Genomic DNA, 144,179 nt, shown 5'->3' with positions numbered 1-144,179 from the left:
AGGTATACATGACTACTTGTTGCCTTAAGTGTACCAATGTCGTTAATAGCAAGATTCATTGAACCAGGGCACAATATTGGTAAGGAGATCTGTAAAACAAATTTATCCTTCCGAAGTATTTTTGGAGAATACATAGATTTTCTGGAGAATAATCTTTAGAATGTATAAAGGTTAGAGCTAACAATATTTTAAAATATTTTATTCTCTAAATGTATTTGAATGTGTGTTTAGTCTAACAACACACTGAGCAACGTTATGTGATAAAAATATATTAAAAACACAATCACATAACAGTTTCAACATGCTATGTTCTCATGAGACTTCCACTCATTCTCAGAGATAAAGAAATCAAAGAATCAGTAGGAGTCTGATGAAGTCACAGTTAATGTGATGAAACTGTTATGCGATTATGTTCTTATATATCTTTATCACATAGCCTTGCTCAGTGTGTTCTTGATTTTAGTTTGACAATACGGAAAACGACATGATAGAATAGTTATATATTTGGTATTTTCAAAAAAGTGGAGCATTTTGTCTTGAAGTCTTATTGGAATCAAATGGAATTTGTTCATAAAGCAATGGGTGTAATGATAAAGTCAGGTAGGTATTTTATATCGAACGTAAAGTGTTTTAATCGCTAAAAGAGCATAGCGTGAAAGAAAATGTTGTTTTTCTGAAAATTAACACTTATTTGCAGTAATTAAGTCATTATGATTTTTATAGACATACTATCTCTAAGTAAATTGGAAACATCAACATTAACTAAAAGGTACTGAAGTTTTACACCGTCACGGAAAGTTTTCAAATATAGTTCTACTTCTGAATTTCTATTAATATTCATTAATATTACTTGATAATTTAATCAACACAAAATAACAGTCATTATTACTATAGTTGACACGATCAAATTTGAGCCCCGACAAATAGTATGTTAAAGTGAAAGAGCAATTCGCGGAGTTGCCAAACTTACTACGCTACATATATAACTTTTGGGTTTTCACTTATAGTAAGCTCATAGTGTCTACATACATACATAAACGATCTTTTCATAAACGAGATTTTGAATGGCAAGAACTTATAGTCTATTTATTGTTGGCTGCAAAGCGTGTGATACAGTTTAAGTGTTCCTTATATGCTATCTGTCAGAACTCAATTCTAATCGCTTCAACTCTAGAAATGTCTGTTAAAAACTTACCCAGCATCTTGACAACATGTTTAGCGGCTTGCGTCTGCGCAGATCTGCATAAATTTCTTCTCCCATCGATGCCAATCAGTTCTCCTCGAGCTGCCATGGTACTGGATCGGTGAAGCTGAATCCCAATCAATACGTAGAGAGCAGTTATCAACGTCATAGGAGCCACGAAGAAGACGAACGTTGATATTTCAAAAGCGTGAGGAATGATTTCACGTTTCACTGCACAAACTGAGCGCGTCTCCACTTCAACCCCATCAATTTCCAGTCGGACAATGCCAAACTTCATTGCTAACGGAATGGCCAGCAACAGAGACAAAATCCAGATTGTAACCACAAATTTAATCGCTCTGGACAGTTTGGACATTGTGTGAGACAAAAATGGATGACAAATTGCAATATATCTCTCAATAGTGAATGCCGCAATGGTCAACACTGTGGCATTTGCTGATGTTTCTGCAGCAAGGCCTTGCAGCATACAGAAAGCCTCTCCGAAAATGTACGGGTAACGTGACCAGATGTTATACATTTCTGCGGGAAGACCAGCAATCAGAAGCAACAGATCAGAAATGGCTAAACTGAAGAGATAATAGTTAGTAGCCGTGTGCATGGCACGATTCCTGCATATTACAATACAAGTACATACATTTCCTATGATGCCACTTAAGAATATAATGCCGTAAAGAATAGTCATGGGAATCACTATGTATAGAGGATCCCTTACTGGTCCCCAATCTGAGGCCGTTACATTTTCCACAGTACTGACCGATGGTACTACACTTCCTGTCTCAGTAGGAGTAACAATACTCAAAATCGTAACCTCAGGTACAAGAGTTGATGTGAGTTTCTCGGAAGTAAAATCTTTGGAGGGATCATTTGAGTAGCGTGTCTCATCAATCATAACACTGAGACTGCTTAAAAAATAACTTTGGTACCTCATAGCGACTGTGTTCTTTGATCTATTTATAAGCGTTGTTTCCCGCATTGTTATCCAAAGGATTTATTTACAGTGTAGTAGATTGTCACACGTCACTTATATTAGTAAACACTGCAATGACTAGTACTAATAAAACATACATCATAGATACAGTAATACGTAGATAGATAAATTTATTTTGTTGGTTTCTTGATAGTAGCTTTAACTTCTTTTATGAATGATTAATATGCACTACTAAGTGTCTTGTAAAAGTCCTTAGAATGACCCTGAAATATAAGAAAAAAGAATTGTTTAATAAAGTATCTTATTATACATAGCTTTATCATAGAATATTAATTATAAGTTATGAAAATGACATAATTCCTGTATGGTTTCAAACAAATTCCCAAAATAAACAGATTATTTTTGACTCAGCTAACGATATTACTGTACACAATATATTTTGATACAGCACATGACAGTTATGCATTATATAATTACACACCATTACATCTATTAATATTCAATTGTGTATAGTTGGGCCAACATAGGACTGTATAGATAATTATTTGTAACTTTTTCCTTTATTGTATTTTATTATATGTAACTTTATTCAGATTTCACCACACATTTATCAATCTTTGCACATGTTTTAGTCAATCATCCAATAAGACAAAATAACTCGTTTTATGAAACTAGAGACAGTTCCGAAAAAAACTGAATGAAAACGGCATATTTTCAGTATGAGGTGCAATATTCCTAGGATAATAATAAAAATTCAAAAATAGATATTTAAAGTAATAACTAAAAACTAAAAGCAAAAAATTACACATAAATAAAAGCTGACAATCTGTAAACTACCGAGGCTCTCATTTTTTAAAACATCAATTTTGCTGTGTTTCCATAAATTTGCTGCACACTTTTCTATTATTTCATTTAGATCCGAACTCAACTCCTGACAAGTATGCTTTGTAGTTGACAGACACAATATGATGGGTTTCTCGGGGTTGTCCTGTTTGTTTTTACTCTTTCCATTCCACCATTTTATTAATTTTCATCATCAACATATCCTTAAGCCTACATGGTATAATCATACATAAAAATGAAAGATTTCATTTCATTCCTACATTTAGACCATACATAGGCACAGAAGTTGTTCCACGTAATGTGTGTCTATAGACAGCATACTGATTTCACATGGCATACTGATCTTAAGACATGATACAGGGAGACTGATCTAGACCCATCACTGCTAGTAGATTCAAGGAAGCACGAAGACATAACAAGAGTGCAGCTGTGTCTATGCCCGGATCTCACTCTGTATCTATAATGTGAGGGCGATACTCCAAGCATCTATTGTAGAAATAAGTGAATTTGAACGTGGTGGTATAGCGGGACCTGAGAGAATCTGAATTGTTATTCTGCAGAATTCCGGTTCACGTTAGTCCCCGAATGCTGCTCGTTTACCAGCCCGGTGTGATTATGTTGGATATATTTTTAAGGGTTACAAATTCAGATAATTAACTCCAAGACTTGTTAATAGTAATGATCGAGTAAACCATTAATTAATTTATTTATACACCTTTCTGAGCACTTCTGCTATCTATGACCTTAAGTACCTTACATATAAGGGATGACGTTCCTTGCCGAGTACATTATCCGGGAAAGAGGGATGGAAGGAAGGAAGCTAACTGAGACCTGTATGTTAGGTATCATCCCGGCACTTGACTGCTGCGAATGAGGAAAACCCAGGAAAATCTCAAAACTTCACTAAGGATGGCTGGCCTAAAATGCCGTTATAACTTTTCGACCGAGTGTTCCCACCGGTAATTCAACTCGGGACTACTCGCATCAAAGCCAAGAGCTTTAGTGACTACCCTACGGGGGATCACGAGTAAACCATTAATATAGAGAGCTCAAACTAAAAGTGTACCGCCATGCAAGTAATAACAAGAACAAACTTTAGACATATAAATATAACCAATAAAACAACCATAAAAGACAAGAGGTAAACCTCGCGCACTCTTAAATCCACTGATATCACATGTACCTCAACTGACATCAATGATTCTGATCCGAACACGTACTTCTTTCTGAAATGTATCTCACTGCTTTCCTTAGGTGTGGTTTATATTTTTCTCTTATGACTAAATTTATGACCGTCAGGCCGGCCATACGACTCATATATTGGACAAACTGTATATTCTCGCAGACTTTACATCATCGTGCAAAATTAATATTTTATTCAAGTAAAAGAAAACATATTTTCTTTCTTTGCTCTGAACGCTTTATAGCAGATAAGAAACTATTTTTCTTCTTTTGCACTCAGATGTTTTTCGGACAGACTCTCACCAGGATAATATAAAGTAACCACTCATTATTGAACTGAAGGATTATCTCACTAGCAGAATACTTCAGAACAGCAGATATTCTTTTATTTTCGTGAGTGAAGTTATCAACTCATGATTTTGGCTACTAAAACTATTTTGTGTATAATTTTCATATAAATGATTATCAACGCTTAGAAACCTTATTAATACTAAATTGCTACACTGACAGACCAGGTGCAAAAGTCGATACGCTGACGCTTATTATCTCAACTACAGTGGAACTGCTCTTGCAATCTGTGTGAATTGCAGACGAAATTGCCAACCTCCGCCTTGACCACGAATTCATGGTCTCACGGGACAAAACGACATGTTGTCAGAACTACTCAATATACTATAACTTTATTTGTATTGATTATGAATATAAAATTTATGAATTTTCCATAGCAAATCCTAAAAGACACTGCCAACCAAAGATATTATGTCGGGATCTTCCAGGATGTTAGCATAAGCGAAGAATTCGCGCTTAGTATCCACGAACTAAGGCATGTAAAAGCCTTCTTCGAACGGCCTTACTTGTATTATAGTTCACATCTGGCCTTGATTATGTGTTAAATTAATTTGTGGGAAGTCAATCCCTACGGACAGCAAAGAGTAAGTGATCAAAAATGTATTATTTTAATTGTTTTTTCAACGTGTGTTGCTCTTGGAGACAACAAGATTTCGCTGAAAATTAGTAGTTTACCCAAACTCCATACTTGTGGCCCCCATTCACTAGTGAAAGCCAAACCTCGAAGTGGACAGTGTTTTAGTGAATGTGATTAGAAGAATAACTACAACAAAGGCTATATTCTAGATTTATTTATTTGCCATACCTATACCTTATACTTTTTCTTTGTCGTATTAAGTGTTCCATATTTAAGAGGTGTCTGTACAGTGTTGTTCGCTTAAGCATTCGTATTTGGGAATTTGAGTGCTGTTATCAGTATCCTTTTGTTCATTACATTAGGTACATACGTATACATTCAATAAATAGGAATTCGTTTAAAGTACTTTTCGTTTTCATTTATGTATGAGCCAATACTTATGGAGTCATCAGCTTGCTAGCAAAACCTGCGACATTTTAGCGTTCCGGCAAACGTTTTTGGGAACTCTGAGAAAGGGACGATCCCGTATTTTATGGGATATATACGACTCCCACCGTGAGGCCCCTGAACTGCTCTTCCAGTCGGGGCTCCGAGAGGCCCAGTCTAACACTGGGTTTACATCCTTTGGACTTCTTAGTGTGTGGTGGAATACAGTAGATGGTTCTTGGTAGTGAATTACAGTAGGTAGTTGTTGATAATGTTGAAAGTGGGCTTGGCTATTCGTAAGTCAAAATACGTAAAGTATTATGGTAACTAGTTCTGAGTCACATTGGTTGATATAGGATTGTGGATCCTGTGGGACATTGTTACGGTTAAGTTCATCAAAGTCATCTTTGGTTGAAACATCTTTAGTGAAAAAGGAAGGAAGAGAGGGTCCGGATATTGTTTGAGAATAAACTACATTCTAATAGATACACTAGGCATGGGGGCAGTAACAGAAAGAAGAAGATAGGACTATGATTGAAGAATTGTATTAAGAAAATGGTAACAGCTTTGTCAAAACAAAGACGTTAGGGGGAAGGGGGAACATAGTAAAAGGCGGAAGACCTATTTATTTCTGTTTGAGTTCATGCTCTGGACTGATATAATTTACCTGAAACAGGTCAAGGAAAATATTTTTGTTTACTTTTTTTTACCCTGGATTGATTTAATCTCGATATCAAGTGCTTTGTTTTCTGTTATTCTTGCATCCAATACATTTTGTGTTTTTTCATTTTTGTTTGGTTTTTTAAATCTCGGTCAATACAAACTGTTTGATTGCGTAAGTCCATATGCATAACAAGGAAGATTAAGTTTTCTAGTTCTACGGTAGGTCATTGTGTTTGTCAGAGAAATATTTTCCAATTTTCTGTGTGCTGATCCTTTATTTTCTTTCTCTCTTTCTATTTCCTGAGCTCTGCTATGTTTTTGTCTCACGTGGCAGGCGGTCGTAAACACGTCACCAGCGCACTCTGGTCCGAGCGTGATCTATCAAATCTCAAGGCATTCCACACACACACACATACACAGACGGGTAGTGTTGAAAACGAGGGTCGATCAGGAAAACATGTAAAGGGACTTCTCTGATGCTCTTTCATTTGAGGAAAAAAACAACGGGCAAATTCATCATCATAAGAATTTTACCATCAGTCCCAAGTCGCTTGCCATAAAATGAGAAGCTTCCATATTATATGATTCTCTTCTAATATTTCGTGATATTTCTTTCGCTTCCGTTGCAGGAGTAGATGTGCACCATGAAATGGGCGGTGGTGCAGATACTCGAAAGGTCCCTATCACTAGACAGAGGCTTCATTCAAAGGGCGGTGCTACATACAGGGTGTTTCAATATGAATATCGGTGACTTAAAATTTTGTAGTTTTTATTACAATTATAAATAATACATCAAACGAAAGAGCAACACAATTTTGTACGCAAGCATTAGCATAACTAGGATATTTTCCTAGGGGGGGGTCAAGGCCCCTTAGTTCTGAAAATTGGAAGAATCTTTTAGAAGACCTTTTTATGATGTAAGATATATATATATATATATATATATATATATATATATATATATATATATATATATACAGGGGCGGATCCAGGATATGATCAAGGGAGGGGCTGAACCAAATTGTATCGTTTTATCCAGTGTAAAGCAGGATTGAAGTCCATTTTAGCCAGTATATTCCTGAGCGTCAAGGAGGGGGGCTATAGCTCCTATAGCCCTCCCCTTGGATCCGCCATGTATATAAACATTGTAATAAAAAAAATTGCATTATATAATATATAAAAACACACAACCTGGTTTATTGGTTATTCCCAGTAACAAATAGATTTGTAGCTTTGAAATTGCCTCATGACACTGGGATAATGTTTAAAATATTGTTTCCGCTACCCAGAATCAATTTTTCCATCACGCGCGCGAACTTAATACATAACCACAAAAAAAATAAATTAAAATATTTAAAAATATAATTTAGTTCTGTGTTGAGTTATTTTGTCCAGAAAATGATTTCATATTCAGGAAGTTCAGGACGTCCATGAGTGTGGCCTTGCACCAGCGTTCAATTAGCTGGTGTAATTACTTGAGATAAGCACGACTAGAAACCTATTTTAAACAGTAGGTCGTTCCTTTCTTATATACCAACGGTGCTAGAAAGTCACATTAACCCTTTAGAGACTGGCGTGACATATTTAAACACCAATCGACCTATTGGTTCAGTTGTAGCATAAAAACACAACTTCTAAACGGAGATGACGACTGTGGTTTATAAGCCACATTTGTCAAACAAGTCATTCAACATCCAATCATGGGTTCGGATGGCTTTTGGGAGTCCACTTTTCATCCTTAAGGAGTTTCTAAAGCGATTCCTTGACGGATATAATCGAATCACTCTATAAATAAGAATACTTCAAAATTACATTTCTATAATAGTATATGTTTTCTTTCTTTAGCAAAGAACTTACCCATTGTCAGCCTTGATTAGACGCAACGTAACAACACTATCCAGCAACTAGATAAATTTTGTTGTCAGCACTGTACCTATGTTGAATAGCTGCTAAGACTAAGGTGAGAAGAAGCGATAAAATTGTTTATACTAATGAAACGAGACAGTAATTCCTGCATGGTGTACCATACTGTAAAAAAAATGGAATGGATCTTTCAGTATAACATCCTAGGATTATAAGAGGTGGATGATAATGACAACTAAAGGATGAAAGAAGAGCCACTGGAAATAGGGGAGAAACGAGGGTAACCCGAGAAAACCCACGATGTTATTCACCACAAACTTACTTCCCCGGAAATCGAACCAGGGACCTCATATGTTAGAGTTGAGCGCTCTACCACTTAGCCACTGTGCCTACCTGCGATATTGTAAAGGATTACTGCCAGTACTCATATTGTAATTATGAGTATTGGCAGTAATTCTTACTCTTCATCACGTAGAAGATTATGTTGTATTCAATGTTTATGAGAGGTGATTACTATATAATTATACACGACTATGTGAAAAGAGAAGCATAAAATGGTGCAGAACTATTATATGTAGGAAGGTCTATAATAAATGAAGAAGATAATAAATCAATTGACTATAAATGTTTAAAGAAAGAATACAATTTTTCTAACGTTTTTCAATGTGTATATTCAAGTAATATTGATTTTCGTTTATTATCGTTATTATATGGTGGGTGAGAAAAGAACACTTCTAGATATTATTACGAAGAGGAAGAGAAACTGGTTGGGACATTACCTAAGAAGAGATTGTATCATGAGGGACATCCTAGAGGGTATGGTAGCGGGAAAGAGAGGGAGGGGGCGAAGGAGACTACAATTAATGGATGATATTAAAACAGAAAGATCATACGCGAAGACGAAAAGGTTAGCGGAGGACCGTGGAGCATGGAAGCTTCTCAGCTGCGGCAAGTGACCTGCCAATAAAGGCAGAATACCTATGATGATGATGATGATCATTATTATTTTCTTTTCTATACATTTTATTCCACAAAATGTGTGTGTATATACAACGCAATAAGATCGGAAGAACGTCGTATTTTCATTTACCTAACAGTCAGGATAAATTAAAAAAAATGATGCGAGTTGGTTTTTTATCAACATATCCCATGGAAATTTATATAAGGTTGTACGGCACGTAACGTAGAATTAAAATCATTTATATGTTCTGAGGAGTGTTTACTTCAGTATTAAAATTGAACGTAAGGGAAAGTAGAACTTCAATTCTTGGAAGGAAACCGAGATATGAGATGAAAAGAATTTTCAATAACGAAAATTTGAAGTGATGTGTCAATAGAAAGACGTAGATTACATATTGAAAACGAAATGTATATTGATATACATTAGGTTTTTTTCTCGGGAATGCAAAAGAAATCATTTCTTTTCTGGATATAAAAAGTAACAAAATACAGGCGTAAGCGTTTTCTCTTTGTTACTCTCTTTTACTCTCTTATGAGTAGCGGTGGCTGTGGTAGAGCGTTCACCTCCGGTGCTTGGGGTCCCTGGTTCGATCCCAGCTCGCGCCGTGTGGACTTTGTGGTGGACAAACACCGTGCTCGTGGGTTTTCTTGGCGTTCTCCCATTTACTCCCACTTTCTTTATTCCACCATTTCACTCATCATTACCGTCTCCTTTAGCCTAACCGGCATAACCGTGGGACGTAAAACTTAAAGACTACATGTCATTTTCTCTTATGAATAAGTATGAGAAACATTATTCAAAGTTTACCGATAAGAACGTCACAAGTTTAAAACGAAGTAGAATGAACACTATGAGTTTTAATTAAACATTTTTTCCCCTTCTACTGTGAAATGCAGCCAATGGCATTATATTTTGAAGATAATACCGTTTAAGTGTTCTCCTTTGGTTCGGTGGATGAAATGGATTCTGCACCACTTTTCACACATATTGCGTGATAAGTTAGTAACGATATCTTCAATGTTCCCTTTCAGTTTACGAATTGTCCTATAAACTAGACGTGAAAGTACCTCATAGAAAATAATGCAAAAGAGGGAGATGACATAATTTGGGCAGCAGTTTATTTAATCATTTCTTGAAAAAAAATTTTTGAGCAACTAGTTCAGAGTCTGCTAAAATAAGTGGAAAGTTACATCTTCTTGTAGAAAAAATGAAATATTTCAACTTTACGTCCCACTGTTATGCCAGCTAGTCTAAAGGAGAGGGTGATGATGACAAATGAATGCAATACTTGATTGATTAAAGTATGATAAAACTGAAAAAAACCAAAAAAATCACAAACACGGTATTTATCCACCACAAAGCTAACTTGGCACGAGCTGGGATCGAACTAGGGACCCCACGGATTAGAGGTGAACACTCTATCACTGAGCCACCTTGTTCCCTTTACCTCCTTGTCAAGTTGTGTACCTCTCTATGGTAATATGCTATAGACTACCGCGCATAGATGTCACAATTTAAACTCGCTAACTGCGTCAATGCTGCTAGAAAACGATTTCAAAGTTCTGTCATTGAGAGATCTTTTTAAAGGAGTTTGTTCGTCCGTCTGTCTCTCTATAGATATATACTAATCAAAAAAATCAGAAATCAGAAGGACCTGGCAGAAAAGGTTTTCTCATATTGATTAAACGTAAGAAAAGTAGGTTTAATGTAGTGTTTGTTCCTGTTAGTGAGTGCCGTGAACTTGTCTGTAGATGGTCCGGTGAGCAGGGGAATCCAGCGTGTACTCACATTCGCCGCACAGAATAAACAATTGGCATTCTGGTATAAGGAATAATAAGCTATTCATCCCGCTTGCGTACAGTCTTCCTTCAACTTAATCAGGGAAGCACGACTAGTTCGACACAATTTGTGATGTCATCAGTTATATCCTGTAATCTTATCTGGACTATTTGCAGCAAGTCAACGCCAAGGCAATCTAGCTTCTCTACTTGGTATATGTACTCTTTGTACTTTAAAGCAGCAAGTATTATGGGATATGTGAAGGCGCCTCACTGTCAACCATGACCCGACAACGGCCATTGTTCCGCTTTGCTAATATCTATAACAAATGAAGATCTGAATTGCAAAACATCTCAAGTCCACTCTTTTTCTTGCTATTTTTAATTTTTTGATTTTTATATTAGCATCTATGTTTTAAGGGCTATTCACTTGCAGAATACGTAGGTCCAAATCTAAACCTTTAAAAAAATTCAAAATAATTTCAGCTAAAGAGAATAGCATGACAATTATAATCTTCTTGTGTTTCTTCTAAAAACACAAAAGTACTACGGTGGACTTGGGATGTTCTGCAATTCAGATCTTCAAATGTGGGATAGCATTCCTAAATAGACATTCAGCACCTGTATGACTACTTTCCTAAACAGTTTGACAACGCTAGACAGCACACGTCTTTAATGACCGAGAAAAAATGAGAGAACTTGGCTCAGAGGTTTTAATGCATTCACCTTATAACCCAAATATAACACCATCAGTTTATCATTTCTTTCAGTCTCTGCAGAAGTTTTTGATTAGTGTTACGTTAATTTCAAAGGAATCGTCCAGAAAACACGTGCCACGTTTCTTTCTTGGCCACAAACAAAACAAGTTTCGTAGTGACGAAATTATGGTTTTGCCAGAAAAATAGGGGAAGGTAATCGAAGATTAATAGTGTATATCGAACAATAATGGCTTCACAATGCTATTTTCAAATCGCAATAAACGGATTCTTAATTTTGATCTTCAAGAGCTAAATTCATTTTAGAGTTGAGTTGAGTTGATTTTAGTTTAGCGTCCCTTTGAGCAGCGAGGCTATATGAGACGTGGACCTACTGATTAACGTGGAATCCGAACCACATGAGCTCCCGCCGGGAATCGAACCCGGGTCTCCCACGCCAAAGGCGCGTACGCTAACCGCTTAGCCTCGGAGGAGCTCCAAATTCATTTTAGACAACCAGATATAGCTGTAATGCTCTTGCCAAATACCGTGGATAAATCTAAAGCCACGAGATAAATCCGTACATGCAAAGAAGCCAGAAAGTCGCATACACAAATACTGTAGAATGCGTTCGGCATATGTTGTAGTATTTCTTTCTGGATTTTAAGGTGGGCTTTCCTTTAATGTGGATTGTCTTCACCTGTGACACTACTTGATTTCTTTCCTCATATCAGGTACTCCCAACAATTTGTTATGTGGTCGTTTCGTTCTTGGAGTTATATCCCACCTGTATATCTGTGGTTCTGTAATTCTTCCCAGGTTAACACTTTCTACTGTACATGTGTGTAACTCTCGTGAGCACATGAAAATGAAATCTGAGTTTTACGTCCCACGTTTATGCCGGTGAGGCTAAAGGAGACGGTGATGATGAGTAATGAATGAAATGGTGGAATGAAGAAAGTGCGAGGAAACGTGAGAACCCCGAGGAAAACCACGCACACGGTGTTTGTCCACCACAAAGTTCACTTGGCGGGGGCTGGGATCGAACCCGGGACCCCAAGCACCAGAGGTGACCTCTCTAGTGAGCACATGTATGTAACTATACTAGGGTGTCAATTATATATTATACTACACTAATGTGCATTGTATGGTTTACTTGCCACTGTATGGATTTTTCTAGTGTTTTTTCTCCTTCATATCTCCCTTGACTCTCCATTTCCTTTGAAGAGTTCTTGTAAATCCTGCACTGCAAACAACTGTTAACTGAATTGTCTTCTTCGGGTACAACTTTCTCTATTTGTCTATCATCTGCCTTTGCGATGCTTCTGGACCTATTGCTATTTTCCGCACTTGTGAATCAATTTTCTGACCCTCACTCAACAACGGGACCGATTTCGAAAAAAAAAAAGAAAAAAGAAAGAAAAACTCAACAAGGTTTTTTCCTCTCGTTTTGTCCTGAAATATCATTCTCCAGCATTGTAAACATTGTATTCTTCCTTTTTTTCGTTATATTTTTCTTATTATTATATTATTATTATTATTACTTAACGGCACATACCCTGACACGCAATCTGCGGTAGATGGATTCTATACCTTGGAGGAACATCTTGTATTACGTATTTCAAGAGAATTTCCTCTCAGGAGCGTCATTTCAGATTTTGCTAGGGGGCAATACTCAAGGGCGCCGATCCTGGGGGGCCGAGAGTGCTCGGGGCCCCCTAAAGCTCATGTGGGCCCCCTCATTGTATTTGTAAATTTACAATATTTGGCATAATTTGAATGCAATTTGTCTTAAAATCCTCATATATGCTTTCTGCATCTGAATGAACCCTCCCCCCAAATTTACAGAGAAATCGGCGCCCTTGGCAAGACCGCTTGACACAAGTAACATTTCGCGTTTTTCACTGATTTACAATTATTCTATTGATAAAATCTATATAAATCTCAAACTCAGGGGGTAATTGCCCATCCCTTCCACCCTAAATGACGCCCTTGTTTCCTCTGTCTTGTCAGACGAGTGTACGGCTAGTACCTCATGCATAAGCCTCTCCCTTTTCTTTCCGGAAACCTATTTCTCAATTAATCTGAGTTCTTTTTCAATACGTATTGACAATAAATTACACTACTCTAGCATGTTTTGCTTTTACTTCCATTTTCTGCAAATTATGCAACTCACATAGATATACTACTCCTTTACATTACATCAGTTTACAATATTGACTTGCCGCTAACGACTTATCGTTTCTTCATGGCTATTCATTCGATTTACACTGATTTCAACCTACTTTTAATTTCAGGATATTCGGAAACTCGCTCATTCCTTCGGGGAATTCATTGCGCAAGTTTCTACGCATCTTGGTTTTGGCATTTGTGAGAACTAAAGGTTCACATACTGGAACATTCACAACATCATTTTATCTGAGGACGTTGATATTGCATTATTACCGGTACGCTCCAAACTTCATTTTTTCGATATTTCGACTGTTCATAACTCGGAAAGGATACACTCCGTAGCCTTTTTGTATATAGCATTTCTGGCTTGTTTTTATTCATAGATTCAATCCTTAAGCTTTCTAAACGGTATTTTGAAAGAGCCTGGATACATTAATTTAGGTAGTAGTTAAACAATCAATTATGTTTGTATATCTAGTATTTAATTTCACGTTATAACCTACTCGTTTATTTTAAAGTTTCCTTCATAACGTTTAACACCTTTCTCTGATGAAGTCAGCATTAGGATTAGGAACAAATAAATGGATAATCCAAGTCCAGAGCTTATGGTTGCAAGTCAGTGAAGTGTACCAAAATTAAGCACTCTTAATAATAATGAAATTGAAGGGTAAGGGGAAAAAACAAGGAATGTCCATATGTATGCTTTAACGGGTGCTTTGGCCTATCTGTTGATGACTTCTGGTAATATTTGACTGTATATGCATGCATACGTAGATGTAGAAATGTCCATTAAAAAGGGGAAAAAGATGTAACTAACCCTATTCTTCTTACGTGGTTTTCAATATTAAATCGCAGTTTTCTCGAAAATACAATTTTGTGACATTCCCTCTTTTTTCCCTTACCCTTCAATTTTTTTAGAAAGCAGTTCATAACTTTCTGGTTGATAATTCAATTTGTGTTCAAACTAAGTTTCAACATTCACCTCTGAATTTCACTGAATTATTATTAATTTCGCAAAACAAAATTCTTAATATTGTCGTTACTCTTAATGTAATTTGAGTAACAGGATTATATTGGAAATTTCATCTCAACAGTGTTGGAGAATTTTATGTAATGAAGATTCATTAGGGTGGTCTGGACTGACTCATGGTTTAAAAGCAGCGAAGTCCATCCAACAACACAAGTTTCAAGATCAGATAGAAGATAAGTCGTTATTGAGCTATGAATCTAACTAAAGTTAACAAGCAAAGATTTTTGTTTTACCCCCACTTTTGGGGTCACATTTCATTCCATAGCACTCTGTTTTGTACACGATAGTTACGGGATCCGCTGTGGGCTAGTTATGTGGGCCGCTGTGGGCTAGTGTAGACCGTTCAACTCTGGCGCATGGGATCCTTGGTTCGATTCCAGTTCGCGCCAAGTGAGCTTTGTAGTGGACAAACACCATGCACTTGGGTTTTCTCGAGGTTCACCCGTTTCCTTCCATTTTCTTCATTCCACAATTTCATACATTTCTCACCATCATTGTCTACTTTGGCCTATCTGGCTGAACCGTTCAACGTAAAACAGAAAGATTTCATTTTATGATCAATTACATCGAGATCTGGTAGGACATTGGCAATGAAGAAATTCTCACTGAACAAACGAACAAACAAACAAAAAAAAAAAAAAAAAAAAAATGTGATAAAATGTTCTCCTCTGGTGCGAAGTTCCTGGTTAGAATCCAGACCATAAGATTTTGGTGAGTATCATGGTGTCTGTGGGTTTTCTCGGAGTCCTTCCGATTTCTCCCACTTCGTTTCACTGATTCTTCACAGTCATTCATTTGCATTGAACAACCGTTTTTCGTAACAGACAAAACATAAAATCTAATAGTAATCAAATAAATAAATCATATTTTTATCAATGTAAGGAAATTACAAATAGGAGAAGACAATATAACTCAGTAATAGTTTCCTTAATACATTCATGGTATTCCTTGCCTTGAATATGTATAATTGAACTTACAGAATAGAAATAAACTTAAGAATACCATTCTTGGGAGACGGAATACAATTAAATAGAGAGATTTTCTAAATATAATGGATCGTGAGACATCTACTGTCATATTCCTTTTACCAAGATATTCAAAAGAAATCACTCGTACGCGATTCTAAATGATGCATTCAAAGATTTTCTTTAGCAAACTTTGTTAAAAAGCTATTGTTCTAAAACTTTCAAACAAATAAATTACCTTAAATACAAGTGAAGAATTATCTTTGTATAGTAATTTAAAACATATAAACACTTCGACGTTTCTAAAGAGTAACCTTGAACAATCATTTTGAAAAGTATTTACAAGTAAGTAATTCATATTCTATTTTAAACAATTTGTTGTGAAAAACAATTTTAAAATAGTTGTGCAAAATACTTTTATTAGATAGCTAAATTTCGTGAAGACAAAAAGAAATTTAATTATCTGGATAGTTAATTCAGAATTTATAAAGTGAATGAAATTGTTTAGGTAAAGAAATGAAAACAACACTTCAACTCTAACAAAACTTCAACTCTCAGTTGCTAAGAAACGTCTATTCATATAACCGCTTTTGCCAATATTGAAAGTAAATCTTCAAAACATAACAAAGTTAGTTTCTTACGTACACAGGATATTTTTTTTTAAAAAAACAAAAGTTTAATAGATAAAGTGGCGTAATGTAATTAGTGATGTAAACTGACTTCTTACCACATGCCGTAAAGCTATCATGTTTCTTGCATGCTATAAGTCGCACAAACTAATAACTAAACAATCCCACAGCACAAGAACATTTTATATCACTCCCCTATCTACATACCAGTCTTTAATCAGATCCAAATAGCATGAGTTACATTCAAACACTAATTCTAATTAAGGGTGCTCGGTGGTTCACTGGAAGAGCGCTTACCTCTTCTTAATGGGTTCCCTGGTTCAATCGCAGGTCAAGTAAGTATCTGGTGGATAAAATTGTGTCCGTGGATTTTCTCGGGGTGCTCCCGTTTCCTTCCATTTTCTCATTCCACCAATTCTTCCATTCTCATTCACTTGCCTTAAGAGTCTTTATCCCGGCGAAATTAAAATACCGCTAATTTTACAGTAATTACACTGAGAAAAAAAATGTAGGTGGCATACTTAAAAACGTAGGTTACATTCGTAATTCCTGTAGTTTCTGGACTTAACGTACAACCGTATATAACATCCTGCAGCAAACGTATAGCTGAAAAAGTATGTATTATACGTACTGTCTGCATAAGTGCAATGACGTCATTCGTGTGACGTCATCTGCAGTAACAAGTATATACGGAGGTAATATCTAGCTTTGTGACGTCAGGGTCGTATGTAGCATGTGGGTTAATAATGACGACATACACTGACTATCAGGACGGAGCATGATTTCAAGAAGTATGCAATATACGTTCTGTACGTATGTTTCTTGCGTTCAACCCCGAGACAGCATCTATATTGTACTTGTGCCCCATACGTACGACTAGATACAGTATACGTATTGTACGTATGTATTATACAGATTTTCCTTATGTCGCACACAGCTTGTCCAGATACAGCATACAGAATATCCGTATGCACCATACAGAGTGCATATATGTAGCTTACAGACTGTCTGCATGCAGCATATAGATTATACGTATGTCGCGTACAGGTTGGCCATATGTAATGTATAGATTGGATGTATATAGCTAATAGGGTGTCGATATGAAATATACAGATTTTACCTGTATCGAATACGTGGATCGGACATATGCAGGATCTAGAGTGTACGTATAGTGCACCATTATTAAAGTGCTGCAACATACTGCAAAGTGCATGATACATTCTTACTGTAATGTTGTCAAATATTGTTTTACTCTGTATGAAAACAAAAATAGCTTAAAATATGGTTGATCTCCTTTGTGCCAATAATAATAAAATTAACAATACTACACTTTTCAAATCTTAGTTTGGAGCAGTGAAACTGTCCAAAGAAATGTATTTACCTGCAGGGTGTCCTATAAGTTTGGGCTTCCTGCTAATTCGTTGGAAAGCTACTGCAAAGCCAAGTGTTGAAAAGTGACACAAGCGTTAATTTTAAAATTATGGGCACAAAGGAGGTTAACCATATATTAAACTATTTTCGTTTCCATACAGAGTAAATCAATATTACTGTAAGAATTTATCATATGGTTTGCAGTTAGTTAGTTGCAGCACTTCAATAATAATGCAAAATGCACAGCCTTATACAATCCTATATTCAAACTCAAACAAGATTTACGTACAATCATTTATTAAGCTGTTATCATCCATTGCTTGTACGATATAAAGATTAGTTTACCTCATTCCTTTCCTTAATAGTATCTTCTTCTAAAGTGCAGTTGTTACCACAAGAGGCCTGAATAGAATTTTCCAGAAATAACTTCTCTGTACATTTTAATTAACAGGTAAGTTATGTCTTTTTTTTTTTTTTTTTTTAATGTCGCAATAATTAAAAGTGTAGTGTCAGCCGAAAACGTATTCGCTTACAAGATGATTCCTACTCAGTACTCGCTATTAAAAATGCAACACCAAGAAGGAGACTGGGTAGATGCGCCAAAGTTCCCAGGCCGATACCTAATAGTAAGTGCAGAATACTCTTAAACGTTCGCTGTATTCGCTGTGTGACAACGTGGTGACAGCGGAGGCGTTGTGCAGCCATCGACTAAACATATTTATTCTTCCCTGCTATAGACGTTCTGCAAATCTGGACTTTCCTGGATGCATCCTTCTTAGTGCAACATTTTAAGCAACGAGCAATTTAACAGTCTCATACATTGCTTAAAGAAAGAGCAATGATTCTCAGAATTACTCGGAAGATATATATACACAATTTAAAACGGTTATTTCAAACTTTGCAATTCAAAGCACGAAAAGAACTATAGATAAAGGAACACTGATTTTAGCCAAATAGTAATTAGTAAACTCAATCACACTCAGTACCATTAGTTGCTTGGTGTTATCCGTAAGTCAGAGATCACGGTATCTCATTTCGTGTAGATTTTTGCATTTGTTTAACGCTAAAAATGTATTTTATCGCTAATTGAACCCAGTACCATATATATACCGACAGGACGTACCTTAGTCACAAGGTGACATGAGTGAAACACTAAACTATTCGATTGACACCTGCGGTCTTGTCAACACTAGAGAAAGTTACAAAGTGATTAAGTAAATACGGTACATAGTTCATAGAAAGTATAGCGATGTATGAAGTCTCCGTTTCATACGACTTGGATAAAGGATACATCTGAAATAGCAACAAAGAAATATATAATGATTTCTCTGGATAATTTGGATTAGTCCAGAATTCGAACACACACACAACACGAACACACACAAGTCCAACTTTTTTTTTAACTTCTTTCTTCGGATTCCCAATAAAGTTGACTACTGAAAAGCTGAGTTATAGATTCTGTATTAAAACAACACCTTCGCTAGACATGTTCAGTATACACATTGTCTTACATACAGAACAATACATTAGTTATTAATGCATGTCTGAAATAATAGTGCTTCGTATAGAATTTTACTTCATCCAATCGCAATAGCACAAAGATAAAAAATATTGCGAGGGATAATGTTCTTATTACAGAGAAAAAGAATTAAAATGACTTAACATTAACAATCATTTTCTTTAAAAAGAGATAATATTTTATTATAATTTATGGAAGAAAGAAATAATTTGTAATACAGTATCTTTATTAGGGTTATATATTCGTACAAAATAATGTAAGTACAACTGGGTCTGTCTTCAGAAAGGACGTACTTTTAGCCACAACCTACACTGCTTCTTTTGACTGTCTTTCAAGCAGAATCCTGGTTTGAAGCACGAAACACCTGCAACAAAAATCAGAAAATATTTAAAATGTTATATTCAGTGTGTTTAATTTGGTTGTACTTAACAATACAAAATATCTTAACCTTTTTGAGATTAAATGGAAAAAATCTGTTCGGTCAGGTATGGACTTTTGGGTTGCACGTAGAAAAAATATGAGGTGTTTATTGATGCTGAACAACAACTCAAAATGTATTACCATTCAAAAGTAAGTGGGTACCCCAATGGTGTTCGGGGTACCATGGGGTACCTAATGTCTGTATTATTTAGATATATGGAAATGTATGTCTCTAAAATGTAAGGAACTGATATCTGTTTACCGAAAACCTCAACTCGGTAAGCCTTATGGATATCGAGATATGGGAAAATAAAGAACGACACCATAGAAATGTGGAGTTTGCGTACTAGATGGGCAGTTTCGGAAACGTAATTACGAGAGCTTACAACCACCTCAAAAGTAGTTTCAATTAAATACACTACACACACGCCCTGATGGGGGTTTTCGAGTACCATAATATTCGCAGAACTCTCATTTCTAAACATTCTAAAATATGTTTTAATAACGTTTTAAAGAACCTTAGAGGTGTGTGTTTACCGAAACCGCAAGTCGGTACGCCTAACAGTTACCGAAATATGATGAAATAAAAAGTGACACCATAGGTACGTGGAGCTTGCATATTAGACAGTACAATTTAGAAAATTAATTAAAATATGACTATCAAGATATTGTCAAATAAAGGGAGGATCCATACAGTTATGGGGTTTTCGTGTTAGGTGGTAAAATTTCCGAAACCGGCCATGGAAAGTTAATAAGCATCAGTAGCAATTTCATCTTAAAGTAATTAGGTATTTCCATGGAGTTTAAGAACATCATGGGATCTACCAAGATTACATTTTAAAAGCTTTGGAAAATATATTTTGACATTTATAAAGAGTATTAGAAATATATATTTACCTAAAACTTCCAGCTAGTACATCTAGCAGCTAGAGAGGCACCATACAATAAAAGCGTATTAGATCTTGAAATTTCAGAAAACAATTATTGATCCTAACAAAAGTTAAATAAGATGGTACTTCTATGGGTTAAGTGAGTACCGCAGACTCGTCAGTACAATTTCGATCGAAAGATTAATTCAGCTCTAAATTTTCTTTGGACAATTCCAAGCGTTCATCGGGCTCTGAAATAAAGTGAACATTTTTGTCAATATCTAATATAGCAAACGAGATATAAGGAATTGTGTATTTTATGACGTCGTAAAAATAGAGACCCACATGGATTTGTACTTTTGAGTCTTTGCTGTAAGAAGAAGAAATTTTAGAAAACAACCGTATATACCTTAATAGACAATTAAATTGGCGGGTTCACAGTGGCTTAGTGGTAGAGTGCTTACCTCTGGTGTATTGGGTTCTTGGTTCTATCCGCGGCCAAGTCAGTTTGTAGTGGACATCGTATTCGTGGGTTTTCTCGGGGTTCTCTCTTTCCTCCCACCTTTGCATTCCATCAATTCTGCCAACAACATTCACTTGCTTTAATCAAAATCTCCCTGAGACTGAAATGCATAATCGTGGGTCGCTACACTGAAATATTTCCTTTTATTTAATTTAAAATTAAATAGGGAGTTAAGTATGATCGTATCTCTATGGGTTAAGTGAATACTCCAATAGTTTCTGCAAAAAAAAGATTAGTTAAACACCCTACCACTAAGCTACTGTGTCCCCGCCCATTGAATTGTCTATTAAGGTATATACAGTAGTTTTCTGATTTTTTTTTCTTATAGGAAAGACCCAAAAGTACAAATATATAAAGATCTCTATTTTTACGCCATAAAATATATAATTCCTTTTATCTTGGTTACTATCTTAGATATTGACAGCGAATTTTCATTCTTTTGTACAGCTCGATGAACCCTTGGAATTGCTTGAAGAAAACCTAGGACTGAACTAATCTTTCGATCGAAATTGTACTGAGGTACTCATTTAACCCATAGAAGTACCATCTTATTTAATTTTGTTGCGACCAATAATTGTTTCCGAAATTTCAAGACCTCATACACTTTTATTTCACAGTGTTTCTCCAGATGTTAGATGTACTAGCTGGAAGTTTTGGGTAAACACATATTTCAAATACTGTTTACAAATGTCACATTATATTTTCAAAAGTTTTTAAAATTTAATATTGGTAGACTCCATGATGTTCTAACACCCCATGAATATATCTAATTACTTTAAGATGAAATTGCTACTGGTGTTTATTAACTGTCCATGAACGATTTCGGAAATTTTAGCGAAATCTAACACGAAAACCCCTTAACTGTGTTGGTCCGCCTTTATTTGACATCATCTTGATGGCCGTTAGTCATATTTTAATTCATTTTCCGAATTGTAGCGTCAAGTATGCAAGACCCACATACCTATAGTATCTCTCTTTATTTTCCCATATCTCGGTATCCATAAGGCTTACCGAATTGCAGTTTTCAGTTAAAAAAAATCAGTTCTTTACATTTTAGAGACATGTATTTCCATATATCTAAAATGCAGAAATTAGGGACCGCATTGGAACCCCATTGGAGTACTCACTTACTTTTGCATAGCAGGGTAAAAACGCCAGTGGTTCTCACTTTAAGGTTGAAAACATACTATTTTGTCTTTTCTCTGAGCATTGTGAATCTGTCGGAGCTATACCGTAGTTGGAAAGACTCACTGATCCTTCCTATAATGACCATGTAGTCAGAATTCAAAAAGGAGTAGAAGGAAAAACAATATTTTAAAATCCTTGCACCAGTAGTCCTCACCTTAAAATCAAAATGTTCCAGTAATAGTCAGGATTTTCTATCAGTGTTCGTCACTCAAATAACTTGACATAATTTATTCAAAAACGCACTGTGTATCAGTTTAGGGTTAAGAATACAATATAAAGTAGTAAGCTTAATAATTTTTCATCACTTTTAGCACTCAAGAAAGAAAAGAAAAAAACGTTTTTACATACTTTTTAAAGCAATTTCAGAAAGAAAAATGTTAACTGAATTCTAAAGTTAACTGTATATCACTTTCACGTTAAGAGTACAATATTAAATACTATGTTTAATAACTATACGTCACTTTAAACACTCAAAAATGAAAATAAACGTTTGTACATACATTTTGAAAACAATCTAAGAAACAAAATAAGTTAACTGAATTCAAAATTTAATTATACATCACCCTAAGCTTAAGAATACACTATAAAATACTGAGATTAATAACAATGCATTATTGAAGAATGAAAACAAAAATGTTTTAGCTACCGATATTGTATTTAGATGTTATTTCTCATTAACATTTTTTTTTTTTGAGAACTCGTGATCAAGTCTAGGGATGCGCAAGAGAAAAGATTTGAGATTGTCTCCTCTCGAAAAGGTGCCGCGAAAGTTATGTATCGTCTCGAAAACTGGATCCGTTTCTATTGGAAGAGCTCTGTCTCGTCTCGAATTTCGTAACAAAAATTATGTCTCGTCTTGTCTCGTGTGCATCCCTAATCAGGTCCATAGCCAAAAACTTCATTTCCGAAGGGTTCGATAGGGCTTTGCGATATCCGAATTTAAATATAGATAATCGATATCGACAAACTATCGAAACTTGTTCGAAATATTGAAAAATACAGCAATATCGAAATATAAACAATATCAAAAATCGAAAATATAGAAATACGAAAGAGAGAAAAGAATATGGATATATCGATCAAAAATTTCGATATCGATGTTTTGATATTTGAAAATATCAACCATTCGATTTAAATATCACACAGCCCTAGGCTCCAACTGTTGTCACCTTTAAAATTAATGTGAAAATTACTGACTAATATTCTGTAAGTACCATAAGACGGGATTATTTTGCACTTCAGGATTAACTTTGCACAAAATACGGCAAAAGTTTCACAGTCCTCTGTCGGTAAAATGATGGACTGTAAAGAGAAAGTTTCAACTGTCACCGTAAGATAGAACATTGACTATTTGGTTGGCGGTTAACATCAGTTCTAATTACCTGAAGGTTTGTTGTTGTAGAGGTATGGAAAGCAGTCACTGTAAAGGCCGACAAAATTTGAAAGATATCACCTACAAGAATTTTCGTCAAAGTCAAGTCAGTTTCGTAGAATACTCTGTGTATAATGGGACTTTGAGACAATAGTTGAAATTGAAGTGTGAAACGTTTTAAAGTCATAGAAAAATAAAACTGGGAGAAGGTTGTTTCAGCCTCTAATCGGGGCTACTTTGCACCGATCAAACGTAACCCCTCAGATAGGAAATTATTACTACGGGTACCTCCTGCCATCTAACTTTAGGAAAATTTCCTATTCAGGTAAATGTCGGGATGGATTTCTTGTTGGAAAATAAATTACGAAAAGCGGCGGATTCAGAAAAATAGTTTGAGAGTGACTTCACACAGAAAGACTTCCTTTATTTAGAAACGACTAGACTTTTTGAAGGGCTTGAAGCGTAGACGCATAGGAATGACTAACATCAGAATTTTGTAAAAAAGAAATCCTGTAATTTGGGTGAGCTTCAGCATTGAAAGCCTCAAATCCCGTAAATCTTCCACTGATTACGGTTGGGATGATATTCTTGGATATAAAGAGCAACCAAGGCAAATCAGATCTCGAAGATTTTTGCTGTTCTTGAGTTGCCATTTTTGTGGGACATACTAAACTATCAGAACGTGGTTCCTATGTCGGTACCAGAAAATACATAATTTTCTTTACAAATATCAATAATTCGTACTAAGTACTGACACCGGTACCGTAAGTCCAACCTCAATATTTGTAGACTGCATGCAGTTTTGTGTAGGAAGTGAAATGTATCAATAGAAGAGAGAAAACACTGCACAGAAACATTATGTTCGTATGCTGAAAATACTTTTTTGTATGTGTTGCAAAGTATCTTCAGCTATCAGGTTACTTTGCAACAAAGTTTATATGAAATGAAATGAAATGAAATTTTTGAGTTTTACGTTCCACGATTATGCCGGATATGCTCAAGGAGACGATGATGATGAGAATGAATGGAATAGTAGAATGAAAATGTGTGAGAAAACGGGAAAACCCCGAGAAAAATCACACACAGTGTTTCTCCAACACAAAGCCCATTTAGCACGTGCTGGGATCGATCCAGGAACTTCACGCAGGAGAGGTGAACGCTCCACAACTGAGCTACCACGTCCCCCAAAACACAACCTCAGAATATATTTCATATAGAGTAGAAATAACAATATGTTGTAAAAAAAAAAAAATGGCCGGTCTGAAAGGCATGTAAGCTAAAAAATTACAATTGCTACTCGATTTGTTTACTAGCATTGTTTAATTATCTACGGTGCTGAACATCGCAACACCAACATCATTATGTTATGTCACATCCTTTCAAAACTATGAAAACTGCAAAGTACCTGCTTTGCTTCGTGATGTCCGAAGAGTAAGACGACTGAAGGCGAAAGCAGGCAAGTGGCATACAAATTTATGATGTTGAAGGCATTATTTTTCACAGCTATGGAGAAAAGAGATAGAAACAATAATAACGAAATCTTTGTTTTACGTCCTACGAATATGTTATGTAGGCTGACGGTCACAAATGAGTAATGAAAATTTATGATCTTGGAATACGATTTGGTGGAATAATGAGGGAGAAAAATAATCGTTGATTAAATATTAAATTGAAAAGAAATAAGAGCCTGACGCTCAAATACTTATCTATCCGGCACCCATCTTGATCCCTCTAAAATATCATGAAATGCTTGATTGATTCTAAACCCAATAATAGTAATAATAAACACAGAATATATAATTTACGCACCTTGAAATGTAGAAATTAATGGTTGTAATTCCCAGCTTTCCAATAGACCTTTGATTTCTCCAAATGAAGATTCGGATATCTTGTTTCTTCTCAAGCAATAATGGGTTACAATAATCAGTTGCAGTCCAAAGCCAAGTCACTAAGTTAAGTATGAATATAAAAGAATTCATTAGTTAGATGCATACAAAATCCTACGCATGTAAATCCGAATCTACTTATTAAATTGTAAATTTAAACAAACTAAATTATACTACAGATATAGTGACATCAAACATATATTAAATAAGATATACAGGGTGTCTCAAAAGTCCCCTGACATAGGGTAACTCTGTTATTATCCGAGTTATAACAAAATGTCGGAGGGGAAAGCATCTCCAAATATGATGTGTCCAATCTAAAGTGAAGGAATTTTTAAAATCGGATGACCCCTTTGCGCTGTACACTCTTTATGCGCCCAATGTGAAATGAAAATGCAACGTTGCCATTTACCTGGACCCACAACATAAGTGAGTGAAGTTACTGTCTTTTACGCTAACATGTTGATGGCCAGCCTCCGTTTCAAACAGTAACTTCATTCACTTATGTTGTGGGTTCAGGTAAATGGCAACGTTGCATTTTCATTTAAAATTGGGTGCATAAAGAGTATACAGCACAAACATCTCGTCCGATTTTTTTAAAGTGTTCACTTTATATTGAAAACGTCATATTTCGAGATTTTTTTTCCTCTTACATTTTGTTGTAACTCTGATAACAGAGTTACCCTATGTTAGGGAACTTTTGAGACATCCTGTATACATCATAAGAAGTTCCTTTCTAAATTCTACACGGATGTGGTTAAATTGAATGTGAGGTGGGTGATACACATTAGGCCTTTTGGGAGTACGTCACACGGACGACCGTAATTTTGTGTTCAAAATTTTTATGAACTGGTGGGATATGTGATACATATGGCCACGGGCTAGAATTTTCTCAGTATGTCAAATATGCAATCAGATTTCATGCAGCTTAATTTGGTGGAAAGCTATTGCCAATTGAACGTTACATTTACCTCTTTCTTGCAGATGTTGAACCATGCCGTTAGCACGTGAGGAATGGATCGAAATAATCAAACTGTGGGGCGGGAGGAGTATATGTGCAGTGGTTGCCGATTGCAGAGTCATCCATAATGTGACTCTGTGTCACATGTTTCAGTGTCACAGTAATTAACTAAATTTGAGAAGACGGGCACATTCGTGAACATACATCGTAGCGGTTCAAACTCGCGGGACCTTGTTCCTTCCCCATTTTGAACCGGTACATGAAAATGCGATTTTCTTCATGCTTGCCTGCGCCGATTTTGAACATTCCTTCACTAATCGATTTCTCTCGTCGAGTACTACAAGAATCAGTTAAAATCTCGCGGTCCTTTTTTCTTCCCATTTTGTACCGGTACATGAAAATGCAATTTTCTTCATGCTTGCCTACGCCGATTTTGAAAATTCCTTCACTAGTCGATTTCTCTCGACGAGTACTACAAGAATCAGTTAAAATCTCGCGGGCCCTTTTTTCTTCCCATTTTGAACCGGTACCTGAAAATGCGATTTTCTTCATGTTTGCCTGTGCCGATTTTGAAAATTCTTTCAGTAATCTATTTCTGTCGTCGAGTACTACAAGAATCAGTTAAAATCTCGCGGGCCCTTTTTTCTTCCCCATTTTGAACCGGTACATGAAAGTGGGATTTTTTTTTTATGCTTGCCTGTGCCGATTTTGAACATTCCTTCACTAATCGATTTCTCTCGTCGAGTACTACAAGAATCAGTTAAAATCTCGCGGTCCTTTTTTCTTCTCATTTTGAACCGGTACCTGAAAATGCGATTTTCTTCATGTTTGCCTGTGCCGATTTTGAAAATTCTTTCAGTAATCTATTTCTGTCGTCGAGTACTACAAGAATCAGTTAAAATCTCGCGGGCCCTTTTTTCTTCCCCAAGCCAATATTTTTTTGTATATTTTGAATGTATTCAAGTATGGAACAAAAGTATTATATAATTCCCTTAGTAGGCTTCTCAACTTAATATTTTTCAACTTAAATTTTATTTATTTTAATTATTTATTTTCTTGTGACTCAATATTTAATTGCAATCGTTCATTGGGGAGAAGGGTGGGCATTCTCAAATATATAAATATAGTATTCTTAAAATTTATGTGTTCTCGTACTATTAGTTTCTTCCACTAGACCTGGAAATTGCAAAATTAATACCTGGAAAACCTGCAAAATTCAGGGAAATTGAGTTCCATATTTATGTATGAACACTGCTATTTAATTTTTTTTTTTCGAATAGGGAGAACTGTACGAAAGGGTGGTTTGAGAATAGTATAACAGTAGGTTTCTGGGAGTGTTGTTCGAAATGAAATCTTTAAGTTTTACGTCCCACTATTATGCTGGCTAGGCTCAAGATGACGGGGTGTTGTTCGGTGAGGGTCAATGTTGCCAATTTTGGGTAAAGTCGCTAAATAAGGGGAATTCGACCTCAACGATAGCGTAGGGTGACCATAAAATTTTCAGTTAAAAACGGGACAGGTTCTTGCAACACTAGACTTTTAGATCTACCTTTGTTCTTATCAGTGCCTTGATATCAGAGTTCCCCCTCTCTCTCTTCGTTACAGAGCGGGTACTTATGAAAAAGGAAAGACATGTTGAAGTTTGTTTAACACACAACCAACTGCTAAAACCTCTGCTGCCTTTCGAGCAGTACTGCGAACTATAGAGTATGTTTAATATAGGGATTTTCAGTTCAATTTTTGCCGCTTTGTTATTATTTAATACTTTTAAAAGGAGTAAAGGTACTGGGTTTGTTATTTACTTCTTTCATTTACATAAAACGGGACGAATACTACTTTTTTCCATCTACTGACGGGACGGCCGCGACACGCCCCTAAAACGGGACTGTCCCGGTCAAAACGGGACGTATGGTCGCCCTACGATAACGACAAAAAAAATCCGATTGGAGACTTTTTTGGGTGATTTTTAAATGACGATTTACCTACTTACACATTTAGCGACTTTTTGCTGCAAACAAAATGTTCATCTGTAGAGAAGCATTATTAGTTCAAAAAGGTTTTTACGTTATTTTTTTCTGTTTGTTTGTTTCAATCAGCGCAAGTGATGAAGAGTTTGGAAATACAGCGTACTCACTACTCCACAATCCTGCATTGTTATGTTACCCTTGCCCTCTAACGAAGAATAACTACAAACTTGATGTCCTTTAGTTCGCAGAGTTTCCGTTGAGAGACACACGTAATACATCATTACCGATAGCAACAAGATTAGCTATAGATGCGTGAAAAAAGGCGAAGAAGGTGTTTGTTATATTTGTCCTCTGGGGTCTTTTAATTATTCTGCACTTTTTCTTTTACAAAAAATTGCTTAACGTAAGTACTGTAGTGTTAATTATTTCGGAACTATTTTGACCACAACATGAACAAAAGTACCCGAAACAACCTGAAATGATCCCTGAATTAAAGGATTGGTTGCGCCCTGTTTACAAAGATGTGAATAGAACCAGCGGCGCAAATCTGTCTTCAACATTGGGGCGGGGGGGGAGGGGAGGGTAAGACCGTTACCATACTTTTTTTGGCGATGTCCAAAATACTTATGAAGTTGAAAAACAATGTTGTGGAGGATCAGAGTTGTCTTTAGCGTTAGGAGGCTGCAGATTTGAGGCTTATTCTGGGGGACATCTCACGTTCCTTTGTAGCAATCGGACAAAAATCATCAAATTTCTCCCAAAAAACACATTTCAAATCAGATTATTTGGGAGAAGTCCCCCTCAGTTCCAAGATTGGAGGGGACATGTATCCGTCATCCCCCCCCCCCCGGGATTTGCACCAGTGAGTAGAACATATTGTTTAGTTTACATCTACAACTTTTACAATGCTTATAGACAATGAATTTCTCGATTATTTCTTATAGCGACTTTTCACCCAAAATTGGAGTCGTCACCTCTCGTTTCGCAAACTTATTGCCAACATTTTAGAAACTGGCTGCGGGGAGAGCTACAATGGATGATTCAAGTTATTTCGTCGCTTCCGCTGTGAACCTAAGTACAAGATTCCAAAAGTCACATTTTTTTGGTTAAAAACAATATGTCTGCTGGGTGAAAGCATAGACTGGAATGTGTTGCCTTTCCTACCTTATCTTTAATCCCATAGTAGCTCCTTTCCCAAAGTTAAAAAAAATGCAATTCTTCCTTTCTTAATAGTACTTATGACCCAAAGTATTACGTAAGCATTGTATGTTACTTATGTAGCTCACAGAGCCGCAGCTATGGGCGAGCAAGCAAAGCACGTGTCCCGGGCGCGTGGTTGGAGGGGCGCCTAAAAGAGAGGTTATATATTAGTACTTTTCCTGGCGGCATTTAATACTTTTCATCAGAGTGCGAAATCATGAAATCAAAGTGAGAGGAAAAAATGAAATGAAATCTTTGAGTTTTACGTCCCACGGTTATGCCGGTTAGGCTAAAGGAGACGGTGATTATGAGAAATGAATGAAGTGGTGGAATGAAGTAAGTGGGAGGAAATGGGAGAACCCCGAGAAAACCCACGCACACGGTGTTTGTCCACCACAAGGTTCACTTGGCGGGGCTAGGATCGAATCCGTGACCGCAAGCACCAGAGGTGAACGCTCTACCACTGAGCCACCGCGGCCCTAAAAGTGAGAGGAGACTGGAGAAGTGAAGAGAGAGAGAGAGAGACAGAGAGAGAGAGAGAGAGAGAGAGAGAGAGAGATAGAAGAAAACGCTCGCACTTTTACACTTCAAAGTAAATTAAGTCATTTATTTTTTCTGTCCCCCTCCTCCCCCTCCCCTAAGTTCTACTGTCAAAGTAAATAGCTAAAAACACTCCCAGGCCAGAACCGCATCTACGTTGGAAATTTGATCGAGATCGGTCGGTCGGTGCAAGAGATTAAGAAAAAATGAAATGAAACCTTTGAGTTTTACGTCCCACAGTTATGCCGGTTAGGCTAAGGGAGACGCTGATGATGAGCAATGAATTAAATGGTGGAATGAAGTAAGTGGGAGGAAATGGGAGAACCCCGAGAAAACCCACGCACACGGTGTTTGTCCACCACAAGGTTCACTTGGCGGGGCTAGGATCGAATCCGGGACCCCAAGCACCAGAGGTGAACGCTCTACCACTGAGCCACCGCGGCCCCCGGCCGGGAATCGAACCCGGGTGTCCCACGCCAAAGGCGTGTTCACTAACCACTTAGCCACGAGGGAGCTCATCTGTGAGGCAGTGTAAACCCCCCCAAAAAAAGAAAATAAACGCACACTGGATGTTTGCGCAACTGAGGATCAAAACATTCTCAATGGAGTATGAGAAATAGTAAACGTCAATCAATGTGTGCTTTTGCTTATTCATTACTTCGTTAATACTTAATTCCTTCTAGAAATAGTGAAACAATACTATGAAGAAACACTAATTAAACTAATAACAATTACGTTGTATTTCTTACCATACCGTTTTTACCACCCATAGAATTTCAACCTAGCACTATACTGCATTAGTCACGCCGTAACGAAAGCTGAAATTCAAAGACCTGGCACTCGTAACTGTTGAAGCTGTGTTGTAGCTACCTGTATATCACGCGGCCTGCGTTGGTACTCCTCAACATAAATACGTCACAGCCCAAAGCCAGGAAACATCACAAACAGAAGACAGGGGCACAAGCAGTGCCTGACACTTCACGAACTCAAACCCACCAAGACTCAACTCAACATGACCTTCAATTACGTTCTAGAAACCAAACCAGTGCTAAGGCACAAACTCACCAACTTTCTATATGAAAACACAAGAAAAAAATCTAACGTTTTGGTTCCAAAGTGATGACATAACAATAATACTAAAAAGGTTTTAATTTTCAGTAACCCAAACATTAATTAACTAGGGAACATAACAAAGCAAAAATAAATAAATAAAAATAAATTAAATTAAAAAATAAAAACCTGACAAGTAAGCTCTCCCTGACTACTTTTTTTTTAAATTTCAGTAAGGCTGTAAAATATGTCAATATCTTCGTAATATATATATATATATATATATATATATATATATATATATATATATATATATATATATTTCATTGTAAACAAGTTCTTTAAACAAAAGAAAGCTCTGAGAGCGCTTACCTCTGACGCGGTAGGTCCCTGGTTCGATTCCTGCTCCCGACAAATAGGCTTTTGGTGAACACTGTAGGTGTGGTTATTCTTAAGACTTTCCAGTTTCCTTACATTTTCTTGATTCCACCATTATCATGTATCTCATCGTCACCTTCTCTCTTACATTGATGTACAATCATGGGGCGTTAAACTAAAAGAAAAAAAAAATCTTGCAAATATCCTAGTAAAAATGAGTTTTCTAAACTACACTAGTGGCCCCGCGTAGCGTATTCGCTAACGCTCTCGCCTTCGGTGCGAACGGTCCCGGGTTCGATCCCGGTGGGGGAACTCGGTCGAAAAAGTATTAAAAGATTTTAAGTCCAGCCATCCTGAATGAGGTTTCCTTGGCTTTTCCTCATTCACAGCAGGCAAATGCCGGAGTGGTACCTAACATATAGGTCCCAGGCCGTTTTCTTCCTTCCCAAATCCAAAAATGAAAATGAAACCTTTGAGTTTTACGTCCCACGGTTATGCCGGTTAGGCTAAAGGAGACGGTGATGATGAGTAATGTATGAAATGGTGGAATGAAGAAAGTGGGAGGAAACGGGAGAACCCCGAGAAAACCCACGCACACGGTGTTTGTCCACCACAAAGTTCACTTGGCGGGAGCTGGGATCGAACCCGGGACCCCAAGCACCAGAGGTAAACGCTCTACCACTGAGCCACCGCGGCCCCATTTTTCCCCAATCCATTCTTCCCTTCCTTTCCCCGGATAGTGTGATCACCGAGGGAAGTCATCCCTCATATGCGACGGGCTAACAAGGCCATTGATGCCGAAAGCCCAGAAATCTAAATCCTAAATCTTCACTACAGAAGGGAATTTTCGCGCTGAAAACGGTTTATTAGCAATTATGTTAAGCAGCCCTGTAGTAAATCTGCACCAAGTAATAAATCGTCACATATAAAACGGAATGAATAAACATATAACATTCATTTTGCTACCCTGAAATGTAAAATGTTTCAAAACATTAATATTCAAAGATTTCTCAAAATTCAGATTCACCCATTCCATTGTCCTCAATCATTAACGAGTTTTACAATAGTAAGAATTGTATTCATAAACTACATTACTTACTTAGTACTATATTAAAGCAAGTTACACTAAAAGAATATATAATTAATGGAATATTTAACTAAAGTAATAGTTAACTAGTGTACTTACCCAAGCATTTGTTTCCTTCCTCTCTTCTTTTCCGTTTGTAAACAACGTCGTTTCGCAAGCAAAAGACGGTAGTTCAATGACGTCAGCCATGGCGAAAGAAAGAGGTGTCTATAGGCGGCCTGGATCTCACACACAGATGGACGTATTTAACATATAGCTGAAGTATTTAACATACGTATGCGTATGTAAAATACGGAAGATTGTTAGATGTCAGACATCCTGCAGAGACATGATGTAATATGTAAGCGGGTAAAAGGCAGTACCTATGTAGTATATGGATAAAGTACGCTCCGTACAGATTTCCTTAGTAAACATAACGAATCCTTGTATTTGTACAATATACCGCTGTCCGGATAATGGATTTTTCTCAGTGTATGTGATATCTTGAAATAGATAAAAGATAATTGAAATATGGAACAAGAGCGCCCTAGACAATATTATTTTGCGTGAGGTATCGTTATCACAAGTCACCTAGTGGCTTTCCGTTTTTAGCTGTTTAGAAACGCGAAAATAAATGCCGATTACAAAATGGCTCGAAATCGAAAGCAGATAAGCGAGTCGTGATAACGGTTTCTCATGTAAAATAATATTATCTAGGGCGCTCTTGTTCCACATTTCCATTATCTTTTATCTACTTGAAGATATTACATAATTTCTGTAAAATTAGCGGTATTTTAATTTCGCCGTGATGAAGACTCTTAATCATCCGTCTTCTTTAGCCTAAAGGGCATAATCGTGGGACGTTAAACTGAAATATTTCATTTCATTTTATAATTCTAATTATTGCTACATTTACACGAAGAAAACGCTAGCACTAAAATATATTGATAAAATCCTCAAAGTTTATTACACAAACACTCTGTGTCGACTCAATCCCGTCATTCGGTGTTACAGCTCGATATATAATTTCTCTTTTCATCTTATCCTTGGTCTATGAAGAAGTATTTTTTTTCTCACATGTATTTCAACTAAACCAATAGATTACTTTGTATGCATCGAATTGGAAAATAGATTATTCAAAATGACACCAATAAATAAGAAGAGACCTCAAAGGGTATTGCATTAGGAAATCAATAAGCACACCGTAGTAATATGGGATAGCTGTGCCTATGATAAATTGTTGTGGTAAAGAATGGAATTTGAGTTTTTGTTCTTCACGCCCTTATGCAACATCAATTCAGGACCCCTTTAAAAATTTCCAAACTAAACATACATTTGTACATTCGATTTGATTTTGAGTTTAACGTCCCGTTCAGCAGCGAAGCTATATGAGACGTGGACCTACTGATTAACGTGGAACCCGAACCACATCAGCTCCCTCCAGACATCGAACCCAGGTTTCGCAAGCCAGAGGCGTATATGCTAACAGCTTAGCCACGAAGGGGCTATACATTTGTACAATTCTTAATAAAAGTATACTTTTTTAAACAGGGAAATAGTTGATGCAGCATGAACATTTGATCTTACACATCATCCGTACTCTTTCTTTTATGAAAACAATCTAGTTCTATCATTTTGTTTCTGAAAATATAGGTGAAAGTATTTTACAATTACTTATAGGGTGCAGAATAATACCCGTTCAATATTACATAGATGTGGTGGATTTAGTATAGGACCCCTCCCCCCCCAAAAAAAAGCTTGAACCCTACCAAACAAAAATTGTTGGGTACGTGCCTAGACAGGACCTATTATTAATACGTTCTTTTCGGTATCCCACTTTTGTCGGATTTGAATTGACCTGTAAGTGTGTAGCAGGTCTAATCCTACTAAGTTAGATTTGAGTATACGCGAAGATTTTATGCGTTAAAAATCACGTCAGATCATCTACTTTATTTAGCTGCCAGAAATGGAACTTTCTCGACTTGCTTCTTGATGTGAAACTTGACATTTGAAGTTAAATCCTAATATTTGCGTAATTATTCAAGATGTGAAGACGCATAATGATCTTGGTGTTTTATTTGATGTCAAGTTCACTTTTAGCGAACATATTTCAACTATTACAAAAAGAATTGAAACAAATATTGAGATTTTTGTACAGATTTACAGAAATTCAAAATTTGATGGCGCTAGCTACTTATTGATAAGCTTTGATCTTTTGCTGTACCAAAATACTGTTCGTCTGTTTGATCCGTATCTTGTTATACACATCTTTCCAAGATAGTCGTTGTTCTCAACTTCTTTTAAGCATTATTCAATTCATCACAGACTTCCAGAGCTGCGTCGCTGTTCTCAACTTCTTTTAAGCATTATTCAATTCATCACAGACTTCCAGAGCTGCGTAGGACAAGTTATGAAAATATCATGACAACCAGTGACCCAAATGGGCTAGTTGTCGCCAGGAGCAAGAACTCCCCTTAGAGCCCCCTCCCCTTCCGTGACCAACCAAACCAAAGCGCTTCTAGATTACACATGATATTAGCGTCGTAAAGTTTAATTTCAAAATTGTAGTACATATTTTAATTATTAGTACAAGATAAAACACCAAATTAATTAGTATTTGTCAAATAACCTGAGAGTAGCATGCTTGAAATATTCTTGTAGTCTTATTGTAATAACTGCAAATCACTTTTTTTTTTTTTTTTTTTTTTTTTTGAATTATATGGGGATGTGCATATGTGTAGGATGAATCAACAGCCTGTTCGTTTAGAATAGAATATTGAATTATGACAAACAGTGAAACTGTTAACTCGAGTATTATACACAGACATTTTGCAAATCTCTACCTTAAATATCCTTACATCTGAAAGAAGTCTCTGATCTGAATTAAGTAAAAGTAACTTGTAAATATTTCTATGTAAATATTTGTTATTTTGTTCTGCATATAATAATATTTTTTGTATTATTGTTGTTACATTTTATGGTTAAATACTGTTTTATAAAACTGTTCTTACATGTTGCATTATCTGGAACTATACATATAAATGAATTAATTAAAATAGATTAATGTTCTACCTAATAAGCAGTCAACATGTTTCAATATTTCCTTATTTTTAAGGCTTGTTTTCTAAATATTCTGTCAGCAGATGACGTAACTTAGCTCCAAAAGTGATAGCACCTCTTTAGCTCCTTCATCAGCTACTTCTGGCATTTCTGACACGATCGCCGTCATCATCCCTGTCTTCAGCCCCTACACTGAGAAATATGGTTGGGTTGAAACATGACCACGCGGTGTGGTTAAAAACTTTCAAACCAAATTGGGTTGTTTGCGAACGATAGGAGGTCACTTGCAACCCAACTGCATTAACCGTTGGGTCAACAAAATGACTATATGTCACTGTAGAATATTTTAAACCAAAACTTGGGTGATGCCCAAGGTGACCAGACGTCCCGTTTAGCCGGGACAGTCCCTTTTTTCCAACCGTTGTCCCGTTTTTTCCTGATTCTCGAACGGGACGCCTAAATGTCCCGTTTTTAAGTAAAAATGACCTAGGTGTCCCGTAATTATTATTCAAAATATAAATCGTCAATGCAAATTCTCTCTTCCGTACCAACACTCGTTGCCAAGGTTCAGCCGTGAACTTCTGAATTTTCAAATAGGAATAGAGTATTCGTGGTTCAAGTGAGAATTGAGTGGGAATTCTGAGTGTTCAACTAGTTAAAAGAATTGTTGGGTAGAACTTGCAATCGGGAACCATTATTTGTTATGTGGTACATGCGAAGTTAGAAACGGTGTGTTATCACTCTCACTTGCGTATTTTGTAAATTGAGAACACTGCTGAGTACCAAAATGCAATCTGGAAGTCACATATCCTTCCCCCCCCCCCCCCGTAGCTGATTCATATGCGTCCCGTTTTCGCAAGAGAAAATTCTGGTCACCTTGGTGATGCCTGGTTAACGGAAATTATCATGATGCGTAAAAACTATAGTCTAAAGAAAGTTGATTTAGTGGACAATTTAGTACTACAAAAATTACAACACATGTTTGTTATTTACTGTCCATTCAGTCGAAATTATTCAGAATTATATCTTGACAGAGCACGATTACAGTAGCAACGTTATCTGCGGCTCAAGCGGAAGGCTACAAAGGAAGAAAATAGCGCCAGAAAAAAGAAAAAACATTGCATCGAAGCCATAATGCATGAATAGCAGTGCTGTAATCCTTTTTCCTTATCCTTTATTCTTATGTCTTAGTATTTAAAAATAACAGATGTTGCAACTGATACTCGTGTAACTGTTGTCAGACTATTCACAAGTTAAAAACTATTATTGTGGTCAATTACAGAAGACATAAGATGTTATTTGTTGCTTCGCAGAAATGTCAAATATACTGCGAAAAGCTTTGGAATAACTATCAACTGGCTGTGAGAAATAAAAACATTCACAGCCAGTAAGTAATTATTTCTGATATGCTCGGAAGGCGATATCCATGTATGCCCACCCTGCATGGCAACACGCAGCAAAAACGCACCTCAGCCAACTACAAGTCATCCAGAACAGAGTAGCCAGGGCTATCACTGGACACTCGAGAGACACTCGCCTCGAGCAAATACATGAAGATTTGGAACTCCCATTTCTACATGACTACAGAATTCACAGATCAGCCAACTTCTGGAGGACAATCAGAGCCTCACCACACCAACACATAGCCACCATAGGAACGGCCAACCCAAGAAGACGAACTTACAAGATGCCGCACCCCTAAAACGCACAACCACTAAACTGACATAGGAACAGCAAAAGAGGAGCGCGACAGTTGCGTCCTCTCTCACAACAAATACGCACGCAACACAAACGACAGTCAACAACACAAATGGAAGGCAAGGGCCCAAGCCCGGTACTTAAATCAACCACAAAAACCGCCAAGAAATCTCTGCTCTGCTCTGCTCTGTTCGTGCTGAATAAAATTCCAAGCAACATGCTAAAGTGGTAATCATTTTGTGTTGTGTTATGTTGTGTAGTGTTGGGTTACCTTTGTTACCAACTGATGGTTTAACATTAACCACATGTTGTGTTAAATCCCGTAACGGTAAATGTGACCTTTACTCTTTTAACCCATTATTTTGTCATGTTTTAACTCCAAAGTGGTCAATTTTACCTCACTGTTGGGTTAATTTCACTCACTCCTTTCTCCAAGCGACCCCACAATGTGGGCATTTCTTACTCCATGCTTGTTCACTTTTAACTACACGTTTGGTCAAACGCATTATCGGGTTAATGGAATTTACACTTTGTTGGGTCATATCGTACACCAAGTTCGATTAAACGTATGAACCGGTTATGAGATTTTACACCAATTGGGTCGTTGGGTTGGACTCTTACCTTTAACTACACGTTGGGTTGAATTTATTTTAACTCAAGTTAACTAAACGCTTTGACCCTATTTAGGTCGGAGCAGTTTTAGCAACCTGGTTGGGTTAAAATATGCACCAATAGGGCCAATTTCAACCCAGTTATTTTTCTCAGTGTAGACCTCCCAAAAAATATCGCCGTCAAAAGACACTCTCTCCATTTTGTATAGAAGGCAAAGCGAATGAGCATATTTTGTTGAAATTTCCTCCAGGCATGAAATCCCCACAAGAATGTCAGAATATGCTTCATTGATTTCGTTGATTTGGTGTTTAGTGTTCCGTTAAGCAACCTGCGGGGTGCTCGCAACCTGTAGTTTAACATGGTCCTAATTTAACGTGCTATCCGAATCACATATCTCCAGACGGGAGTCGTGCCCAGATCTCCAGCGTCGAAGATGCGTACGGTAACTAATAGCCACGAAAAAATGTAATGAAATCATTAAGTTTCATGATTATGCGGCTAGGCTAAATGAGACGGTGATGATGCGAAATGAAGGAAATTGTGGAATGAAGAAAGTGGGAGGAAACGGCAGAACCCCGAGGAAATCCACACACGCGGTGTTTGTCCACCACAAAGCTCACTTGGTGAGAGCTAGGATCGAACCAAGACCCCATGCAACGGAGATGAACTCTCTACCACTGAGCCACCGCGGCCCTTAATACCTACTAGAAAGCTCCATTGTGGGTGGTTTAACTTCATTTTTTTTTTTTACTTGAATTGAATGGGATTTAGGATTGAGCATCTATGATGTCAGTCGATGAGTACACTATTCGGGGAAAGGAAGCGGCCTGGAACCTGCACACGAGGTAGCATACAGGCATTCATATGTTTCAACCGAGTGCCTCAACCGGAAATCGAAACCGGGACCGCTGTTAGCGACTATGCTACTTGGATTAGTGTTGCCAGACGAGTCAGTTGGAAAAGCAGGAGATTCGAAGATAAAAAAAGGAGAAAACAGTAGACACATACAGTGGTGGCGTTTGAATGTGAATCCGGGGAGTGGTTATAACATTTGCCATTATTAAGGGGGCAGTAGTCAAAACAAGCAGTCCAGAATTCATTTCCGATGAACTACGTTGAGCAAATAAAAGGGATAAGTCCCGATTTATATTACTATTATTTGATACAAATATGTGTGAAGTAAAACGTAGTGAAAGAGCAAAGTGGAGTGTGAAAATGTTTTTTCATACACGTAGCGAAACGTAGCTACATGGTGCAATCACACGTGACCGTGGCGTAAGACGATTTCTTGCTGTCGATCGTGGAGAAACGATCTAAGCTACTCTTCCAACCCAAGTCTCAATCAAAACAACACTTATTTGTAAATCTTACAGAAAATCATAAAAACGCCAACCATAATGCATGTAGAAGATGATGTACATTTGTATTCTTTGGATTCATATTATATAGAGTAAAGCTCTATAACTATATGCTCTTCAGAGCTTTGTGTATTATAACAGAGAAATTTCATCTTTTTATGTGAGGAAACATTGAAAATTCAATATTAATAATCTTCAACTTCTCGAAGTAAGGAAAAAGCAGGAGATTGTTAACTTCTCATTTTCTTTCGCAGTAGATCAGTAGAACGTAGAAAAAGCAGGAGATCTCCTGCAAAATCAGTAGATGTGGCAACACTGCTTGGATACGCCCTTGGTTAACTGAGTTAAATGTTGATACTGTATTACTTACTATTCTTTTTTTCGTACCCATTTTAAAACTTCATTGCAACTTATTGCTTGTAAAAGCCGATTTTACACATTTCTGTTTGGGATTTTATAATCACAAAATTCCATCTAATATGTCCTTTCCGTGAAAGTAATTGAATTCGCAATTAAATAGTACTTCATAAGAAAGAGTCGTTATTGGATCTTTATAGTATGGAACACAACTGCAAGAAAAACACATTTGTCATCTATTAACACGAAAACACGCAATCAAAATTCCCAGGACTGTACAGTTCATTTTGCTATTTATACCGCTAGAAATAAATGATTGTGGTCATGGTTTCTGAACCACTCCGTGTTTCCACAGGAGAACAATGAATATCCCCGGAGAGGAGACATATTTGCTTGTAAACAATGTTTCTTAAGCGCATAATAAACACTGAACTTCTGGAAATTTTGTCTGCGCAGACGAGAAATTACACAGGATACATGGACTCCAATTTAGAACAAATTAAGATCATAGGTGGATTGCGTGATACATGTTAACTTGACTATAAAATGGTAAATTTACGACTACTATATATATGTATAGTTACTTTACACGCAGCTGTGTATTTCTTACCCCGGTAATTTGTGAGCCTGACATACTAAAAATAATATTAAAAAAATTACAATTTCTCTTTTGCTTGTATTTCATAAATGAAGAGAGATAATGAAATACAACGTACCACAATCATAGATAATGTTATTCTAGAACAGAAAACATGAATCTGAAGAATTTTCTGTGTTTCCATCTATAGAAATTACAGTGTTTCTAGAATAACATTTCTCTCAAAATAAAAGTTAAAGAAACGAACTCAACTGCATTTGATTATGTATCATGTTGTCTTGGAATCCTGTGAACTACCTTTAAACCCTTTCGGACCCTTTTCTGCATTTTCAGTTAGTGACTTATTGTTCAAAAACTGTTTATCCGATTGATATGGTGAAGGCCTTGTCTTTTAGAAGAGAAATGTGAATATTTTTTTGGTGTAAGTGACATTGCAGTGTTGCCAACAGGAAGGAAATTATTGAGGGAAATGTAGGAGTGAAAATTTACAAAAAAATGTCCTAACCGAATTTCAAGAATTTTTTTGAAGCCGGAAGCACTTACGCTACATGGGTCGAAGTCACCTAAACAATTCTTTGGTGTATTTACAAGGTACGGTGAAAATCTGAAATCACTGGTTACCTTACAAAGAGAGAAAGAAAAATTCCTCTGTCATCATACACATAAAACTTTGACACTTTCTAAGTCTCAAAAGCAAAAAATCAACAGATATGCCCTAGCTACAGCTTCCCCAATTATCCTATTGACACATTTTATGGTGCATTCTATAGGCCAAAGTGGAGGGCTATCATATAGTGGTACGTTTTTTCCAATGTATCCAGGAAGAGGGAAATAATAAAGGGGAAAAGGGAAAAATTTCATCTAAAATCGGGAATTAATTTTTAAACGCTGCCACTAGACAGACGCAAACTATCTGAAAATAAATCTTGGTACCCCACTAATATATCCTACAAGTATCATGGCGATATGTAGCAAAGTAAGTATGATTTATTTAAAAAAAATCCCATTCTACCGCAGAAATTCCCCATTTTCTTACCATTTACAGAACATGACTTATTATAAACCTCAACTGTACTTCCCCTAATTATCCTGTTGAAACTTTTTATGGTGTATTGTGCGAATGGTACGAATTTTTCGTGCGTCCCCTTAATTACCCCATTTTAACGGTCTGTACCCACTTTTGTTCAGTAAGGACCAACGTTTGACTGGCGTAATTTGACTTCACTCGGATTAATAGGTACGGATTTATAAACAAAAATTTCGGAAATTTCTAATTTTAATTTCCCTAGTTGCCAACAGTGCGCGCATGCCGATCCAATTATTGTCAGCAATTAGGTATCTATCCGAGGTATCTACCTGACAAGTCTTAAGGAGATCTTTCTACAACGAAGGAAGATACTGGGGAAAAAAGAAAAAAATCGAAATTCGAAAATTCTGGAATTTTTTACTTTGGGCTGAAATTCGAGAGAAAATTCGACACCTCGATGGAAAAGAAACTAACATGATAAACAATTGTTCAACTATATTTGGCCAAAAGTATCCCGATATCTTAATTAGTGTCCATACAATAGTGGATTAAAAAAGTGACTATGACCACCTGGTCCGAAAGGGTTAAAAAATAGTTGTATTTAGTTTGTAATAAACAAAATAGTTTTAACATACAGTTATTAAAATTAAATAATAATGTTCTTTAAAAAGTAGTTCACAAGATTCTAAAACAACATAATGCGTAATCAAATGCAGTTGAATGCGTTCCTCTAGTCGCTGCTTTAACTTAGATTTTGAGGGAATAGTTATTCTGGCAACACTGTCATTTCTAGGGATGGCAATATTGAAAATTCTTCAGGTTCATATTTTCTCTTGTAGAATAACATTATCTATGATTGTGGTAAGTTACATTTCATTATTTCCTTTCACTTATGAAAAACAAGCAAAAATAAAATGGTAAATTTTGTATTATTTTTAGTATGTCAGGCTCGAAATGAATGATTGTCAAGTGTAGTTATTTGTGTATGTGTGTGCGTGCGTGTGTGTTCTCCAAACGATTATCGAACCTACCCTATATAGATTATTGTTTCTAGTAGTGGCATAACGTGGATTTATAATTAGAATAATCTTTTTTCCGTAGTGCATTATTGTTAATATTCCGCATTATTCTTAACTCCATACACAATAATTACAAGAAATATGTGCGCTAGGAGTATGATGTTATTTATCAACGTTAGGGGAACAAACAACAATAGTTAAAAGTTTCCCGAATCCTTGCCTAATTTTTCGAATCCTTACCCAATTTCTCGAATTCTTACCCAGTTTCCCGAGTGTTTACCCACGGTGCACAATACTTATCCAAGTTCTTACCCAATTTCCCTAACACTTACCCAATTTACCAAATCCTTACCTAATTTTCCGATCCTTATCTAATTTTCCAAGTCCTTACCCAATTTTTCTAATCTCTAGTCAATTTTCTGAATCCTTACCCATGCCTACCCAATCTCCACAATACTTAACCAATTTCCCGAATTCTTACGTAATCTTCACAACACTAACCCAATTTCCACAATACTTTCTCAATTTCACGAATACTTACCAAATTTTCCGATTACTTCCTCAACTTCTGGAATCCTCACCCAAATTTCTCAATACTTTCCCAATTTTCCGAACACTTATCAAATATCCCGAAATCTTCTCCATTTTCCCGACAAAATATGTAAATTTCCGAACAATTACCCAATTTGCTCTTGCAGAATAATAACTATTATTGGTAAATAACATACTATTTAACACCATAAAATTTTATTTTACTCGAAAACTAAAAATATAAATTTACTCTTAAACATGTGATTTTGTTCAGTTCGATCTGATGCATTGATAACATTATACTTAAACGAAATTTAAACTTTTTTAGAGTTAGACATAATTTTGAGCTTCATCTCACTAACCATGCATTGTACACCCAGCCACAAAAATAATTCCCCTCTAATTCCATTACTTGGGGTCCAGGTCATTTGCAGTTGTGAGAACGCCTAGACAGATGCAACCCAACTTACACCTAACTCTTCTCGGCTGTTGGTAGCACTGATTCAAGTCTGTATGGAAGTAAAATTGTGAGTAGATGGCGCACGAAACATTTCTCCATTCTGAGATCAATCTCTCTGGTTCAGAGTGTGTTGTCCAATGAACATTATATGTTAATCTCACTATTGCTGTGTATGTAATGGATTTTTTTCATTATATACTGTATAATCAAAGAAATAAAAACACTGATCACATATGAATCAGAAAACGCTTGACAGTAGCTGGAAATAAGGAATAATCAACACATTCCACTTCAGGGGGTTTGGAGGAGGGAAATATTATAATGTTGCTTTTCATTGGTTTACTTGCACGCTACACCAAGCATAGATATTACATTTCACCTTTCTATATCTACGGGAAGTACCCTAAAGATTTTGATGATCATAAGAGAGTAAGTGAATAAGTGCTGAGATCAATGAACTTTGCGTATTAACAACATTTAAAATATTAGGTTGTCAGAAAAGTCATGACGTATTTCGGTAAAATATGACAAATAATGATTTGTTGATATACTAGAGTTATTCGGATCATGCAACAGTTTGTCGTGAATAGCTAAGATGTTGAGCGTTGTGTGTAGTAGTATTGCTCTTTGTTTGGTTTGGTTTTACAGATTTGATCAGAGATGGCGTGGGTCAATGAAAACTTGACTCATCACCCACCGCGACCCACTCTGACCAATGATCCACCACCCAACTTGGCCCTTTCTAACCCACTACCCACCATGACCCACTCCAACCTACCACCCACAATGAACCACTGACCCACCAAAACACATCGTCATCAACTCTGACGCATGATCCACGTCCTCTTTTGTACCGACTAAAGAGTTAATACATTTAATAAAACCAGGGGGCCGCGGTGGCTCAGTGGTAATGCGTTCACCTCTGGTGCTAGGAGTCTCGGGTTCAAACCCTGCTCCCGCCAAGTGAACTTTGTGGTGGACAAACACCGTGTGCGTGGGTTTTCTCGGGGTTCTCCCGTTTCCTCCCACTTTCTTCATTCAACCATTTCATTCATTACTCATCATCACTGTCTCCTTTAGCCTAACCGGTATAACCGTGGGACGTAAAACTCAAAAAATTCATTTCATTTCATTTTTAATAAAACCAAGTTGTCAAATTCTAACTAATCGGAGTTTCAATTTCTACGGTCAATCCCTCAAGTACGGCTGTGTTACAATAATGATGGATCTGACCTTTACGATATAAAAGGTAAAGTGTTTGTCATGGGCAAACTTACGATGAATTTCAATTAAATTATCATGGTCTAATTATTTCCTTGTTGAATTATCGATACTTCTCAGTTTAAAAGCGGAATTCCCAAATCAAGGTACGTAGACCAACATACAGAAGCTTACATTACAAATTGTATGTCTATTTTTCTCACAACTTAATGGGTTCATTGCCCTGTGCTCTAAGCGCTCAATATAATAAACGAGCTTTTAGCAATTATTATAAAGCGCATGGTAAGCATAGATGGATATATGATGCGAATCACTGTATTTTTTGTTGAGTTGATTTTGAGTTTAACGTCCCTTTCAGCAGCGAGGCTATATGAAAATGGACCCACCCAATGCCGTAAACGTCGCCAACACCTAGTGGCTCACTTGCGGGCAAACGCCGATCGTCAATATAAAGACGAGACGGTGTCCCACTACCGGCAGGTTTTTTGTCGAGTCGAAACAGATATCTCGCGTCGGGTTGTTAAGTTCCCACCGCGTCGCAGCGAGGACTTCCTTTTGGTCCGCGCTCCTTCGATTCGTTGCGGAGCATCGCGAAGGGACCAACACAAACTACCGCCAGTCATGTGCATGCGGTTATTATTATATATTATTTTTTCCTGACGAATTGTTCCTAAAGTGAGCTCCGGGGGTCAAGAATAACCACTGCCTCAACATCATGAAGTGAAACATTTTGAGTGCTATAATTGTATGAATTGAAATGGCAAGTGTCGTCGATCATTAGAAAGTGAATATGGGAGAAGTGTGAAATCAAGTAAATAGACACGAGTCATTTTGTTATAAAATTATATGGCAAACGCATTTTATCTTATCCCAAACAGTTATCGTCTCATATATACGGTTAAAATGGCACTCTGATTGACCAGATTAAAACTATCTCAATTATTTATTCCTTTACAAGCAATGTCTCCTTCATCGTCTCCGTGGCGAAGTCGGAAAAACACCCGCCCAGTAATCATAAGGTTGGTGGTTCGAACCTTCTCCGGCGTAATTTTCTGGTATTTTTAAAGTGTTTTCTAGACTCAATTTAATGTAATCAAATCACACATATAGACGATTTAACATATTTTTTAGGAATAATTTTGTGGTTCTTTGGCGTTTTGTCGCTTCAGAAGATGCTCTCAACAATGCAGTGAGAAGAGAGGTTCGTTAAATGAATTAACTTTAAAAAATAATCCAGTGCCCTGAAACACCAAATTCCAATCAATATAAGTATCTGTCCAATGCCTTGCCGTGAAATATCAGGGCCCGAGGCGAGAGCATATGGCAGCGCCTCCGTACATATGAGTTGTCAATTTAAAGTTGACTTCTCGGGACGATTCTTTCTGCATAATACTTTACTATTTTATCACGACTGAAGTGAGATAGTTTCAGCATTATTACACTGGAATCGTAAAAGTGTGTAATTACTGAATTCACTACAGCTCAATTTTTTCCTTCTCCCAGAACAGTGTTGTTTCAGAGTAGTGGCTTAAGCGTTAGTTTCGTAATGTTGGGGACGCAAGATCGATTCCGGGTGTAGCAATTCGGTAAATTTTTACAATCTACAAAACGGATACTTTTGATGTATACTAACATGAAAAATATTCAATTTCTCTGGGTCTAAGAGTTGAGACAACTTCCTTTACAGGTGAAACGCTAATAACAAAATTACGTCATGTGTATCAACCTTCGTAACTGTCTGGCAAGTAACGTGTTTGGACAACAATTGATGAACACATAAAGGCTTAACATACCCTTACTGCTGTAGTACGGGCCAAAACTGAGTTCCTAGGAATTGTTCGTAGCTATGCAAAAATTGCTAATAGTGATCGAACTTATAATAGGGATCGCTAGTCACGAAAATGATCCTATTTCAGACGTCACCTCTCCTTTATACTTAGAAGAAGGGCGAAACAAAATGCATGACTGTCACCAGCTAACAAATCTTTATATTCCATTTCTTGTCATAAAATGATAATTCTATCTGTAAATCCATAAACGTAATAATATTATTGCGTTCATGTATAAACCTAAGAAACATCTGATATACTTTATATCTTTTCTGTTCCTATGAATACCTTCGACTACGTTACTTTTTCTTTCCTTCTGTGGTAATAATAATAATAATAATAATAATAATAATAATAATAATAATAATAATAATAATCAAGGAATAACATAATTACAATACCGATTACATAAACATTATTTTCACATTGGAAAAAAATAATAATTACCACGACGGGATTTGAACCCAAGTAGCTGCAATGGGAGTTTACTGCTTTAACAATTTCTTTTAAACAAATCGCGCCAACCGGAGTATTGTCCGCCACTGGCACCTCATCTCCTTTCGACGTATTCCAAACACTACAGGAACACGAACACAGAAATACTGAGGACAATTAAAATTCCGACCTTCCTCTTCAGAGGAAATCGAACCCCTAGTGGGTTGCGCCTCATGATCATGTGGCCCCAATTTGCCATAAACTCCTCATAGGAATATACGAAAATAAACTAGTAGTTATGCAACATAAACATAGAACTGTCTATATCTACACGTGTTGATACAACTTGAAGAATGTGAAAATAATTTCTGTCGTCTCTTCTTTGGAAATTGGAAGTTATATTAAAGACGAAATGTAATGTAAGTCGGGAGCATCCCTGCAACTGATGACCAGCGCCGTAACTTAGATTCTTTTCTGGGGGGGCCTTTGGCGTGGGAGACCCGGGTTTAATTCCCGGTGTGAGCTCATGTGGCTAGGATTTCGTGTTAATCAGTAGGTCCACCTATCATGTAGCCTCGCTTCTGAACGGGACGTTAAACTCAAAATCAACTCAACTCTTTTCTCGGGGGGGGGGGGGGGGGGGGCAAGCATTAATAAGCTTATTTGGGCCCCTAGAAAAAGTTGATATCTAATTATTGTGCCCCCTCTCTCCAACTCTCTCTTAATCTTTATAGACCTACCGGAGCCTGTGGACCCTTCCGCACGGCAAGGTCTGCGGTTCCGTTAGTTACTCCCTGGGCCCATTACATACATGGCAAAATTATTAAGGGGACAATATTGATAAAGCCATACGAATAAATATTACTCAAATGGGTCCACGACTCACACAAGGGGTCCACGACTCAAATGGCTGCACGACAAGGGGTCAATGGTTTTGTTCTATTTACCTTTTGTGTGTTGTTTTGTTTATGTAATGTAGCGACCCGATTTGATGCTTCATTTGTAATTTCATGTTCCTATCGTACATGGAGTAAGAAAATTTTGTATGAAAATGGCCCCCCTCGAAAAGCGGGGAGATTCTCTGGGGGGCAGTTTCCCCTCCACAAGTTACGGCTCTGCCGATGACACGCTCAACTGAAGAACATTTCGTGATACTTTCTTCATTGAGCAACGTGTATATAACCTGTTTTTGAGTTAAACAAGGAAATCTCGAGAAGTCATTAAGACACTCACACAAGTTGCTTGTATTTTCTTATTTATATTTTTATTTATATTTTGTTAACATATTTTTTGTTATATTTGAGTATTTTGTTTATATTTTTCCATGAAACGATTTTAACTAGGTGTTAATTTGGGTGGAATTTTAAATGGCGCGTTGGGTGAGTGGTTAGCATACTGAACTTCTATTTGGTGGACCCGGGTTCGAGTCCCGGCCGGGCTGAAGCTTTTTCAACTTTTCTTGTTTCAATTTCAATTTCAATGCATACTCAGTGTGACAAGCAAGATCTTCTCTCCTCCAGAAAGAAGAAGATGTTGGAATGAGGAGAATTGTAGAAGGTCTCTCAATGGAGGCAATCATTTACAAAGTTATTTCCAGCAGTTGTTCTAGATTTAATATTTTCAGCTACTTTCAAGCATTTTCTGATTCATATGTGATCAGTTTTCTTATTTCTTTGATTATATAGTATATATTGAAAAAATACATTACATATACAGCAATATTGAGATTAACATATGATGTTCATTGGACAGCACGCTCTGAACCAGAGAGATTGATCTCAGAATGGAGAAATGTTTCGTGCATCATCTACTCACAATTTTACTTCCATACAGACTTAACTCAGTGCTACCAACTGCTGTAAGTGCCGAGAAAAGTTACGTGTTAGTTGGGTTGCATCTGTCTAGGCGTTCTCACAACTGAAAATGACTTGGACTCCAAGTAATGGAATTAAAGCGCTTAGGGAGGGGGATTACTTTTGTGGCTGGCTGTACTGTCGTCTTTGTAGAGATACTGAAGAATATAATGATAGTAATAATTTCATCTTGGCCTAATAGGCGGCGTGGTTGTCGTTCACCATCAATTCTCAGAATTGCTAAAAATCATTTTACTCGATTTCCTCAAAAATTACGCATGATATTTTACACAAACGCATTCATCCAGTTCAGTTCAGTGAAATCGAGTTCGTATGTTTCATTTTTCGATATTTTTGTTCGTTAAACGTTACTAATATTCTTGAATTTTAAATGCATATTCTGTTTAATTTTAGTAATGATATGAAGTGTGAATGTAAAATAAAAGCAAGGATAGTAATGACAAAAGAAGCCTTTAGGAGAAAGAAAATGCTATTTTGTGGGACTTTGAACAAAGAGTTGAGAGAAAGACTCATGAAGTTCTTCGTGTAGGGTATTGTCCTCTAGGGATCAGAAACAGACATTACGCAAAAATAATGAAAAACGACTGGGAGTTTTAGAAATATGAGTGTGGAGAAGAATGGAGAGAATTAGGTGGGTCGAGCCGAAAGGAATGAGAGCGTGTAGGAAAAAAGAACAGTTTTAGATATTATTAAGAGAAAGAGAAACGTTTGCGACATTGGCTAAGAAGGAACTATATCATGAGGGATGTGCTGGAAAAAAATGAAATGAAATGAATTTTTTTAGTTCTGCCTCCTACGCGTATGCCGGTTAGGCTAAAGAAGACGGTGATTATGAGAAATGAATGAAATGGTGGAATGAAAAAGTGGGAGGTAACGGGAGAACCCGAGAAAACCCACGCACCCGGTTTATTTCCACCACGAAGTTCACTTGGCGGGAGCAGAATTTGAACCCGGGACCCAATGCATCAGAAGTGAACGCTCTACCACTGAGCCACCGCGGCCCCCGGATGTGGAACCTTACAATATTTACATCAGTATTGCCCGTCTATTCAAGAAATATACGCGTTTCTTTTCTGGTAAACGATATGTAAACAACCTTCCAAATCACTACAACTGAAATCGAGACATGATTTACTTATTGATGTTGCAATCGATCTACTCATCGGGATTTTACCCGAAACTAATTTTGCCTTCAGATGGATCAATACGTATAATCCGCTGGTTTTACTGCTTTCCGTGAAATCACATAAGTTCTGCTGTACACCGTCTGACCAGTACTTTGGTAGATGAAGATTAGGAGAAGAGATGGTGCTGCTTGTCGGAGCTTTTCCTGCGTTAAGAGAATTTTTGCAGAGAGCTTTGGTCAATAAAATAAATAAAACAAAATAAAATAAAATAAGAGCAAATGAAAAAATACAGATGGACTCGCAATGTCCAATAAGTTATATCAAATTTTTAAATCGATTTCTAGTGTCAGATAGTGGTTTCCGGGCTTCATAATAGATAGTAAAGTATCTATTTTTTTCTCTCATAGGTGTGGAAATAGTGACTTGTCACCTTTTGTAAAACTCTAGATATAAATTTTAGTCTTGATGTACTAAACAGTTTTTGCTTGATGCAACTTTCCCGTATAAAATGATGCTCAGAACCAATTTTTTTGGACATGTCCGTTATCAGGTTTATCAAAGGCATAACATCTATTACAAAGGTAAAAATTAAAAGAAGAAATATTGTTTATTAGTTTATTCGTTGGTTGTTTGTTCCTTTCTTAATAGTCCAAAACTGTTTGTTTATTTGTTGACCGGTTAGATTAATTGTTTGCTTGTTTTTTTTCTTTCTTTGTTCCTTCAGTTCTTTTATTACTTTCTTTGATAGTTTGCTTGTTACTTTCTCTGACAGTTTGCTTGTTATTTCCTTTGATAGTTTGCTTGTTACTTCCTTTGATACTTTGCTTGTTATTTTCTTTGATAGTTTGCTTATGACTTTCTTTGACAGTTTCGTACTTTCTTTGATAGTTTGCTTATTGCTCGTTTTGATAGCTTGCTCGTTACTTTCTTTGATAGTTCAGTTATTACTTTTTTGATAATTTGCTTCTTACTTTCTCTGATACTTTGCTTATTGTTTTCTTTAATAGTTTGCTCCTTACTTTCTTTGGTAGTTTTGTTATTACTTTCTTTAATAGTTTACTTGTTACTTTCTATGAGATTTTACTTGTTACTTTCTTCCATAGTTTAGTAGTTACTTTCTTTTTATAGTTTGGTTATTACTTCCTTTGATAGTTTGGGTATTACTTTCTTTAATAATGTGCTTATTACTTTCTTTGATATTTTGCTTGATACTTTCTGTCATAGTTTGTTTATTACTATCTTTGATAGTTTACTAGTTACTTTTTTGATAGTTTGATTATTACTTTCTTTGATAATTTGCTTATTACTTTCTTTGATTATTTGTTACTTTCGTTGAGTATTTGTTACTTTATTTGTGAGCTAGCCAGTTTCTTTTTTTAGTTTGTTATTTGTTAAATTTCGCTTCTCTCTTCAGCACCGAGCTTACATGAGACGTGGATGTATAGTTCCGAGTAGAATTCGATTTACCGTAATGCGCTCAAATTCTCTTGTGGTAAATTGAACCCGGGATCATGTGCATCATAGGAGTGTGCATTTTATACCAGGAAGTAATGAAGAAAGGGCAAAGAATGAAAATTGTTCACGTTTCTGTATTTTACGTAGCTTTGACGCATGTAATCGTGTGATAACCAACGGTAAAGCGCTTTCTAAAGAATGATAAAGGGGGAAAATATAAAAAAATCCGTGGTTTTACTAATTCAGCCACGGAGCATGATTAAACAACCAAACCATTCGTCCTTTAGCCTTTCCACTGAAAATCAGCCCTGGATAACCACAAGAGATTGAAAATCAATCTGTCCACCTGTGGAGCTGAGGCCAGATTCTGGTAATCACAATTTATCCAATTTTTCCACTACTTGCAATCAATTTAGCCGTGGGAAACAGACGGGAAGGAAAATAATCGTTCTCAATTTGTTGAACAAAAAAGAAAAAAACATGATTAGAAAAAGTCTTTACAAAAGTCAATACAATGGGAATGCAATTCCGTTTATATTAAATCCATTTATTACATCACGCCGTTGCTGTCAAAGATGACTCAGAATTGCAAATTGAAAATGGAATATTGGCTTTCGATACGTTTTATAAATATTTTCTTAATTAACAGAATTCCAGGAAGAGTAGGGAGAGGGAGTTTGAAACATTTAGTCAGGAGATATGGGAAGAAAACATAGTCACGTACAGGGAGTGGGCAATTATCATTCTATGGATTTTTAACGATGTTTAGGGGATGCAAGGTGGCTCAGTGGTAGAGTGTTTATCTGTGGCGCGTGGGGTCCCTGGTGCAATCTTCGGTCAAGTAAGTTTGTGCTGGAAAATTTTGTGTTAGTGGGTTTTCTCAGGATACTCCCGTTCCTTCCCCTCCCTTTCTGTCTCATTCCACCAATTCTTCCATTATAATTCACTTGCCTTAATTAACCGTCTCCCTTTGCCTAAAGGGCATACGCGTGGGACGTTAAACGGAACAATTTCATTTCATTTTATGTGTTAAGTTCTAAAAATATGTGACGTCACAAGATATTATATTAGGGCTACTGTACTACATAGCTAGTAATCAATTAATTAATAAAGTTTTGCTATACGTAATAACTGCTATTTCACATGACGAATTGTGTACACGCGTGCATGAAATTCTATGTATTCGCGACTGTGTTTGTATGAAGATCTTTTTTTAAATCCCCTTTTTAAGAAAACAACATTATAGTAAAAGAACATTAATTTAATATAGTAAAACAACATTATGTTTTAAATGCCATGATTTACGTTAACAGAGACCAGTGGTGTATTTAAGGGGGGCTTCCGGGCTTAAGCCCCCCCGAAATTTTATTTACTATATTAAAGTAAATGAATATCTTCCAGAATTTTCACATTTCCAGGAATAAAGTTAGCAAAGCCCACCTCTCCGAAACAAAATCGTAAATACGCCACTGACGGAGACGGATGATTAACAAAAGTAAATTATTACTGAAGAATTGGGAGAATTAAAATGTGGGTGGAAACTGAGGATCCTCAACAAAACCAACATACACGATGTTGTCTACCACTATACTCACCGCGACAACTCGTGAAGCCTGGGCTCTACACCAATCATCGAGAACTGCTTTGCCTCACGTGTGATGCATCGGACGAGTTCGGTACGATTCGTGGAACTGCTTTCCGAACGCACACTTGAGAAAAAATCAAACATCAAAAGTACATCAACAATGTTGTCAAACTGAGAAGACTTGACAGACGAGCGACTAAAAAGCACTTAAAGAAGTATGGAAAGAACACTAACAATTATTCCCAATTAAACGCTGACGATGATAACAGTAAAAAATATTACAACAGCTTAGCTCATGATCTCTGCCGCGATTGACCCCAAGGAAGAATTAGAATCGCGGCAGAGAGTCGTGAATTAAGCTCTAAAATGTCAACAACAACAAGAACAAAACGAAACTTAGCAACAATCCGACAAAACTGTACCCTCAAGGGATGTTCTCCGTGTAACGTGGAAGACGGGTTGGCAACATTTCATGGGTGGACTGACGACCGGGACACACCCTCGCGTTCTAGTGGATAAGTCAAGCTTCAGCATTCCTTGCGATCACTATAACTCATACGGAATAGTATTAATCAAGGAACTCCTCCTATCGGAAGTTAGCTTGCTAACATTCAACCACTGCACCCTTAGACGGAAGGAAGCAGGTAGAGTATACATTTAAAATAGAACCTCAGGATTTGCCCAGCGAAACTGAAGAAAATTCAGTTAGGATCGCGAAAATTGAAATTTTAAGTCAAGATCTATTTATTGCTAATCAAAATTATGACAGTTTTGCTGATAGCAGACAAATTATTGTTATCTTTATTATATATCTGATTTGTTAAGCCAGTGGCGTCTCTTGAGGGAGGTCACATCGATTACGAACTAAGAAAGAAAGAGCTTTTCTAAGGCTTGCAGATGTCCTGGAACAGTCCAAGATTTACACAATCGTCCACCACTCTCCAAAAAATTATTCAATATACCAAATTTCCAGTTTTCATCCAAATATAAATTAGTATATTCATGTGACTGTTTTAAAAAGTGGTGGATTTTAAGTTACTGATGCCAATTAATATAAGAAGTTCCTCGTTGCATAGTCACTATCACTCACTCCTTTGAAGCGAAAGGTCCCCTGTTCGATTCCCAGTGTGGACAGACTTAATATGTAAATTATTTCTTTCAGGTCAGCCATTCTGAGTGAGATTTTCCTAATTCACACGAGGTAAATGATGGCTTGGTACCTTATATAATGGTCCCAAGCTGCTTCCTTTCCGAAATCCTTAATCAGTGTGATCGCCGACGGAGTCATTCCTCATATTTGACGGTCAACCGTGGTCAAAGAAGCCGATAGCACAGAGATTTAATTCCTAATCCTCAACTACGAGGAAGGATCAAAAACTAAGGTTACAAGACCAACATTTTTGGAGTTTCGTCTGTTAGAGAGGAATGAGGAGTGCACGGTAATTTTAATACTTGCAGTTGGCAACTGGGCTGAGTTTCATCCGCCTGCCATCGATGGCGCTAGTTAAATGTAAACATAAATGGCAACGCGTTTGGCAAACTGGTCTCGCGAAGAAATCCGCTCAGTTATTCGATTTATGTGGGCGACACATGTAATCCAATCTGAAATTCACTGGCAGCTGGTAGAGGTTTACGGAGAGACGGTAATGTCTCGTTCCCTTCACGACAATGCGAGTCTGCATATAGCCCAAGACCAGAAGATTGTGCTGTTGAAGCAGTCTCGCTCGGACATCATCAACCATTCTCCGGGCTACAGTCTGGACCACACTTCATATGACTTTCACATGTTCCCGCACTTAATGGAACACCTAGGAGGCTGTCACTTCGCTTCAGACGAGGAGATAAAAGATTTCGTGACAACGTGAATGAACACGCAAGGATATGATTTTTATGAGGGGGAAATCTTGAAACTCATCCCACGATGTGACAAGTGTCTGAACTGATATGAAGACTATGTCGAAAAATAACCTAATGTATGTACTATCTGTTTGCTGTATTGGTTGTATCATACAATGTATACACGTTTCACTGCAAGGTTTAGTAAGCTTACTTTCTGATCACCCGTCGGAATATGAGTATTTTACTATCTGTCACTCAGTTTTAGTGAATATTGACTTATTATTTAATCATGATATATCTGCGAAACACAATTGTATAGCTAGGACTATATTATAATAGTTTATAAGATGTCCTGTATTCTAATGTAAATGTTCTTAGGCATTGTTTTTCAGTTGGAATATCTGGGAGCCTTCTAAGCTTCAGTTAGCTACGTAAAAGGATTATTCTCTTATCTTTTAGAGACAAAATTTTAATTTTATTTTTATTGAGGTAATTTCCATCAGAGCAGCCACTGTGTCTAGCTTGGAGAAGGGATGACAATAGAATGCCATGCAATACCAAAATTTGTAAATAATAAGCATGTATGGTCCAGACGTGACCCAGTTAAATAAATAGTAGCCAAGCTCCAGGTTATGTATCCTAAACACATGACAAATGTTGCTTTACTCGGATGCATACATGTAATACACTGTAAGCCTAAGTCAATGTGAAGATTAAACTAATGCCAAATTCTTTCTATCTCCTTACTTATTAATTCTCAGTATTATACCACAAAGGTAAATTATACACTGTGTTTCTGCGATAGAGAATTCATATAAATAGAAACTGATACGCTTCTGAGATAATCCAAAACTCCAGCAACTGCGTCTAAATAAATACGCACAATCATTATGTTCAACTACACTGAGCCTTGTTCCACTGAAAACAATCGAATGTTATATCAATAACGTCTTTCCTGTCGGGTTTCATATCATTAAGAGGGCGCAATAGTAGGTAGTACAGGTAGTATGAATGGAAAATGAAATGAAATGAAATCTTTGAGTTTTACGTCCCATGGTTATGCCAATAAGGCTAAAGGAGACGGTGATGATGAGAAATGAATGGAATGGTGGAATGAAGAAAATGGGAGGAAACGGGACAACCCCGAGAAAACCCACGAGCTTGGTGTTTGTGCACCACAAAGTCCACATGGTGCGAGCTGGGATCAAACCAGAGACCCCAAACACCGGAGTTGAACGCTCTACCACTGAGCCACCGCGCCCCCTAGTATAAATAGAGTGGTTCGATTTAACTTAAGCCATAATCACTTTTTGTCCGTGTATATGTGAGACTTACTGCAAAGATGATACTTTAATGTAATCTGCAGATGCACTAAAGCAGCTACAGTAATCAAAACTTTACTGTCATATTAAAGCTGTTTATCACATTAATAATAGAAAACACAAAAAGGGAATCGATTACTTACGAGGTGTACAATTTTGCTTCTGTCGTTTTTTCGACATTCGAGGCTTTATTGTAAAAGAAACTGGTTACATATTTACGATTCAAAATATTGTCCATCGCTTGCCATTACATTCTCCCATCTTTCGGGCAGCATACGATTCCTCCATCTAAAAAATGCTCATCCTTTGAGGCACACCTATTGTTAGCACTGCCCACTGTTATTCAAAAGTACAAATATTTGATGATTTATTGTCTTTAATGATTTAAACATTATTCGACCAATGTCAATTCTAATAATTTCAAACTCTAGTTCGTTACCTTGTCACTGCACGAGCGTGTAAAACGAGTTTTTACTGAAATTCACCGCTCAATTACTCTAAATGTGGTTGATTCTCAGTCATAATTTTTTTTTTTGTGACGTGTTCCTATCTGTATAAAGAGCATTCTGAAAAATTTTCAGTTGTTTTCATTCATTCTTTTTTTAGATATTGACCTGAGAAAAATGGCGTTAAAAGGCTTTCGGCCATTTTGAAAAGCTCTAGAAGAAAAAGGAGAGCTTTCTCAGGACTAACTTATACTACATGTAGTTATATGAGTATTCAATATAGAAATAACATATCATTAGTTAGCCTCCTTTCATTCACAAAACTAATGGTCTTCAAAATGAACAATTGATACACTTTTTCCGAGTTTTTACAATAAAGAGTTTGACTGACTTTCTTGCATGATAGAAACTTGAAATAATGTATAGCTAAAGTTCACATACTGAATACACTAGTTGTAGAATTATTCTGATATCTTTATAAAAATAGCTCGGCAATTAAACTTTCCGGAAACCACATTTCTTATTAAAATTTGCCCAACTGCCATTTTAAAAATGGCTGCCAGAAAAAAAAACAATGGCATATAATAATTTTTTTTCAATCAGTGTTTTGTAACTGTCTATCTATAAGGAACTCATGACAAGAAAATCAGAAAAAAAACTGTTAAACAACACTTTTGTTTAAAATTGAGTGATTTGAAATGGATTGACACACATGTAAACAACAACTTAATTGAAAAGTCCATGGCCACCTGGAATTCAAGATGGTTGCTTAAAACCTACGTCGAAAGTATAGACATTCGAAACTGGTGAAGCTAGGAATACCAAATTTGGCATGAATGTTGATCAGTAGATGACGAAAAGATACGAAATGTTCAAAAACGTGACATCTTGAGTTTATAATGACGGACTATGTACTCGTATCACACGCATGTCCAGCTCAAACCACTGGAGCTGGAGAAGCGAAATGTCGTATTTACGTTTATTGTCAATGGTAGGTTGAATATCCACAAAAAGTTAAAGACGTATAATCTGTAATCCAATATGGCTTCCGTCGTGATAAATGAGTTTGTATATAAATTATGACAATTATGTTGTATCTGACAATTATGGTGCATCTTCATTCATTGGGCCCGTTGAAATAAAGAGGTCTGCGACTGACCCGACCGAAGTACAGAAGTTGTTGCCACCAGGAACCAGCTCTAACCGCCGCAGCAGACGATTGGGAGCACCATAGAACGGACACTACTATTGTGTTTTTTATTTACCATTTCGATTATTTCTCATTTCTTTGTTATTCTCAATTTCATTTTCTATCCTCTTTGTATCATACATAAATTAGTCCGCCATTATAAACTCAAGATGTCGCGTTTTTGAACCTTTCTTATATTTTCTCACCTATGCTTACTGATCAACATTCATGCCAAAATTGGTTTTCCTAGCTTTAGCAGTTTGGAATGCCTATACTTTCGACATAGGTTTTAAGTAGCTATCTTGGATTGCAGGTGGCCATGGACTTTTCAATTAAGTTGTTGTTTACATTTTGACCCGCCGCCATTTTGCACAGGGTTGTCGTAGATAGTCGAGGTTTGTTGCAGCTTCTTTCGTTTAACAACAGCTTTCAAACGATGTGCTACTTAACCCTTCTTGCTATTTGAAAATTTTGAGTTGGACCCAGTTTAGGACCCTGCGAGGGACCCTAGGACAAGCCTTTTCACCTCAAAAAGTATGCCATTGGAAATGATGGGATATGTGTTCACCGAGTTTTTCATATACGCAACTGTTTCCGAACAAGTGACCCGATTCAAACTATTCTGCCAGCTAATAGCTTTTACATTAAAAAAATATATTCTAATTCACCATATCGCGACCGGTGGCACGTATAACTTTGGAATTGGTCTAGTTATAACATATCAAATGCAAACACGATTGTCTTGTTCGGATCTCAGTGGAGCCAGTTCGTGACCTTTCCTTGTAAGAGTTCATGCAGAATCGGATGAGAGTCTGCTAAGCGGCATTGAATGTAACGACAGCGAAGACTGTACAGATGTGTGTTCACCGAGTTTTTCATATACGCAACTGTTTCCGAACAAGAGTGTTGGTATAGATGTTCGACGGTAGACTTCTTGTGTTGGCACTCATGGTGGTCATGGATTAGAATAATTTCAGAGTGTGGCCTTCCTTTCCGTCGATTTTGGATGGCACGTCGCAGATTATTCAGTGTTTGCAATATAAATCTGCTGTAATTGTTAGTACTGGTTCCAAAAATTCCATAAGAATCAAATCCTTTTGGTCCCAAAACACGATTGTCATGATTTTGTGAACTGATGTCGTTTGTTTGAATTTCTTCGCTTTAAGAGAACCAGAGTACCACCATTGCATTGACTGCTATTTCGATTCACAAGTGCCATACGATACACCATCACACCCATCATTCCCCAAACGAGCTAATAAAATCACATGCAGCTTTCATTTTTTGCCCTTTGTGGGCGCCTGTCAGCAATTTTGGCACCAACTTTGCACACAGTTTGTGATAGTCATACTTGACATTAGAAGCTAGTGGTCTACTATTTCCACGCTTTGCACGCTGAGCAGACGTGCTGCTCAGCCTGTTTGATTCACCGGTACCATTAAAATAAGCACACCGAAGATCCTCTATCTGGACTTCAAGTCGTTGTGCACGAAGTGCACCTTCAAGATTATCTTAATCTTGACGTCTAAGCGTGTAACCCCCATTCTCTGAGGGAGTAAGATACGCACACTGCGCGGTAGAGTAGAAACCCCACCTACCAGCTGCCTACTGGTGGAGTCAGACTGCTAGCGAGTCAGTCCTATCATACTCTGCACTTATGGCGCTCGAGCGTTTTAAAGGAAACTCACCTCCCCCACATGCTCACCGTTGCCCAGATTCCTGGGATTAGCTGCCGTATGACCAGAGCCCAGCAGAGTCCAACCCAAATCCGGGAGCCCCAGGTATGCCACAGAGGGCATGTTCAATCCCGGCCCTGCCTACCTCCAGCGTTCAACTGTCAACCGCCTTCGCGTGTAGAGGTATCACGCACACGTCGAGATACTCCCGTATCTCACCCCTATTCCTATGATAAGTGCTAAGTCACCATTTGAGTTTGGTGCCGGCCCATATCCGACTAAGTTTCCTCCCTTCAGCGAGGTCAGAGCTGTTACCCAGATTCCTGGGATAAGCACCTCCCCCGCCTCTGTTCAGTCACTCAACCAGCAGGAATCCAACACTCCCCTCCCGGTAGGATCGTCCAAGCAATATTGGACTGCCTATAATTACGCTACCGCACATTACCAGAACGAATGACTAGTGTAGACCGTGTGCGCATAGCACGCATTGTCAGTTGGGAGCCGTGCCTACTGCATGGAGCCGTGTCCCCCCTGGTAAGCTCGCCCGATATGTCAGGTAGCGCTAACACAGGGCGAACGAGGCATCGGGAGCATCAGTCCGACCCGGAGCTACCTGTCTTTATCGTGTTTAGGTAACACGTACCTGTTGCAGCTAAGCTACCTTCCGAACCCAATGGTACGTGTAAGCCACCATTTGAGAGGGAAACCCCACCGTCTCTCGGTAGGATCGTCAAAATAATACGGGACTTCCTCTTTTTACGGTAGAAGTACACCGTACATTAACAGTACCATGACTGATATAGACTTATGTTCAAGACACATTTTCATTTGGGAGCCGTGTCTCCCCTGTAGGCTCGGCCAAACAATATGGAGCTACCTATCTTTTACTTCTGTAGGTACTACGTAAACGTTGTAGCCATGCTACTTGTCCGAAACCCAATGGTACGTGTACACCATCATTAGAAGCGACACCCACACCCTTCCTCGGTAGGGCCATTCGAACAATACGAAACGACCTCTTCTTACGGGAGAGGTTAAGCGTACATTACCAGCCACAATGGCTGATGTAGACTGTCTCACTTTAAAGACAATGGCCATTTGGGAGCGGCGGCTCCGCTGGTAGGGTCGTGAATTCTCCCGAGAAAGCGACGAGGAACAATCCCAGAATGAAAAACTACCTCAGCGCTCCTGAGGTGTGAGTGTGCGTTAGGATACTAGGTATCCCATCCCAGAGCCAAGAGCACGCACTACACGTTCTTTGAGGGCAGCACCTACATAATTCTCCAGATAGGGCGCTGGATCCCCCTACACATTAAACACACCAGCTACCCACTCTTTCATACGCGTTGGGGTACCACGTAGCCTTATCTTCGAAACCAAGGGTACGGCCTAGTTGACCATTTCGGGAGATAGCCGAAGTCTCAACCCCGCCGGTAGGGGCGGCAGTCAAAGACTACCTACCTCACTGAGGACGTATTGAGGTCACACGTACTCTTCCAGATCCAATGGCACAAGTTCGTCGCCCATTTCGGACGATAGGTAAGTCTCACCACCGCCGGTAGGTTGTTTTCCTGCCGTAAAGCAGAGTCCATTACGATGAACTGGCGGTTTCAAATCCAGAAGGGGACCAGAGAGGGTCCCTTCCCCTTTCTCAGCATGGACTTGGGACCGGCCAGGGTGGAGTTAAGCCATACTTGATAGTCACAATTTTATGTGATATTTTAGCAGTCACTTCTAGAAATTCTTTGGTGTAGGCCCTATTCAGATATTGTGAACCTGCGATTCGTCCGCATTTTGTCATTAACGTGTTCCACCAGATCGTCCGTCTAAGCACTAGGTCCTCTGCTACTCTCATCGTCATAAACATTTGACTTCCCTTCCCGATACTCTTTATAACATTGTTTCATCTTAACTTCACTCATTAGTGTCCGTCGGTAATGGCACACAATTCGCGATTCATTTAATTGCCAGATCCCACTTCACGTTTGGCGGAATTTTGTATAACGCCAACCATTTGACCCTACTGCTACTCGCATGTCCACTCGAATGATTCTTTCTCTATTAAAGGCGCAGTGCACTAGAGCATTCTCCTGCACATGATCAACTTCATCAATGTTGCCTATCCTACGTAAAAAGATTATCGTTTTTTCCCCCATCTGCCTCCAGTGTCATCGCACAAGCATATATCAGCCACGACTGCCTCCACAATGTATATAATTTATTAGGATGGCTGAAATAACACCATGATCTAGTTACACCTAATTATTTAGTATATAACACTTATAACATGCAGACGTAACTTTTAAATGCATAACGAGAAACTAACGTAAAATGCAATTTAGTAGCTCCAAAACAAAATTAAGAATACTACTTAATAACTGTGTCGTCAGTATCAGAAAATTCTAGCAGCAACAAATTAATTAAGTAATAGAATTAAAGTTACATAATTGATGCATGTAAACAGGAAAGACTTCTATCTGTAAATCTTTCTGAACGAGTATTGAGAATATATTTCCTATCTGAGGCCTATATTTAGTCCACAGTTGAAACAGAGCAAGGCAACCGAAAAGGTGAAAGATCGCTTTACTATTCCGGGAAAGGATAGAAATCCCCTAGCGGCCGATAAGAGTTGTTGATGGGCGTATCCTCCATGAAGAAAAATGAATGAACAGATTTCGATATCACGCAAGAAGTCATTCAGTAAACGCGTTTGATTCACAATGTGTTCACGAGATGCTACGCGCTTACATAAAGTAAGGAAATCAAAATCCCATGAGTCATAAAAGGTTTCTTTAAACTATCGCATAACAGAAAATAACAATGTAATTTACTTCGCAACAGTCACACACGAAAAATTCTTTAAAGGTTAATGAGCGCATATCAGTACCTTTAAGAGATCAAAAATGTTTGCTAGTATGGTCTCTAAATTATATATGAATTAAAAGCTGGAATACTCAAGTTAAACACACAAGAGTATCAGAGTATCGAAACTCAATTTTTTCGGTGAATTGTTCGATATATTATTGGTATTTGCATTTATCTGTTATTAATTGGTGGACAGGTGTATCGTCATATTAAATGGTTTTCAAGATAAAATTCAAGATTATGTCTTTTTGGTCATGGTTTCTCAACGTGTAGTATGTGTACCAGTGGTAATGCCAACGGCGCAAAGGGTCTTTCCTAGTAAGATAGTGAAATCGGCCCTTGATCCAAATAGGGTCACTATTGACCCAAAAGGTTACCCTTGACCTAAAACTACCTCAAAAAAATTTTTTTTTGATCCTACACTCCTCCCCTTACCGAATTATCGTATCATACATGCTCAAAATTGAATATTTTTTAAATTTTGGTGGGGTGATCGAAAAATTTTGAAAGTTTTACAGATTGTAGATACTATTTAGATGTAAATGTGCATTTTTTTTTTCAAAATCATCGATACGTATTTTCTTTACTTTTTTGCGTGTTGAAAATTCCAAACAATTGTAGGAAAAATTTTTTTTGGGGGGGACACATTGCTGATTTTTTGGTAAAAAATTTGTTATGCCCTTAGGTACAACATATATTTTTTTCGGGGCCTGAAAGTGATGGCAACATTGTCAAAAATAAATAAAACTGAAAACAAACGTGTTTTTTCGGGCTCAAAAAACCTCGCGTCGGCTGAACGTATCTATCAGTGCTTGCTTCACTGGCCGCACACAGTGGCGCTATCTATCGGTGGCGCTCTTTACCGCGAGCTGAGTGTAACTTTATTGTGGAAGAGTCGTTGAAGTGGAAGCACTGTTACGGAGATATATTTGGTGTTTCTATTCCGAAATGGACCCAATCGAAGCAGCCGAAGAACAACAGAAGCAGAAGGCACGCAAAGGAAAGGTAAATTATCAACTTTGGCAAAGGATTGTTTGAAGGGGCCCTCACCTTCAGGGCAATAAAATGGTGGAAAAACTGTGCAAAAAAACGTTTGTTTTTAGTTTTATTTATTTTTAACAATGTTACCATCACTTTAAAATACCCCAAAAATGTATGTTGTACCTAAGGGTATAACAAATTTTTAAGCAGATAATCAGCGACGTGTCCCCCCCAAAATGTTTTCCTACAATTTTTTGAAATTTTCAACACGCAAAAAAATAAAGAAAATACGCATCGATGGTTTTGAAAAACAATACACATTTACATCTAAATGTCTACAATCTGTGAAACTTTCAAAATTTTTCGACCAGCCCCACCAAAATTTAAAAAATATTCAATTTTGAGCATGTATGATACGATAATTCGGCAAAGGGATTGGGTGGGTGTCAATTTTTTTGAGGTAGTTTTAGTTCAAGGGTAACTTTTTGGGTCAACCCAATTTGGATCAAGGCCCGATTTCACTATCTTATTAGGATAGACCCTTTGTCTTCAACAATGGGGGGACCGGTAAGACCATTCCCATTTAGCGGTGTTCAAAATATTTATGAAGTTGAAAAACAATGCTGTGGAGGATCAGGTGAACAGCGTTGTCTTCAACATTGGGAGGCGGGCAGATTTGAGGCTTATTCTGGGCGGATATCAATTTCATCTCATTTTCCTTTGTGACAATCGGACACAAATCATCACATTTCTCCCTAAAAAAACGTATTTCAAATCGGATTATTGGGGGGGGACAGTTCCCCTTACTCCCCCCGGAATTTGTGCCAATGGGTAATACGCGAACCACTGTTGAGGAATATACACAACGTCTGTAAAATTTGCAGATATGTTTTCTTTCTTAGTGGAAGTGCGGCCGACCGGAAGACCAAGCCTGGTCTACTTGCTAGCGGGTGCGTTTGGCGCATAGAGTTCGGGGTTCGATTTCAAGTAGAATGCATTGAATAAAATTTGAACGAACTATGGTTTTTCGGACTCCATCATAAACTGTATTTGCATGTACCATGTGGCCTTAATGCTGTACAGGAACGCTGAACTCTAAATAACAAATTAATTAATCCGATCGTAATTTGTTATAAACTTCCAGCAAGATTTCCAGAAGGAAAAGGCTTTGGATACATGAGGAAAGACAAAAGGAATCCATAATTTAATAAATCTAGCTCGACTAGGCTAATGTGAAAACTGAATAGGAGGATTTAAAAGCGCCTTCCTGGTTATACAAGTGATGCCAACAGCCATTAATAAAAAGAAAAGAGTAACATTGAACTCCCTACTTTTGCAGAAGTTACTTTCAATGCAGAAATTTCCTCTAATGAGTCCATACATATCGCAAAACATAACTGTGCAAAGATAAATTTGGAATGGAACTTACGAGTTATTGTAATTCAGTGTGGCTCGGATGTGAAGTAAAATGAATAATGCGAATATTAATATTCTAAATTTAGAACAGAGGCGCAAAATTTAGCAGGATTTTGCATCACACACAAGATCGTCTTTACCAGGCTACTTACAGAAGTTTTGCATAGTCAGGATCAATCTGTACAACCGCAAATTGACAGAAATCATATTTGTCTCCCGTCGACATGTGCAGGATTCAGAAAAAAATCATACTTGTGCAAGACATTCTCGTTGCGAATGGATACTACAAATTCCATTCTTGTGTGCGGTCTAGATTTTCTTTCTGGTCCAAAAAACAAAATATGTATGTAACCTAAATGGCACATAGCATCACCTGGTAAATCTGAACGAAACATATGTACGAAGATATGAAGTACGTATGCATCATCTGCGTTGACCTGATTCTACTCCTTCCAACACAGTACAGAAAATCTGCACCATGACGCAGATTGCAGTTTTGCTACCACCTGTAACTGGAATCCACAAATTTTCTCTCTAAATGCGTTCGATTTTTCTCTCCTTCTGGTTCCTTAATGTTTTCATGATTTATTAACACTTGTGCAGGTAACACAATATGAATTTCTTATTTGGCATGTCTCCACCTTAAAATTTGGATGTTCATGGTGGATGCAATCTCAGCTTACAAATACGTATCTTATTTCGTTAACAAAACCAAACATTTCTCTGATAGTTTTGCAGAGTAAAAGTCCATTGTTTCTATTAATTTTGTAGGCTTAGTTAACAGATCGTAGTGTTGTAGGTAGTGTATTGCTATAATAGTAGGTAGTGTATTGCTATAAATGCTAATTTGAAATGCTAATTTGAAATTATACTCTAGATATACAATCATCTGTAGTTTATACGTTAAGAAAGGAGTAAGAAATCTAAATATTAATAGGGAAGTTGCATACAAATACATTTTGGTATGTCGATTCTAATTCATTTAAATATTGATATGTAAAAATAATATATACCTAGGAACGTAAACCTACGCTTCACAGTAGGTTGGGGTGAAGCTTGTTAAACATTGTACACTCATGTCCAAAATTATTGTCGCATGTCTATAAATATATCGTTCTAGGAATATAATTTGATAAGGAATTCGCCCGGTATTTCTTATAATGTTAGTATGTGTATAATAGGCAAAGACATGTATGTGGCAAATTTCGTGTCAAAAGAGCAGTAAATAAGAACAATAAAACGAAAATAAAACTTTCTTGTCCATTTAGCAACATTTTATTTTCCTCATTATAATTTCCATATTTATATTTTTTCCTATGAAATTTACCACAAATATACATTTCCCGATTATACACATAGCATCAGTATTAAAAGTACCCTGCAAAATCATCTTCAAATTATATTCTTACAAGAAGACAATTATAGATATGCGACAATAATTTTGGACACGAGTGTACCATCCTAAAAGTAAGCCGGTAACAACTGTCTGTACTTTTATATAATGAGTTCATTTTGCTTAGTTACTAAATTATATTACGTTTGACATGAAATAAACACTAGTGAGTACTGCTAGATTTTATATAAGTGAAAACTTTATTTATGTTTAATAGGACTCTTGTCTTACCAATAAGCAGCAAAACATCTTCACTGCTAAGTATTATCACTATTCATTTTAAAATGAGCGCAGGCAGCGAACGTAACGGAGCGGAGATTGTTAACTATTAGGAAATAGTGTTATTCAAAGACTTAGATGATTTTGTATTATAAGGAGATACTTCCTGTGTTATTTTAAAACATCTCTCACAGGAGCTTAACATCACTCATTGACCTTCATCTTCAATACTCACATTTGGCATAGTATGTACTACATCTTGTGGCACTGACATCTAGTTACACACTTGCTTAAAAGTGCTATCTTATGATTACACTTCCTCGTCTTGTAACGATAACTTGTAGAAATATGTGTATGTTAATAAGGATAATCGTCTGTAACTTATATCATTTCCTATGGTCTGAATCGTATGATATCATTCCTTCTCGTGGCAAAACATGTAAAAGCTCGTTCTTTCTGTATAGTTTATTCATATAGTGTGTGAGGAAGCTATAGTTGGTGTATGTAAGTTCGTTTACGAAGAAGATTAATTATAAAATTAATAAATTAAATGCAGAAAATTGACGAAAAATTCAGTAGTTCAAATAAATTCAATGTTTTGTGTTGTTCTTTGAACAGTTGATATATGAATTATTTTTGAAATATTTCCATAATTTTAAATATAACCAACTCAGGGCTATTACATAACCTAAAACGTCACAGTCTTCTTCTTGTTTTGTGGAAAATAATCCACCTTTAGTTCATATTCTGTTTCTTACGAAACTACCAATACGAGAGAAACAGCATTTTCCTCAACAACATACTCTATTGCTTCATCAATATTGTAAAATAAATTGATTTCTCCGGAAGGTTTCTTGGAAAACTTTACATAGGCCCAAGGTGACCAGACGTCCCGTTTTAGCCGGGACGCATTTTTGCCGATCCCAAACGTTTCAGCATTCTTGCCAATTTGATGTCGAGAACATAATCCAAACAACCCCTGCGGGGCTTCTAACCCGTTGCTACTACTACTACTACTACTACTACTACTACTACTACTACTACATTAGCTGTGGATCTATATAGTACAAGGGCAAACGTACTACTACTACTACTACATTTGCTGTGGATCTATATAGTACAAGGGTAAACTTATTTTAATGAAAGAAGTTTAATGAAAATTTTAAAACATTGATCGTTAAATCACTTTTTGAATATTATTTTTGGTCAATGTTCCGTTAAGGGGGTCCAGTGACTTTGACACCACTTCTTTCTATTGATTTTCGTTCGATTACATAATATAACGTTATATTAGGTTAGCTTAGGTCAGGTCAGGTTAGGTAAGGTTAGCTTAGGTCAGGTCAAGTCAGGTTAGGTTATCTTAAGGGGGTCCAGTGTAGTTCTGGACCCCCTTAACGGAACATGGACCTTATTTTTAATCTTATTTTAACGAAAGAAGTGTTATAAACATTTTTAAAAGTAGTAAAAAAAACTGTCCGTAGGCAGGATTCGAACCCTCGCCAAAAACATTCTCGTTACTAGCATGTTACGCTAGACCACTCGGCTACCTTTTTTTTTTTTTTTTAATAACTTTATTTCCATTGAAATACAGAGAAATATACAAGGATATTTACTATTCACAGCCTCACTGAAAGTGTAAAATATTATTCAAGATAAAAACATTATTCAAGAAAAAAAAAACTTACCGGTTCAGTTCATTTTTTTTTTTGTCTGTGGGTTACATCATAAGAAAGTGTGGGAGCTATTGCAGATAAGTAGTTGGCAAAATACTTTCGTTTACATACAGGAGAGAGCTTCATAGCCTGGTATGTTAAATACATCTCATACATTTCAAGACACAATGGTCGTGCTGTTACAAGAATAAACATGATAGTTTGTACAGTAAACCAGATCACAGCATTATGTTTATAGCTAGGAAAGTAATGAAAATCTGGAAATAATATTACATTGTGTACGCTAAAAACAGTTTGTGAGGTACGACATATTCTACTAAGTATAGTGCTAAAAGCCTGCCAAATGGGTGGTATGTCAAAACAGTTATGGAATCGATGTTCAAGAGTGTCTATCTGATTACAATAATAGCATACATTTGTAGAGGTGATTCCTAGATTAAAGAGCCTAGCAGACGTTTCATATACATTATTAACAATAAAATACCACATTTCTTTCTGTTTGTGAGTTAAAAACTTGGCAGTTATGTTTTTCCAGATGTTACTCCAGTTTTTGCATGGCACGTGAAGCATGACGTGTGGCGTAACAGATACCCACGTGCTCTGATAGTGCCAGTATATTTCTTTGACTGACCTAATTTCGATCTGCTGTCGTGCGACTATTGCATACAGCATATCAAGTACTACATCGCGAAGGTGAGGGAATTTAATCGCCCAAGGAAAGATAGGAATCGGAAGCACAAGGTCAATACACTGAAAACAGACATTGAAAACCGTAGCAGTGATCGAATCGGGGTGGGAACAAACCATACGACAACTTCTATGCACAAGCAGAGCACGTGACTGAATTCCAATATCCATGAACTCTATTCCTCCTTTTGCTGCAGGCAAAAGTAGTTGTGTTTGACCTACTCTTAAAGCTTTATTATGCCAGAGAAAAAACAACGCCTGACTGTTTAAAGACTTATAGATAGGCTTTGGTAACGGGAAAATCTGTGCAGAATGCCATAGTAAGCTAAACACAGTAGTTTTAAGAAACAAATTTCTGCTGAAAAGACTAAGATTACGTGATTTATGCGTTATTAAAATACTTCGGATCTTAGAGGCTATGACTTCATATGTTTTCGTGATAGTCTGTTGTAAAGTAGGATACCATACAATACCAAGTATTTTGATTGATGGAACAGTGTCAAACGTTCTACTATACAGAGACTGATATTGTTCATGTAAACACAATATTTTTGTTTTTGCTTTATTAAGTTGCGCGCCTGAGGCGTGTTGATAAAGGTTTAGTAACTTCTGTATACATTCCAGATCTGCGTCATTGCGTAATATATAGTGTGTGTCATCAATGTATGATTGCACTGCTAGACTGTTGTTATACACAGGAACACCAGGGAGTAGGCGGTGTGCCGCATATACAAGAGGCGCTAAAGATAAACTAAATAAAATACTAGACATTGTGTCCCCTTGTAGAATACCATTACAAACAGAGATGGGAGCACTTAAACCTCCATTTAGCTTTAACCTGGTAATTCGTTTCGTATATATTCCTTTGATAAGAGAAATGAAAAGGTCACCAAATCCATATTTAGCTAAAACTTGGAAGAGATAATTGTGATTAATTCTGTCAAAGGCCTTGGAGTAATCGGTGGATAAAATAGCTACCGAAGAAGGATCGGCGGACTCATGAAAGGAAATAAAATCTCTGAGATTGGATAAGGCCTTATAAATAGGGTTATTGTGGCCAAGACCGTATTGGCAAGGACTTAACAGCTTTCCAAGGTATGTTTTCATTCTGATCGTCAGACAACGAGTTAATAGTTTTAGGTCCGTGCACAAGAGACTTAGTGGCCGGAAATTTGTAACACTTGATGCTGATGAATGTTTGGGGACCAAAACAGTAATGCCCGTTCTGAGAGACTGGCCTAAAACAAAATGTGTGCGGTATTCATTAAAAAGGTCGGTGAGAAAAGGAGCTAAAATATCTATAAATGTAACATAGAATTCTAGTGGTAGAGAATCAATACCTGTGGACTTTCCTAGTTTCCCTAATCGGATGGACTGTTTGACCTCGTCTATTGTGAACGGACCCGATAGACACTCTCGATCATCATCCGTTAAAACAGAGGGAATATACTCTAGTATAGAAGAATCAGTACAACTAGTAGGAGGTTGAGCATATAATTGTTTATAATAATCAAGAAAACAAGTCATGACGTTTACGCCCTCATACACACGGCCATCGTCACCCTTAATTTTAGAAATCAATTTTTGTCTGCCCCGTGTGCGCTCCTTGCGTATTTGGTGGATACTTGCCTGTTCAGTGTCATCATATTGACGTGTTTTGCTACGAATCATAAAACCTTGCATACGTCGTTTATGCAGCGTTAATAAATGAGCTTTGATCTGCTGAATTTGAGGTCGGACTTGACCCCCGCGTTGTTGTTCTATCATGTAATCTCGCAATAGACCAGTATAGTAGTGATATTGCTGATAATGATCGGCGTTTCTAGTTCGACAATATTGTTTGGTCACAGAGCAAAAAGTTCGTTTAACACGGTTTTCCCAAAATTGCATGAGAGAACCTTTGTAGCGTTGTTTCACATGAAGGAGGCCTTTCCATTCAGCATGTATCAGAGCTTCATATTCGGGCTCACGTAAAATTGACGTATTAAAGTACCACAATGGGCTACGTTTGAGAAATTTGTGGGCTGGTAGTTTGATGGTCATGAGTACAGCATGATGATCACTAAAACAGACTGGGACCACAGCCATGTGTTGAACCTGATGTATAAGAGTGCGACTGATATAGAATTTATCCAATCTTGAGGAACTCGTCCCTGTAAAGAAAGTATGGCCAGGCGTGGTTGGAAATAAGTGTCGCCACACGTCGACTAGATCATAGGTGGCAATTAAATTGGACAGACTGGCTGAGAAGGTATAATTTGGGGTCATATCTATTGGTGCCAAAACAGCATTAAAGTCTCCGGCTAATATACAAGGAGAAGAACCATTATGTAACGCTTGAGCAAGCTCAGTATTAAAGAAACTATTGCGCTCTCGTGCATGATTCGAACCGCTTGGAGCATATGCTGTACACAGGCGTATATTGTCTAGTGTTCCTAAGGTGATACGTTCAGTAGGCATTTGGAGAAGCGCTTGAAAGTCAATATCACTGCGGTATAGAATAGCAGTTCCTAAACCATTTTCAGTGAAGCGTGAAACACATGAATAATTAGGGATGTCTGGAAAATCGGGTACTGCCACCTCCTGAGCAAACAGAATATCAACTTCTTCCTGATATATAAAATCTCGTAGGGCGTGTAATTTGACCGGAGAAGTAAGGCGATTTAAATTGACTGTGGCAAAACGAAAACTAAACATTACAAAAAATATACAAAGTAAATACATGAAAGTAAAGCAATGGGGGAACAAGAACATGTGTAAAGTAGAAACAAGGAGGAAATATATAAACAATATAAATTATTGATACCAAAGATGGGCAATGCACTATTCGCCGTCTGATTGAACAACAGATTTCAACTTTTTGGTCGAAGCTCGTGTTTTCCTAACATTGTGACCACTTGTTGTTTCATCACTGCGGTTACCTTTAGAATTTTTAGACACTGCACTACTGTTAAACTGAAGTTGAGTTAACTTGCGCTTTTCGCAGGATGCTACACTCAGATCGGAATCACTTATGGTATCACTAGTAGCATCTTCAAAACCAGTGGTGTCAATGGAACCAACTGCGAGAGGAACTGCACTGTGCCCCTCTATTGTATTTCTATCACCTACCTCAGAGTTTAACACCTGTCTCGTCAGCATCGGGAGTAGGTGTCACTTCCATACTAGGTGATCTGTCAGCAATGGAAGGGTGGACGGGATGAATGTCGGGAACACTAGATGCAGCACTTGCAAGTGGCAAAATCGGGGACGACGCGGGTATGTGGGTATCCTTCTGTAGAACAGGAAATGCACTGTAACAACCGGTATCGGGAGCTGATGTTTCCACTGGAAGGTTGCACGGCATGCGGACACCTGGAGACACAGAAGTAGACCTGGGTAAAGGTGGAGTTCTCTTCTTAGGACAATCCTGTACAAAATGGTCCTGAGAGTTGCAGACCGCGCAGGTCTGGATTTGACCGGCGTAACTGACAAAAAGACGTAAACCACAAACAGTAACAAAGGATGGAATGTTACGTTTAACAGTCATTTTGACGAGTTTGCGACCCGTGCGGGTGAGATAAATATGATCAGTAGAGTACTGTTCATCAGCAATATTCTGAATATCCCCATACTGGGAGAGTACACGACTTAACTGGGTATCACTAAGTTCCATTGGACATAAAGAGACTTTTACAACAACAACAGAGTTGTCTGCCAAATCAATGGGTAACACATGATCTCCATCAGTATTGGTATAAGTCACGGTGCCGTTGGTACCAGAAAGAATACGTTCACATAGCACTTTACTAACTAGTTTGATGTACAAAAGTTTACGAATAAAGTCCAGTTCTATACTTAACACTTGGTCAATTGTTAACTTGAAAACACTTCGAATCCATTCATGAATATGAATAGACGTAGGCTTTTGACGCACAGTTACGAAATTAATTCGGAGCGTATTAGACCTCATACAACTCATATTGCTTACACTCGACGTTACACGTCAACTACAGAATATATAAATATATATATATAAATGTTGTTGCTCACAAGTGAAACAAAGGACTTGTAATACACACTTCACCAAATCACTAAGTCACAGAAAAAAAAACTGCACTATTCGACAAAACAAAGCAGATACAATAGTACAGCACGGACAGAGAGGCGATGTTATGCGCCCCGTGTCTCAACGCGAACTGGTTCGGCTACCAGAGCCGACAACAATTCTCGTTTACTTTGTGCTATATGTAGATCATGTCTTGTGATATCGCATCTGTATCGACCAATCAGATCAGAGGATATGCTGAAACGTTTAGGATCCGCAAATATGCAGCCGGGACAGTCCCTTTTTTTCAACCGTTGTCTCGTTTTTTTCTGATTCTCGAACGGGGCACCTAAATGTCCCGTTTTTAAGTAAAAATGACCTAGGTGTCCCGTAATTATTATTCAAAATAAAAATCGTCAATGAAAATTCTACTCTTTTCCGTACCAACACTCGTTGCCAAGGTTCAGCCGTGTCTAGAAACTTCTGAATGTTCATATGTGAATTGAGTGTTCGTGGTCCAAGTGGGAATTGAGTGGGAATTCTGAGTGTTCAACTAGTTAAAAGAATTGTTGGGTAGAATTTGCAATCGGGAACCATTATTTGTTGTGTGGTACACGTAAAGTTAGAAACGGTGTGTTATCACTCTTAGTTGTGTATTTTGTAAATTGAGAACACTGCTGAGTCCCAAAATGCAATCTGGAAGTCAGATACCCACTCCCGTAGCCGATTCGTATGCGTCCCGTTTTCGCAAGTGAAAATTCTGGTCACCTTGCATAGGCCTAACATAATATTTTCTCAAGAGCTACTATCATTTAGCCATCTACTCACAATAATATCAAAACAGCCAAACGTACTCTCCTTTATCCTAAATTCAGAATTGTAACGAGTTATTAGATAGCTAGAACGCTTTCCACAATATTCTAATCCCCGATTTTAGATTCACAAAGTTGAAAGTGTGAAGTTTATTCATTGAGAGCAATTCAGAGAGCAGTAAACAATACACCGTATACAGTGTACAACCTATCAGGCCTTGCTCTAACATACGTGCAACACGTGATGGCAAATTTCGAGGGGTGGCAAAGTCTGTTATAACTACATATTATTTAAAATAATTATTTCTTGTTGGAAACAGACTTCATGATGATGGTAGTTAAATTTACTAAGTTAACCTTGTATTTGAATACTACATTCATGAAACATGTTTAGGTCGCATTAGTTTAAGGTCACATAGATAGTGCTAAAGCAAATGGTCAAATAAATCCCAGCATGAATTGCTTGATTGTTGTCAAACACAAGAACTCAATTCTCGAACAGCAGCGAGCACCTGTTCCATTTAGTTATTTATTAGAGTTTTGATAAGAAAACTAGTCTTGTCTTTGTCACAAACAAGTTCCTTATCATTGAAGGTGGAAACAAGTTTCTTTTATTTTCTTTAACAGATGTTGAAGGAAAAATCAAGAAGTAAATATAAAAGAGCTACACTGAAATTGCAAACTGTCATATTGAGATTGAATTCTATATTTAAAAAAAAAAAAAAAACGTTTATCATCTGCGCTCTGCAGATGTGTTTGTTTTATCTTTCACTAACATAATAGATTATTATTTAAAGAAAAAACAGACACAACGAGATTGTATTTGTATTTAGGCCTTTCAGACTAGTTGTGCTTTAAACTCCCTCCCCCTTCTTTGTTTATGATGGGTAGCGTACTTAAAATCGTGACTTTTAAGATTTGTTTTTTTTTTTCTAGAGAAAGGGGGAGGACGGCAAATGATAGCATTGCACGGGGTGGCAAATTGCCTAGGGCTAAGATACTTTCCACAATATTCCAAACTCCGATATTATAATCAAAAATTAGAGAATGCTAAATTTATTTGTTGAAATGAATTCAGTGTACAACCTAACAAATGAAAATAAAAAAGAAAATACGAACTTCATCATTTTCAATAATTTTACTCTAAATAGGAAAAAGTGGGACAGTATTTGTAATATACAAATTTTCGACAAGGAACTAGCACTAGTACTAGTAATAATATAGCAAAGAAAACAAAGCCTAACAGCACAATCACATAGCAGGCATATGCCTATCATGTTCTCTCAGGTACATGGGAATGTGTCCAGTATATGTGTTATGTACCTCTGAGAGAGAAATCGCATGGATGGCAAGTCATAGTCATAGACTATGTCCGCCCCTACGCACATGCCTGACATTTACCTGGGGAATGTGCCTAGTATGTTCTAGTTATGTTCCCCATGCCGTAAGCGTCAATGAACCACAAAATTACTCCCTCTAAATATGTTAAATCGCCTATATGCGTAATGTGTTTACATTAAGGTGAGTCTAAAAACCACTTTAAACAAGTGAAAAAATGTACCCCAGGGGGAGCGCGAACCACCAACCTTTGAATATCAAGCCGCGTGCTCTACCGATTTACCCACAGAGGCGATGAAGATAATGTCCCTTGTAGAGGCATAAATTGTTGAGGTCTTTTGAATTTGGCTAATCAGAGTGCTCATTTAACCGCCTATATTCGACGATAACTGTTTGAGATCAGATAAAATCTACTCGCCATGTAACTTTACAACTAAATAACGAGTGTCTATTTATTTTATTTCATTGTTCTTACATATTCACTTTCAAATGATCGGTGACAGTTGCCATCTAATAAAGTTGATGCGTTTGTTGCTTCTAGTACACAATCACTTAGAAAAAGAAGCAACAAATGCATCAAATGTGGGAGATGAATTTAGAACACCTAAATGGCATATGCCTAGCACATATTGTGCTGTTAGGGTATCTGAAACAGTATGTACATAAAGGACGTTCCTAGAACATGACAGATATATGTCCCAAGTGACGACATAAAACAAATTACTCTTAGAGTGCGAAACTGAGCCAGGTATAGATATGCTATATTTGTGGTACATAGTTGCAAATATCAACTAGGTGTGACAAGTACCTAAAACTGTAGGTAGCTGAAGTACATAATTAGCACATGAATATCATATGTGCCAAGTGTCGGGTACCTAAAATGTAGCTGGGACACCTAAATGGCACATGCCTAGCATATTCTATGCTGTTAGGGAAGAGTCTATCCAAAGTACGAAATGTCCTATGTTTCTAGTAAGGATGGACATTTTCGGAAATCCGAAGTTCGGAAAATTTATTTTCCAGAAAAGGAATTTTCACTTTCTGTATTTCGGAAAATATCCGGAATTCGAAAAATTCCAGAACTTAGAAAAATCCGGAATTCAGAAAATTCTGGAATTCAGAAAAATCCGAAATTCGGAAAAATTCTGGAATTGTTCCAAGTCGGAATTATCTAAATTCTGGATTTTCCAGATTCTCAAATTTTTCCGACATCGGAATTCTTCCGAATTTCGGAATTTTTCCGAAATCGGAATTTTTCCGAATTCCGGAAAGTTCCGATTTTACTTTTCGGATTCCGGAAAGAAAAATTCCGGAATTGACCATCCCTAATTTCTAGGAATATAGGGTTTACTAAAGGAATGTGTATGCATCTCTTTAAACAAGCCTGTAGGCCCTACTTATCGCATATTCCTCGTTATACATTTATTAAATGAAAATTTCATTGTGTCCATAATTAAATACATGACAGAGCTTGTTTGTTGTCTTGGTATATACTTAATGGTGTTTAGTTGCTTAATATAACCTACGTAGCTACCAATTTCCTCGTCTGGATAGTTTATTTATTTACCTCCATGTTATCGTTCGAAAGAGGTTTGATTTATCGGCAAGGTTATTCAGAACTTCGGTTAATCTTGATTACACTGGACATGCAACATTTTCTTTGTGTATGTGAGTGTTAGCTTAGAACAAGACAAGTATTAGATGACATACGTAGATAAAGCACCCTTTTGCACCTGCTCTATTTGTTTCTGTACTAAAAGAAGCAAGAAAAAAGTTTCTCTCCCTACTTTTATACGCAACAATGTTTGAACAACCAAGAAACGGTTAGCAGAGTTGCCAACACATTATCAAGATATTCTGCTAAAACTAACGCCAAAGTATGCTTCTTTCTAACATTTCTCCAATGTTCTCTCTGTAGTTTTCAGCTGATAAATTTAATGGTTCCTTTTTCTGTTTGGATCAAAAGATCCAATATATTTTAAAAAGTCCTGTTGCAGAAACACCAAAAAATAAAAAGGATTCTGGCTGGGGCTAGGTTCACGCTAGTCCCATCCACTCAACCAGCTGAGATGAAACCTATACATAAAGTTAGTGTTAAATTAGTGTTGACAATACCGCATAAAAAGAAAATTAGTGCTACTATCAGAAGGCAAAATATATTCGCAAATCTTTAATGGCGGCTTCATAAAAAAAAATCAATCCATCTTCATTTTTATCATAAGATACATAGCACTAAAATATTTTTATGTGGCATCGTCAGTACTAATTTAAAACTAACTTTGTGTATAGGTTACATCTCAATCGGTTGAATGGGTGAGGCTATCGTGAACATAGCACCAACCAAAATCTTTTTTTTTCTGACGTTTGTGTAACAGCACAATTTTTTTTAGCACTAGAAGTCGTCAACACTAATTGGGCACTAATTTTTTTCGTATGTTTTAAAATTAGTGCGAGTATGGATGGGGTCAGGTTCACGGATATCGTCAAAGTAGTAGATTTTATCTATTGAAGTGTCATTTCTCCTAACAGTGACACACATAAGTTCTAAATGTGACGCATTTACTATTTGTAAATATCTTTTAAAAGTTGAAAAATGTGCACTCCTGTTCAAAAGATGTGTCTACTTTCCTGTGTTTTTCAAAAAATCTATATTCTTATCTATAGAGGAAATTAAACGAAATGGACTGACTCTCTATGGTCTGACTCTCTTCTTTCAAAGCAAGACACTACTCATAAAGATATTATTATGTATCATATAGCTGGGAGAGAGATAAAAGAGGGTGATCATTTCATTAAAACATTGCTGTACAAATCGACATTTGGAAATATATTTATTAACTACCTAGTGGCTAAGTGATTAGCATACACGCCTTTGGTGTGGGAGACTAAGGTTCGATTCCCGGTGTGAGCTTATGTAGTTCGGATCCCACGTTAAGCTATAGGTTCATGTCTCATATAGCCTAGCTGCTGATAGCGACGCTAAAATCAAATCAACTCAACTCAACTTATAAACAATATTATTAAATTCTGTTCTATTAGATTCACAATAATTCATTTTTTTCTTTCTACATTTTGTTTATAGGCTTTCTATTTCAACTGTGTCCCTTCTGGCACTGCTGTAGATGTGTGTTTTCCCTCACCTCTCTCGAAACAGGAGAGACAAGTTGCTGCGGTCGAGATCTTTCAATTGTTGGATACTGAAGTGTTGCCACAATGGATTATTTCATGGACTTCGTTATGCTCTCTCTTGTTAGCCATTCTAGGTAGCTTACTGTCTTCACTCGTCAAGGCCAAACGACTGAATGTCAGACAGATTGCCAACACAGCTAAGGTCATTTACTTCTTTTCTCTAAGCAAAGGAAGGGATTCCTCCGTCAAACAGTGGCAGAGTTGGGGCCGAACTGTTTCGCATATTTTCCGAGGGCACACCTGAAAAGGACAGGCTTTATACCATAGGAATTGCTAGTCAAATAGATCTAAAGTTACAAATAAAAATAAACGTTGTTTCCTTTCCGGCCAAGTGAATGCTATATCCAAGGGCTAATTGTCGCAGAAACTGCAAATGTTTTGCATAGTTTCAAAAAGAAATAATCATTTTAATATCTGAATTCCCTTTAACATCTGACAATTCAGAGGAGAAATTCAAAAAATGAAATTAGATTTAAACAAAACTAATGCCACAAACAGTCTGTGTTCGTAGCAACACGATTATACACTTTTACCAAGAAAATGCTTATATCATGCATGAGGGATAAACAACTCGAAGACTGCTCCTTGTGAATATATCATTTGAAGACAAACGACTTACTGTATATCATATTAACTGTATATTCAGACCGTTTTGTCTACATACTATACATTTCGCGTGAAATACTTATTTTTAAAATATACAGTAAAAATTATCACCTGAATATAAACCAAATAATGTGAGCCGTTTCTAGAGAAAATTGCAAAAGGAAATGTCTTGTAAATAGTGCAAAATATTATTTGTCAAAGTTTCCTGAGAATTTATTATTTTCTTATTCTATATACAGACTGTTCTAATTGTTAGACTCACGCTCGAAAAATGCAAAGTTGATGTTGAAATCCTAATTTCGGAGTTCTAGAATATATAATTTAATTGTTATACCACCAAAATAGGATCCTTCATTTGTTTACTAAATAGTTGAAGTGGTGATATCACCGTTGAACAGCAGATAGCATTAGTGGAGGAGGGGAATTCTGAAACTGGTGTTTCAGTTCTAGACAGCTATTGTGGTTTCCATCAACAAGTTACAGTCTGCAGTGTTGTGGTTGCAGTCGTACGCAGTTACGATATTCAAAGCGTTCAACAGTTCTAATGGATCAGTTTCAAGTGATCTTGACGTGTTTTGTGTATTAATCTTTTATTCTGTGAAGTCCTGTAATCGTGGCTTAATGGGAGAAGCCAGAGACCTTTCTCCATGTAAAGTGGAAGTTGACACAACATTTCTGGCGGAAGGAAGATATATACAACGACAAATTGCTAGTAGAATTGGGATAGGGGAAAAATCTGAGTGGAATCTCCGTTGTGGTGAGCAAGAAGCAAATGTATCAGCAAAATAGGACTGGGAAGTGTGGGCGGAAACCAAAGCTATCGCTGACATGTATCAGAAAACTTAAAAGATTGGCTCTGGGAAGCAGACACACAACACCTAGAGACTTAAGCATAAAAATGGCTGAGTATAGTGCAGACATTTCGCCTGAAAATGTTCGAAGGATTCTTTGTGCTGAGGGAATAAAAGCACGCAGGCCAAGAATAAAATCAAAATCAATCCAATCATGACAAAGAAGCGCCTCGAATGGACACGAAGCCTAGAATATTGGACTGCTGATTGTTGGAGATTAATGTGTTTCAGTGATGAATTACGTTTTCATGTCTGGCGAATGTTCACAATGTGCGACGTTGACCTGGGAGGAATTCAAGTTGGAATGTCTTCAACAGTCAGCATCCAACTTCAGTCATTGTCTGAGGTGTGATATCTGTCTTCGGGCCTGGGATACTGTACATAGTAGAGGGAACAATGAAGCACGAAAAATACCTACAAGTTCTTTAAGAGGAACTGCTTCCCCATAACGCAGTTTGGTTTAGTGACGCACAATTTCCCTTTATGCATGATGGAGTTCCATGTCACCGGGCCAAAACTGTGACAAAATTCTTGGAGGACAACGAAATTAGTGTTCTTCCGTGGCGGTCAATAGTCCTGATATGAACCCGATTGAAAACCTTTGGAACTTCATAAAATAAAAGCTAAGGAAGAAGCATATTAAAACCAAACATGAATTGATCAAGAAGATGAACATTTTGTGGTATCAAGATGCTGAATTGAAGGCAAAATGTGCTAAACTCGTACATAGCATGCCACAAAGGATAAAGGTCTTAATAAAGAATAACGGATTTCATACGAAATGTTAATCTTTCTGTGAGAGTACACTTTCTTACAAGTATTCCATTTCGTTATTTTTGTTTCCAATTTGGATATACACACTGTATAGTAATTGTATTTGAATGTTACGTACCCATTTGTTTTATTGATATTGAAAAGCATATGCCACACCCACTAAAAATTAGGACTGAGTTACAAAGCAGTAATTTGATCTGTTCGAAAATGTTTTCTTACGTAACATTGTTAGAACAGTAAAATATTCAGAAACTGAATGTTGAGTCTAATAATTTGAACACGTCTGTACATCTCTCAATAAAAATATTGAAATTATAACAAAATAGCTAGAGCCAGTTTCGAGATTAGAAAGAAAATACTTTAAAACAACAGTATCCCTTATACATTTTTCCAGAGAAATGCTATATAATATTGTAGGGTTATCAAGGAATATTTATGTATGAAATATTAACTAAATTTTTACATCCGTTTCTAACAAAATCTGAATTTTCGATTTTTTCCTTTCAGCAAGCTATAATATATTTTGGAGGGAATAAACGGAAAAGTTGGAACCCTTTTCTCGTGGACAAATGGAAGAATCTCATAAAACCAAGTTCAACTAGTTGAGAATGCTCGAAGAGCATTGCCAGAACGAACTAAAAAAGGTTTAATTTTTCTTATTAACTTCTACATACTTTATACTAATTGTTCTATGTACTTTATTATTATATTCATTAAACATTTTTTGTAATATATCTACCCATTTTTAATTTCCTTGAGTACTAAATTTTTTGCACATGTTTTCTTTAAGAGCTCTGTTAAAACGTTCTAAGATATGTTGTTTCACGAAGACACATGGTCATAATTGAAAAATTCGCAGAATATCCTCTCTCTATGACTTACGGTTACCGAGATATGGCTCCTTAAATCTCCCGAAATCGGAACGTTTTTGGCCAATATCTGGGGAACAGTAAGAGTGACGCGAGAAATTCCATAACTTCTTTCAGATAATTTTTTGTGTTCTACTGAATGGAGGGCTCAAAAGTGAAAAAAAAAGTCGCAAAGAAAAGACACACAAACACACGCACACACACAAACAGACATAGAGAATTCAGTAACGAACTTCTTTTTAGTTGAAAATTAATGTAAATACTTTGAGCGTTGTTACTCATAGAACAGCATACGCACAAATGGACACCTGACATACAGGGAAACAATTCTTCAGCATGTTTCGCTCAGGAAACGTAAATATGTCTAATCCCAAATGTTAGATTTTTTCATGACTTTTACTTCTATAGTCATTCGAAGTCCTCCCATCTCGCCTAACGATTTATCATCCACTGATTCCCCAAGATAAGAATGCCCGCCACTTTAGGCGAGATGGGAATTCTCATCTTGCCTAAAATGGCGGTATGATGCAAGGAGGAAATTTCTGTACTAAAGAGGGAATTTCTGTATTAGTATTTTAACCACCAAAACTAAGAAACTGTGAAATCATGCGCACATTTCAGAAAAGAAATACTTTATGTATTAATCTTTCGTACGTAAGAAAATCAATAACCTAGTTTCAGTATATTTCAACCAATATTGGAAATGTCTGTTTTCCATTCTGTTAACTTCCCATCGCGTATACTCTGCAAGCAAGTCACAGCCATGTTTAGAACAATCTTATCAAGAGTGTCTGCTACTTTCATATATCAGCAGCACAATTCATTAAAAGTGTTCAGAGTGTTTCAAAACCACACCGACAATGTTTGGGAGCTGATTCCTAACACTAATATAAGACGAAAAGCATAGACCAACCTGGGTGCTCAAATGCTTCCTTTTGGCCCTATGACCAGCAGAAAATCTGTCGGAAAAAAGTAAAAACAGCCCTAACTCGAGAACAAAATGTCGAATCGAAGTCTAGTAAATGGAAAAGTTCAATAGTTTCAGTCGTAGATTCAATTAATGCACAATCCGATGTGGTGCAGGGTCGGCTCCAGGGTGATCCCCAAGGAAACAGGAGAATTCTTGTGATATTTTATCAAAAGTTGACTGAGAAAAAAAATCCAAAAACTAAGTACATTACGTCAAAACAAAAACAACAGTGATCAAGTTAGAAGAACCCTGTTAGAATACATAGAAAGAAGAGACAAACACGTTTGATTAATCTAGTTTGCCTCAGAGCAGAATAAGTTTTCCAAGGGAGAGCTGTCCTTCCGATAGACGTACTCTCTGGGTGTATGACCTATCATTTTTGGAAAATACTGGAAAACGTGAACTGCTTACTGCAGAAAACAAACATGTCTACATTTCGTAATGGTTGCAGTAGAGACAAAAAGCCGAAGAAAACTATCTTTACTTTTTCTTTCTCCCTCTTTATCCGCTCCCAATTAATTAAAACTGGCGTCATCACTGTTAAGAATCTTTCAGTGAGTTCCTGTTTCAATTTCATCCGAATTCAAAATATTTTCACTCAATATTTTATAGGTTAAGAAATAGTTACTGACTCAGTGAAAAATCAATGCAATTTCTTTTACTTTTGCTGATACGTAGATAATCGAGAAATGGCCTTGGAACGCCTATTTTATCGTAATGTGAAATATCCTAATATGAAGGGAGTTCAGTACATATTCTCACATATTAATGTCTAGACCTTATCAAATATGAATTGAAGTAACGTGTGCTATTTTTAGACGAACTATCCTGTCGCTACGTTTTATCACCTGGCTATGAGCCTCTTTACTGTTATTGTAGAATTATTTTCCCCGTTCCTCCATCAATAGAAAATTTTCTGAACCATTTTTTGACCATAATACGACTAATAATGCTAGAAGACACACAAATCGAATTTAGTTCGTACCTTTAGCATTTGTTACAATCAACCTACAACTGTTCGAAAATTATGAGCCACATAGACTTCTCCTTCCTTACAAATAATAGGAATAATAATACAACGTATTAAAAGCGCTGACCCAAAGACAAACTGTAAGCAATCCATGAAAACGAAATGGAATATCTCAGTTAAACGATCAACGATTATGCTTTTTAGGCTAAGGGAGACAATGATTAAGGCAAGTGAATGATGATGGAACATACGGTGGAGTGAGAATGTGGAAGGAAATTTGAGTATTTCGAGAAAATTCACAGACACGATACGATAGTGTCCAACACAAAGTTACTTGGCTGGGGATTGAACAAAGGATCCTACGTACCAGAGGTAATCTACTTACCACTGAGTCACCATGCCCCCTCCCAATCCCTGAGAGACGCGGGCAATCAGTTGAGAATAACTGACCTATGAAAATGTACTTACCGTTTCCGAACGAAGGAAACTCGACGAATTCCATATTCTGACCGTTTGCACTTCTCTTGTATATTGGTTTATCGCAGGCAATATTTATTATACCAATACGTCTGTCAGAACCATAGTGTTTCATCCAAAGTAGAGGCATAGTGATAGAGCGCTTACTTCTGGTGCGAGATGGACCTCGTTCAATCCCAGACTATGAAACATTGTGGACTTCCTATAATTTCAGTTCTACCTCGATAGTCAATTCTGTACTGAGACAAACTAGAACAAACAAATATGTGTATTTTTCGTTTGTCGACTTCTGACAATGTTCTTGTAACTTGGACTCCTAAGACTTTTGTGAGTTGAAATACCGTATTTAATTGTAGTTAATTTGTCTCAGTCAACGTCTGATGAAATATCCCAGTAATTCTTCAATTTCTTTGGGATGACCCTTGCGCCGCTCCTGTACTATATCGAGTTGTGAATTAATGGAAGCAACGTCAAAAAATAACAGCCATTCCCTTTGCCCCGACTTTGGTCAGACGTTTTGTTCTCGAGTTGTTGTTGATGTAGTTTTCTCTTTGCATTTTCCGACAGATTTTCAGCTGGTCATAGCGCTGAAAGGAAGCACCCAGGTAAGTCAATACTTTTAGGAATAAGCTTCCAAACGTTGTCGGTGTTCTTTTGAAACACCCTGTGTATTTCTATCCTTTTTCTGATCAGCTCTTGTTTGCCAATCTTCTCTCAGTATTCCCAAAACAAACCAAAAGTGAACTAAATTCACTAAATCGCCTTCCTTCCTAGGTTTTCTTGTTGTATAGTACTTATTATACACCTGGTATTTATACTGTAGTTGACAGAAATTACCAATATTGATTGTGAAATATCTGGTTAAAATGCTAGTAGACGAATTCCCTCCTTGCATTTTAACGCCATTTTAGGCGAGATGGAATTAGGCAAGGTGGGAATTCCCGTCCCGTCTAAAATGGCGGACATTCTTATCTTGGAGACATCAGTGTCTGATAAATCGTTAGGCGAGATGGGATTAGGTAAGATGGGATGAAAACGTCATTCGAAAGCAATAAATAAATAAATAAACAAAATAAAATAAAACTCCAAACTGGTTTCGTAGATAGTATGCGCGCGTCTGTTCGATTCCCGGTGAGAAAGTATTGAAAAAATTGAACATATTACAGTATTTAGGCTTTCAACTTAAATTATAGGTTTAAGTTTCGTATAACGTCTGTACTGAAAGGGATGCTAAAACCCAATCAAACCAGCAAATCAAAAGTAAAAATCTAAAGATATTGATGAAATATGATTTGCTGTGAAAGTACTACGAACTTTCTTCATCTGCCTGCTCATTACAAGAAGCTAAATCTTGATGTAAATAACGTAAGTTTGCAACTCTGACTGTTAGATTTAGCCAAACATTGCATTATACATTGTTACTATCGGCACTCAACAACATAAAATCAATATGTTATCTTAAAAATTCTTCGGGAGATCGATTATCTACATTAGCAAATGTCACATTGTGTATATACTAATTGTTTATTACTTCATTAAAAGGTTATTTTCATGTTAAAAGTCTACCACACGTGGAGAATTGGTAGGATTAAATCTCTTAACGATTGGTTGTAAAGCTTTTACTGGTGAGTAGGGCGTTTATTATTAACATATGAAACGGTATTAAAATTTAAGAGTAAATATTCATCAAGGCCAATAACACCAGTAATTAAAGGTTTTCTTGACATATTTGCTTTTGGATATAGCTATATGTACACTCATGTCCAAAATAATTGTCGCATATAAATAATTGTCTTCTTGTAAGAATATAATTTAATAATGATTTTGCAGGGTACTTCTAATACTGATACTATGTGTATAATCGGGAAATGTATATTTGTGGTAAATTTCATAGGAAAATAATTATAAATACGAAAATTAGAATGAGTAAACCAAAATGTTGCTAAATGGACAAGAAAGTTTTATTTTCGTTTTATTGTTCTTATTTACTGCTCTTTTGACCTGAGATTTGCCACATACATGCCTTTGCCGATTATACAGATACTAACATTACAAGATATACCGAGTGAATTCGTGATCAAATTATATTCCTAAAACAACATAAGTTATTTATAGACATCCGCCAATAATTTTGGACATGAGTGTACATCACTTGGACGCGAAGCACCCTAATTTAGAATATTCACAAATGTCATCGTACATAGGTACTTCTTGTTTTTTTTTTAAGATGTTTGTAAACTACATTAGTAGACCATGAACTACATAATCATGGTGTGGGTTGACAACAGAACACGAAGATGAAATCTTTCAGTTTAACATCCTGCGCATATGTTCCTGTGGCTAAGTGAAAAACAAGCGAGTAATGATAGAAGTTGTGGAATAAAAATATGAGAGGAAACAGGAGAACCCAAAGGAAAACCACGCACACGATGTTGTCCACCACAAACTTACTTGACCGGAGATCGAACCATTGATCTCATACATCAAAGGTAAGCACTTTACCACTGAGCCACCGTTGCCTCCACCAACCCATTAAATAAGCATTTTTCGTGAGATATTAAACTTCAAATTTCTCTCCTCAAAAAATTTAATTTTGACCTAGGCCTCTTGCTATCCAAGCAGCCCATATACATAGGTACACTTATATCGAAAATTATTGTCACATGTCTATAAGTATGTTGTTGTAGGAATATAATTTGATAACGAATTCGCCCGGAATTTCTTATAATGTTAGTATGTGTATAATCGGAAAAGACATGTATGTGGCAAATTTCATGTCAAAAGAGTAGCAAATAAAAACAATAAAACGAAAATAAATCTTTCTTATTCATTTACCAACATTTTGTTTTACTCATTCTAATTTTCGTATTTACAATCCTTTTTCTATGAAAATTACCACAAATATACATTTCCCGATTATACACATAGAATCAGTATTAAAAGTACCCTGCAAAATCATTATCAAATTATATTCTTGCAAGAAGACAGTTATATATATATGCGACAATCATTTTGGACATGAGTTTACATAAACAAACATTTATACTCTAAATTACCGGAATACATGCAAATTTCATAGCTCTCCGACTAGGAATGAAAAACGCTGAGCACCAAATCAGGAGGAATTTGAAATTATATATATATATATATATATATATATATATATATATATATATATATATATATACCTTTTTACCTAGGTATATTGAAATCAATGTCATTAGAAATTAGGAGTTCGATTTCTGGGCTGTCGGCATCTATGGCTATTTCGCCCGCCACGTATATGTGGGATGACGTACTTTGGCGATCACAGAATGAAAGGAGAGGAAGGAAGCGGCCTAGGACCTATATGTTAGGTACCATTTCGGCATTTGCCTAGTGTGAATGAGGGAAACCCAGGAAAAAATCATGCAAGATGGCTGGCCAGAAAATATTACACTTTATCGACCGCATGTCTGCACCGGAGATTGAACCCGATATCTCTCGCACCAAAGGAGGAATAAATTTAAATCTTCATAGATATACAATAATTTGAAATTAACATATCAGTTTTCTTAATTATAAGCCGCCATTAGTGTTATTTTAACTTTTGGTGTTTTCTTTTTAATGCCTCCTTTTTGCACGACAGTTGAAGCTCTCTTTGTAATTCATCAAGAGTCCCTCGTTTTCATTGGCCATCTACAGCTCGTGACACCTCGTTGAAAAGCGAGTCCCATCGTTGGATTGGCCTTGAGAGGCAGAGAAGGAGATCTATATAAAAGGCTAGTTGCAGTTGATGAGAAGAAGGAAGTGTTAGTTGGTCGTCGAAAACTTCACTTAGCAAGTTCAAATTACTAAATTGCCAGCTCTACATTTTCAGTGCGTCAAACTATTTTCACCCTTCACATAACTGAATAACTTCGAACATAAAAGATCTGGGAAACTTTCGTAAGTAACTGGAGTAAAGAGATACCATTTAATTATCCTTAGCAGTTAGGTGAACCTACAACACCTAAAATTCTCTTTTTAAAACAAACTATACTCCCAGTTACCATGACATAAAAGTGAGGTGTGAGAAATCTTACTAGGTTGACGAATTAGAAGTAAAGGAATCAATGTACATGATGAGATCAAACTTCTATTTTTTATCTATAAATCTGAATAGTCAATTTTTAAAAGCTAGATTAAGCTTAACCAATGTCAAAACATACTGTTACGACATAATTCTTAAATTCCAATGAACACGGTGGTTCAGTAGTTCGGTGGTTCAGCTGACGTTTAGTATGAGAGATCCTGCTTGGAACCTAAATAATGCTAATTTGTGGTGACCGTTATCGTTTCCGTGTGATTTCTCGAGATTTTCCCATTTCCCTTACATTATCATTTCATATTCTTCAAAGTTCATTAATCAAACATTTTCTTTAGTGTACATAGCATAACTGTGAAAAACTGAAGAATTTAGTTTTTTTTTACTATCGAACGACGATAGAAGAGAAGAAAGTTAGCTAATTTTAAAAAACAATCGGCATAAGGATGATAAAGGGGGGAAATGTCAAATTTTCGAGATCACTGTCGAATAAATAGTTTTCGAAATCACAGGAAGCATCGCCAAAGACGTAGCTCTCTCTCTCTCTCTCTCTCTCTCTCTCTCTCTCTCTCTCTCTCTCTCTCTCTCTCTATATATATATATATATATATATATATATATATATATATATAGAGAGAGAGAGAGATGTATGTGCGTATGTATATGCATATTCCACCATAACTCTGGAACATTAGGAGCGATTTCAACTAAACTTGGTAGACATATGATTTACAATCTGGAAAATAATGCTGTGGAGTAAGCAATCCCAGCTCTTCTAAGGGGACACGTAAAACTAATTGAAAACGATAGATTTTAATATCGAATTAACAATTTTCGGTGCCGCTGACATAAATACTGACACTTCAGACAAAATCAAGCCAAGCTTCACTCCCCAGTGAAAGTAAGACATCCCTCAGGGGAAGGATATGACATGTAAGCAGTATGGAAAACGACCGATATTATTGTCGAATACATAGTTAATGGGGTTGATGACAAAACAGACATTCTCGATTCATTTATGTCCACGTTCAGCCTCCATCGGAATGTCGGGTGCGAAGAGATGAAATATAAAATTTCAAAGTGACTGAGAATTGTGTTGAATTCATAGTTTTCAGAGCTGACCCATTTTAAATTTTTTGAAACACAGTTAGTAGCAACCTTAAATTCGGTATTTACTATGTCACTACGATTAAGGTTCTTGTTCCCTGGGAGGACAGGGTATTTCAAAATGTATGTCAGAAGTAGTGTCTTACGAATTTTTATCAATAAAGATTCATTAATATGTGCGTTCTAGGAGAGGAAATGGGATGAGAAACGTGGGCTGATAAGAAAGTAAGATTATAAAGGCTTCAGTGAAACGTATATATACATATTATTTCCTACTGTGAAGTATCTGTGTATTAACAGTGATGTGACTGTAAGAAGACTGCGAACTATTGATTTAATTCGTTAAATTCTATTTCATTATTTTTACGATTATCTTCGATAGTATCATGAACTCTTTAAAATCCAACGAAATAAAAAAAACTTTTATTAATGTTGTAAATTTCCAAACAGCTTTATATTTCACCGTTCTTTGAATGCCAGATTGAGGACTTTACAGCCAAACAAAACCACGGAAGACATATCAACAGGGGGTATTCATCACGAAGTTTAGGAAGATACAGAATCGTCGGAGGCAAGCACACCGCTCCATTGGAGGACGACCGACTCCATGTCCCAAGAATACCATTCTGTTGGTTTATCACCGCCGACACATTTGAGTTTGACATCTGAGTAGTGGCATGAAGGTGAAGAAGTATATCGTTAAGAGAGAACTCGACGCCCCTAGCAGATCAACAGGATGGAGATCCAGATGTTGATTGATTCCAGTATTTCCGGAATTCCTCCAGAGAAAGACATTCATCGTTCCAGATGACCAGGACGACGCCAGTCTTGTTCAAATATCATGCTAGTGCTCATCCGTTATCTTTTAATCTCAACTTATCTCTCTCTCTCTCTTTCTCTCACCTATTTCCCCAACTAGTCATTTTCAAAATTGAAACATTTGAATTTTATTTAAATTCAACCATAACTTTGCAGTTAAATACCGTGTACAGTACATACATTATTTTATTTTTCGATATAGTTTCTATATCGGTTGGGTCGGTTGAGGAACATGTCGCATCGTGGGGTGAACTTGGGGATTTCCTCTTGATAAAAATCCTCTCCTTGCGTGTTCAATCACGTTGTCACGACGTTTTTCACCTCTTCGTCTGAAGCGAAGTACAGCCTCCTACGTGCTCCAGTAAGTGCGGTAACAACTGAAAGTCGCTTGGAGCGAGGTCGGGGATGTATGAAGGATGGTCATGATGTCACAGCTAAACTGCTTCAAAAGCGTGGTAATCTTCTGCGCAGTATACGACCATTGTGCTCTTTGATGGTGACATTTCTCTTCCGGTCGCAAACTTTCGACACCATTACGGGATATGCTGACGAGACATGAAAGCCATTCCACAAATCCTTACCAGGGCCGCTGAATGTTTGCCCACAGAAATAGGCAGGCCCACAACTAGAGGGGGGCTAGTCCCCCTAAATGTTTCGTGGCCTCTCCAGCCTTCGATACAAAAAACACAATTTAGATATTTGTAAGAGAATTTTTAATGAATTGGCCCCCCTTATATATCCATGGGCCCCCCAAATGTCTGTGGCTAGAATAGGGCTTGGAAATCGGATAACTAAGCAGACTTCTTCGCGAGATCAGTTTTCTAAACGAATCGCCATTTGTGGTTACATAAAACTAGCACTGTAGGAGGTGGGTGCTTGAAAGTCTGCATAGTTGCCAACTCGATTTATTAAAATTACCGCACACTCCTCATTTCTTTATAACAGACGAAACTCCAGAAATATCGGCCCTGTGACCTTAATTTTCGATCCACCCTCGCATTTTCCATTAGCCTATCTCTCTGTAAACGGGAAATTTAATAATTTATTTTATCATAATGAAAACTACCAGATCATTACTGACAAGAAACGACAGTGCCATAAAAATGAGGGTTTCTCGATTTTCTATGAAACTTGGCATGGTAATTTATCACCAAACAAGCCATTTTGATTACTTTAATGTCATCAATCTATTCTCAATACGCCTTTCCACAATTCATAGTTAAACAAAAATTTAAGTTTTAACCATCTTGAGCTAGATCTCATTAACCAAAGTTTGCACTGCCATCTTGCTAGTATCATAGTTAAAATCTTGAGGAGGTATACTCTCAAGCATTGGTTTCATATTAATAGGTACCGGAAATACGTAAACCCAATATTTTGGATTGTAACAAAATTGGATTTATATGAAAACTATGCATGAGGATGGATACCCATATTCAAATCAATAAGATCTGTTTCGGTCATGTTGGATCAGTGGTTGAGACCTTACTTTTGGTGCGTGGAATCCCTGCTTTGATCACGGGCCAAGTTAGCTTGTGGTGGTCACCATCGTGTTCGTGGGTTTTCTCGGAGTACTCTTGTTTCCTTCCCCCTTTTCATCCCACCAATTCTTACATCATCATTCGCTTGCTTTTAACACCGTCTCCCTTAGGCTAAAAGGTATAATCCTGGGACGCTAAACTCAAAGATTTCATTTCATTTGTCGATTTGTCATATGTCTCATACTTGGATAGTTTGTGCACACTATTAATGTTGTATAATTTTATTTGTAATCTTATATTTTATACTTACTCTACTATGACATATTTGTTCGATCTCCGTCACCCTAAGTGGACTTGGTGGTGCATACAAGACAATAACGATCCCACCCTTTAATTTTTTTGCGGAAGCAAATATAACAGGCCCGTAGCCAGCCCTAAAATGTAGGGGGGGAGGTGGAAGTTAGAGAAGCAATGATCCAACCATATTATATTTTATCACCAGGTGTAGTTCATTTCTAAGCCTACCGTGAAACTTTTAAAGGGGGCCAGTAAAATTTAAGGGGGGCCAGTCCCCTAGACCCCCTGGATACGAACGTGAAGTATAGGGAAAGAGATTTTTTTTGCGGGAGCTATTTTATTGCACATCAAAAGTAATAGCTCTGTACCGCTTCATTCACCGTAAAATATAGAATGTCTCAGGAGTAGTCGGGAGGAGATGATGCCACCGAGGGCAACCTCTTGCCCCACTCTAGCGTCAGCACTGATACCAGAATTTTCTTGCGTTTCCTCCCACTTCCTTCATTCCACCACATCTATCTTATTATTACTGCCTCCCTTAGTTTTAATGTATGTTCAGTGAACTTTAAACTAAAAACAAGTGTTCTCTATTACTCAGTGTTTATTTCACTTTGTTTATGAATTTTCTCTCCCGAATAATACAGGGCAAGTCAAAATGATGGACCTGATTTCTGAAATGTATTCTGTAAAATCTAATAAACATATGTTACTATGGGACATGCGCTTCGAATTATTAAAACAGAGTTTAGTTTCCATATTTCGAGTTTTTACTGCTAAGAGTCAGCAGCGAGCATGAAATAAATTGTTGTTATTAATCGCAACATGCTACAAAATTTTTGGCAGGAGATAGACTATTAGGTGGATGTGTGTTGTCTTACACAGGTGCTCACACAGAAAACTTGTATATTTTATGTTTGAACAATACGTTGACAGATTATCTTTCCTATCACGAGAATAACATCTGTTTATTAGATTTTACAGAATAAATCTAAAATAGGGTCCAACATTTTGACTTGCCCTATATGTACAATTCACAAAGAACGATTCAAGATAATTAAACGCATGAAAACTAAAATTTGACTAACAGAAATTGTGTGTTTATAAAGAAGGAAGAAAAAGAAGAGTAGATGTCAGCGTTTATGTGGAAAGCAGTAGTTTACAGATTATGGACATCTGTGCTGTGGATTACAAGAACTGACTTTCAGAGAAAGAAAACTAATATTTTCAAAAGAAAGCTAGTATTGGTGATGATAAAGTTCTTTTCCTGTGGATTTCCTTTATTCTTTTAATAAAACTCCTCCGAGAAAACAAATCAGAATAAGATTACATTTAACAATACAACAGATTATTTATACATGAATTTCGAATATCTGTTTTTATTTAGCTCCATTGCGTGTTTGTATTTTGTTCTGTTTTGCTTATACTACTATGCTATGTTGAAATCTTAAATAAACGCTAATTGCGACTCTAAGTTGCTTCGGATAGCAATCTACTAAAACCAATAATCCAATTGCCTTGTTTGATCTCTTTATTTTTAACCGGAACCTTTACTATATATTATAAATCTCTTACCTCTGTAATTCTCTATGAATTTACAGTCGTATCATAAAGCCTAATATTAATCATATTTCTTCATATCTTCATAATGTTTCTCGTAATCTTAAATCATAATTTTTCTATCTTCAAACTATCACAAATGTATATCTTATTTGCTTTCTATTTGCATATACTAAGTTCCATTTACCTTAAAATCAGTCAGTGTCACCTCGTAAGCACTTTGTACCTCTGTACCTCTTTATATTCCAACATTCTAAAATATGATACGATTTTTATAATCGTAAGTAAATACATGTACTATAGTTTTAAATAAGATATTTGCCCACTACATCCCTTCCCACCTCATGGCTGCTCGAAAAGAAGACGTGCTTTGAACCACTTTACCGCTGTTGATGACGATTGTGGCTTTCCCTCGTTTTGAGGTCCATTTCATTGTTCGTAAAATTAACTGGTTTTATTGTTTCAGTATTCCCTTAATTATTTTAATTGGTTTCTCTATTAAATAGTTAATATCGAAATTTGTTACCAAGATGAGCTCTCTACCAGTGGCGGATTTAGAAGGTAAAAATTAGGGGGGCAGCCAGACTAGGAGGGATAGGTATATGATAAATTTACTGTAAACTTTCAAAAACGCATAATTAATAGCTTAAATTATTTTTGTCACTCAAGAAACTGTGGAGCCTAGACCTCCCCCCCCCCCCGTTCCCGGATTAGGTCCACCACTGCTCTCTGCCAGGCTACAAGTTTGAAATTAATAGCGCTCATGCAACATCTCTAAGAGTACCTTTCTGAGTGACAAAGGTCAGCGACATGAGGTTTCGGAAAACATATTGAAGTTATCAGAAGAAGAAAAGTTTGTAAAATTTGTTGAGTATTCAGACAAAGATGCAATATTTAATGGGTTTGGCAGCAGTTTGGGCATTTCGGGCTTGTGTGAAAGTTGCCTTGAAATCTGTGACGGAACGTTAAAAATAACTCCGAAATAGTTTAATCAATTGTACACATTACATATTGAAGTTGAGGGCTTGTTCAGATCAACATTTTATTGCTCAACAGAGAAAACGGAAGTTACATGAAATTTTCTTCACTTTCGAAACCGATTTTGCCTTATGAGACCCCAAGGTCATGATGATAGATTTTGAAACTGCTATGGTAACGGCTGTTAGAAAGAAACATTTCCCGCGTGCAAGTTATAAGCTTGTAAATTCCACTTTAATCAGTATTTGTAGATAAAAGTGCAGTATCTCAAAACGGAAAACTGTACGGAGATAAAGAGGAGATGAGATAACATTTAAGAATGAGGCAGGTTTAGCTTTCTTTGCGTAATAGGAATGTCAACTATGACTGGTTGTAACTAATGGAAACTTTACAGTCGTGCAAAAGTTTAACTATTGTTTCGTGCAACAATAGTTTAATAAAATGATACCGGTAAAGAGATTTGGAATTGTTTTTGGGGGGAGAATAGGACCACAAATTTGACAAATGGTTGACACAATAAATTAGTCCGGAAAATTGCAAAATGCCATCCAAACTCTGTTTTAACTCGTCACTGTTTTAAGGGAAGATGCTATATATTAGGACACACTCAATTGCTAGAATGGCAAATAGGAAAAGAAGGAATATATAGATCTCGATAGAAGAATAGCTGCTAGCATATGTATTTGAAAGACATAGGACGAATTTTTCTATACCTTGGATATATGGTTAAACTTAAATGATTATTCATCTGTTGACTCTAACGGCAATTTGATTCATGGCAACGCTAAAAGCGTTTCAAGGCTTCTGTACGAGCCACGAGACTGAACGAAAAATTTCTCGTGTCGGCGGCTACAAAAATTACTAGCTTCACCCCTGGCCTCAATGCATAATGATGGGATGTTAAGCTAAAATAAGAAAACAAACAAACAAATGTAAATATTTATATGTACTTTACGACTGAAAACGTGAACCATTTATAATTGCCTATGTAAGACTGAAGATCGAAACATCTATGCTACGTTTTGCTTTTCTTTGCTATATAAAACTAGGAATCCAAGAGCAGAAATGGAGAGAACGGAGTAAGAGGTACGACGAAATTTGAGAAAATTGGAACGAAATCTGGCAGCGAAATGTGCACGTAAGACTAGAATAAAGACAGAACGTTCACGTTCGAACTAACAGTCTCAGAGAATCAGGATGAAACATGTTGCGTAGACGCAGATAGAAAAGATGAAAAAAAATCTAGTGTCGTGAGCATTTACAGAAAAGAGAGAGATAGAACACGAAAAATAATAAAAAATTCAGCAAATGAACGAGAAGAAAAGTTGGAAAGCAAACAAAAAGGAAATATAAAGAAAGAAAGAAAAAACAGCGAAGGTTTAAACATTGTAGAATGAAAGTGCTGTAGCACAGAAACTTTACTTAATTCTCTTTCTCTGGTAGCACATTTTCAGAAGAGGAAGTGGACGTTTTAGAAATCAAATACATTACCAACCCTTGTTTCTTTCGTACGTGAAGGAGAAGGAATTACATTAAATTCAGGTAAATCATTGTAAAAAGCAAACAAACCGAGAAAAAAAGTAGTTTCTTCAATCTTACACTGCGTGGTAAACGACAAATTTATTATGACCCACGTTTGGAACATTGTGAACTGTTCCTAAATTCTTGCTTTATTAAAATTCAAATTTTGAGTGTGAACAATTACTGAATTTAATCATCTCCTAAGCAGAAACTCGTGCTTTAATTTTTTCTTGGCGTTTCTGTTAATAAACTTTTCCATGTCACGTTCTATGTAATAACTCTTAAAATTACAGGAATTATTTTTTCTCTTAAAGATCTTTTTTTAAATTTTCATTTAGTTTGGCTCTAGAACGCTTTCAGATTAGGTTTTAAATTTCTTCCAAGCATTAGGTATATGTCTAGTAAGTAAATCTTAAAGGAAAAGCCCGCCATAGGCTTTTTCATCAAAATCAATAAATATTTAAGAAAATTACACTGAAATATCCTTTTAGAACTGAAGATGAATTAATCTTCTTTGTCCTTTATCAATTTTGTTATAAGCACAATTTATGGTAAGGCCAAGTAAGTTTGTGGCGGGCAGCATAATGTCCGTGGGGTTTCTCGGGGTACTCCTGGGGGTTTCCTCCCAGATTTTTATTCTACCAATTCTTCCATCATCATTCACTTGTTTTAACAATTGCCTCCCTTAACGTAAAGGCTATAATCCTGAGGCGTTAAACTCAAAGAATTATCGTAAGGTATTGTTAAACAAAAGGCTGAAACACTTCCACTATTTCAGTGCTACTTTTAACATACTTGGATGGACCCCAACTTACGTATTACGTACTTATCTGATACATTCATAACAAAGGTCTGCAACTAAAAAGCTGTTTGCATAAGTTTAGCTGATTTATACGGTACTGGGTGCACCGAAGTCGAAAATGTCCCCGGTTCTTCCTGGGACGTCAAGTTTTTGCACAATCGAAATGTGACGTGGTCAATCAGGTAGATGGAAATCGCTAAATTGCAAAGGCATCACACAAAAATAAAAATGAAAATGGAAAATTAAATGTATCTGTGCTTCCCGAAACATGAAAATACAAATGTATATTGGTCCGGATGGGGATCACTGACACATATCGTAATGTGTCATGAATGAGAGTACGAGAGTACAAAGGCAAAAACTAAAACAAAAAATCTGTTCATAAAACGAATTTAGTAAGATTACATCTTAAGATTTGTAAAACGTTGGTAAGTAGTTCTAGCTACATTCTTTGTTGCTCAAATACTACGAGTACGGGACACGATTTATTGTAGTGCTAGATACACTGGGGGTAGTAACTGAGCAAAAGAACGTCGTGTAGTGTCACGAAGGCAAATGGGGTATACACACGTTGATTCTGGACGTTGTTTGAATTAAATACTTGTTTTTACTGTGGTGAATAGGTTGTTGAACGTAGTGTCGCTGATGTAAACGTTCTAGATTGCACAGTGTCATTTTGCTAGGGCATCGAGTATGTGCGAAATCTAGGATAAACTATAGGAGCACGGAATAAATAAAGCCCTGCAGTGTTCAGTCTGCTTGATAGGCCTGTCACCCACTTGTCTGTGTGATGCAAAATAAGTGCAATGCCTCCAAGAAGGTGTAGAAATTCACCTGGCAGCTTCTGTTACATTCTGTAGAGAATTCATGGTGAAAAGGTGTAACCGTCCTGAGTTCGTGGTCCATTTATTTGTAACCGGTGTGGTTCTGTTCGCTGTCCTCGGCTCGTGGTGTTACCAATAAGTATACTCCTGATACTTTAACTTACCTGGACAGGACGACGAAGACCTCTCCAAAGAAGATTACAAACTGTTTCCCAAAAAGCTCGTCGGTCTCAATAATGAGATGAGCATTAGGCGCCGAGAGGTTCGGGTGTCTCGTCTCGAAAACCTCACGGACGATCAGACGGTCATCCAGACCACAACGCACACAAACATCACTCATGCAAACAACGAAAACACACTGGATTAATTGACACTATACTTATTTATTAGGACACTATTTTGAAAAAAAAATAACGAAGAGAAATGAATACAACACTGGACACTAATAAATTTTGCCGCTGAAATTACGTTTTGCACTATTCGGGAAATATAGCCCTTTCTATGTATATATGATTATAATTCAGGTATCACTATAAATACTTTGCTCACACCATGAACACACTTGGGGGATTCGCACTGGGGAAAAGTTGTATGGATCGTCCCACGATGAATCCAGTTGTTACGCTGAACAGTCCTGCAGCGTAAAAGTAAATCTTGAGTAAATAAACGAAAAGAAGGTCTTCACAGTTGAATCCTGATATTGGAGGGCGCGTATATAACTTTTTAAACGCACAAGGTCTGAGGACCTGGGATTTCACTGATTGGGGCTAGCCGTAAGAAATCGTCCTTCACCGGCTAAATAGCTTGTGCCCCTTAACACAACTTATGTTTGAAGTTCAACGCGAGATGCGTGGTTGCATCTTCCAGACCTGGAGTCAAACTCCCTGAGCGTCCAAGCTCAAGCTACGGATTGCAATGGTCAACAGAAAAGTGTTGGCAGTTCATTTCAAAAATTACTCAGTTAACTCACCTGTATGCACATACAAACAGAATATAGAAAACAATTTCTGTTAATTTTAGTCAACTGCCTATAATGCACTAGACACGGCGATAACACTGGCGTGAGAAAGTACAGATAACGGGCTGGAATACAACGCAGTTGGTGCCACTTTGGTTACTGAAACATCTGGTCAGTCCGTATTTCTCCAATCTATTATAATGTTTCCATAAGCGATTAAAGAAAACACTTAATTCAGTTCCCAATAACTATAGAATATATACTGTGCATATAATAAGTCAGGGAGAAACACTGAAATGGTTAGTCACTAACTGAAATGTTCTCAGCAAAAGCAATGTTTTAAATATATATATGGAAAAACGATGAAAGACTTCTTTGTCCAATTGTGTGGGAAAGAAGCAATTCCCACCAAAGAAAGAACTTATATGCGTTGCAGAATAAAGTACAAATCGAAAATAATAATCACTGTCTTCACGAAATATACAGGGCGTCCACAAAAAATACTTCTATAACCTGGTGGCGGTTATAGATTGGTGTCCGAAAGTGGAACGACCTGTTAAGTGCACATGTAGACAGGTTGAGAACCCTTGGCCGTCTGACGAAGTATGAATAAAATTAGGTTTTTCACCTGAAAATTTAAAATAAGTTAGTTGGCAACACTGTGATATGGTGTGAGACTTACGTGCATAGACGATGAATGGTTTTTCACCTGAAAAGGGCTATTTAAAATAATTAAATATCTTGTTCACTCACTACAACATGATGAGGTTCCTGCATAAGCAATGTCCAATCCAAATGTTCCATACAGCAATAAGATCCTCTTGAACAACCGGTGCAGTTGGGTTCCTTATCTTCCGTTACTTCACATGTTGAAACCATGCTGTCTTCCTGTGTAAGTATCCTCCATGATTCTCCAACGATGAGTTGATGAGGGGAGAAGGGGAGATTTTTTTTTTTTTTAACACTGGTGTGAGAAACGAGGTACGGTTGAAACACCTGTATGATAACTTTTTTTTTTTTTTTAAAGTTCGCAGAAAGCGTTTGTAGGGCTATTAGTTTTTTTTTTTTTTTTTTTTTTTTTTTTTTTTTTTTTTTAGACACGCAAATACTTTTTGTAAAATGTCTAAGTGTTCCGTTTCGATCACTTTATTTGACATAATATGAAGTAAATACGTTATAGGGCTATTTAAATGCTTTTTTTTTTTTTTTTTTTAAACACTAATAAATTCTTTTCGTAAAATGTTTGAGTGTTCCGTTTCGATCACTATATTTTGTGCAATATGAGATAAATATACACACACGATAACTATTCATGAAAACATCGACTTGAAGAATTATCAAATATCTCAATAAAATTAGTAAATATACTGATATCTGTATTTAAAATATTAAAATTATTGTCACAGTTTCAATATTACTATAATATATTTGAAAAATATGAAAATCATTGAGAAAGTAAAATGAATGAAAATGTAAACACATGATAAACTAACAATATGTAAACAAAATAAGATTTTCACCTGTATGTCCTTTTTTTTTTTTTTTTTTTTTTAACTGTGCCTCGTGTTGTTTGGCAGAAAAGAACGAAAAATCGTTTTCCAAAAATAAAAAAAAAGTAAACTTAAGTGTCAAAATTGACGTTTATAGTGATTCCAAGAAATAAGCATGATTCTGCATATCAAGGAAAAGATCGTGATTTCGTTGACATGTATGAAGGAAATTCGGCACGCCATAAGATCAAATGCCATCTGCTCATCGTGAAAATCGAGACTTTACTTCAGTAATGCTCAATACAACAAATGGTTTCATTCTGAAACAAAGTTATTATTAGCGTAGGCCTAGAATAATGGTTGTTGTTCACTTCTAAAACGTAAACATTGTAGGGTTACCAGAACATATGGGTATTATCTGCAAAAAATTTGTTAATAAAGCGTTGAAAACTATTCAAAATTGATCCAAGTTTTTCAAAGGTCTGAATCAAGGAAGTTGACTCACTAGTCCAAACATTCCTGAAAATAAATGGTCATTACGCCATGAATTGACCAAAACCATAGGTGGGAAAAATGTGTAATACTACACGTACTTACACACACAATATGCCATCGACACCTGCGAGGCAAAAAACTAGAAACGTGGAAAGGCCTGCAACCATAGGCACTTACAAAATGTTTCTATACATAACTGAAATATCAACACTAATATTCAGTAAAATACACGTATGTTCCCTGGAACATAACGTACATCATCCACCTGGGAAAAGATGTGTAAACACACGAAATACAAATGCTCTCCTAGCATCGTAAAATATGTCTCCGCAAGACAAAATACATGAGACCTATTAAAAGAAAAACATGGGATACAAACAAAAATATAGTCAACGACATTACAACTTTCTGGTCGGTCTGAAACATCAAGATTAAATTCCCTACAAAATGGTTATGTAATTTCACAACAGTTAAACTTTCTTAGGCATCTTCGCTACAAAATATTCAAAATGTTCTTATTGACACATAAAAATTCAAAGTCATCGAGCATATGAAATAATTAACAAAATAATTTTAAAAAATCGTTATGGCTTCATGCTGTTAAAAAGAAAATAAATATATTTTTCGGGATCTATATCAATATCTCTAAGACGGCTGAAACCTAAAGATTTATATTTGAAAACCTTTGGCCATGTTGATTTTTTTTTTTTTTTTAATTCTCCATAACAAAAAACAATTTTACTAAAAAAAAAAATTCCAAATAGTTTTGGGACATACTGTGACTAAAATATAACTTTCTCAAAATTAATATAAAACTAAACATTATAACTCATTAGCATACAAGTACACAATATAGTTACGATTAATAAACATTAAAATATTCACTGAAATGTTACTAGACATCAAAATATACTCAAAATATTTAACCTAAGAATATGCATGATTAGTTACGGGTACTATAAAAGAAGAAGGGAAATGAAAACTATATTTTGCGATTGATGGCGAAAATACAGTTAGCTATGGAATATCCAATGGATTAGCCACATCCATTTTTGCAACAGATCTGCAATTCCAGGAAAAATTGCCTCCCTGAAAAAAAATATTTATATTTATCCCCATAAAATATCCTACCCGAAGAAGTTTCCCTACGGTCGTTCAGTGGTCTAGAGAAGACGAAAAAAATGTTAATTAGAAATTACAAGAAAATATAGAAGTTAAACATATTTCCGCATATATATTAATATGAGGGGAAAAAACGACCGTTCACCATCAGAATATCTGTTCATATAGTTCCTTCTACAATAAAAAGATTACTGCTTTCGTTCGGAGAATTATACTATTCACACGACATTCCTGCACATTCTACTACCAACAAGGAAATGTCTGTTATCACTTGTTTAAGGCTTAGCCTACTTTCCGTTCTAAACTTTTCTCTTCGAACAAAATATATCATGTCACATCCTGGAAATTCAAATAAGTCAAAATCGGGTAAATGACGTAAATGAGGTTCAATAAAATTACAGTAAACAGTTCAAAATGAAAACTAAAATCTAAGATTAACACTGAAAAATAAATTTAACATTGATTATAAGTGTAAAGTTTCATAATCTACGCATGAGATTACATACTAAGTTTCAATGACAAATATACAAATATACGGTATATGTAATTAACAACTAAAATTTTCTTATCCTTGGCATCTCGATACATTCCTTTTTTAATAAATTCTAAAAGAAAATCAAACATTAATTCTAAATAACATGTAATAACATATTTAAGAATTTCGAAAGTGGGAAGGGATTCTAAAAAAATATTATTATTATTTTTTTTTTTTAATTTGAAAACAATAAAAATATATATATTATAACGCCAAAATATCTTCCCACTGGCTGAGGGTACGGAAATCTCGCCAAGATTTCAAATTGCTTTTAAAATGCAATTCCCCTACGTATGTGATACGTTAATTATTTACTAAAAAATCTAAATTCAAACATCTGAAATGAAAACAAGAAAAAATTAATGGCATTAAACTAATAATAAGTCAGTGATAAGGTTTGCAACACAAATGCACAGCTGACTGATGTATGAAGTACTACGTTGAGCAAAGACCAAAAGAGGAAAAGAATTAATCAGCTGTGTATCACCCGTTATTCGTAACCATAAACACAAGTGGTTCTACAGTCTAGCGACTGCCTTATCAAAACAAGAAAAAGAAAGAAAACATGTTATCTACTCTTTGCCGAACAGTTAAAAGCTGGAAGCAAAAATGAGTTTAAAAGAAATGCGTAGTTCTTCTTTTCGTGTCCAGGTGTTTTATCCACAACTAAAAGCAAAAAAGAAGAAAATGAATGAATGTCTATCACCTAACAGTTAAAAGAAAAATTGAAAGAAATGCATTGCTTTCCTAAAAGAAAATTCGTATCAGTGTAGGATTTTTTTTTTTTTTTTTTTTTTTAATGAAGTGAATCTCACTTAACATCTATTTTAATTCCTGCTCTCTGTATAGCTTCTACGTAATTGTAGTCCGCCGGTAAGGTTAGGTGCGATTAATGGGATACACGTAGGCTCCCAATATGTGGAATTGAAGTAATAATGTAACCAAGGATCTCCTAAATAAAGAGATAACAAACGGGTGGTTGATAAGTTATTAACCTGTAAAGGAGTTGAATTATTCTCATCGGACTTGTCGTTTTCGGAGTTTGACAAGTTGACTTCTCCACTAGGGGAAAAAGAGATTGGTTCTTGAATTTCATTAACAGGTGACAAATTAAGGTCATGCAAAAGATCTTCTGGTAGTTGGCGACGTGCCAAGGCCATCCAAATTTCACGGGTTTCAGGGGTAGGTTCCCATAACTTAGTCCTGTCTATCGAATGAAGTCCTAAATATTCACCTGTGGAAGGGTCAACAAGTTCAACAACACGGTCATTAATGACCTTAACACATAAAAGGGGTCCTCGGTACAAATCAAAAAATTTTGATATTTCACCTTTCAATAGACTACTGATGTTACGCTGTTTGAGAAAAATCAAACTTCCTTGTTTTAAACGTCGTCGCTGTTGTTGACTATCGTTCCATCGTGCGTTCCTTTTTTCAATGATGGCTTTTCGTCGGTGGTCTGCCATAAGTAATTTATTCGACCAACTAATCCCGTCTTCCTTATCAAAATCTTCAGATACCTGTAAACCAAAATGCTTAAAAATGGGACGAGAAAAATGAATGTTAAGATACAAACTTGCTGGTGAAACACCAAGACTTTCAACGATGGAGTAGTTATGTAAGAGAACTGCTTGCGTCAGGTTCTCGGCCCATTTATTATGTGACTGACAACATAATAACCTAAGAGTAGATACAAGAATTTTATTAGAGTGTTCTGTGATGTTACTCATTGGGTGATACGGTGTTGTATGATGGACTTTAATATTGTACTCTTGCATTTTAGATAGAAACTTTTTGCTATGAAACACTGCAGCGTTATCTGTCAGCACTGCCTGCACGATACCTAAATGTAGCATGTATATATCAAATAAACACTTGATGACTGAAGTAGCAGTGGCGTTCTTCAAGGGGTAAGCTGTACAATATTGAGTAAATACATCAACAGTAACTAGTGCGAAACGCGCACCATTTTTGCCTGATGGGTATGGGCCTAAAAAATCAAGGGCTAATAAAGCTCTAGGTTCTGAATAAGGATTAGTGGACAAGAAACGAGCTGGTGGGTGGTGATCGGATTTAAATTGCATACATTTCACGCAATCCTTTAAATGTTTCTTCACATCTGATCTCATTTTGCTCCAATAAAATGATTTTGAAATGATCCGAAGCGTTCTGTCTACTCCTGGGTGATCTAAATCGTCATGGTAAGCTGTAAGAACGTTATTCACTAACGACCTGGGAATGCAAATTTTATATGAGTCTGGGAAATGAAAATCTCTGTACAAAAGAATACCATTATCGAGTTTGAAAAATTTTTCCCAATTGCGTGAATTCCTTGGGAGCTCTTCTATCTTCTCGCCTGCTAAGAAAGAAATAATGGGGAGATAATCAAGATCTTCCTTTTGTGCGTTCTGTAACTCTTCAACTGAAATATTTTTGATTTTGTCTTGAATAGCCTGTAAAAGATGAACACGTTTAGTTGGTAATTCTTTGGAAGGGAAGAGACGTGAAAGCGCATCGGCACAAAGGTTCTCGGAACCTTTCTGGAAACGTATTTCGTACTCCAGCTGTTGTAATTCCAGGGACCATCTAAGAAGACGAGTGTTCCAAGGCTTAGCCTTATCCAACCAACTGAGATTTTTATGATCTGTAATAAAAATAACATGGTGACCAATTAGCAATTGACGCCATTTTCGGACCGCAAATACAATTGCAAGACATTCGATCTCACTCACACTATAGCGAGACTCAGCAGGTGTTAAAGTCCGACTAGCGAACTGGATTACCTTTTTCTGTCCATCACTGTACTGATATAGGACTGCACTGACTCCCAAGCGGGATGCATCCGATTCTAAGTAATAAGGTAAATTCAAGTCAGGATGTGACAAGAGAACATCTTTACAAATATCGTCTTTAACTTGTTGAAAAGATTGTTCGTGTTCTTCAAGCCGTTGCCACCGTTTTCCCTTTTTGAGAAGCTGAAAAAGAGGTTGCATTTTTTCTGAGAAATGAGGAATAAAATTTCGTGACCAATTAAAGAGACCAATTACAGATTGTAAAGATTTAATATTGGTGGGTCTGGGTAAGTTACGAACCGCTTCTATGGTTTTTGGATCTTTTTTGATGCCTTCGGGAGTAATCAAAAAACCTAGAAAAGATATTGAATTAGTGCAAAACGAACATTTTTCAATGTTGAGGGTAAGGTTGTGTTCTCTAAACTTTTCAAAGATTTGTCTCAGCAATGCAAGATGTTCTTCGAAACTATCTGTAAAGCAAGCCAAATCGTCAATGTATCGTAAGATTTTAGCATGTAACTCTGGTCCCAATACTTTTTGGAGCATACTGTTTAAAACACTGCTACCATTTTTGTAACCAAAACAGGTAACTCGATATTGGTAATGCTGGCCTTCGAAATTGAATGCTGTATATTCCTGGGACTTAGGAGTAAGCAAGGCCTGATTATAGCTACTTACAAGATCCAGGGAGCTAAGGAAAGGTTTACATTTTACTTTTAATAATAAGTCCTGTATGCCCTCAGATTTTGTTTGACGAAGTTCCACAAACTGGTTCGGCAAGCGAAGATCAACACATATTCTTGGTTTCCCGTTTTTCTTGGGAACTACAAGGATAGGATTGCTGTGAACAGAATTTGAATGACAAATTAATCCTAATTCTAATAACTTATGAATCTCATCTCGTACATCTTGGAGATACTTATGAGGGATGGGATATTGTTTACGTACCAGTGGCTTGTCAGTTTTCACCTCCATCTCATAAACGAAGTCTTTACAGAGACCTGGATAATTCGTAAAAATATCCCTATATTGTGACAAAAGAGAGTATAATTGCTTTTTCTGTCGGTTGTTTAAATTAAAAGTGCGGTTAACAGCATCTCTAATCTGCTCGTCTGTAGCACATTGTTTTACAAAAGTGGCAGCTGAAATAGAAAAATTGTTATCTATCGTATCTCTCTCTTCGTCTTCGGAGATTTCCTGAAAGTCAAAATTTTCTGGTAAAAGATTAATAATGGTTTTCAAATTATTATATTCCATGGAAATCGTACCATCCGAAAGATTAATTTGGCTTCTCAAAGCAGTAAGTGCATCAAGTCCTAAAATAAGATCTTGATTAAGAGATTCTGTAACATAAACTTTTACATAAACAGAAATGTTATCAATTTGAATAGTGACTAATGTGTAACCTCTTACTTTTCTTCTGGTTGACCCACTGAAATCCACTAAAAGTACGTCATCAGCTGGAGTGAGTTTGGGTGACGTCACATCTGCGCTAATGCGTTTCCAAAGCGCTAAAGACATGAGGCATGTATCGGAGCCTGTATCCGCCAGACATTCAACTTCAGTATTACAAACTAAAACTTTAAGTTTAGCAGAGATAGGGTTGGGTTGCGCATTAATATAATGGTCTAGACAGTCTGTGTCCGATTCGCAATCACTTCTAGCTAAATCAGGATTATTTACACTACAAATGTGAGTATGCGATACCAGAAAATGCTTAGTTGGACCTACAGTGGGATAGTATGTATTGGCCGGTACCCGGTCCTCAGTACCGCCTTTTAATTGTTTTCCGAGTGGCCAGAATTCCATTCATTACGTCGGTTTGACCGGTTTGAGTTGTTCCTATTGTTATGATTTTGCCTATTGTTGTTATTTCTACTATTATTATTCCTCCTTTCATTATTGGTACTATTGTTTCGCCGATCCCTAGAATTATTGTTCTTTCGTTCAGGTCTAGTCTTAGAATTATCGCGCGAGTTGCGATTCCTGTTCCGTTCCTCACTATTTCTCTGATCACGTGATCTCAAGGGTCGGTTCCTATTACTTCTACTATGGTCACGTCGCGTACGACCTCGGTTCTGATTCCTATCAATTCTCATATTATTTACACGCTGATCCTGGTACCTTTGATTATTATTCTTATTATACGAAAAATTTCGTTGGTTACTTTGGAAACTGGAATTTTGATTACCATTATAATTATTACCCTGCTTGTATCTTTCCTCTCTACGACTTTGCTGAGCCTGTAAAGTTTCTAATTTTTGAATTGCGGCCAAAAACTCCCTGATATTATTACATGAATGAAGAAAGAGTTCAGTTTTAAATCTATTAGGCAAAGTCTGTATTACGTCTGTAAGTATGAGAAATTCAGGCAATTGCGGTGTCAATTCACGAAGTTTATTGAATTGATCTAGCGCGAAATCATGTACGGAACTATGTACCTTGGGATCGAACCTAGTACTCTTACAGGTTGATAGCCTGTGTTGTACTGTAGCTTTTCCCGCGAAAGCTTCAATAAGTGCTTGTTTGATTTGCTCATAGTTAGTAAAGTCGTCTTTCCTGATATTGTACCAACTTAATGAAACTCCTTGCAACAAATGTGGAATGAGTTTAAACAGAGCTTTATCAGAAAGGTTGGCTAATTGAGCTGTAAGCTCTAGCTTTTGTAAATAATTGTGAATTGATTCACTGGAAGGATCACCCTGAAATTTAGGAAAACACTGTATTTCCTTAAGCATGACATCGTCTTTTAATTTCGTATTTTTTCTCTGGCGATTAGTGAAAGTAACATTTTTGTCGCGCTTGCGCCTTCGGTCACATACAACCTTGATTTCTGAATCATCACTTGTGCTATCACTACTACTGGTGTTCTTACACTCCGAATAAGCCGAATCACTATAATGCCTAACTTGTCTAGGAGTATCTGTTTCTACTCGGGGTTCGAATTCTGACGCTCTATTTTCGGTACTTTCTACTCTCTGGGCGAGCTCTACCATATCACGTCTAATTTCTTTTATGTTCTTATCTATTGCCCGTATTTCGGCGCGACATTCTGCGTTAGATTCATTTTTTACCTTCATATTGTAATCTATCAGTTTCGCCTCTTCATATACCATTTTAATGTCTTTACCTTGCCTTTCTACGCGTTCAGAAATTTCCTCAATACGGTCATGCATCTCGTCTAATTTATCGATTGTATCGATATGTAAACTAACGCAGCGTTCCTTATTAGCCTGACACACATCTCGGGCTGATTCCAACTGCCCTTGGAGGGATTGTGTGTAATCGTGCAAGCCTCCTAAATGATTCTGAATTTTACAGACTTTTGTTTCTATTTGTTCTACACGATGGCATGTTTCTTCAGTCTGTTGCCTAACTTCGACGCTGGTCTGTGTGGCGAGTTCGATTGCCTGTTTAGTACTATGACTGACTTCGTGAAGCTGGTCATGAATCTTAAGTGTTATGCCATCGTATTTTTGTTCGAGGATTTCGTTCCTTCGTTTACTTTCGGCCTCCACATTCCTAATACTTTGTTCTAATCTTTGGTTATTTTCGCGACATTCCCTTTGTACAGCGTCTAACTTCTGACCTAACTCACTCTTTAGTTCTTTTTCTAATCTAGCTAGGTTTTCTTTATTCTCAGCACGGGACTCTTTACTTTCTTTCTCTAATCTGTCAATATTCTCTTTAAAAAGTAAACTTATCTTAGTAATCATATCTACTTCCTGTGCCATCTTGGACAAAATAAACTTGAAAAAACATACAATTAGAATAAAATATAATGTCACAAGATATGATTAAAATCACCTAAAAGAGAAGGTTTTTTTTTTTTTTTTTCCAGATTACTGGTACTAAGCTGAAAGAGAAATGATATATTAAAATATTAATCTTATATGTATATTCGAGCACCAACGGTCTCGATTCGGGTCGGTAGTTCGGGCGTCATTTATTTGTAACCGTCCTGAGTTCGTGGTCCATTTATTTGTAACCGGTGTGGTTCTGTTCGCTGTCCTCGGCTCGTGGTGTTACCAATAAGTATACTCCTGATACTTTAACTTACCTGGACAGGACGACGAAGACCTCTCCAAAGAAGATTACAAACTGTTTCCCAAAAAGCTCGTCGGTCTCAATAATGAGATGAGCATTAGGCGCCGAGAGGTTCGGGTGTCTCGTCTCGAAAACCTCACGGACGATCAGACGGTCATCCAGACCACAACGCACACAAACATCACTCATGCAAACAACGAAAACACACTGGATTAATTGACACTATACTTATTTATTAGGACACTATTTTGAAAAAAAAATAACGAAGAGAAATGAATACAACACTGGACACTAATAAATTTTGCCGCTGAAATTACGTTTTGCACTATTCGGGAAATATAGCCCTTTCTATGTATATATGATTATAATTCAGGTATCACTATAAATACTTTGCTCACACCATGAACACACTTGGGGGATTCGCACTGGGGAAAAGTTGTATGGATCGTCCCACGATGAATCCAGTTGTTACGCTGAACAGTCCTGCAGCGTAAAAGTAAATCTTGAGTAAATAAACGAAAAGAAGGTCTTCACAGTTGAATCCTGATATTGGAGGGCGCGTATATAACTTTTTAAACGCACAAGGTCTGAGGACCTGGGATTTCACTGATTGGGGCTAGCCGTAAGAAATCGTCCTTCACCGGCTAAATAGCTTGTGCCCCTTAACACAACTTATGTTTGAAGTTCAACGCGAGATGCGTGGTTGCATCTTCCAGACCTGGAGTCAAACTCCCTGAGCGTCCAAGCTCAAGCTACGGATTGCAATGGTCAACAGAAAAGTGTTGGCAGTTCATTTCAAAAATTACTCAGTTAACTCACCTGTATGCACATACAAACAGAATATAGAAAACAATTTCTGTTAATTTTAGTCAACTGCCTATAATGCACTAGACACGGCGATAACACTGGCGTGAGAAAGTACAGATAACGGGCTGGAATACAACGCAGTTGGTGCCACTTTGGTTACTGAAACATCTGGTCAGTCCGTATTTCTCCAATCTATTATAATGTTTCCATAAGCGATTAAAGAAAACACTTAATTCAGTTCCCAATAACTATAGAATATATACTGTGCATATAATAAGTCAGGGAGAAACACTGAAATGGTTAGTCACTAACTGAAATGTTCTCAGCAAAAGCAATGTTTTAAATATATATATGGAAAAACGATGAAAGACTTCTTTGTCCAATTGTGTGGGAAAGAAGCAATTCCCACCAAAGAAAGAACTTATATGCGTTGCAGAATAAAGTACAAATCGAAAATAATAATCACTGTCTTCACGAAATATACAGGGCGTCCACAAAAAATACTTCTATAACCTGGTGGCGGTTATAAAGGCAGCAGTTGAATATTACGGAGTTCGTTAGGAAAGTATATTTCAGTTATTTTAACATGAAATTTTGTGACCAAGATAAAACTTGGGCTCTACATAAAGTATGTAAACTGTGCGTCGATCTTCGTAATTGGTCAAAAAGCAAGATAAAAGCTTTCACATTTGACATTCCGATGCGGTGGCGCGAACAGCGAAATAAGAGTGATGACTGTTATTTCTGTTCCTGTAATGTGAAGGGGTACAATGCGGGATACGGACAAAATCTCGCGGCCGAAACATCGCCGCCCAAAATCTCGCTGGCCAAAACCTCTTGGGACAAAATCTCGCCGGGCCAAAACCTCGCGTGGCCAAAACCTCGTAGCCCAAAACCTCGCGGGACAAAATCTCGCCGGGCCAAAACCTCGCGTGGCCAAAACCTCGCCGCCCAAAACCTCGCGGGACAAAATCTCGCCGGGCCAAAACTTCGCCGCGAATGAAACTTTTCTTTAAAATTTACCCAATGTGTTTCTTAATATGCAATTCCACATTACAAATAATAATAATAATAATAATAATAATAATAATAATAATAATAATAATAATAATAATAATAATAATAATAATAATAATAATAAGAAGAAGAAGAAGAAGAAGAAGAAGAAGATACAAAACATCGTGTGCGTGAGCTTTCTCGGGTTATTCCCGTTTCCTCGCACTTTCTTTATTCGATCATTTCCTTCATTCTGGTCATCTACGTCTCCTTTAACCTACGTCTCCTTTAAGTTTTTGGATGTTCCAAAGTTCACGAAACTAACCTCGTTAGTTGTCATTACTTTCCTTATGCAGACTTTCTTTCCCTATAACCAGTTTAAAAAAATCCTGTCGCCCTACCTTCACATTGAAATCCTCTAATACAGAAATAGAATTTTCATATGGTATCGCGGGACTTGGTCAAACACCCGTGATACTTCTTCTGAAACAGCGTCTTTTATACCGTCATCCTTATCGTCTGTTGGAACATTTAAATTTTGGTCAGGCGAGATTTTGGGTATGGCGATATTTTGGGGCGCGAGGTTTAGGCCCGGCGAGATTTTGACCCGCGAGGTTTTGGCCCCGAGAGATTTTGGATCCGTGACGTTTTGGGCGGCGAGGTTTTGGCCAGGCGGGGTTTTGGCCTGGCGAGATTTTGTTTCGCGAGGTTTTGGGCGGCGAGGTTTTGGCCAGGCGAGGTTTCGGCCTGGCGAGATTTTGGGCCGCGGGGTTTTGGGAGGCGAGGTTTTGGCCAGGCGAGGTTTTGGTCCGCGAGGTTGTCGCCGCGAGGTTTTGTACCCAAACCGTACAATGCAAAGGGAAGTGCACCATCACGTATCCCAATCTTGCTTCTGCTAGTCGTCCCATTCCCCATGGTCCAGACGACTCTGTGCCGACCCACTGACAAACCAGAATGACGTCAATTTGTCTGACGAGGAGGGAACAGTACCACAGCCTGAAAATAACTCCAGTTATTCAGACAGCGACGTTGACGAACCTAACCTTTGTCGCAAAAAGAACTCAATGATTTGGTGAGAGACCTAGATCTACCTAAGCAATCTCCTGAATTACTTGATTCTTGATTAAAAAGCAAACATTTGTTCAAGAAAGGGAAATCGTTTTCATGGTACAGATATCGTGAAAAAGACTTTTTGCCGTACTTTGTTCAAGGGCGATTTGGTATTTTGTTCTGATGTTGAGGGATTGATGTCTCAGTTGCACATTCATTATGATTCGTCTGAATGGCGGCTTTTCATTGACTCGACAAACGAAGCTTAAAAGCAGTGTTACTACACAATGATAGCTGGTATGCGTCTATTCCTGTTGCTTATTCGGTGTGCTTGAAGGAGACGTATGAGAACTTGGCCTTGGTACTCACGAAAGTGGGTTAACAAAACCATAACTTGTCGGTATGCGGGGATTTAAAAGTATTGTGTATGGTGCTGATACAACAGGCTGGGTACACCAAATACCCGTGTTTCCTCACCATCAGTTTATGGGACGGTCGAGGCCGCGAAAATTACTGGAAGGTTAAACATTGACCACCATGAAATCTAGTTGTTGGTGAAAGAATGTTATCAGGGAAACATTGGTGTCCCAGGAAAAGGTTTTATTACCACCGTTACTATAAAATTAGACCTAATGAAGCAATTTGTTAAGGCACTTCCCAAAGATAGCGAATGTTTCAAGTACCTGGTATCCAAGTTTCCAACTTTATCGGAGGCAAAACTGAAAGAGGTTTTTTTTTGTTGGCCCTGATATTAAAAAACTCATATCCGATAAAGACTTCATCAGTTCAATTACTCCAACTCGAAAAGAGCCTTGGGTTGCCTTTACTGTGGTCATCAAAAAGTTTTGGGGAAACCGAAAGGACCCAGAGTACAGGGAAATGGTGGAAAAAATGTTGCACGCGTTCCGAAATCTTGGTTGCTCCATGAGTTTTAGAGTCCATTTTCTTAACTTCCACCTTTTGAATACTTTCCTGACAATTTGGGAGCAGTGAGTGAAGAGCAGGGGGAGCGATTCCATCAAGATATCAAAGAAATGGAATTACGGTGTCAGGGGAATTGGAGCGTTACGATGACGGCAGACTACTGGTGGATGTTGTTTAGGGACGTTCTGGTAACCACCTACAAAAGGACAAGCTCCAAACGAAGTTTGACCTTCAAAAAAGGACGATTTCACAAGCAATCTGATTGAGGGTGGTATTACGTTTTTGTCTTCACGTGTGTGCGTGTTTCTGTACACTAATTCGTGTTACGCTGTTAATGGTGTTTCTGTAAATCGCATATTTATGTTCATAGTTTTGTTCAACAATGACCACCCGTTTGTTCGAAACGGCTTAGTATTGTTTTATTTTTACAAACCTGTGTAATACATAATTAGCAGACCTACAACTATTCAGTTTACATATGCAAGTCTGTCTCTTTATTCATAATTAAGTTTGTTATTTTATAAGTCACAATTCCAAATAATGTAAGTCAGAAACAAGTTTGGGAAATTGATCCTCTTACGAAGAAATGAAGAAAACGATGGTGGAACGGGAATGTACTTGTCTTATTTCGGAGCTATATCTAGATGAAAGTTGGGCGGAAAGTTATATAAAAAAGTAATAACTGAATTACAGAAGTCGGATGAGAGTCAAGTAAAAGATTACACTGAGTGTTTTGTGTATACACTCCATTAATGTGTCACTGGGTATGGAATTAGTGCCAGTTGTTTCGTTTGTACTCGACCCCATTTGCCTTTCTGAACAACCTCGTAAATCTTCTTCTAGGCTTGTAGACTAAGAGTTTGCTTCTTTTGTTCCACATCAGCTGATACACTAATAAAATTTAGGCCCCGAATTCCGTCTGTTCTTTTACCCAACCTTCAGTCAACTTTTTGTTATATAGTTGTAACCAATTTCCGACAGGCTACCGATAGCTCCGAAACGTTATATTTCTGTGCCCGTGTTCGTATAAACTATTTTCATGTTTACGCCTGGGGATTCATTTCCAAAAGGGGTTTTTTTTTTTTGCCTTCTTATTCCTGATTAATTTTCAACTCAACGAATACGTGTCGTTTTTGAGTCTTCATTTAAACTCATGCTGTATTTAATGAGAATTTCATTTTTAAAGGTGAATTGCTCTAAAATATATTCTTAATACTGGGTTGCGTTCTCCCTTTTTGCTTTGATTAATGCTAACTTTCAGTAACATGTCATACTGATAGGTATTGAGCAGGATTAACAAAGATCTGACAAATTGTATATAAATGTATAAAATCATTTTTCAAATCAATTTTCCAGTCATTGATTTCAGTTTTACGTCCAACGGATATGCCGATTAGGCTAAAGGAGATTTGATTTCAATCTTACAGAAGAGATCTATTTGCGATGCATCGATAAAAAGAATAAACAAATGGATAAGGGATTGAATAAATGATAAGCAGGGTTTTATTGGATTCACTTAGTTTAATGTTGTAAATTATTCGTTCATTTTTTATCTCTTTCTTCTCAAGCTTCAAAAGTCATTTACTTTAATGTTTTTTATATATCTTTTTTCTTGTATACAAAGAGACAACGAACAGTGAATTGGGGTAGTTCCAAGTTGGGTAGATAAGAACAATATTACCTCTCCAATTAATGACGTCTGAGAACTCATTATAAGCTAGAAGCAACTAACAACAAGTAGTGGAAGAATTTCTTAAAGGAATCTGATGACAATACGTGTTTGAAGGTATTATTGTTTCATGTTTTCAAAGGAAAACTAAAAACCAAAAATGAAAAACATATTATGGCCTCCGGACTCCAAACAGTGTTTTGCTCATTACGCTGCTTACTTTATTCAAGTTTCATATTATTTTTTAATACTGAGTCTATATGAGAAGAACCTAGTGTTTAAAATGTGGTTTGGATCACTATAACAGTGGGTTTTGTGGTGAAGAAATACTACGTGCGTGTTTTTCTCGGGGTTCTCCCGTTTCCTCCCGGTTACTTTATTCCATCATTTCATTAATTTCTCATCATCATCATCATCTCCCTTTGCCTATACGGCATAACCGTGGAACGGAAAAGGAAAGATGATAATGATAATGAATTATCACAGGTGGTTTATACCAGAGGTAAGTCCTCATAAGCGGTGTTATGGAACCATGGACACAGAAAGTAGGCACATTAGCCAGTTGGGCAAGAAAATCACTAACCCAATTGAGACATTTTGACCAGCCAATCACTTATATTATTCCTGTATACTATGAAAGTTCTATATTCAAATCCAAGATATGTCTTCCTTCTTTAAAAATGTAGCGTCCGCGATAGATATGTGTTAAAGCAATGACCTTTAATGTATAAGGTCCGTGGTTCGATCCTAAATGTTGCTAAATTGGACTTTGTAGTGGGCAAGTACTGTGTACGTGGGTTCTCCATTTTTCTCTCACTTTTTTCATTCCATTATTGTTATTATCATTATAACCGTAACCCTTAGTCTCGGAATATAAATTTGAAACACAAAACTAAAAAATACTAACACACAATAATTCTCTTACAACAAGAAACATAATTGTAATAAAAAATATGGGAAATAGATTTTAAACATTTACTTATCTCGACCTTACTGAACTATAAAACAAAATTACATTACATTCAAGTGTAAGATGTGACACGGTAGATTTTTTTAAAAACCGTTTCAACCTTCCGAACTTTTATTGCTTCTACGATAGAAAAGGATTTTAGAGCTAAGAAAAGAGAGAAGAAATTCGACATCAGGTGACCAATGTGATTGATTTTGGATTACAATAAAGGAGAACAGAAAATGGAATTCAGTTGAAAGGATTTAAGTGAAGAGCTCAAGGGTTCTAGAAGCACAATACGGAGTTTAGTAATCGAAGACTAGGAAAAAGTCTTGTTAGAAGCACAATTCTCTTGATAATGTTTTATCCTGTGGTGAAATATTTCAGAGTCTACAGTATTGCTCAAATAACTTATTTATCTATTTTTGTGCGAGTTTACTTTACTATAATTTCTTTTTTTATATGTATACTCTCTGTCCGTTAGGAGATAAAAAGTCTTAGTTTACCAAAAGTTATTTATATATTTACCCTGTCCGTCCTTTCTGGAGACAAAATGTTTCAGTTTATCAAACGTTCTTTGTATATTTACCCTGTCTGTCTATTCGGCAGACAAAAAAATCAGTTTACCAAAAGTTCTTTGTATATTTATCCTGTCTATACTACCGGCAGACCAAACATCTCAGTTTACCAAATGTTCTTTGTTCATTTACCCTTTCTGTTAGTCCTGGAGACAAATCAACTCAATTTATCAAAAGCTCTTTGTATATTTACCGTGTATGTCCGTTCTGGAGACAAAAAATTCCAATTCATCAAACGTCCTTTGTATATTTACCCTTTTTGTCCGTACAGAAGACAAAACATCTCAATTTATCAAACGCCCTCTGTATATTTACTCTCTCTGTCCATCCGGGAGGCCAAAAATCTCAGTTTTGCAAAATGTTATTTCTATATTTACCCCATCTGTCCGTCCGGGAGACAAAACATCTAAGTTTATCAAAGGTTCCTTAGATATTTACTCTGTCTGTCTATTCGGCAGACAAAAAAAAAATTAGTTTACCAAAAGTTCTTTGTATATTTATCCTGTTTGTACTTGCGGGAGATCAAACATCTCAGCTTACCAAATGTTCTTTGTTCATTTACACTTTCGGTCCGTCCTGCAGACAAAACATCTCAATTTACCAACCGTTCTTTGTATATTTACCTTTTCTGTCCGTGCAAGAGACAAAAATCTGTTTACCAATAGTTATTTATATATTTACCCTGTCTGTTCTTTCTGGAGACAAAGCATCTCAGTTTACTAAATGTTATTTGTATATTTACCTATCTGACCTACTGACAAAAGGCTCCTTGTATATTTACTCTGTCTGTCCGTCTGAGGGGAAAAACATCTCAGTTAACAAAATGTTTTTGAATATTTACGCAGTCTGTCCGTCCGGAAGACAAATCATCTCAGTTAACAAAATGTTTTTGTATATTTACGCAGTCCGTCCGTTCGGGAGGCACAAAATCTCAGTTTTGCTAAATGTTATTTGCATACTTACGCTGTCTGTCCGTCCGGGAGGCAAAAAATCTGTTTTGCCAAATTATTTGTATATTTACCTTGTCTGTCTGTTTGGAAAACAAAAAGAATCTCAGTTTGTCAAATGTTCTTTGTATATTTACCCTGTTTGTCCGTTAGCGAGTGAAAATATCTCATTTTACCAAATGTTTTTTGTATATTTACCCTTCTAGCCGTCCTGGAGACAAAAAATCTCAGTTTACGAGAAGTTCTTTGTATATTTACCCCGTTCTGGAGACAAAGAAGTTCCGTTTGCCAAAAGTTCTTTATTATTTATAACGGTATGTTCCTTCCATATTTTAGATAACTTACACAGTATAGCTTCGTGTTTATTGAGCCAGAAAATTAGGGATGATCAGTTACTTTCATCTTTTGTTCTCAAAACATATTGAATAATAAAAAAATAGAAGAATACTAGAAGTTTGGTTTGTAGTATTAGAAGTAACAACTGATTAATCTGACCCTATTTACAAGTATTTAATTACATATGTCAAAGCATACACTAACACAATCTAACGCTGATAGTACTGTAAAGGCGGATCTCTGACATATTTTTTGCGACTAATTGATCTTAAACCCTTATAGGTTTTTCGAGAAACCAGAAATCTTTGCTCCATTTACGTTCACTCCATTATCTTTAGAGAATATTATTTTCGTTTCTGCTTTCCGCATGCTTTCGTAACGGATTACTTTTCTCTCTGCTTCGCGACGGATTCTTGCTTTGTTGAAACCTTAATAAACTGAAGAATGTTGCTTTCTTTTCCTTTTGTGTGCAAACACAGCTTCAGGGAAAAACTAGTAAAACGTACAATATACAATACAATATACAATACTGTGGGAAAATGAAAGAACTAGAGTAAACGCGTAGATGCTATTTTTCAATTATTTTTGACATGTTCTAATTTATTATGTGATGAAAGATAGGTTTCGATACAATATAATAACAGCGCTATATCTCTTTTTTCAATCCGAATGTGCTCTCTATACATGTACGTTTACTTAGAAAGAAACAATAACTTCAGGAAACTTTTACGTTAAAAATATTTCCATCTAGAAGTGGAACGAAAATCAGATGTTCCCAAAGAATTCAATCTAGTTTCCTGTTGCCCCTGGAATTCGTGTTGCGATGCCAGGACACAATAGAAGAAAAGCACCACGCGTCGATGCATTGTCACTCAGTTCGTTATACACCGACTTCTAACTTCTCAGAAATTCAAGTGAAACCAGCTTTCATAACTGTGAAAGTTTAGGAGAAAGGAAAATGCTAGTTGAAACTATTATTAACCACAGAAATTTGCCCTTCGGCCTCCACGCCAATACTAGTCTTTATGACATGAAACCGATTTTATTCTTCAGTACAGCGGGATTTTGTTATACACAAGATATTATTTCCACAAAAATTCCGGAAAATCGGAAACTTTTTACGATTTCATACGGTTTCGTTTAATACAAAATTAAAGAAAAGCTTTTATAACAAAATATGAATGCCATGAGTTATATACATTTCTGAATTCAAAGTGGATATGATAATCGAAGAAGATATGTTGTTTTCACCTGATATTAGATTACTTTTTGCTCTATTATCTCTAAAATGCTTTTCTATCCTAGAGAATATGAAGATATGAGGAATGAGGAAAAGAACCTATCTTTTATCACATAATAGATTAGAACATTTCAAAAATAATTGAAAAATCGCATCTATGCGTTTACTCTAGTTCTTTCATTTTCCCACAGATTCTAATTCTAGCACCAAAGAGATCAGGTCAAGAATTGTCATAGCTAAAGAACCATTCAACAAGAAAAGATTACTCTTAACTAGCAGGCTCAATACTGGACTTAAGAAGAAGTTGGTCTAGTGCTATATATGGAGCATTGGACTGTATGGTTCAGAGACTTGGACATTACGGAAGTTAGAAAAGAAATATTTAGAGAGCTTCGAAATGTGGTGTTGGAGGAAGATGGAGAAGATAAAACGAACAGAGAGAGCAACAAAGGAAGATGTTTTAAAACGGATAGGGGAGAAGAGGGCACTTCTAGCCACCATTCTTCGTAGAAAGACCAATTAGATTGGACACATCTTGAGAAGAAATTGTCTTCTTCAGATCGCCATAGAAGGAAATATCGAAGGGAAACGAGGAATAGGAAGAAGAAGAACACAGCTGATCGATTATTTGAAAGATTGAAGAAAATATTGGGAGTTAAAAGAGGAAGCTGAAGACCGACGAAAGTGGAAGAAACATTTCCATTCCCAAATCTAAAATTAAAAAAAAAATCCTCAATAGTCCCAAGACCTGTCGAAAGGCAGAATACCTAATAATAATAATAATAATAATAATAATAATAATAATAATAATAATAATAATAATAATAATAATAATAATAATAATAATAATAATAATAATAATAATAATAAGTGGAATAGGAAGAAGAAGAACACAGCTGATCGATTATTTGAAAGATTGAAGAAAATATTGGGAGTTAAAAGAGGAAGCTGAAGACCGACGAAAGTGGAAGAAACATTTCCATTCCCAAATCTAAAATTTAAAAAAAAAATCCTCAATAGTCCCAAGACCTGTCGAAAGGCAGAATACCTAATAATAATAATAATAATAATAATAATAATAATAATAATAATAATAATAATAATAATAATAATAATAATAATAATAATAATTTTATATGTAATAAGCGACAATCGTAATTATCAAATCATGACTTTTGTAGTTTATCTTATGATGTTGACACACATACTCCTAACAGTAATACTAATTTTCTTTATAGTGAGGCACATATTTTGGCAGCATAGGTCATACTAATTGTAAAGACAGGATTTTTGGAAACATGTTACGGAATCAATTATCACTATTATTTTGTTAAGATTATTTTTATTATTTATAAGTATTCTACCTTTCGGCCGGTTCTGGAATTAATGAAGGTTTTTTTTTCTTCTTCTTAAATTTCTGTTTCAGCCTGGAAATGTTTCTTCCACGTTTCTCGATTTTCATCTTCCTCTTTCAACTAACTTTAATATTTTCTTCTATTTTTCAATTAATCTATTACTTGTGTTCTTTTTCTTCCTATTATTCCTTGTTGTCCTTCTATCTTTTCTTCTATGGCGGCATGAACAAGAAAATTTCGTCACAACATATGACCGATCCAACTGGCCTTTCTACGAAGGATGGTGGCTAGAAGAGCCCTCTTCTCTCCTACCTGTTTTAAAACATCTTCTGTTATTACACTTTCTGTCCATTTTATCTTCTCCATCTTCCTCCAACACCACAGTTCGAAGCTCTATAAATATTTCTTCTCTAATTTTCCTAATGTCTACGTCTCTGAACAATAAAGTTCAATGTTTCATATATATCACTTGAAAATTTCTTCCGTAGTTTGTACACATACACAAACTAAATTGTATTTTCAGAGAGCAGATTTCCACACGAAGGTGGTAACATGATTCAAAGATTCAAATAAGGTAACATAATAAAATTATAATTAAATTTTGCATGATTCACGTTGTATTAGGGACACTCAAAAGCTGTAATTTTATGTAACCCGACTGTAGTGAACATTTACTCTAAGCTCTTGTGCTTTTTTCTTTTTTTAAAAAAAAAACCCTTAAAAAGAAGAGGAAAAATCCCTGGAGTTAAGAGTAGGCTATTCAAGTATATCACATGTTGCCACTATCCAGGCGTCGTTATCCTTTGGACACAGATCAATGGAAATGGGTTTCCAATGTGCGCACTCTCACAGTTTTTTTTTTTTTTTTTTTTTTTTTTTTTTACGAAGAATAGTTTACTAGACTGCTACCGACACACTTTCCTAGCCTTTAAAAGAATACGATTATCCACTCTACAATCTATGATCTCCACAATCCTCTCGCCAGATGTCTTTAAATACCATCAAATGTTCGCAACCCTGTAATTTAATTATGTACGGTATACTACAGAAAGAAATTCCAAGGACAACTAACTACAATATAGCTCTGTATTGATATACATTGGTTATTTTATGCATGATGATAGGCAACCAGCCCTGCTTTGCATGTTTGTGGGTTGCATTCTGTTAAGGCTCTAATTGTAGCTTTTAAACCTCTTCAGAAAGCTAACAATTGTAGGCAAGATATATATATATATACATATATATATATATATATATATATATATATATATATATATATATATATATATATATATATATATATATATATATATATTATGGTGGTCCTTATTTATATGGGGAAAAATAAATTTAGGAATTTCCTTGGACTCACCCCCTAAAATGGTTCCATATGGGACAAAATTAAGCCAGAAGAAAAATTAGATCCATTGAATAATTTTAAATGGTGCCCCAAACGACCTAAAATTTTGAATGCGATTACAATACATAGTATATGGGGAAAAGCTGGGATAAACTCTTGTAATTTACAAACTGCTTAAGGGAATGGAAAGATATCTTGGATAATGGAACTAGAGGAAATGAACAATCTAATTTTGTATAGCACTATTATGGCGGCCATCCTGAAGTCCGCCATCTTGAATTCAGGTCAAAATTTTCAAATAGGAAGAGGGTCATGTTACATATCATTTTGAGGTGGCTTTTTCCCAGAAGCACAAATCTCGTATTATTTTTAAGCTACCAATAATCTTGTAGGAGTTATTACGTGTGAAAAACGAAATGCTTCGATATAATGTTATTTTATTGTAGTTATGGACCACAGATTTGTAAGAATTTTGGAAGTATTTTACATAGACTGGAAACAAATTGCTAGAGAAAGTTAAATCTTTGTTTCCCCGTGAACTACTAATAAGTTTTTCCATCAAGATGATTCATAGACCATTATGAGGACAAAGAAAAAATATAACATGGAAGAAATTGAAATATCCCTTATTTATGCAGTACTGTAGCTTTGGGGTAAGTTTTCAATAGGATTTCAATCTTATATACTACACAGTTCACTTTTGTCACATCTAGGAATAGATTAACTATGAGAATTCACTATGTGCAAAAGAAACTGTTTCTGATACTCATTTTTCGTAAAAACGATGTTGTAATCTTCTGGTAGTTTCACTCCCCTTTCTGCTGCATCGTTTATTACGGAGATGAATTTAACTATTGTCTTTCCTTGAAGATAGTCATTGTTATCTGACCATGAAATCGGATCACACTCAAGAAACACTTTGGGTATTTTAAATCTCACGAGAAAAAAATGTTTGTTGTATCAAAATCACAGATTTCTCTTTTCCCAAGAATTTTTATGGTATTATCCTTGCGTCAAGCCTCTTTGCTGCTTCACGGTTTCTCCTTACAGTTTTAATTCTTTCAACTAATTTTTGTTTTTCCATTATGTTAACTTCATCATCAAAAACCTCCAATGCTACGTATTCCTCCTTCAAGTACCAGAGATGCCGAGAAAATTTAGAAAGAGCCACTTCAGATAATTCATTATCTATTTGCCTATAACTGCACAAAGCTTTCAAAAATTGCAGGTCTTGTAATGATGAGTGGGATACTTGATCACATTTAAATTAAGCTTGGACATATAGTCGTATCAGAAAAATTCATGCTCTCCAAAGACCCGTTTTTATTTTCTTCGTTAAACGAAAATGTTGGCGAAAGAGAAATATTTTTAAACAGTATATTGCTTTTCCCATCTACCTTGCATTGTGAATTGCTCCAGGCAAACGAAAGAAAACTCTTCGAGGAGGTATGCCATCCAAGAATGTCAGTTCTAAAATTTTACTGTAATCTTCTCTGCGGTGTCCTGCTTCTACAAGTTTGATAGCAAAATTCAATACTTCATTTCTTACATCTGAAATGTTGTTCCTTATGTCATTATCATCATCAATTTTGGAATAAAGTTAGTACAATCTATTTTAGACCAATCGTTCTGAAAATGCTTAAATAGGGGAACGTCCGGTGCAGATGCAAACGAAACACAACACTTGTCAAATACAAATTTTAAAACCAATTCATAAATGTAGTGTCTACAGGGAAGGTATAGAAGATCATTTTGGAGCATCTGCTCTAGCAGAATGAAAGCACCGTTCATATGACACATATTGCAGGGAATAGTGTGACAACAAACTGCCTGCACGAACTTTACCAAGTTCCATTCTTCAAGCTAATGAACTGTAGTAGAAATGATATGTTCGTTCTCCTCTTCATGATGACAAACTGAGAACACCAATTAGCCTCTCATGAGCATCTCCTGTAATAAATATTGATAACCCGTCGATAGTCTCTCTACCAGTCAAATTCGGCAGTAGTTTTCGTCTCATTGCACAACTAACGCATTTGATGCACTCCGAAATTGCTTTTGTGGTCTTATGCAACTTCGCTACGGATTTTCTTTCAGCATCGATGCATATTTATTACTAGTTCCTTTACATTATGGCCTAATGTTTCTGCCGTCGCTGTTAGAATATGTATTCTCGTTCTATCAGTGGACTTGTATCGATCAAGAGCAGCAACTTGTCTTGGAATTTTAAAATTAGTTTTTCCCCTTTTACATCTCTTGCAGGGTCCGGGCGCACACAGGCACATATTTACATTTTATCTTACATACTGAACTAGGTTTTCCTCTTCATTTCTTGAAATGCTTACCTCCGTGTATTTTGGTGTAAAATTCATACAAATCATTTTCAGAAGTGCACATAAATCATTTTCTTTTGCGTTCCTCTTTGTAATGAAGCCGCGCATATCCCTCTTGTTCTTTTCGAGCCAAACTCATGTCTTTACATTTAGTTGTGTAAGAGTTATTACTTGTGAAAAAGAGAAATATTTTCACAGGTAATAATTCTTAGGCGACTAAGGCTATCTTTAAAATAGTGCCAGATTTGTGTTTCTGGTAAAACGCCACCTCAAAACGATATGTCATATGTCCCTCTTCCTATTTGAAAATTTTGATCTGAATCCAAGATGGCGGACTTCAAGATGGCCGCTGTGACAATACTATACAACATTAGATGTGTTTCTTCCTCTAGTTCCATTATCCAGGGTATTCTTGCGTCCCTTGGGAACCGGTCAAAACCCCCACAGCCAAAACCCCCACATTCAAGAAATGTCAAAACGCCCACACAAACGGTCATAACCCCCACACAAATGGACAAATCTCCCAAACGCACAAACGGTCAAAACCCCCACAGCCAAAACCCCCACACTCAAGAAATGTCAAAACGCCCACACAATCGGTCATAACCCCCACACAAATGGACAAATCTCCCAAATACACGAACGGTCATAACCCCCACAGCCAAAACCCCCACACTGGTAGTCGGTCATAACCTCCAACGGTCATAACTCCCACACAAATGGACAAAACAGCCACACATAGCAACGGTCATAATCCCCACATAAATGGACAAGCAGAAATAGTCACAACTGCCACACAAATTGACAAAACCCACACACTCATGTATTGCCCTTGTACTTTTTAATAACATTTTTTATTCCACTTAAACTGATGTTGCAACTATTCTTCTTGGGCGTCATAAAGACCCGCAACAAAGACGTGAAATGACGATCATTTCAGAGTGTGGGAGATTTGTCCGATTTTGTGGGAGTTTTGTCCATTTATGTGGGGATTATGACCGTTGCTATGTGTGGCTGTTTTGTCCATTTGTGTGGGGGTTATGACCGATTGTGTGGGCGTTTTGACATTTCTTGAGTGTGGGGGTTTTGGCTGTGGGGGTTTTGACCGTTCGTGCGTTTGGGAGATTTGTCCATTTGTGTGGGGGTTATGACCGATCGTGTGGGCGTTTTGACATTTCTTGAGTGTGGGGGTTTTGGCTGTGGGGGTTTTGACCGTTCGTGCGTTTGGGAGATTTGTCCATTTGTGTGGGGGTTATGACCGTTTGTGTGGGTGTTTTGACATTTCTTGAGTGTGGGGGTTTTGGCTGTGGGGGTTTTGACCTAGACCCGTTCCCTTGAGCCGTTTCTAAATTACAAGATTTTATTCCAGATTTTCCCCATATATTATGTACTGTAATCGGATTCAAAATTTTAGGTCACTTGGGGCACCATTTAATATTATTCAATGAAGTTAATTTTTCTCCTTCCTTAATTTAGTCCCATATGGAACCATTTTAGGGGGTGAGTCCAAAGAAATTAGGAAATCAAAAATTAAGGACCACCCTAATATATATATATATATATATATATATATATATATATATATATATATATATATATATATATATATATATATATATATATATATATATATATATATTACAATTATTTAATTAAAACTGACATGTAAATTTGACACATCGCCATCGCAATTAGATCACTTCAACAATTAAGTTATGCTCATGAATTAATGTGTCTGTATCCTTATTAATTTATTTTTTAAACGAATAACATAGGCAATGCTACCTATGACAAGTTTATTTAAGCAACTTCAAGAAAGCAGCAGGTTCTGAGTTGAGTTGAGTTGATTTTGAGTTTAACGTCCCTTTCAACAGGGAGGCTATATGAGACGGGACCTACTGATTAACATGGAATCCGAACCACATGAGCTCCGCTGGGAATCGAACCCGGGTCTCCCATGCAAAAGGCACATACGCTAACCGCTTAGCTGTGAAGGAGCTCAGCAGCAGGTTCTCAATCCGAAACTATTTATTTTACATTGTACATTCATCATCAACATCATCATACATATTCTGTCATTATTGACAAGTCATTTGCCGCAACTGAAAGGTTTCCATGTTCCACGGTCTTCTGCTGACCTCTTCGTCTAGAAGTAAGATTTTTCTGTTTTGTTATCGCCCATCAATTGTAGCTTCCGTCTTCCTCTTCCTCGCGTTACTGCAACTATACCCTCTAGCATGTCGCTCATGATAATCCCTTCTTATCTAACGTCTCCATCCGTTTCTCTCACTCATCCTAATAATATATTAATTGTTCTTTTCTTCTTCAACGATTCTAACATTCTATCATTCATTTTCTGCTTCTCCCACCTAATTTTCTCAATTCTTCTCTACACTCGTATTTCGAAAGCTTCCACTTGTTTTTTTTTTTATCACTTTTGTGTAATGTCCATGTTTCTGATCTATACAGAACAATTCTCCGCATTTTATGAGTCTTTTTCTCACCTCTTGATTCAACGTCCCACAAAATAGTATTTTCTTCCTCCTAAAGGTTTCTTTCGCCATTCCTATCCTTCCTTTTATTTCACATTCACACTTCATACCAAATACATTGTAAAATAGATATAGCAATTTTGATTATTCTTTTTTATTGAAAGACTCTATCTTCCTGCTGGTCCAATATACATTTCATCTGGATACGATTACTCTCTTTGTGTTAGATCATGAAACACCTCATTCGGTGCAGCGAGAAATACATGTTTGTGTGCACGATGAGACATGAATTCGAGGTAGGCCAATCAAGTTATCTTGCTTTGAAGTTGGCTAATATTTTTCTATTTTCTTTTCGTTTTGTTTACTATTCTGCATAATTTCAGTAATTACAATGTTTATGTATAGCAATAATAGCGTTTTCTATAAGTGCATACCTAAGAAGCTGGTTAAAGTTATACAAAACAAGAGGTTGATTATAAAACTATTAACTAACTAACTAACTCTATGGCCTATGGAACCCGGAGGTTCAGTGCCGCGTTCACAAAAGCTCTCCACTGACTTCTATCCTTAGCTAATTGGATCCAGTTTCTACTTTGTATTCCTATCTCTGCGAGATCCATCTTAATATTATCCTCCCATCTGCGCCTAGGTCTTCCTAATGGTCGTTTTCCTATGGGTCTACCAGTCAAGACTTTGAAAGCGTTTCTACTTTCTTCCATTCTAGCTACATGACCTGCCCACCTAAGCCTCCTAGACTTGACGACCCTAACAATGTTGGGTAAACCGTATAAACTATATAGCTCCTCGTTATGAAGCTTCCGCCATTCCCCATTCTCGTTCCTCTTGGGCCCGAATATTCTTCTCAGGATCCTGTTCTCAAATACTTTCAGTCTATGTTCTTCCCTCAGAGTAAGGGACCATGTTTCGCAACCATACAGAACAACAGGCATGATTATCGTTTTATATATTTTAAGCTTCAAATCTCTCGACAGGATTCGCGACGACAAGAGATTTTGAACCGAATAGTAACACGAATTCCCTGCTTTTAGTCGACACAAAGTCCAGCACAAAGTTAAATAATAATGGCGACAACGCATCTCCTTGTTTCAGGCCATTTTCGACGTGGAAGCTCGTGGACAAAAATTTTCCTACCCGGACTATAAAACTATTACAAATCAATTTATATACATATTAATTTATATTGAAACACGTATAGGTAGATTATGTATCTTTAACTTTCAACTCACGAAAGTGGAAACTTTTTAAATAATCTAGGATAATTTGAAGATAGTTTAACGAAAGGGGTAAGTTTATAACTTCGTCGCAAAGGGTTAAATCATTTCTAAGCACAAAACTTAACTGTACTTACAGTATCCGCTATTGATTGTAGGCAAAGAGTTATCATTTACGGGGTATTTAAAGCTAACAAACTAATTTTAGTAAACTTTTCTTTTAAAACCGTCCCCTTTCGGAGGTACAAATAGAAGTTACAGAAACTCTTAGTATCAACATAACTCGAAATCTATGGAGTCTAGCGAAGACAAGTTAACAAAGGTTGTATCTGGATATAACATGTTGCATGGATGCATTAAAATATTAAATAATACTTTTGATTAAGTGGATGTTTTAAATATCCAGGATCATATTAACAGACGAAAAGTATATTCATGAAGAAATTATATGTCGACGAAAAGCAGGGAATTTGAGCTATTTAGTTCAAAATCTCTTGTTGTCTCGAATTCTATCGACGAATCTGAAGCTTAAAATATATACTGTAAAAGGATAATCATGCCTCTTGTTCTGTATGTTCGCATAATTTATACGGTTTACTAAACATTGTTAAGGTCATCAAGTCTAGGAGGATTAGGTGGGAAGGTCATGTAGCCAGGATGGAAGAAAGTAGGAACGCTTTCAAAGTTTTAACTAGAAGACGAACCGGAAAAAGGCCAATAGGAAGGTATAGTCTCAGATGGAAGAACAATATTGAGAAGGTTCTCGCACAAATAGAAATACAAAGTAGAAACTGGATCCAGTTAGCTAAGAATAAAATTCAGTGGAGAGTTTCTGTGAACGCGGCATTGAACCTCCGGGTTCCATAGGCCACAGATTTACTTAGTTATAATATGTTGCACTCTCATGTAGTATGTGCGTAATCAGTGGCGTATTTACGGTTTTGTTTCGGGAGGGGCTTTGTTAACTTTCGGGGGGGCTTTGCCTGGAAATGTGAAAATTCTGCAAGATATTTCATTTACTTTACTATACTAAATAAGATTTCGGGGGGGGGGAGCTCAAGCCCGGAAGCCACCCCCATAATTACGCCACTGTGCGTAATTATATTAGAGAATATGAGGTGAGGGCAAGCATTCCAAACTACAAATAAGATATCTACTATTTTCTGCTAGGTCTTAATTCTTTAAGCCACCGAAGTTACTTTCTAGATTTACCACATAACAATTTTAATGTTTATGGTTCTCACAGTACATACATAGCGCAGGTACTATAAAGGAAAATCACAGAGTATACTGAATCTTCGAGTATAATTCAAACATGCATTATTTTACATTTTTATTATATGTTTTAATCCCATTTATCTCTCATAGTTTAGTAATGATAGAACAAATATTATTCTTTCAATAACGAATATGATGGGCTCATCTGGTATTAACAAAACATGTATTAACATAGCGGAACTGAAGATTTAAGGATTCGAAATGCTTCAGCATTTCTTTATTTGAAATAAATTTAGGAATGTTAATCCTTTGCACGTGGCATGCAAATTCACTCCTAATCCCTTTTGAAAAAATGTTAGTGTTTATACATTTACTTTCACTAAGCCTTTAGAATTGATGCACTCGACTCGTATCGAAGCACAAATGACTGTTTAGTATTCTCTCTCGCTCCCTTACATCTGTATGTTTATCTGCTTTAACTTTTCTTCTCCCGCTGTGTCACCCGTACACGCACACTCGCATTCAAAATCACAGCATCAAAGCGGTAACAGGAAGCCAGAAACAGATTCACTCCCGCCCACGGACAAAATCTTTAAAATGTGGTGATTGTAAAACTCGCCTACGCGCGCGCGACACCCACGTAATAGAAGCATTTCCGTAAAGACGTGAACCTGACTATATCGAAACAATTGCATGCTACTATACCATAGTATAAATTTTAATATGTTGTTCCGAATTTCTAGTATAGAGATATTGGATTCCTACGAAGAGATTTCTTTGAGAATCATATTTTTAAAGTATTTGTAGGAGGCAAACGAAGTTATTTCGTTAGACTTGCACATTTCACTATTTAATAGCGCTCGTTGTCACACAAGAAATCTCTATAGATCAGTGGTTTCCAACCTGACGGGCGTGGAGAGAACAAAGGGTCGCACATTTTGACAGACGTATCAAGTCTAGGAGGCTCAGGTAGGCAGGTGATATAGCGAGAACGGAAGAAACTAGGAACGCTGGAAGAAGGTAGGAACGTAGGAAGGTTTAGGTGGAAGTCCAATCGGAAAATGACCATTAGGAAGACCTAGACGCACATAATAGAATTATATTAAGATAGATGTCCCAGAGATAGGAATACGGAAGTAGAAAATGGGTCCAGACAGCTAAAGACGGGAGACAATGGTTAGCTTTTGTGAATGCTGCGTTGAACCTCCGGGTTCCATAGCCGACATGGTTGATAGTTAGAGTACATTAGTGAATGCTACCTGCTTCGTCTAAGCATTTGGGTAGTCTTCGAATTGCCTCCAAGCTAGTGGCATTTATTTGCATCAAGTAGAAGATAGCGTATCTATTGAAAACTATTAGCTAGAATGTGAATTAGTAGAAATTAGCGTAACTGAGAGACAGATATATTTCGCTTATATAATAATATCTAAACGTTTTCGCCTGGGTGTTTATGTAACCCGTCACTCTCAAACGTTTTGAAGATTGCATATTAGTTACCCATAGACAATTGATTTTACTACTTTATAATAAGGATTACGAATGATGCGTGAAAGAGTCATTAAATTAAATACTACACAAACACAAAATAACTATTGAGCAAGAACTGTGATTTGATTAGTAATAAAGTTGGTAGAAAATAATATTATGCTACAATGATACGCTCAACTCTTGCTGGAATTAAGTGTAAATATGAAATAAAAACAGAAGCTTTCCTGGTGTTGTGATGAATATTCCGACAAGTGGATTTCACGTTGTCCAAAGTTCCGAGAACTGACAACATTGTTCTTGTCTTCACTGTAAAGTATGAGGGATCAAAAGCAGAAGCTATTATTATTTAATCAAGACACAAAACACGGTGTCTTTATCTTGATCCATTCACAGATAATACAATTTTAAAGATTTGTATTGATTTCGCTGGTTTTGATTTAAAAAGAAAAGAAAAATATTAGGGGACAAAAAATGTTCTTCCTTATATATGCAAAAATATATTCCACGAATCACTTGCCTATTTCTGTAAAATAGCTACTATTTTGGCCCCCAGAAATAATATATATTTCGTAAGGCAAATATTACTTAACTTTGGCAAATATTACTTAAAAAATGAAAAGAATATGAGGTTCTGATGCTGCCCGATGAATTTGAACAAACATATTTCCCTGAGATGAAGCATCAATGTAATCTAAGCTCTACTTTAATATATAAGTAATAGAAATATGTATTAACGTTTTATATTCAAGGGACTCAAATTTAAAATTTTTAAAATTTCTTACATTTTAGAAGGGTGAAATGTTAATGTTTTCCTTTCTCAGATAAGTTCTACTTTACGGCACTGGATGGAATTTATTAGTGACACCGTTTCATGGAAGATATTTGACTGCTAGTTTAAGGTATTGAAATAAATGGTGACTTAACAAAAAGTTAAAGAAAAAAGTTTTTACTGTGAAATAAGTTGTTTAACTTGAAACTACTTCTTTTAGAAAAAAACAATGTGGACATTTGTTACTATAGTTCGCAGTACAAGAATCAAAATAGAGTATAAAAAATCTCACAATTACAACGGAAATTTGCGATCTTCATTTTTTAAGTAGCTGTTGTGAATCGTGTACCATTACTATTACAAATAAAGAAACTAGTACTAACATTTCCTTCTCTTGGTTCAGGCACGTAGCCAAGGAAGGCCCGGACCCCTTCCAGACCAGAAATTTAAAAAAAAATTAAGGAAGGATGAAACAAATTGAAATGAGAAACCGGAAGATCAGCATTAAAAATAAAAGAAATACAGGAAGTTTTTGGTTACTCTTTCTTATGAGGAGATTTGTATTATTTGAAATACATGATGGCGAGGTGAGCGAGATATCCTGTAAGAGTCAGGGAATTTCAAATTTCTTGAAAAGTTACGGAATTCTCAGAATTTTTGCTGCTAGTCAGAGAGATATCAAACGTCCGAAAGCATAGGGCCGTTGTGTAACAGCGTGGACATTTTTCTATCTTAATTTTTCGTCATCGCATCCTTGCAGTATTAAACATGTTATTTCAAAAACAATTTTGTACTGCTCCTTTATTAACGTGTCATTTGGAACAGACAGTAGTTGATGGAATAATAAAAACAAAAAAACAAAAAAATATGTGGAAAGAAAGTTCTGTTAACATTTGATTCAACACAGAAAGGAACGCAGATATTGTAAAATATTTCACAAGACATTATTGAGTATGTACTTTTCATAATAGTTGAGGTCATAATGAAAGGAAAATTGAATGGCCAGAGGGACAACTTAAATATTGTAAAATCTTTTTCAATATGTTTTTTTTTGTTCTTTCACTCGAGATTTCTTCATAGTTTGTTATTAAAATACTTACCAACATATCCTCATTGTATTGTCCTAACAAAAAATATATGTTGATAGTAAAGTAGTTTAGATTGATCGAGCTCCTGGGCCTTCAGAATTTTATGTCACCCCCTTCCGCTACGAAATCCTGTCTAAAAGAACCAATATATGTTCCAGTAAAATAGGTTAGAATGGTCGAGCCCCTCGTGTGGTGGCCACAGCATTTCATATCACGGACCGCCTCCCCCTTCACGAAATCCTGGGTACGTGCCTGCTTGGTTCCATAGGCAGTAAGGCTGCAGAGAATCATTAGTATCATAGAATTTCATATGGTACCTGATACATAGGTTGGCTAAAAGTATCGACAACACTCTCCTTACGATGGGGGTTCGTGTCTCAGCACTACAAGTGTTCCGTAGCTGATAAAATGTTAGGTGACGAAGTGTGTCCAGTGATAACGACTGTGTGTTTTTCAGTATAAGGCAGCAGTGCTATGGAGTAGGGAAGGAAAGTGCAACCGAAATAACAGATGCAGCGCACAGTGTTTACAGGGATTTTGTAACGACCTTTTCTTCAAATTAAGTAACTACTTGACGAAAAGCGCTATCATACAAAAGGAAGTTATCATGTGTGCCATATGGCGGTCCCTGTGGGGTATCCACACAGATTGACGCACTGATGGTATACGCCTCACACAAGTGTAGCACAAGGTGATACTGATGAGAGGTAATTACATTGAAGGAGTGTTACCCATTTTAACACTTGGTGGGATTTTTAAAGGAAATTGTAGACAGTCAGTCAAGTAGCTACTGCTTCAATTCTTGGTTTGCACGTAATTTTCCTTTAAAACCTACTTTTATATGATGTCATGCCGTTGGTGGAAAGGAAAATTAGGGGAAAATAAAAAAAAATGCCCATAAAACTCCCGTTTAGGAATTTTGGACCTCCAAGAACGGCCACGGATGAATGTACGTGCTTATAATATACCATAAAAATGCACGGGGCATTCTAAATTTTTTCACTAGGCACCAGTCTGATATTGTTTCTAGTTACGAGGAAAAAAGTATCTCCCAATCTTCTTTCAACGAATCTGTAGGCTTGTGTTGCAGTTCAGGCAGTTCGTCCCCATTTTCTCCCTCACACATACGTTCTTTCACATCATCACTATCATAATTGCCTTCCCGATCTCTCCCACTTTCAACATCTTCCCCCTCTGTCTTTCCTGTGTTATCGTCAAATTCCCGACGAAATTCTGCATTCATTTCAGTCTCTTCGTTCATAAAGGTTAACGGAGAAGATGGAATCTATTATTGGAACTATTAGTCGATAGCAAGAAACCGCTTATCGCTATCTATTTACAGTTTTTGCTACGGAAATCAGTATTGAAACAGGAAGTACTAGTAAACTTAAACCACTTCCTGTTTTAGTAAAGTGTTATATGTGCTAATAATATGCTGAACCGAATGCAGAAAAAAATGTCGCTATCTATTAGCATTGTTGTTTTAATGGCGATAAAAAATTGAAACAGGAAATGGTTGATTTCTAAAACTTCCGGTTTGAATAGAGAGTTAGTTTAGGATATGAAATCTACTCTTGAGAGCTGAACTAATTGTAAAAATTTCTTTCTCGATTCTTTTACCGTTTTTGCTTTATGGAAATTAGTACCGGTACTAAAACCGGAAGTAGTAGTAAATTTGAACCTTTTTCTCGATTCTTTTACCGTTTTTGCTTTATGGAAATCAGTACTAAAACCGGAAGTAGTAGTAAATTTCAACTACTTCAAGATTTCGCAGAATATTGAGTATCGTGAGGATGAATTTCCTTGAGATGCAGAATGGATTGCAAAAAAACGAAAAGAAAAAAGAAAGAAAAGAAAAAGAAAAGAAAGAAAAAGAAAAAAACGCTTCCCATATCCCTTACTGCTTTTCTTTGATACCCGTCGACAGATAGAGGGACAGATGAACGAACGGACGGACAAAGTCGTTCTATTAGTCTTACAATACTCATGCATAGCATAGTTTTTAGGCCTAAAGAAATATGATATAATGAAATAAATAAAAATATCTTGGTACGGTGACTCAGTGGTAGGTCGCTTACTTCAGGTGCGGGGGTCCCTGCTTTGACTACCTACCGAGTAGTTTGTTGTGAACAACATTGTGTCTGTAGGTTTTTACACGGTACTCCCGTTTCCTCCCACATTATAATTCCATCAATTATTCCATCATCATCTGCTTGGTTTAATCATCCGTTTCCCTTACCCTAAAGGGCGTAAAACCCTAAAGGTTTTCGGGGGACGTTAAAGATTTCGTTTCATTTCACTTCGACTTTAAGTTGCAAGATTCTACAAAATCTTTAGTTTTACGTCCCACGATTATGCCGGTTAGGCTAAAGGAGACGGTGATGATGAGAAATGAATGCAATTGTGGAATGAAGAAAGCGGGAGGAAACGGGAGAACTCCGAGAAAACACATGCACACGGTGTTTGTCCACCACAAACCTCAAATGACAAGAACTGGGATCGAACCAAAGACCGCTTGCACAAGAGGTGAACTCCCTACGACTGAGCCACCGCGGCCCCGGAAGGTTTTACAGTCAACATATCATTTTAATGAGCTCAATGGAATCTGCCAATTGCATGCTTCTCACCTTTTTTTTAAAAAATAATAATATTGGAGACAATTTAATTTGGCTTTCTCATATATTTTCAAATATTATTAATTTTAACTATAAAGGTAACTTTGGTGGGAGGGGTACCTGGTTGATCCCGGATCCCGGTACAAGTTTGAGGAGGTTTGAGAAAAATATCTTATTTCTTTCTTTTGAGGTAGGATTCTCAAGGTTCTTTTGTTTCCTCCTACATCTCATTACACCCATTCTGTCATGAACGCTAAGTTTCATTAATGATCTATCTTCCTAATCATAATAGGGGACATTTAATTACAAATTTCATTTCAAACTGCAAGTTATTACAAGCTTTAGCAGACCTATAAGGATTTTTCATGTAACAAATGTTTATCGATGGTCGGAGTTTCTACTTTGTTTTAAACATTAAACTTGGCAAAGCCACAAAACTGTTAAAGGTATTTTTACACGAATCATATGTCGACTCGAGACCATATTAGATTAACTTGACTCTATGGGAACTGAACTAAGTAGTAACAATTATCTTCACGACTGATGGAGTTTCTTTTCTGCTAAACAGATATTCATGATCATAGGTAGTCGAGTTGTCAGTATTGAATAGTACATTCTGCGAAATGGAACAAATAATTTTCGTATGATTCTTATACAATTGGTAGAAACCACAATGCCAAAGCACCTACACGACAGCGAAATATTGATGCGTGGGAGTACCTATACCAATGCACAACCTGTTAAGTGTAATACAATCGTGAACTTGAGTCAAGGAAACCAGGCTTAAGAATAATAGAAAGTTGACCCAATAAATAGAATAACTAGAAAATAGAGAGATCAGTAGAGCGCAAATTATAAATACGTAAATCAACTCTTTCGAATATAGTCGAAGCGTTTCGTGCTAATACCAACAAACAGTTGGCGTCCCTACTAAATAACAACACGATTTCTATATAACGTTGCATGCATGGGGGTTTTCCTTGTTTTTAAACGTAAATTTTATATTTATATTTCATATCAGGTTTTCCTTATTCCCTCCTATATACTTTAGAATAATACAGTTTACTAACACAAATCAAAACCGCTAGTGTCAATTAAGAGAAAACTGATTATAACGAACTTTCGTAATTAACAGTTCCCATTAAAATATCATGGAGTACTAGCTTACGTGAACGGTATATGTATCTGCCATGTGGTTGTGATTTACGAAAATTTCCAATAATTAACCGTTTATGACACTCGTCTGACCGGTATTTTCTTTTCAACCGACTCTCCACACAAAATTCACCAATCAGAAATGAATTATATCGTTCGTGATTTTAAATTGGGAACGCAAAACGCTGAAATTCTTGCTTAGAGTATGTGGTTTATTAGGGACGTTATATTAGTAAAAAAAAATAAATAAATTTTATGGCTAGAACCTAGAGAAAGAAACCTTAACGAACGTATTAATTCTTGCACAGAGCGGTAGCTAGAGATTTCGGCGGCCGGAGCGAAGTTTAATTCGGCGCCCCCTACACTCACCACGCCAATTTTTCCCTTTCTTTTTTATATAAGAAAAGCAGCCGCTGTTGTTATACTACACTGAATTTTTATTAAGCTGCTTGGGCTGACCATTGCAACACCCAAAAGCGATCATTATGTATTCTTTTACAAATAAGAGCTATTTTCAAGAGGCGTATTTTGGACTTTTTGTTAAACTTGACAAAACTACCTTTGGATGTACACAAATCCACTTGGAGAACAGTCACGGAAATTTACAATACGCTCCTGCGTACACTTTTTATATCACATCGTCATTAACAAATCGTATATAATAACTTTCTTTAAGCAATATGTAAAAACTTGTTGTGACCGTAATGGAAACGTTTGCATTGCGAGCGGAGCGAGCTAGAAAATTTTTAACAAGTGCATTCCTTTGCAAACCGACAACAACATTGATTTAATAGGACTCCAATTCTTTTAGGGGGCGCCGTGTTGTTTACTCTTTTCCGACACCTTTTCTTTCTTCTTGCTCGTTCAGTGCCCCCTTGGTATCAGCGTCCGGGGCAACCCCCCCCCTTAGCTACGGCTCTGTTCTTGCATACAGTTTTCTTAAGCTGCATGAATGTTTCTTTCCTTGGGTTATGGTGAAAAAGCACGGATAATTGGCAATTATGCAAATAGAGTAGCAAGAGCGGATCCAGGCCGGACTTCTGGGGGTGGGGGTTCTAATGCTAATACTTACAGCTACTTTTAAGAGCTCCAGACTCTGATATGGGTTTTATTTATTTATAAAAAAGAAAGTTTTCTCTTCTGGGGGGGGGGATCGCAACGATCGCCCTCCCCTGGATCCGCCCCTAAGTCAGTCGTATTGATATGTAGATAGAAGCTGTTCGTTAAGAAATATAATCGACGTTTTGTACGAAAATTACAAATTACATTTTCACAAATGTTAGGATATAAATTCATAGGAAACGTTTTAGTGCAAAATATTCAAACATTGGCGAGCATCTGCGTTAGTTAATTTTAGAAAATAACGTTGCACGTAGCATACAATCAGTCTCAAAAAGTACACTCAAGCTATTCTGTGCGCTATCTTTCCTACCCAAATAGGAAAATTTTCGAAACCGTGAAGTAGAATAGATGGCGCAATACACATATTAAACACTAATACAAGAGATAGAGCATGCGGGGTAAATGGGATATTATTTCTGATCATACTGGAGAAAGTAAGGTGAAAATGTGTAATCCCTATACATTTCTTCTGTAGGAAAATGTTTATTGCAAGGCGATTTCATAAGTTAAGTAAATATCTATTTCAGCGTGGTTTGCTATTTTGGTCGCAGGAGTACTAATATTGATTAGTGTACCGTACAGTAGCATACGAATGTTTGCTTAAACTTTTGTCAAAATCCTAAAATATATTATATATTTTCTCACCATAGCAGTTGAGCACTCTCACTTAACCAGGTGCACGATTTCATCTGCCTGACACGGAGAGATTAAGTAAAGTAAGTTTTCGAAGAAGAAAATGTAATCTTTCAGTTTTACGTTCTACGGATCTGCCGGCTAGGCTAAAGGAGACGGTGATGATGAGAAATAAAGGAAATGGTGGAATGAATAAAGTGGAAGGAAACGGAAGAATCCCGAGGAAACCAACGCACACGGTGTTTGTTCACCACAAAGTTCATTTGGCGCGAGCTGGTATCAAACCAAGAACCCGCATGCACTAGAGGTGAACGCTCCACCACCGCTGCCCGATTTTTCGAAGAATAATCACCACTAATAACATAATAGCTTATACCAATAATTACGAGTTCCTTGTTATGCACAAGATACTCCATAACCAGTGTGTCATTCTTAACACTGTTGGTTAAATGTAAGATACCTTATACAATTTTTGAATTGTGTTCGAGCTGTCGTCATTATACTTTATAGTAAAGCATGAACTGTTGCTTTTCTAATCTTTGCCTATGTATCCTGTATTAATAAACCACGTTTCATACGAAGAGGTCGGCAAAATATGAACTACGTTTCTAGAAGCATCTCGGCACGCACTTGTGAAATATTTAACATTTCACGTTTATCAATACTGGACCAAAGAAGACAAATTATTAAGAAACGTGAGGACTATGAAGAGATTTTTGTAAAGAGAAAGTGAGAAAATTCCAAGAAAACCCATGGACGGGTTGTTGAAGTCACATTGTTAGGGTTCTGTGTTAGGCTGTTGCTCCAAGTTTCATACAGCCTCAGTGCTCAAGGAGACGATAAAATCTAATTCAATGTGATTCTACGTTCTGGGAACAAACCAGGGACACATCACACAGAAGGTGAGCGTTCGAGCATTGAACAAATGTGCGCTCCAAGCAAGTTAAGTCGTTTCGATTAGAGTTTATAATCTGTTTCAGCATCAAAACTATATGAGAAGCAAACTTGCAGCTTATGTGGGATTCCAACTACATGAGCCCAAATCGGAACTCCAAACAAAGTCTTCCGCATGGAAAGCACGTACTGCAACCATATAGCCACAAAGGAAGGAAATTCGTGTGGGGAACGTGGTAGTTCATTGTAGAACGCCAATCTCATTGATGAGGAGTCCGTGGTTCGAACCCAGCACATGTGGATTTGTGGTAGATTACATCATGTTCATGGGTTTACTCGGAGTTTTGCTGTTTTCTCCGACATTCTCATTTCACCAATTATTTATAAATATTTAACTTACTAAATATAATTCTTGTTTATCTTAAAAGTCGTATTCGTAATACTAAAGCTAGATATTTTATTGCACGTCGTGTCGCAACATATTTGATTAGTTGATGGAGTTACACTATGTCTGGTGTCCTATGAATGGTGCCTACGGACCACACACACAAAATATTTTGTGCAAGTCAAAACAAAGTGAACATGCTATGGAATGCTGTAGGCTCTAAGGCCTCATTTAGGCGCTAATTAATGGTGCAGGGAAAACTGAACAGAAAATGTCAAATAAATGAATGGCTGTCCAATGAAACTTTGGTTATAAATTTCTCAATTGAATTTGAATCGCTTTTTCCCATTTTTGTCAAATATATTTCTATATATACGTGAACTGTAATGTAAAAAGTTTAGTATGAAAAAGATCTTTGTGACAAAAAAAAAAAAAAAAAACAAAACTAAAATAATAATAAAAAAAGTTACGCTTTGTTCCATAGCTATTACTTTTATATTGCTTCTGCCTACTGCATTATCTCTCGTCATCAGAAAATTTAACTCTATTTTTTTCCTGAATAATGCAAAAAAAAAAAAGTTTAATTTTCATTAGCATCCATTCAATTATATTAAAAAGTGAAATGAATCCTGTTGCGTTCAAAGGCGCTGATTTCCCTGTAAATTTGGGGGGGGCAGGGGGCATTCAGATGTAGAAGGTATATATATGAGGATTTTAAGTCAAATTGCATTCAAATTATGCCAAACATTGTATATTTATAAATACAATACGGGGGCCCACATGAGCTTTTGGGGAGCCTGGGCCCCTTGGCCTCCAGAATCTGCGCCCTTGGTTGCGTTACGATATTGTCATTTAGAAAAAAAAGTGGAAAGAGTTGATTAATGAACATGAGCGACTTTTTACGTCAAAATTGGTAAGGTAAGAATATGTGAGAAAATGAGAGAACTCAAACTCACGGAGATCACGTTGTCCATTACAAACTCAAAGAAACCAAACATTACAATTACCACGGAATCAGCGTACCTCCAAATTTTAAATATGTGACCCTATTCATGGCTCGAATTCGAAGTCCAGGACATATTCGTGTGAGATTCCAAATAAATGTTCCAAATATAAATATGGATGCAGAATACTATAACTTCGATGAGGGAGCAATTAAATAATAATGAACTCATTATGGTTGTTCGGATACCACAATCAATTGTGGATACACGTCTGATGTAGCCTCGATCCTAAACGAAATGTTAAACTTCAGAAAACAAACACAATTATAATTTCTTTTCTTGTAGAAGACTGCGAACAAACTTGCTAAGTAAATCATTAACTAGATGGGTGAATGGAATATACTAATTAAGATTAGGATTAGGAATTAGACTTCTGGGCTTTCGGAATCTATGACCATGTTAGCCCGTCACTAGGATTAGGATTAGGAATTAGACTTCTGCGCTTTCGGCATCTATGGCCATGTTAGCCCGTCACGTATGAGGGATGACGTCTCTCGGCGATCACCCTATCTTGAGAAAGGGAAAGAAGAAACCTGGGAACTGCATGTTAGGTTCCATCCCTGCATTTGCCTGGTATAAATGAGGAAAAACATCACCCAGAATGGCTGGCATGAAAGAACTTTTACACATTTTGGACCGAGTGTATCCACCAGGAATTGAACCCAGAACCGCTAGCATCAATGACAAGAGTGTTAACGGCTATGCTACGTGGCCATTGGAACCTACTCATAAGAAGACAAGTAACACAGATATTTATGATGACTACATTGAAAGGTGTAAAAGAGAAATTGTAAATATATAATTTCATGAAATATGAACAATTTATTTGAGTATTTCATTTGGCGACTTCTATTTCAATAAATTCTATAATATTGTGTATTAGCATATAAGGTAACAATCCAAAAGACATGATATGTATCTATCAAAATATCAAATTAACACGAACAAAATTGTATGCGCGAGTGTAAATCTTTACGGGTGAATTTGTAAAAATAAAGAAACATGAATTCTTTTGAAACTCTAAATATTGGTCTTCTATGACATTACGCCTTCTAATACAAGAACAAGATGGAGGATGTTAAGTAACCCAGGCTCTTTTTGTCTTTAGTAATAACATTGTAATTTTTATTGATGTAAATTCTCTTGGGGTTTGAGGATTGGGCTACAGCTTAACTAGAGATACGAACCACATGAGCTCCCGCTGGGAATTGAACCCGGATCTCCAACAAAAAAGACATGTACACACTGTTACTGGATGTAAGGAAGAAGCTAATTGGTAGAATATCAGTAGAAAAATGTAACATAATAATCCGAAGGAGGATTTCCACCGAGCTATTTCTTGATTCTGCTATAAATAGTACATATAGATGTAGAGCAAAGGTTCCTACCCAGCGTGTCACGAAATTTAAAACTTTAAAAATTATGAAACATGTAATAATTACTCAAAATCAATTTTGAGACAAGATGTGTCTCTTAATGCCATCAGCTGCTGCAAGAATATTCAGTATTTGATAAAGCTACTACTTTATACATACTTCTTCTTCCATTATTAAAATTTATATTATTATTAATTAAAAAATTGAATAAGTGTGTCACGATGTCATAGGTGTTCCGAAAACTTTTTCATTCCACCAGTTAAAAAAGGTTGGAAACCAATGGTATAGTACACGGTAATAGTATAACCTGTAACAGTATACTATAACAGTGGTTATAATATAACCTATAACGACTGTCATGGGTTCTATCATTTTGTCGTTTGCCTACCTTGGAGACGTTTAGCAGGTGCTGAATTTGAAACCAGTTTACTTCGTTGCACTGTTGGATATCTTCTATTTATCCTCTTTTCGCCGGTTATCAATGCTTACCTTCTTGTTTTATATTCGTTTAATTGTTTAATCAACCCGGACACGTGCAAAATCACTTTGTTGGACTCGCAGCTGTACGTTCTTCCAGTTACACCCTTCAACTTTGGAGCTCCCTCGTGGCTAAGCGGTTAGCGTACTCGCCTTTGGCGTAGTAGATCCGGGTTCGATTCCCGGCGGGAGCTCATGTGGTTTGGATTCCACGTTAATCAGTAGGTCCACGTCTCATATAGCCTCGCTGCTGAAGGGGACGTTAAACTCAAAATCTACTCAACTCAACTCTTCAACTTTGATAATCTATCTCTTCATGTTGCATTTACATTTTAATCAATGGATTTTATCACGTGACACACGAAAGTCTGAAATACGTCGGACACAACGTATTTCCATTAAATTATGCTTTTCGAAATTTAAAATGCATGTTGCTGCCAACCTGCTTTCTCTGAAATAGTGAAGAAAAATAATTGACGTTTTGACTGCTAATATTAAACAAATTTCATGAAACAAATAACATATTCTACTGAAAGTCTATAGAAAACGGATTGGACGCAAAGAAAGTGCGAAAATGAATCGATTAAGCAGTGAATTGAACTAGTACCAAAGATATTTGTATGGCGTGTCAATTTGTAATTAATCGGCCTCCTTACGATTATATATTTGTCGCTGAAGCAAACAATAACATGATATGTCACGTACAGCTCAGGACCAGAGCAGTATATCAATGTCAGTTGGTTAAGTTCACCTGTGTCACTCCAAGGTTGCACACAAATGTCAATAGGCAGTGTTCTATTTGATTAGAACATGTGTTTATGGATAGACACAAAAGTAACACCTTATATTGCCTTTTCAATCTCTATTTTTTCTCTTTTCTGTAAACATGCATTAATTCTCTGTGCTGTGAAATTATTACTTTCAATACATCTATCTAAAAAAGACTGCTACGTAGTTTAATTTACATATCAATTTATATTTGGCCGTAAATGTAAATCATACGAAATAATGCCTAGCAATTATATAGTAGTGTTCTGGTATATTTTGTATAACAGAACGTGTTTCGCAAAACAAACGATACTGCAATATCTGATAGGGTATACTTTACTCGGTATTTTGTTTTGCTATATTTTAATTTTTCTATTTAAAAGAGTAACTATCTCCCCTTTAATAAAAAACAAAATAGTTTATGAAACACAAATTATCCTATAATAGATTCGGTTATTAAACATTGTTTGTGTATATATTGCACGGTATGAATACCTTAAATTTAGTTTAAATACAATTCAACATAATAGAAAAATTAACGCTTTATTTAGTGAATTTTGCGGTCAGAAAGGTGTTTCGAAGTAATAAAAATAATAGCGATTTTCTATTCAATTTGCTATTACATTTTCGCTCATACACAGTTTGTTAAAAAAAAGTAAAGGATCACACTTTACATAGCACATAACAGATTTTATGTTCTTAAAATATAGAGTAATAATGTAAATTTACTTTCACATATTAAACCACTGGTGATAGAAATGGTAGCTTGCTCCATGGTTTGAGAATGCCAAGGAAAAAGGTTCTGCGAGCATAAATTAGATTCTTGAAAGAACGCTGATGGTCAGTTATGTAACTATTATCCCTGACCTGATATCTTGATACATCGCACTCTGGTACTTATACTTGTCATCCAATATCCTCAGCACACCTCAGTGGCGTATGTAGATTAACTTGTCAATATGGCCAGTAGGGGATCACAAAAAAATATTACTGAATAGTTCAGTGGTTTTGTTTAGAAAATTATTTATTTTACTTATTTATTCATTTACTCTTATCTTTACATGGCGAAATTAAGGCTAATCATGCCTTGCTCCCACTTGACCATGCGGTGATCATGATTAGTAATACAATAATAATAATAATAATAATAATAATATGTATAAAACACTCCCAATCATACACACACACACACACACACACACATATATATATATATACTCACACACAACCTGCATCACATCACGTGCGCACTTAGATTATTACAAATAACCACATAGTATGGTCACATTCATTTAGTGAACCGTAAAAAGTAGGAATAATAAAGATCAGCATTTTTTCAGATGTTAGTAAGCCTTGATAGACTTATGGAGGATCTGTTCAACAGACTTCTTAAATAGATTGATTATCTGACATGAGATTGCCTTGTGTTGGATGGAAGGTCATTCCATGCACGGATAGTGGATGCAAAGAACGCATTCGAGTAGAATTTTGACGAATGTAAGGGAAGAGAAAGGAGTTTATTTACACCTGATCATGTATTGTGATCGTGGTGAGCATTTAGTCGTTGCAAACGTTGAAATAAGTAGGAAGGTTGTTCAAACCGCAAAGTCTTAACGAGAAGTGTGAGTCGATGCAAATAACGTCTATCGGCAAGTTTCAAGAAGCCCAGCTTTCTATAGTATGGAGTTAAATGATTTGATCGTTTGAGATTATAAGCCAACCGTATATAGGCATTTTGGATACGTTGCAAACGATACGCTAATTCTTCATTTAAGTCTGATAGAGGTACATCACAATATTCAAGGTGAGGAAATATTAGAGATTTTACAATTAGTAGCTTTGTTTTAGTGGATAGAATTTTCTTTAGTCTAGTGAGTGAATGCAAAGACCAGAACGCTTTCTTACATACAGCGTTAATGTGAGGTTTCCACTCAAGGAATTGATCTATTATTACATCAAGGTTTGTAACAGTTTCAGAAAATAGAATAATTGTTCCATTTATCTCTACTGTTGGTATATTCGAACGGTGCATTTGATAAGTCGTTTAGAGGAGACACAAATGCACTTCGATTTAAGTGGATTTATGGTTAACCCATTTTCATTTGACCACAAGTAAAATTAGATAACGCGATACCACAATATGACAAAAGGTATCATATTTCAGGAATTAGAATCATTGATGTCATGCGATATTTTGATCAAAGTACTGCACCAGAAGAATAAAACAATTTCTGATACATTAAATTATTTTCTAATACTTATCAGAGATTCCTTTTTCTCCATCTTTATAATAGACCAGGAAGACAATTTAATGAAAGTATTAACTTTTTAACAAGTTAAGTTAAAAAGTTTGGAGAATAGCCAAAGGATTTTCTTGATGTTAAAATGATTGCACTATCCAAGAAAAAGCAAACAAAGAAATCCGACGATCAGTCTTGACTAGCGGGCTTAATATGGGACTAATGAGGAATACGGAGAAGTGAATTATATGGTTCAGAGATTGGACATAACGAAAGTTGGAGAAGAAAATATGAAAATGAAATCTTTAAATTTTACGTCTCACGGTTATGTCGGCTAGGCTAAAGGAGACGGTGATTATGAGAAATGAATGAAATGGTG

At 36.6% G+C, this 144,179-nt stretch overlaps 1 protein-coding gene across 1 annotated transcript in view; it reads right to left on the bottom strand.

Moving 5' to 3' along the window:
- The window catches only part of LOC145661923 (pyrokinin-1 receptor-like), a 108,282-nt gene extending 106,381 nt beyond the window's left edge, over positions 1–1,901 (bottom strand). The window contains exon 1 of the mRNA XM_081727271.1: positions 1,196–1,901. Coding sequence (XP_081583397.1) covers positions 1,196–1,886 — 691 coding nt within the window. The 5' untranslated portion in view covers positions 1,887–1,901. The remainder of the gene's footprint in view (positions 1–1,195) is intronic.
- Between the last annotated feature and the right edge of the window lie 142,278 nt (positions 1,902–144,179).

Source organism: Thermobia domestica, chromosome 10 (assembly GCF_964235325.1).
Source record: "Thermobia domestica chromosome 10, izTheDome1.hap1.1, whole genome shotgun sequence".
Classification (NCBI taxonomy): Eukaryota; Metazoa; Arthropoda; class Insecta; order Zygentoma; family Lepismatidae; genus Thermobia; species Thermobia domestica.
Note: the sequence above shows the minus strand (reverse complement) of the source record. Positions and strands in the feature narration are given on the sequence as shown.